The sequence below is a fragment of the Rhamphochromis sp. 'chilingali' genome (genome assembly GCF_963969265.1).
Source record: "Rhamphochromis sp. 'chilingali' genome assembly, chromosome: 13".
Classification (NCBI taxonomy): Eukaryota; Metazoa; Chordata; class Actinopteri; order Cichliformes; family Cichlidae; genus Rhamphochromis; species Rhamphochromis sp. 'chilingali'.
This window is the reverse complement of record NC_137940.1, coordinates 4,352,435-4,496,054: the sequence shown is the minus strand read 5'-3', so window position 1 is coordinate 4,496,054 and position 143,620 is coordinate 4,352,435. Positions and strand designations below refer to the sequence as shown.

At 39.5% G+C, this 143,620-nt stretch overlaps 4 protein-coding genes and 1 long non-coding RNA gene across 7 annotated transcripts; 3 read left to right on the top strand and 2 right to left on the bottom strand.

Annotated features, from left to right (window-relative positions):
- The first annotated feature begins 37,578 nt into the window (after positions 1 to 37,578).
- On the top strand, positions 37,579 to 45,944 carry spon2b (spondin 2b, extracellular matrix protein). The gene is made up of 6 exons (XM_080901948.1): positions 37,579 to 37,710; positions 38,776 to 39,036; positions 39,396 to 39,619; positions 40,738 to 40,929; positions 42,254 to 42,440; positions 44,902 to 45,944. Exons 2-6 carry the CDS (start codon positions 38,802 to 38,804, stop codon positions 45,078 to 45,080), a joined length of 1,017 nt encoding a protein of 338 aa, XP_080758074.1. The 5' UTR covers positions 37,579 to 37,710; positions 38,776 to 38,801; the 3' UTR covers positions 45,081 to 45,944.
- Positions 45,945 to 48,442: 2,498 nt separating this feature from the next.
- LOC308408967 (transmembrane emp24 domain-containing protein 11) lies at positions 48,443 to 50,380 on the top strand (the record flags this gene model as incomplete). Its single annotated transcript, XM_080901454.1, has 5 exons — positions 48,443 to 48,596; positions 49,369 to 49,460; positions 49,598 to 49,723; positions 49,848 to 49,994; positions 50,231 to 50,380. The coding sequence occupies exons 1-5, from the start codon at positions 48,467 to 48,469 to the stop codon at positions 50,378 to 50,380; spliced, it is 645 nt and encodes a 214-aa protein (XP_080757580.1). The 5' UTR covers positions 48,443 to 48,466.
- Positions 49,358 to 52,759, bottom strand: LOC308408968. The gene is made up of 3 exons (XR_013973883.1): positions 52,620 to 52,759; positions 49,639 to 49,720; positions 49,358 to 49,431 (listed from the first exon to the last, which is right to left on the bottom strand). It is a non-coding gene; the product is annotated as an uncharacterized lncRNA (long non-coding RNA).
- rnf212 (ring finger protein 212) lies at positions 52,648 to 59,621 on the top strand (the record flags this gene model as incomplete). The annotated part of the gene is made up of 12 exons (XM_080901453.1): positions 52,648 to 52,768; positions 53,370 to 53,431; positions 53,564 to 53,638; positions 53,810 to 53,866; positions 54,032 to 54,090; positions 54,170 to 54,229; positions 54,787 to 54,851; positions 56,522 to 56,579; positions 57,639 to 57,681; positions 57,851 to 57,896; positions 58,523 to 58,592; positions 59,488 to 59,621. The coding sequence occupies 12 exons, from the start codon at positions 52,648 to 52,650 to the stop codon at positions 59,594 to 59,596; spliced, it is 825 nt and encodes a 274-aa protein (XP_080757579.1). The 3' UTR covers positions 59,597 to 59,621.
- Positions 59,622 to 68,370: 8,749 nt separating this feature from the next.
- Positions 68,371 to 136,359, bottom strand: fgfrl1a (fibroblast growth factor receptor like 1a). 3 transcript variants are annotated; one of them, XM_080900360.1, is made up of 9 exons: positions 135,872 to 136,359; positions 134,582 to 134,685; positions 108,709 to 108,981; positions 107,102 to 107,161; positions 80,343 to 80,420; positions 76,544 to 76,837; positions 72,975 to 73,147; positions 72,699 to 72,879; positions 68,371 to 71,599 (listed from the first exon to the last, which is right to left on the bottom strand). In XM_080900360.1, exons 2-9 carry the CDS (start codon positions 134,640 to 134,642, stop codon positions 71,178 to 71,180), a joined length of 1,542 nt encoding a protein of 513 aa, XP_080756486.1. In that variant the 5' UTR covers positions 134,643 to 134,685; positions 135,872 to 136,359; the 3' UTR covers positions 68,371 to 71,177. The 3 variants fall into 3 exon arrangements, with proteins under 3 accessions (XP_080756486.1, XP_080756487.1, XP_080756488.1); XM_080900361.1 differs by having other exon boundaries at positions 72,975 to 73,117; XM_080900362.1 differs by lacking the exon at positions 107,102 to 107,161.
- Between the last annotated feature and the right edge of the window lie 7,261 nt (positions 136,360 to 143,620).

Below are 143,620 nucleotides of genomic sequence, written 5' to 3'. Positions count from 1 at the left end.
CCGACCACAGCAGTTATTGGCAGCTCAAGCAAAAAGCCTGGTGCGGAATATTAGGTAATAGCGTGCAATCATTAGAGAATTGTTTATGAATTATATTTTACACAGACAGAAGAACAGGGCATCAAAATTATTACTTAAAACTCTCAAAATCAATAAAATGTCATCCATATCACTGGACTTTTGAGTAAGCAAACAGGAAGTCAGATGTCTTTGCAAATCTTGTACAAGCTACGGATCCACAATAAATAATGAATTTCATTTCAATTCAAAAAGAATAGAAATCTATCAGCTATGAGGCAGATAGACGTAAAGGTAGGTCCGTATACTTTTCTGAACACTGGCATAATTTTTGTAATCTCACCTCTGTACACCAACACAGTGCAGTCCAAATCAGACACTCAGTATGTGAGTGATGTGCAAACTTCATAAACGCACAGCATTGGCTATACGTGAGTTCCAGCCAAATTTATATTAGTCTATTTAGAGGCTTAAATTAATTGGACAAACTAGAAAAATTTGCATTTCCTGCGAAAATGCAGTGTGGATGCTTAAAGCTGAAGCTGTATGCAAAAAGTAGCTGAAAAAGCTGAAAAGTTGCAGAAATTGTAAAAACTTTGCAGAAGCAAAGGAACATTGCTAAAATGTAATAATTTAGCAGAACTGCAATATCTTAGAGGAAACATAATACTTGGCAGAAATACAATAGCATAGCAGAACTTAGCAGAAATATTGTAACTTACCAGAAACATAACTTCTCAAAAATACAAGAATTTAGGAGAAATAGTATAAGATAACAGAAAGAATATATTTAGCCAAAAATACTTAAACATTACAGAAACACTATGATTTAGAAAAATAATACAACATAGCAGAAATACTGTGATATACAGGAGACACTGTGATGAACTATGAATATTGTAATTTTAAATTAATACTATGTTTTAGCACAAATACTATAATTTGACAGAAATACTATCATTTGGCAGAAATACTATGTTTCAGCACAAATACTCTGGTTTAGCACAAATATTATAACATAGCAGAAATATAATTATATAGCAGAAATGCTATATTTAGAAAGAAAAATATAATATAGTAGAAATAGTATGATTTAGCAGAAATACTGTATTTAGCACATGTACCAAAAAGTAGCAGTAATACTATCATTTAGCAGAAATACTATGATTGAGCAGAAGTACTAAGATGTAGTAAAAGTACTTTGATTTAACAGAATTACAATTATGGAGGAGTAATACTTTAAAATGGGAGAAATAGCCTAAAGGGAAGAGTATTTGTGCCATGGAGTGTTAACAAGAATGTGAGGTCCATATTAGAAAAGCTGGTAAAATCATAAAAGTTTGCAGAATTGTAATAAATGATGAATATGAATTACTGGTCTGTGACAGTGTATTAATTTGTAGGGAAAAAAACATGTTGACCAAGGTGGAATCGAACCCACGATCTTTGGCTTGCAGACCCGTGTCATTACCAACTGCGCCACTGGGAAAGAGAGCAGCCGCTTTGGAAAAACAGGGTGATGAGTAGTCAGAATTAGATCGCGGTGAGAGGCGACAAACGCCGTTTTTTGGAGTTACAAAACGTTGTGTAACTCAAAAACTAGGTGGACTAGAAGCATAATTCTTGTACTGGGTGAATCAGCGGACTTTGGTGTACTTTGACTGCGATTTTCATTGCTCTATGTACATCCGTCGCTGAGATATGACGAGAGAGGAAACGGAAAACCTCAGATATGATTGGCTGGCTGGAAGGCCGTGCAGGCCCTGATATGTGATATGTGTCTGAGTCCTAACAGAGGATTGGCTGCCTGGCAGAAATATATAGAAATAGTATGATTAAGCATAAATACTACATTTAGCAGAAATACTATATTAAGCACAAATCCTATAAAAAGCAGAAATACTATATTAAGCACAAATCCTATTAAAAGCAGAAATAGTATGATTTAGCACAATAGTAATAAGTTAAACAGAAAAATTGGAAAAGCAAAATGGACAGCTGAAAAAATGCTGAACATGCTGAGGGTCCCTCAAATATACTTGTTAAATGAAAAAAAATCAGCAAAAAAATCTATAACAGCCACACAATCACAAATATGTACACATAAGGAAACACACATGCACAGAGAGACACACACACAAGATCCAATTCAGTCACCCAGTCTAAATATATTGAATTTGAATCTTAGAATGAGATCATCCCATTAAAAGGCTTTCTCTCTCTCTCTCTTTCTCTCTCTCTCTGTCACACACACACACACACACACACACACACACACAGGGAGAGAGAAGTAAGTTTCTAGGTCAGCCTGGGAGCAGCTGAATTTGAATCCACCAATCAGAGAGCCTGTGCACTCTTTCCCGCCAAAACAGGTGCATCTGTTTACACACGCAGCACAGAGAGAGGCACAGGATTTTTGCAGCCTATTTCTCATAGTGAGGACTCCCCTCAAACAAATGACCATAATTTCCTAACCGTAGGGGCTAGAAGGGTCATTCTTACACCGTTTTGTTCAGAAGAGATGGGGGAATCTTCAAGTGTTGACAATTTATCATTAAAATATGAATTTTTAGAGATATATGACATGGATGACTTGTTGACTTAGAAGCCACGAATTCCCCAATATGCAAATTTGAATACCTGGAGCCCACGTACATGATTGGCTGGCTGGGAAGCTGTGCAGGCCCTGATTTGTGGATTTGAATTCCTCAGCCCTCAGATATGATTGGCTGGCTTAGAAGCCATGAAGGCCCCAATATGCAAATTTGAATGCCTCAGGACACATATATGATTGGCTGGGAAACCGTGCAGGCCCTGATTTGAAAATTTGAATGTCTCAGTCCTCACAGAGGATTGGCTGCCTGGGGACCTGGCAGAAATATATAGAAATACTATGATTAAGCATAAATACTACATTTAGTAGAAATACTATGTTTTAACACAAATACTATAAAAAGCAGAAATACTATATTAAGTACAAATCCTATAAAAAGCAGAAATACTATATTAGGCACAAATCCTATAAAAAGCAGAAATACTATATTAGGCACAAATAGTATAAAAAGCAGAAATACTATAATTTAGCAGAAATACTATGTTAGGCACAAATCCTATAAAAAGAATAAATACTATAATTTAGCAGAAATACTATATTAGGCACAAATCTTATGACAAGCAGAAATAGTATGATTTAGCAGAAATACTGTATTTAGCACAAGTACCGAAAAGTACCAGAAATACTATGATTTAGCAGAATAGTAATAACTTACAAAATTACAAATATGGAGGCATATTGAAACACAAATGCACAGAGGGACACACAAACACAGGCTCTAATCCAGTCAACCAGTCTAACTATATTCAATTTAAATCCTACAATGACATGCTGCCAAATAAGGGCAGGGTCCTCTCTCTCCCACTAAACACACACACACACACACACACACACACACACACACACACACACACACACACAGAGGGAGAGAGCTGCCGAATTTAAATCCACCAATCAGAGTGGCCGTTTACATTTTCCCGCCAAAACAGGTGCATCTTTTTACACACGCAGCACAGAGAGGCACAGGATTATTGCAGCCTATTTCTCATAGTGAGGACTCCCCTCAAACAAATGACCATAATTTCCTAACCGTAGGGGCTAGAGCGGTCATTCTTACACCGTTTTGTTCAGAAGAGATGGGGGAATCTTCAAGTGTTAACAATTTATCATTAAAATATGAATTATTAAAGATATTTGACTTGTAATTCACCATAACTGAGTAGAGCGAAGCAAAAACTGCCTTGACTTGCCCTCAAACAACGCTTTGTAACTCGAAATCTATTTGGAGTATCGATATCATTCTTTCACCGTAAGAGACAGCAGGCTTTGGTGAACAATCATGGAAATTTTCAGGTCTCTGTGGAAATCCAACAAAAAGTTATGACGAGAGAAAAAAGTGGTTCATTTCCAGAGTTTGAAATCTGAAGAAATCTGAGCGAGGGACAAATTTCCTACCCTCAAACAAACATAATTCATGGCCAAATGGTAATAGGTGAGAAAACAATTCTTGAATTGTGAGCGTCAGGAGTGTCTGAAGATATACCAGGACAAGCCTCATGTCTTAACTTTGCTTCGTTAAGGAGATATGACGATTCGAATATGCCTCTCATTACAGAAATCCAGCGATGATTTTGAACAAACTCTCCATTGACTTTGTATGGAGAGTTTTCTGACCTTGTGTTGGTCTGAGGAGATTTGCCAAAATTCTATAAATCCCACAACAATGATAGTGACATTTTCTGAAAGCCAGCAAAAATACCTACGTTTTGATGTATAATTTGTGGAAGTTGAGTGAAAATTGAGCAAGTAGCAAGAAGTTGTTCGGACATGAAGTGAAAATTGCAAAAGCTTCAGTGACACACTGGAAGCCAAGAGCATAGCAACCATAACAACGCATGTATTTTGTGAAAAATCACAATTGTGCAACTGAAAACTTTAAGAGGCATAAAAGTAAAATGGTAAAAGATTTGAAAAAGCTGAATCATACCTGAATAGCCCAATAATTTGTGAACATTTTAAAGTTTGAATGGTTGTTCTAGGTGAAAGTATGAGGAAGTAGTTAAGTTTCAAAAACAAGCAAAATTTAGCAGAATTGCAGAAGTTTCCCATTCATTTCAATGGGACAAATTAAAGGAAAAAAGTGGAATATTTTAAAAAGTATAATAGCAAAAAATAGCAAAAATCATAGCGATCATTAGCAGAAATAGCAGAATAGTTTAAAATTTGAACGGTGAAAATCGGCTGAAAATTGTGGAAGTAGTTAAGTGCCAAAAAGTGTACGGAAGCAACTGGAATAATAAAGTATAAAGAATAAAGAGAAACAGGAACTCAATAGTGTGGATGCTTAAAGCATCCACACAATTAACATAATGTGAAATATAATGACTACTTTTAGTACCTGCGATCAATGATCAGCTGAAGTTTAGAAATCAAGGACATCACCAGCTCTGCTGGGCGTTTACTGCAGCCACGTTCAGTTGCTGCTTTTTTGTGGGTCTCTCCTTCAGTTTTGTATTTAGTAGCTGAAAAGCAGGCTCTACTCTGCAGAGGTAGGTGACTGCCTTTGCTGTTGTAGAATGTCCTTTTTCTTCGCCTTCAGAAACTCTTGGGTAGCTTTTGCAGTATGTATTGAAAACACAGATGGGATACAGAAAGGTGAAAATTTAAACTTTAACATTTAATAATAAACATAACTTGAAAGTTCAAAAACACAAACAATGTCCACTTTCACAGAGTCTGTGGTTATTTTAAATAATGCACCAGGATAGCTGCAAAATAGAGCCCTGGTGACATTTTATGTTGGGTGCTGAACAACAGGACTTCGACAGAGTTTAATACTAGCTAATATTAAATGTATATGATTAGAAAAAAACTTTAAAGACATCTTAAAGATATTAAAAAAAAGAATAATCTGCCATTAGGTAAATATTTTAGCTTTGTCATGATCAGCTATTGTGGAGCAGCTGTTAAGTTTTAAGAGGATGACTTTTAAGTAAACCTAGCACACCAGCACACTCTCTTGTGTAGGGAGGACACAAATGCACAAATCCCATACATTAATAAGAAATATAAAGGATAATAATTAAGGGTAAAAAACAAAGAAAGCTTAAAATACAGATAGTAGATAAATACAGATACAGTAGATATTGAGACACCTTTTTTGGGCTTGACACTGAAATGAAAACACGAAGAAGTTACTAATGGGAACTTAAATTTGTTTTGGTTACTGATATGTGATAACTGTTAGTACAGAAAATGAGCTTGTGCAGCTGTTTGGTTTGGAGCTAGGTTTGACTGCTTTGATAAGATGTGTAACTAGTAATACGAAGCAGGAGTATGCCTCAGTGACTTTCATTTTGTCAAATTAGCTCTCTAAGGAAATCATTTTGGGAACTCCGCTTTACTCTAGATTGTTACTTTAGATAAATAAAGCCCCCAAATGGAAGAAGCAAATGGACGAAACCACAGAAAGAATAAGAGAGGAGGTTTCCCTCTCCAAGGCAGACAGATATGCATCAGAGTGATGATGTTACACAGAAAGGAAAAATACAATACAGATGGTCAAGTTATAACATTTTTTAACTTTTATTGCCAAAAATAACAAGGCAATTCACATCAACAACATGACCTGAGACCAAATCTGCAGCATATAATGGTGAGGGTTATGCAAAAACTTAATTTAAAAGAAAAAACATATATACATGTATACGCATACATACATACATACATACCAATACCTAAGCACAGGTATTCTATTTGCAATAATGGTTGTAAGAATTTTTAAATCAACACAAAGCAGGCTGATAGGGCGATAAGACATGCATAAAGTCAGGTCCTTGCTTTCTTTATGGATAGAATAGAATAGAATAGAATTCAACTTTATTGTCATTGCACATGCACAGGTACAGGGCAACGAAATGCAGTTTGCATCCATCCAGAAGTGCTTTAGTGATATAGATATATTACAATATATATTAGCAATAATATAGATATGTGAGTATATTACAGAAATGGGTCTATTATGGTATGTTATAATGTACACGGTATGAAGTATGTTGTGAATATTCTATAACTATAAGTATGTACAGGCTGTAGTGAGTACAAGCTATGTACAGGCTATGAACAGGATATAAATATGAAAAACTATACAGAATATGAAATAAATAACTTTACAGAATCTGAGATATACAGCTATACAGAAATGGGAACTATGCAAGTTGTAAACAGTTGTAGGATTAAAGATTATCGAATGTACAGAATGATTATTTACACAGAGCTATACAGTAGTGCAGTTAAGATAAGTGAGGGTGTGGATAATTTCTACAGAGGCTTTATAAAGTGCTAGTGGTTGTGAGTGGTGGTTCAGTCCATGTTATTATTGTGTTTGAGGGTACAGTTGTCCATTGTGGGTGTGTGTGTATGTTCAGTCCATGAGTTAACGTGGGTCAGATGTCAGGAGGCAGAGTTCAGGAGTCTGACAGCTGTGGGGAAGAAGCTGTTCCGGTACCTGGTGGTCTTAGTCCGGAGGCTCCTGTAGCGCCTCCCAGAGGGCAGGAGGATGAAGAGTCCATGCGATGGGTGACTGGGGTCTTTGATGATTTTCCCAGCCCTTTTCAGACACCGCTTCCTGTAGATGTCTTTTATGGCAGGAAGTGGTGCTCCGGCGATGCGCTGGGCAGTTTTCACGACCCTCTGCAACGCCTTCCGGTCCGAGGCAGAGCAGTTCCCGTACCAGACTGTTATACAGTTGGTCAGGATGCTCTCGATGGTGCAGCGATAGAAGTTCACCAGGATGTCTGAGGACAGGTGGTTCTTCCTCAGAGTCCTCAAGAAGAAGAGGCGCTGGTGAGCCTTCTTGACCAGCTTGGAGCAGTTGGTCGTCCAGGTGAGATCCTCTGAGATGTGGACTCCCAGGAACTTGAAGCTGCTCACACGCTCCACAGCCATCCCCTTAATGTGGATGACACTAATAATAGCTTCAGACCATGACTGGGGGGGGATCACCTTTAAATAATGCATAATTATGAACTTTGCATAACAATGGTGTTAGCTCTTTTTCAAAAAATTGTAATACTCCCCAGGCAGGCCATCCACTCCGGGGGACTTGTTGTTTTTCAGTTTTCCAATACGTTTTTTTTATTTCTTCAATGGTGATTGGATTTGTTATTAGTTCAGCCTCTTCCTGAGACAGTTTACTAAGATTAATTGGGTTAAGAAATTGTTCAATCTTTTCAATCTTATTTGGGACATTTTCTTCTTTATACAATTCCTGATAATACAAAGAAAATGCTTTTGCAACTTCCTTAGGTTGGCATACAATTTTTCCGGAGTTTGGACATTTAATTTTATGAACAACCCTACTTGATTGCTCTTTACGCAGCTGAAATGCCAGCAGTCGGCTTGCCCGATTGCCGTATTGGTAGTTTGATTAACAAAGCGTAGTTGTCCCTCCGCCTTATACGTTAGTAAATCATCCAACTTTTGCCTCTGGTCTTTCAATGATTTCAAAGTCCCAGTGTCTTTAGTTACCTGATAGACTTTTTCTAATTTCTTAGTTTTGCTTTCTAGTTCTGTTTGTTCTGCTAGTCTCTCCTTTTCAGTCTTGATGAAACTGCTATAATATTACCTCTCAAATAACTTTTGGCACTCTCCCACAAGATTGAAGGAGACACCTCGTTATTATCATTGAATTGAATATATTCAGTCAGATTCTTTTGAAGTTCTTGTCGGGTTGTTTCATTATTCAAGATAGATACATTGGCTCTCCAATATTTAAAATGATTGTTTGGATTCATTCTTAATGTCAGACAAACCGGGGCGTGATCAGAGAAAGTGATTGCTTCTATGCTACACTGTCTAGTCCTATAAAGGTTCGTCCTATAGGCATTAAAAACATGTCTATCCTTGAATGGCTGCGATGTACATGTGAATAAAAAGTAACATTTTTTTCTTGGGGGTGGAACTGGCACCACACATCCACTAGGCCCAATTCTTTAATCATTGTATTTAAACTACAAGATTTTTTGGATTTGGGGCCATTGTGTGCCGGGAGTCTGTCGACAGCTGCTTTCAAAGTACAATTGAAATCACCTCCCACCAAGATCATTCCTTCAGATTTTTCTGCTATTAATGATGCAATATTCTTGAAGAAATTTGGACAGTCCTCGTTTGGTGCATATAAATTTAGTAAAGTAATTTTAGACCCCCCCCTACAGAGCCAATCACCATTACATAACACCCTTCCCTATCCGCAAATGTTTTTTCATGGTGGAAATATGTTGACCGGTTAACAAGAATTGCAACTCCTCTTTTTCTCCCATCCTGATAAGTAGAGCTATACTGTTGTTCAACCCACTCTCTCCCCAACTTCCTGTGTTCCCTTTCAGAGAGGTGAGACTCCTGGAGCATTGCTATGGAGCACCCAAAGTTTTTCAGTTGGTTCAGTACCTTTTTTCTTTTAATTGGACTATTCAAACCCTTTACGTTATACGAAACACAAATTGGATCTTTCATATCTTAGACTCATATCCTATACAGACAAAATTAAATTATTGTACTCAATGAAATAATGGTCCACAATTGGTCTCAGGCCAAGATAAACAAAAACATTTAGAACTAAACAAACAAAGAACATTAAGAACAGTAGCTTCCACGTACCCGACTGGATTAATAACAACCTGAGTAATCCAGTCCGCGGTGTACCCTGGGCGGAGGGTGGTGACGAGTCCTCCGTGGGGGAAAAACACAATGTGTTATTTCGTCGCTGTTGCCCGCTCGCAGAGCGAGTTTTAAAAATTGTAGTTAGGAGTAATGTATTAATCTGGACGGAGCTCGTTCCTTATGCTGCTTGACTAGATCATGGCGTCACCGGAAGCCGAACACTCAAGTTATAACATTTTTATTAGGTATTATTATAAATGTATTATCAGTTTTAAAGAGTTGGGGGTTTTGTGTGGGTTTCTTTAAGCTTTTGTTCTCTTTGCGTGAGAAATAAAGAGATTTAACCAGGAAACATGGATTCCTGGTTATCTTAAGAGTACCTTAATATTAGGTCATGATAGTCCAAGGAGCTTGGAAAGAAAACAACTGGACTTCTTCAATTCTCAGAGCATCTTAACAAAACCTAAAGAACTGAAGAAGCCTCTTAGATGAGAGGAGAAACGTCTTCATGAAACTTAAGGAGGTCTAGTCGCTTTCTTTCCAAGCTCCTTAGAGAGGGTTAGTCACTGACCAATCTTTTTCCAAACTTTTCCATTACTTAAAACAAGCCACCATCTCTTAAATCTACAAGCTTCACAATGGAAGATGTGACTGCTTTGAGCTTACTGATGGTTTTGTACAATGTCTCCAACTACTGAATTACAGCCTGTTGATGGTCTTGAGGTTTATGCACCCTATTTTTTTTCCCTGACAAAAAGTTTTATGCAGTCTCATGAAAACTCCTCTTCCCCTTTGCACAGTGCCCTTTGGAGATCCCCATGCTAGCCGAGTTAAACGTGCCCTATGTTTGTTTTCTTTCTTTCTTTCTTTTTCCTTTATTGCATCTGGTTCCCATCCTGCTTCTTGAGGTTTAGATTAAACCATCTTGAGTTTCCAGCTGCTGAGGAGCCTGTTCCAGTGGTTGTAACCCCGAATGGATGAACCAGAGAAGGAGGAAGAAATAAAGAAGAAAAAAGAGAGCATGATGGAGAGATTGAGGGTAAGCTAAGGGCAAAACAGGGATCGGTGCAGAGAAAAGCAAAGAGAAGCTAAAGCACACGTCTGTTTCTGCACCAGAAGAACCTTTGGTCTCGCTCAAAATTCGAACTTTAAACAGTTTTAATAGTTTATTTATTTCTAATTTTATTAAAGACTTCAACAAGACTGAACAGTAATATAACTTGAATAGTGCTTTCATCAGTAACTACAATTTGGTCTCTTTTTTTTGGTCAACAACACTTTTACATTTTGTTCTTTTTGTTATTTTGTAAACCACTAAATAGTCTTTTAAATCCATTAAGATCTGATCAAAATGCAAACTTTCAGCTGCCTTTTATCAGCTTTTGATAGATCAGATCACACAGCACCAACAGCACAAAGACAGCATAGATCCAGTTTAGTGAATTAGTTGGGATCTAGCATACAACAATCAGTCGAAAGGAGAAACTCTTTCCTGCAAAACGTACTTTTTAATGCAATAAAGTTAAGAATTTTAACACAGGAGTATTTTGGGATCTTTGGGGGATAGACTGGCTTTGGTTTTTAGCCTCAGAGGCTTCATTCTTCTTTTTTACCTGCACATTTTGTCTCTATCAATTTTGCTGCTACCGGATTCTCCCTTGATTTCACGTTCTTTGAGTGTGTCTGTCTTAAAATGTCTCTGGTTCTATTTAATTTCCCGTTTTGTGCGCCAAATATAACTGACCTTAATAATGACGCATTAAGGAAAATTACATTGGAGGATATTTTAGAGCATCCACAGCCTACTATATGCATCTGGTATCAATTTAGTCAGCTGCAGTCAGTACAAGGAAAACCAGCTTTGATTATAGACTACACAGTCTGACTACTTGATGAAATGTTAATTCATTGTTGTGTCAGATTTGAACGCTCACTGCAGAAAGAATTTGTGAATTTAACAAAGCTTGTGCCAGGCTTTAACAGATGAACTGGTTGATGATGGAAAAGGAATAAATCGGGTGGTTTTCACACTTCCTCTCTGCATCTCCTATTCCTGTCTCTCCTGCTCTTCTCACCTTTCCTCTTACATCTCCTCTCACCTCTCTGTGGTTTTTCCTCCTGACAATATTCTCCCTTCTGTTTTCTACTCTGCCCTCCTCTCCCCTCGACTGGTCACAGTCCAAATAAAGCCTGACAGAGGATTATTATGTGCAGAAGTATAGTGGAATACAGTGGCAGCCCTAACACTGAGAAGGTGAGGCATCATGCTGAGATGAGTTCCCCACAAAGTGTAAGATTTCCATTAGAATTTGTTTCAGTGGTGGGTTTCAGTGTCCACTGGGCACACACAGTGTTTCATAGGGTCCTTCAACCCTGCCAAGAAAAATGTCTGGTGGTTAATAAACACCAGCCACATGCTTGTAAATGCTAGCTGGTGCCTGAAAGATGCCAGCTCCATCGGCTGCTTTGGCAGGTCATCATTTCGTAGTTGGCCAGTAGAAAAGGATTTAATTCCAATACGTCTGCAATTTGTAGCATTTTATACATTTTTACAACAATCACTCCCCTTAACACCAAGCATGCAGGCCTTTGTTGATTTTTTACTTTTTTGCCTCAGATGTGCCTCAATGAAAATCTGATGTTTTAATGAGGCACAAAGACTGGCTCTAATTCCTCAAATGTGTCTGTTAAAGTCAATTATATTGTTGTCTCTGGTCTATTGGGTTTTGTTAGGCCCATACAATGTTGGAAGACCCTGCGCACTAAAAAAATAAACAGACTGTTGGATAGAGCTTGCACTGCTGGAGAAACCACAGGAACTAAATGGGTGGATGAAGATTATGAGAAAGGCAGCTTTAGATAAATATAGAATAAACATGGAGATGACCGTGAATAACTTTTCGGATTTAATATTTTAGGAGAACAATAAAGCTTTTTTTTCAACCATCCAGTTTACATTTTTCACAGGAACTCTAAGTCACGTTTTAACATTTTCCCTCAACGTGAAAGAAACCTGTGAAGGTGGTGACCCACTTTCTACTGCCAAGTTCCTGGGGTTTGGGTTTTTTCTTCCCACTCGTGTCTGAGGTGGGAGGAGCTGACACTTGACAGTTGCCATGTGGTCCATATAAACATATACATAGAGAAAAACACACACTGGTAGGACTACATATGTGCTCAATGAAGTTCTTTATATGCTTCAGAGTCTGTCGACTAGTTTCACTGCTGGTAAGTTTCTCAAAAAGTACATCTTGAAACCGTAACACATTTATTCTGTTGTTATGTCCTTTCAAACTTCAGTATTAGATCACAATCACACTAAAAAGTGTTACAGCAAAACTGATTTGTGTGTTTTTGGTAATGTAATGCCACTACTACTTGCAGAGTAGATGAACCGCTGTAATTGGCAAACTACATGTGCTAGCTGACAGATTTAGTGCAAGTTTCTATTCGTTCCAAAACACGTTTGCGAGCTAAGAAAAGGTAAATGGAAACAATTCAATCAGGCTTAATGTAAGGGCCATTCAAATTTCCATGTCTGGTCTGACAATCCTCATTTTAAACTGTGAAGATCAGTTATAATCCACAAAAACATAATAAAAGACAAATAATCTCCATTCATAAATTGGTTACCACATACAAGATGCTATTTGCTTAAGCCAAAAAACAGAATATTGTTTTTATAGACCTCGACCCTGTCATTTTTCCAGAGAAAAACCCACAAAAGGCACGCTGTTAATCCAAAAGCAGGATATTTCCAAGAAACATTTACCCAACAGCAGGAGTGCCCAACATTTAAACAAATCTTGAGTCTTCTTGTACTTCTAGTCGGTGAAGAGCAACAGATACACTGAAGCACTGCCAATAATGGGGCAGTGCTTCATTCCTTCAAAAATGAACAACATCATGTTTTCCAAATGTTGATCCAGTAAGATGTTTAATGTCCTAGAGGCCAAGGCAGATTGTTGTAAATGTTATAAACAGGAATATTAAGAACAAACCAACAGGAATGCAAAATGAATAAATATTAGCATGTGATTATTTGCACAGATCCAAGCCTGAGTAGTGATGTCTGCACCTATGCGTGCAGGCAGCAGAATATAATCCTCACCTTAGTGACTGTGGATTCAACAAGGTCGTGAAATAACGTTGGTCCATACTGACATGACAACAACACTTTGTTGATGCCATTTTTATCTCTTTGTTGCTTGGCTGGTGCAACTAAACCCGATTCTCAAAATTCACCTTAAAGAGCAATTCAGCAGTTAAGACCAATGTTAGTAAAGACCAGTCGGAGCAACCACCTGCTGGATTTTCCCATGAACTGCAATGACTGTGATCAAACTCAGTGAGGGAAATTAAACCAACTTTAAAAAGCAATCATAAAATCAAATCAATGCTGTCTTGGCCAATAATGTCCCTTTATTCAGAGATGGGACAATTCAGATCAAAATATTCCCATTGGAGAACAAATGAGTAGATTGTTATCCTTCTGGTTTGGATTTGTACTTTGAATTCAGGTTGAGCAGGTCCACACAAGACATTATTGAGATCACCACTGAGTACTACTTTAATAAATTCAAAGAATAAGATCACATCCATGATTGGGAACTTTTTCCATGTCACCAATTTCACTTAAAGCAAGGCATGACTTTTCTAAAAAGCACCTTTGCTACGGTTTAAAAGTTTTTAAATTAATTGACAGATGAAAAAAAAGCAAAAATGAGAAAATCTGAGTTGATACTTTTATATCATTCATGTTCATTCATGAAATGGCCAAAAAAAACTCTTGTTCTCATTTGAATAATTCACCAAGCTGAAATAAGCAGCTTTAGGTTTTATCATCAAGCAGTACAATTGCTGCATGTAGTTAAACCTCAGTGTTTTAACTACAGAGAAGAAAGAGTTGAATTTGTGCGCAGCTGATAAACAGACTTGTTGCTTGGTAACATTTCAAACTTCATGGCTGCTCTGCGTGCCAGATGGGTATTTTTTTCCAGCTTTTTACGTGTGTTAGACCTCTGGCTTTAATGGACAAAGGCTACAATTGTTTGTAACGTTACTGCAAAATAGCTTTTGCACTCTCAGTCTCGAAGGACGTCTGTTCTTGTATTCTATCCATAGGAAGTAGGGCTGCTCAATTAATCGAATTTTAATCACGATTACGATCTGGGCTTTCAACGATCATTAAAAATGACTGAGCCGATTATTAGCCCCTCCCTCGTTTATCCGCGACACCTTAAAGGCCGGTCCGTGAAAATATTGTCGGGCATAAACCGGTCCGTGGCGCAAAAAAGGTTGGAGACCGCTGATTAAGAGGACCCGAGGGAAGCTCGGAAAGCTAAGCAGAAGTTATTTGGAGAGTGACTGCCGTTGGTTGAAAAGAGAGTTAAAAAAAAAAAAAAAAACTTCAGTGGTGTTGCACACCATTTTATATTATTTTTTTAAAGTTATTGTTAACCCTTTAAAGCCGGTCAGAGCAGCACGCTCCGTTTTGTGTAACTATTTTTAAATCCCTGTAGAATCTGAACCGTGTAAGCTAGCGCAATAATTTGTTTTGCATATGAAACCGGAGGAGTTGTACTTACATCTGATGCCATCAGCTTGTCCTCGGTCACGGTTTCCTTCCACATATAGCTTTGCAAAAATTGCATAAAAAGCGCTTGCAGGAACAAAAACATAATATTCCAGAAACACGCTTTGCCGTTCCTATCAGCTGTTCGTAACACTTCCCACAGTGAAATGATGCACATGCTGTTTTCTTTGCAAATTTGCATCATAGGATTGTTTTTTGTTTTTCCTGCAGTATATAAAAATTGCTGTATCTCCAAAATAAAACTATGAAGACACTCAAAATAAATTTCCTGTGGTGGGAAACTATTTTTTTGCAACTTTATTGTATTTAAAGTTTTGAGGGATAAACCTCTTAAATTTCTCCAAGTAGAAATATATGTAAACAAAACAAAAGCGATTTTCAATTTTTTTTGTAGTTTATTGCACTTTTTTGCAATTTATGTAATTACTATGGACTTAATGCATACATATTATTAAAATATGGGCTATAACAGTTGTATTGATGTATAGCAACTTGAAATGCTCCCACAAATGGCACTACAACATGTAAAAAAAAAAAAAAAAAAAAGCTCTGGTGGACTTGGTTCTATGGTAGGTCTTAAAGGGTTAAATAAATATCGTCAAATAATCGTGATCTCAATTTCAGTGAACATAATCGTGATTATCATTTTTGCCATAATCGAGCAGCCCTAATAGGAAGGGATTTTTACATCTAAATACAGACAGGATTTCACTCCAGTCCTGAAATAGGCTCAGTTAGGTTTACGAATCAAAAACTCAAAGTATGCCACTGACATGTAAACATCTCCAACCTGGAGTTTGTATCTATTTGTCAAAAAACTGCTCAGTTTTAGTCAGACTCAGAGCCACAATTGTCTTTTACAAGGGCATCTGTTCATACTTAGGTACTCTCAAATGCCTCCAACTATACAGATAACAAGCCCTCCAGTGAACAGATAAACAAGTTATTTTAATCACTCTTCAGATTCAAACTACATCCCTACAGCAGAGTTGAAACTAAGCACACAGTAATTATTTATACACCTAAATTTGAGCAGTTTGCTTCTGTCTTCATTAACCTCCCAGCATGGCCCACACAGACAGGAGTGGAAGAGAGACAAAAGCCCACAAACATAGGTGGGCAGGCTTCCTCACAATCACCCCCTCGGCTGTCAGAGTTCTGGTGAGCACGTCTCTCATCTGTCATCATTATTTCATTAGAATAGAAACCTGAGAGACACCTTCTGGCAAGGCTATTAACACTGAATATTGTGCAGTAACTGCTCACACCTATGAAAACAAAGTGGAGACTCTATGGCTCTGTCAAGATGTCAGAGGTAGGAAGAAAGAGATTAAGGTGTTACAGTAATCTCACTTAAAGCACATACCATCTTATCTCACTGTAACATTTGACAGATATATGAGAGAGGTCATTTCCAATTACATAATGCGCATATAATTCAGGCATCTGTTTGCATTTTGGTAAGTATGGATAAGTGTCAAAGTCACAAACAGCCTCAGAATTAAAAACTTTGCTGATGAAGAAACCAATAAGTTATGGGATACAAAATAATAAATATACTATAAACTGATTGTCTTGTCTTATATTTTGTAGTTTGAAGGCAAAAAGTGTGCACATTCAAATTATTAGCACTATTGGCACTGAAGACATGTATAAAGTTGACAGCATTTTTACTTCTTTTTTTCCACTAATGTCAATACAAATGAAGACTCTTGGTTTGTCTGAGAAATACGTGGTCATGGAAGAAATAGGTCAGAACTAACCGTGGTAATGTTGTACCCATTACAGCTGAGATTGTTAGCTCACTTAGTGGCATACTGAATTTAAGATGGGGAACTGGACAAGCATGCGCTCAGAGCTGTGATTATACACAATCTGGACTATTTTGGGTCTTACTTTGTAATTCACAGTTATCCTGTTAATCTACTGTAATACTACATACTTGACATCAGAAATACAAAGGACAACACCATTACTGTACAACTCTGCAAAGAGTTTCGACTCAAATCTGTGCAAACTTTAGTCATTTGGGGTCTTAGTGCAACCATCTGGACCGAAACATAGTCTAATGGTTTAAAATCATTAACCATTACATCAACAAGGAACAGATTAGGCAAAGGAGAAGGACGCATACGCAGGACACATGAGACGCAGTTTAAGTCCAGATTCATTTAAATCTTTAATCCTAGTTTCCAGGTTGGGTCTCCATGTGGAAGTAGTTTGATAGATGAACAAAGCAAATGAGGTGCAGGCAAAGGGAAAAGTACAGACAACCTACCACAGGGTCACGAGCAGAGCTATAGACAGTGAGGAACTGACAAAATACAGAAATACACAGAAGAAAAAATAATCTTGACTATGAGAACATTGCTATCTAGCAAAGGAAACAAAGGGAAACAGGGGTTGATCGGGAACAACTGTTGAAACTGAACAAATGTTAGAAGTAGAACTGCCAAAAGTACATGATAAACAGATTCTAAACTAAAACAGAAACACAAAAACCTGCCAGTTTAATGTTTTTTGTAAACTGACGGTATACAAAACCGTCAGTTTACAAATGTAGAAATGGAGGCTGCAGCCTGGCTGCCCTTCAGTTTGTTACCTGCTGAAATTCTGGGTCTGGTCTCTAGGCTGGGGTCGACATTCAGTGTTAACATACCTACTGTGCAAGTGCTTGCAAAGAGTCGAAGTTGTGTTAACAGCATAATGCAGCCATTTCTGTCCTGGATGCAGTTTGGACTTCCTTTTGTGGAATAAAAATAAAAATAGTGTCCATATCCACGGTGAAAACTACAACTATACTATTTTCCTCCTCCGGCATACAAAATGAAATCAACTGATTGTAGCGCAACTTCAAGTGGAACGGATAAGCGGGATAGGGATTGATAGGCAAGCAGACTAACAACTCCAAGGAACTGAACTACTTCGGTTCCTATCTCTAGTTGGTACTTCATTAGTCCAATAAGGGTCTTCCCTCAAATTTGAATCTCCATTCCATAAAACAGTTAAAAGCATAAAGTTTTCTACCTCTAAGTCTTCAGAAACCAAAAAAAGTCGCAGAAAATAAATAAAGAAATGCAATCTTTGCTTTGACTTAAAACTTGCTGATGACAAATGACAATAATGACAAATGTTACAAAAAAGTACAGTGAAAGTATGGCCCATTGTCTCAAATGACTGTCCCTTTGCACCCTTTGCAACATCCTATTGAATGTCTTGAGAAATGTCACCAACACAATCCCTTTTTATGAACTGCACTCTGCAGTTTTGGTGACTGTGATATTGAATTGCAATAATCCATGTATGAACCAAAATCACCTGTCAAAAGCTACCATGGCAAAGAGGAATTTATGAGGTGATTAGGTGAGTGAGGGATCATAGGTTTTACCTAGGTTCATTTTGGTTAGCACGGTTCATGGAAACAGCAGGTGCTCCTGATAGGTTTTCTTGAGAATCACAGGAGTTCTGGGCAGTGAAGCAGCATTACTTAACGATTCCTCAGAGAGGGACAGTAAATCCCTGAACAGAGACGAAGACCAGAGGTACTAGATGATCCCTCTGGCTGACTTACTGAAAGGGAATAAGGTGAGTGAGTGTGTGTGTGTGAGAGCTTCTATTATGTCACTTTTGCTGTGTGCATTTGTATGTCGTGTGCATTAAAATCTCTTGTGTGCTGTTCTTCAATAATACCACGAAGAAATGTCTGTATTTTTACAAGACTGCACAAGTGTGGGTCAGTAGTTCTGCACTTTTTCTGCAGAGAACTTCTCCTTTTGCATAATAACAAAAGCAGAAGGTCGACTCTTCTTTCTGCAGACATCTGGTCTAACATCAAACCACATCGTCACCAAAAGGTTTCTGAATGTGTTCTTGCATTTTTATTCATCCTGTTCAATATTCATAAGTGCAGTCCTGTCACTATGTTTGCAATAAAAATCAGCGATGTGCACTGTTTTGCAGACATTGGACTTATTATTATTACAGCCTGTCAATCAGGGTTTGATTTACAGCAAGAACTAGCCAAAGTTTAAAATGACACCAAGGGATTGGGAACAAAGAATCACTGTCCAGATGCAGTTACACAACAGTACGGTTGTGTGGAAATCTCCTATATTCACATTTGGCTTTTGCTTCATTTTCACCTTGACTTTAAAGCTGACATCATCCTCCAACATGCTGAGGGAGTGATATGACCTTTGTGTCTGCAGAACCCATTCCATTACCCAAAAAAAGGCCTCACCATGAAATAAGAATTGCTTTTTTCTTTCTGCTGTGCTGCAAAATCAATCTATTGTAACAAGTCCTTCAGTGCAGAATGGAGGCTTTAAACCTTATTGTGCAGAAAGCTACTGAAGCAAAACCTGGCAGGAGACAGTGAAGTTTGCTGAAGCAAGCTGGTTTGTTTAAGCAATTTTCAAGTAATGTCAGCTTGATAATCCTGAGATGATATTATCCGTATTTCACAATGTCATCGCTTGTTTTTAAAACCACTCTGGTAACCAGTGAAATTATTTCACACATTTTCACCTCCTTAAAAGAAAAACAACATCTTAAGAATTTTTTCTGCATGATGATATGTCTTCTGGGATTTAAGGTTTTGAGGTTTTGTTTTTACTTCAGTGATACTTTAATATCCTTCCTTGTCTCTTTATTTCCCAACTATTAGTAACTCATCTGCAAAGCCTGACAGTTGGATAGAGGTTTCTCCTCTTCATTGTCAGTGAAAGAGCTTCAAACAATCACAAGTCAAAGTACGTAATACAGGATCTTACTTAGACTGATTTCTCAGTTTTTGTAGGTGTCGTCAATATCACATTTTGTTGGGACAGCTTAGACACCAGTGTTCACAGCATATCTCTGGCTTTGTTATCAAGTCTATTAAAAACAGGGGAACAAACACAAACCTAATTAGGAACAAAAAAAGCAACAGTTAGTTAACCGGTTACTCTAATTTAACACAAGTTAACTGGCACAGTTATTACATTATTACATTTTTACATCTGTCTCCTTCGCTGTGGCTTTTAGAGTGATTATCCTGCCTTCAAAGCTGTTTTCAGAGCAAACCAACCTCTAAACTGGAGGTCTAGGGATCATTCTGGGTCTATCCTCTACTCTTTAACTCTTTCCAGCATGGGTGAACCTACCTGGGATAACTCTAGGGTTCACTGAAACATGCAGGCTCCACGATCAAAATAAGGTGGCAATCCAACAGTTTTAATTAGCTACAGGACAGAGGACTTTGATGGTCCCCTATAGATGGCCTACTCCCCACAGTGTGAAAGGCTAAAGAAAAAAAGATACTTTTGAAGGCTGACGTAGTAAATATACTTATTTTTTCATGAAGAGAAATGTCATCTGCATTCATTCACAGGGCTGGAAATTTGTTTTTTTTTTCCATGCAATACTTTTTTCATTTACTTTGAATATGGGGACTCCATGGCCTACCAAACTGAATTGGGAATGCTTTGCTTCACTTTGTTTGTGGTGCTTGCAGTGAAGAGTTCAATACTACAATCACCGGTACAGATGCCAACAAATCAAATCACATTTATTTAAATTGCATTATGAAAATATCTCATACAGAGTCTATGAGAAAGGGATGTGGTTGCTGGTATAGTTTGTCATGTGACATCAAAATTGACTGTTGTTATTTCTATGCCCATTAGGCATGCATCAACAGAAAGCCAGCATGTGAAAGCAGCAGAGTAGGGGTTCATTTAATACCTGCTGCAAATGTGAAAAAAACAAACAACAAAAACTAGTCTGTTATGTCACTATGTTAATGATGTTATATAACAGATGACTATGACTTCTTCAGGCATACATTAATCAAAAAAGCTCTGTTTGATTATTGATGTGGGCGATAAGCTTAAAGCCTCTGTCTTCCCCCAGTTGTTCTGCAAAAGCTTTCACCTGTAACCACTAATGGTTTTACAATACAGTTACATGAGAACATGACAGCATAAGACAGCATCTGTAGAGCAAGAGGAAAAATAGAGTGATCCACCATCACTGCATGTGTGTGTGTGTGTCCTACAGAGCAGTGAGCTCTTTCCAGGAGCTACCCAAAGGTTATATTTACATATATCTAATGTAATTTGTGATGTGGGTAGTAATTTACATTTATATGTTTTTAACATTAGTCAGCAAAGAGTGATGCCGTTATATGGTAAGTCCAAAGTAAACTATGGAGGTGCATCTTGGTTTGGTATGATTTCACTTTGATTGGTTCATTTGGTCATTTAGGTACATCTGGTCATCTCACTAACCATTAAGTGGTTAGCGAGGTGACATAGTGGTAAGCACCTCACCGAAAAAAGGTTCAGTGCCCAAATCTTTAAAAAAGTACGGCTTAAAGGTGATGGCACAGTATTAGTGTAATCATAATGGGCCATATTTGCTTTACTGTTTCATTTAATAATACATGTGAACAGCTTTGTAATTTGACTGTACTGTATGTTTGACCAGCTATAAACAGCTTACCAGTTTGTCCAATTAAGTGCAGGGCTGGAGGCGGCTGAGTAACAATAAATTATATAGATCGATCAGGCATAGCATTATGACCACTGACAAGTGAAATGAATAACACGGATCATCTTTTCATCATGGTACCTGTTAGTGGGTAGGCTATATTAGGAAGCAAGGGAACATTTTTCCCCAAAGTTGAAAGAAGCAGTAATAATAAATGGAAAGCGTAAGGATTTGAAGGCGTTTGGCAAGGCAAAATTGTGATGGCTGTGACAGAGTGACACCAAAACATTTGGTTACATGCATAACTCATGTTCTCTGACAACCTCACTCGGTATCTCACTATTGGAAGTGCCCTCTGATTGGTCATAAATGGATTGGTCATGCCAGAGTGCGCTTCCCACACTGAGTGAGTTTGAAAGAGAACTGAAGCTCTTGCTATCATTTAGTTTTTGATGATTGTTTTTTGAGGATCACTTCTGTCCTAGTTTGTCTCTTTTCTAATATTAGTAAGAATGCTTGTGGCAGGGTGTGGTTTGTGGTTGTAGAAGGAGGGGTGGAGCAGTGGGTTGAGGGGGTAGTGCCAGGGGAGGCTGGCTGGCACAGCTGTCAGCCATCACACCAATTATGCCTTCCCTATTTCAGTAGCCCCCTAACCCCGGAGAAGAAGGCTGTGTGGTATGTGTGAGTTGGAGAGGGCAGCTGAAAAGCTTTCTGTACATGAATCACTGTAAATAAAAACAGTTTCCTGCCAAGTGCCAGGTCCTTCCTACCACAAGGCTATTTTCTTTTATGTTATTACTATATCCTCCAGCGCTCAGTTTGTATTCTAGTCCATCTAATTATGTATCTTCTAGTTGAGTCCATGTGTCTTAGTTATGTAGGATTTTTCTCTGTTTCTGTTTTTCCATTCCTGTCCCCATGTTTGTCTAGTCTCTCTGTGTTCTGTACCCATGGTTGACTGGTTTCCCCATTTCATTGTCTCAAGTTATTCTTGTCTTCCCATTCAGTTATGTCTCTTTGGCATGTCACTGTGCATTTAGTTCTCTGCCTGCTTTGTTGATTATACCTTTGTTAGTTCCCTTTTGTATTCCCATCCGGTTCCCTTGTCTCTGTTTGTTTTTGTCCCTATGTCAGATTCGCTTGTGTGGGTCTGTCATCTATTACTTCCTGTTTTACTTTGGTGGTTGTTTGTGTCATGTATTTTGCATCTAGTTGTGTCTACTTCCCTTCTCTCAGCTTCTGAGATCAAACCTTGTACACTTTCAAAAGGACAATGCACCATGCCACAAAGCAATCATTGTACAAATATGTTTAAAGCAGCACAACAACGAGTTTTAGATGTTAACTTGGCATATAAATTCCCCAGAGAAACAAGTCAAATCCTGAGAGGCTTCATCTGGCATTTTACAGGACTCAAAGAATTTGTTGCTAACATGTTGGTGCCAAATACCATAGCATACGTTCAAGGTTCTAGTGGAGTCCATGCATTGATGGGTCAGGGCTGTTTCCTTTCAGTCGATCCACTCTGTGCAACACGCAAGTTTGGTATATCACATCCTCGTGTGTCCTGGCTGAAGAAACCTTTATTCACGCCTTTTTGACCTGTGATAACATATGCACAGCCCTGCCTGCGCATACATCCCCTGTCATCACATCACCCAACAGTGACCAGCATCATGCCTGTCCTGTTTGCTGGGGATTGTCCATGCTAGGAGAGCGTTGACAGAGCCCAAAGCCTGTGCATTCTGTCACCAGCACCAGCGCTCAACCCTGGAAAGACGGATGATGTTTGTGGAGAAAGTGCTGGGATGGACTGCTGTCGCATAGCATGACCCTCTCCTCTCGTCTGGCATCTTAACGAGGTCAGAGTCGCCACAGATTACATCCTCTGTGCGTCCCACTGTACAGCACTCTCCCAAGTCAGAGGGATGGCTTCAACAGTAGTGGCCCAGAGGCACCTGTGGCTGAGCCTCTCTGATGTCCCAGACAGGGACAGGGCTGTGTATCTGGACAGACCAGTGCAACAATCGATCTAACAGATGCTTATTTTCACCCAAACCAAAGGTAGTTTCACTGCATTCGAGGGCGTAGCCTACCAATACCTTGTGCTGCCGTTCGGGTTGTCTCTCGCTTCTCGGACCTTCGCGAAATATGCCAAGGCAGCGCTAGCACCCCTCAGAGCACGAGGGGGAGGAGGTTTCACCCTTTGATGGTGTCCCAGATTTGGATCTATTTTGGTAGGCGTAAGTAGATCTTTTTGCCTGCAGGGTAAACGCTCACTGCCCCCTGTTCTTCTCCGTAATTGACCACGATGCACCCTTGGGCATGGACGCAACAGTGTACCAATGGCCAGACGTGCTCCTGTGTGCATTTCCTCCAGCTGAAATGATATCTCCAGTTCTAGAGAGAGTGTGTCGGCAGTATCTCTCAGATTCTAGTGGCCCCTTGGTGGCCTCCAAGGCCGTTGCATACAGAGATAATCGGTCTGCTAGCAGTGAGTCCTTGGCAGCTACCTCTCCGTAGGGACCTTTTCTCTCAGGCGGGAGTAGAGGTGTTTCATCCGCACCTGGATCTGTGGCACCTTCATGCTTCAATTTGATTGCTAAGGGTCTGCCACCTAGTGTGTTAGTGACAATTCAGAGTGCTAGGGCGTCATCCACTAGAGGCTTGTACGCTTACAAATGGCAAGCCTCTGAGCTATCGAACTGAGGGATGACTGTGATGACAGTGGGTATATGTGCAGGTGGGGCTCTGCGCATGTCAACACAGCTCATCTGCCTTAGAGGCATGAATAAAAGTTTCTTCAGCCAGGACACGAGAGGGCGTGGTATCCCATACTTATGCGTTGTACCTCATTCCTCTCCTTCGGGGAACAGAAGTTATAGATACAACTGTTTGCTTTGGCTGCAAAAGTTGGACCAATACATTCGGTGTTCGATGTACATTATATTAAAGAACAGAACTACAGTATGATAAGTTGGCATAATTCAGGCTTGTTGAAACATGTCAATATAGAGAACTTCCTGTTCCTTGAATGAACTTCTGGATTGCATTGTTTTATCAGGTATCTACATAAATAATTAGTCTAAATTCTCAAACTGGTAATTAATCATCAAGTAGAGATAGACTCTAGCCAAGGTCTCTCTGCACAGTACATACAAAGCTTGATTGTTTTACCACATCATGTTCAGAGAAAGCACTGCCATCATTTTGCTTCAACTGTAACCCTTCAATTACATAACCAGAATTTATGACCTAGAATGTGCTTTAAAGCTATTTAAAAGGCAGCTTTAAAATGTGTTTTTTTACCTATTGAATTGTACAGTCATTTACTCTGTTCAACGTTAACTGTAACCCTTTTTATTTGACATGGAAGTTTAATAAACTACATTTTATTTTACCTCTTCAGTTTTGCTATTGCAAGCAAATGAATTTCAACAATCTGACTTTGGGAAGCACAATAACTGTTAATAGCACTCCAGCGGCACCATGATGTTGACATCGATTCAATGGATTACTATGAATCAAATTCTTGTTTTCATGCAAGATGAATGTTACAAACCTGAACCATTAGTTTTCCAAACAGCACAGTCATCAGTTCAAAATTCTATTTTCTTTTGTGATTTCAATTATACCAACAGGATCGGATCACAGACAGGATCCAATCTCGTCTCTAGTCTTGTTTGGGGGACGAGGGGCAGGATTTCAAGTTATAGACGTTTTGTGAACCTAAGAACAGCTTCCCTTCTTTTCACAGATGATTCTGTTGGATTCATCGAATCGTGACCCAACTGCGAAACAGCTATAATGGAAGTGAGCAAGGCAAAGTCTGAGGCTCTATGTTGGATGTAAGCTCCCTTTGGGTCAGGAGAGAAAGGCCACCCCCAAGTGACAGAGTTCAAGTATTGGGATATTCTTAACCCATAATGGGAGAGCAAAGCGTGAGTTGGACTGACAGATTAGTGCACAATCAGCAACAACGTTGGTGTTGTATCGAACTATGAAGGTGAAAGAATAGCTTAGCCAAAATATTTACATTTTTACATCAAGGACAAAGATCTGGGTAATGTTCAAAAAAGTGAGGTCTCAAATACAAGCAGCTGAAATTAGTTACCATCGCTGGCCTTTGCATGGTTGGGCTCAAGCTTACAGATAGGACGAGGAGCTTGGACACATCAAAAACCTCACAGTTGAGCCACTGGTTCTTCGTGTCAACAGGAGCCAGTTGAGGTGGCTCAGCAGTCTGGTTAGGATGCCCTCTGGGCACCTCCTTTTGCATGTTTTTTTGGCACAACCACCAGGGAGGAGACCTCGGGGAATACCCAGAACTCATCATAGAAGCTATATATCTAATCTGTCTTAGCCTGCTGCCACCAAAATCTTTGAAAGATGAAAATAATGGTTGGATGAATGGACTATATATTATGTTATCCTCACTCTGCTAGCTGGCTGTAGACTTTTAGTGTAGCATATATTTATAATGTAAACACATTTAGGACAGTTAAACATCTCCATATCTAATCATGTCCACCTATAATTATTAGTTTGTCATTGCTTTAGATTTTTTTCTGTTTGACATGCTAGAATTTCCTGTTACCTGGCACTGTGTTTTGTTATTGTTCTTCTGTAAGTTTAATCAAAGGTCACCTTTGTTTGCTTTACCTGCCTGCATTTATATTAGTACAGTCACTCAGGTTTATTTATCATTTATTTTAGTTTAGTTGCATATTTTCAGTTTCTCATAACATTTGTTAGATTAAACAGTGTGTGTCTGATTACGTAAGAGCATGGTAACCTCCCTAATCTTCCCAACATATGGCTGTGAATTAGTGCTTAATAGCATAATACTTGAATTTCACTCACTAAAAACTGAAGCACAACTTTGCAGAGAGTCTGTATCAGACAGCAAACCACATCATTTGCCAGTAATTCCATTTAAAATGCTCCAAATGGCAAAACACCACAAACATCATTCAGTTGAGTGACTCGAATCGCAGACGTAAAGACTAGCACAAACCGATCAGCTTACAGCTCTCTTTGTCAGCATACCTGTCAATCAAAGCAGCTGAATTTCCTATACTGAAGCCTTAATGGTATCCAAGTGTGACGTAGTCAGACTCGAACGTCAAGGAATGTGGTAGGGAAGTAGACTACTCAGGTGGCAGAGCAGGTCAGCCACTAATCAGAAGGTCGGTGGTTCGATCCCAGACTGCCTCCTGGCTGCATGCCCAAAATATCCTTGGGCAAGATACTAACCCCATGTCTGCCTACTGGTGGTGGTCAGAGGGCCCGGTGGCGCAAGTGTCCGGCAGCCTCGCCTCTGTCAGTGCGCCCCAGGGCAGCTGTGGCTACAATGTAGCTCGCCATCACCAGTGTGTGAATGTGTGTGTGAATGGGTGAATGACTGAATGTAGTGTGAAGCGCTTTGGGGTCCTTAGTGACTAGTAAAGCGCTATACAAATGCAGGCCATTTATCATTTCCAAAGGCGAGCAATTTATTTACAGTGAACTGAATTTAATGTATAACTAAACAAAACGTTCCCCCCCAACAACAACCCCAAAAACCCTCACCAGCCCATGGATCTGGTAACACAACTCACCTCTCCTCTCTGCTGCATCTGGTAAAGACTGGCTTTAAATAGGGCCATCAAAGGTTTTTAAGGATAAACCATCTAGGGATAGTCAGGTTATAAAGAGTCTCCACTTTGGTGGCCTTTTATTTGCAAACTGTAGTTCAGCAGTGGTTCAGTTTGCACTGATGCGGTTTAGAGCTGAGTGTGAAGTGGCAAGAATGAGAATGAGCATTTCCAAATCCAAGACCATGGTTCGCAACCAGAAAAGAGTGGACCACGAGATTGACATACAGTTCGCATTGCCAGAAGAATACAGTAGAAGCAATCTGTAGCATTTCAGGTTTGAACTGAAATAACATTGAAGATCTTGGTCACAATAACAACATCCATAAGGAAATCCACATGAATCATTTCTGATCTCACCTGAATCACATAACAGTGTTGAGGTTAACAGCTCCAACTGCAGTTGCAATCCACACATGACAAGTGTTTGGGATTTGATGTTATGTAAATACAGTGTTGGGGAGTAACGGAATACATGTACCGCCGTTACGTATTTAAAATACAAAATATGAGTAACTGTATTCCGTTACAGTTACCGTTTAAAAAGGTGGTATTCAGAATACAGTTACTTTGTTGAAATAAATGGATTACACTGCGGTACTTTCCTGTTTCATATTGTCGCGGGTCAGGACTGTTTGGGTTTTGTTTGACAGCTACGTTCTGTTGTTCCAGGCGGCAGCGTTACGGTTGCCATGGTTACAGGGCGACGCTCTCTCTCTCTCTCTCTCTGCGACTGTGTGTTTCCTGGGTGAGAGAGCGCCTTTTCGTTGTTGTTGTTGTTGTGCTAAGCTAACAGGCAGAATGCTACAAGCATAGCTCTAAAGAATGTAGCATCATGGGCAGTGTAGTCCGTGTTGCAGGGAGAATGGACTGCCATACACGTTATGTGTCTGTGAGCGCGAGGAGGGAGAAAAAGGGGAGTGGAAAGGTACGAGTTGTCATCGAGGAGAAACGGGAGCTGGAAGCATGTAAATATAATAATAACCACTGCAGCCAAGAAGAGTGCCTGACGAGCCCAGTTGTAAGTAAGCTATTAAGACTCGACTGTACACCGTGTTCGTGTTTTCCTCCGAAAACAATAAGTTCCGTTGGAGCAGCCTTTCAACGCCTCTCTCTGTCTCTCGTAAGAAAAGTTGACCCACACAACAAAGTAAAGCTATTTTTCGGCTACGAGCCGACAGGGACCCCGCCGTATTAGTCAGAGGTCCCTTTACTACAGTTCAGAGTCGCGGACCTTCAGTAATAGTAATAAATCACACAGCAATAGTACATTCACGTTGTTGTAAAAAACATGGTAATATATTAAGAAATCCAAAGTATTCAGAATACGTTACTGTCATTGAGTAGCGTAACGGAATACGTTACAGAATACATTTTGGGGCATGTATTCTGTATTCTGTAATGGAATACATTTTAAAAGTAACCTTCCCAACACTGTGTAAATATGATACGAGGCGTTAAATACCGCAATGATGTGAGGCTATGATTTTGTGGCATGTGGTGAAATATCAGAACCTAATTTTTGCATTTAGTGCAAGAGTCTCATCCCAGTCAAACTAAACAAGCACAATTAGATATTTATACCACATAAGAGTCTGGAGAGAAAACGTCGGGCTTTTTACCTCTACAAATTGACACCTTTCAGCTTTCCAGTGTAAACAGTCTTCTGCTATTGACCACGGACCTACTCCAGCTGACCAGCTGGGGTTAAAATGTCTTTGTTGCTTAGGGATTAGAAACTTTTGTTGATTTTTTTTCTTCTTAAGTCTGTCCAGAATGTAAATTCTTGACTTTCTAGCCACAGATCTCCTGCTCCAACTTCCAGGCTAGATTTTTGTACTATTAAACAGAATCAGTGTTTGGCTTCAAACTCATAACTGATTATAATGTATAACTAAATCAAAATCAGAAGAAAGCATTTATTCTGGAAGACTTTGTAGTGTTACCTCTATTTGTTAAAAACATCGTGATATGCTTCCAAGGTTCTACAAAATAAAAAACATTCCAGGGTTAACTGGTATCTTGGATTAGTAATTCAAAATATTATTAACTAAAACAGCCAATGTGTGATGTTTTTCAGAAAGAATTTTCCTCTATTCCAGACTACCAAACATCTAGTACTTACTTCTGAGAAATATTGACTGCAACGCCAGTATTGTCTGATCAAAACAGAATTCCACTGGCAGTCATGTAAGTCCACATTTTATTTTGATTTTGTCATCTAAAGGCAACCCAGCTCCACTGCTAATTCACATTAATGATATGCTTGCAGACAGCTTTCCAGGACACTATCTATTTAAAAATTAAAAATCAGGTCATTCACCTTTGAGCTCTTTTTCAACGTGTAGAAGGCTGCACAGTTCAGCTTCACACTGTATATATTTATGTATGTATAAGTTTTTGCTGCACAAGATAAAAAAACGAGACTTCATTTAACTGGGACTTCACATCCCATGGTTTCTTTTAAACCACAGCATCCCTGAGTGTCAATAGCACAGCCCTGGGCCTTAATGTTTAACTGTTGTTCCCACTTCCTCCCTCATTTGGTTCTCTGTGCTGCCCATCTAGATATGTCAACAGAACCCATATGGAGAAAACCAAAACCAGCTTTAACATTGTTTTCTTCTCCTGTGGAAATGCATTTTGGCACTTTTGCAGGATGACAAAATTGGACCACACCATGTCGTTGTTGAACTGACATATATCAAGTAAAAAAAAAACCAAAAAGACCCCAAAAACACTGACGAGTGAAACCTGCATTGAAGCACAGGGCTACTGTGCTGGAAAACTGATCTCTCTTTTTATGTCTTTTTTTCTTTTTTCTTTTGCTGCAAAGGAGCCCTGTAAATCATGTCCTTTATACCTCCGGCTGGGGGTTCAGTGCCTCACCACAGGGTGGGAGGAGAGCATGATGGGAAAAACATGATGGGATCTTACTTTAGTGCGTCAGACCAGACAGCGGGAGAGAAAAGAGGGAAACGAGAATGAGAAGCTCCAAACGGGTAGAGAGACAAAACCAGCAGGAGGGTAAAATATTGAAATACAGTCAGAGAAAGACAAATAAAGACACAAGACTATGAAGACATAAAACTGCAGTAACAGTAATAAAAATTAGACTTACTCTTTCAAAACATTTTAAATGGCCAGCTCGGTAACTCTTTAACTCTGTAATAGCAAAAGGGCACAAAATGTAATGATATACTAAAACATCAGCCATGACCTACTCAAAAACAAAAAGGAAGAAAAAGGGAAACCGATACATAAATCTTCCTAACTCCTTATTGGTTCGACCATCATTTTTTCAACAATAGCACAATTTTTGTAGCTGTGTTGTATTTGTAGATTTAAATAAATAAATTAAGATACAAATGAAGTGCAGACTTTCAGTTTTGGTTCATGGGTTTTAACAAAAGTAATAACTGTTTCTGAAGTAATAGTCATTCTTATATACAGACACTCATGAAGGATCAAAATTAATTGGAGATCCAGTTTCATGGCGAGATGACATCTGTTTTTATTCCATGAAAAATTAAGAACATAAAAGTTCTCGAGTTGATTTCAACTGAATAAATGAATGTATTAACGGAACGCAGTGGCTAGCTCGGCAACACCAACAGGCCTGAAAAACCACAGAAGGAAACTGAAATGCACGATGACTGTTATTTTCTATGGTTAAGAAAAACAACTTGACATCTAACAAAGAACACTCTCAAAGAGGTAGGTATATCATTGTCTAGGTCACAACTAAAAGATGCTTTCAAGACTATGATGGAAATGGAATGTGTCAAACATAGTTTCTCAAGGTAAGGGTATTCTTTAATGGTCAAGTCAATCATCTAATTTGAACCCATTGGAGCCCACCTTTCAGTTATTAAATGCAAAACTGAATGCAGAAATACCAACAAACAAGCAACAACTGTAGGTGGCTGCAGTAAATGCCTATCAGAGGGTCTCAAGAGACGAAAAACAGCATTGGGTAATGGCCATGAATTCTGCAAAGGAGTTTGATCTAAGTACCAAGATGGAGCATGAAAATGATTATAGAACTTATAGTGGTTGCTAATTTTCCACCCTTGTCCCATGTTTGTAGATATTTTTGCCAGTAAATAACCTTTGATAAAAAAAAGATTTAAGTACTCAAACTAATGATAAATGTTGCCTTTTAACCTGTGAGCAAGCCTCATTAAAATCATCATGTTTGAATGTCCCCACAAGAAAAAGTACTGTGACCTTTTCATGGGCCCTAGCGTTTTTTAAAGTTTAAAAGTGTCTCCTACTCCTATGGCAGATATGGTTGAACAAAAGACAAAGAACGTGAGAAGACAAAACATGTATTTATTGATAAGGGATACTGTACTTCATGAAATGAGGGCTTGCCAACCAACAATTTCAGGATCTGGCACTCAGGTCATGGAGGCATTTCAGAATTTTAAAGTATACCTAGTGGCCATCTGATGCAGTTTTTTACAATTTTTCATATATAATTTCTCTTTAGGGTTTTATAGCCACCAACAGTTACTCGCACAACGCAAGCTCTCTAAGAAGGCAAAGAAAGGCTTGCCAAAAAATAGAAATAGCAAATGTTATTGCAACTAAGAAGTAAATGACACGAGTCACTAACCACAGCGCTTCTCTCCTCTACATGAACCCTCATGTCTATTTGAAGTTACCCTTGTGCAAATGTTCTCTGTGAAGCTTTTAAAAGCCTTCCAACAAAACCTAGACGACGCAATCCAGGTGCCAACTGCTCGAAAATTGCCACAAAAGACACAAAATCGAGTAAGAGGAAGCTGGAACAGCAAGCTCAGCAGCTGTGCGTTCCTTGTGGTAAATTTACGTGTTGTGTTTTAATACTCTTCTGTCACCTAATACTCTAAACAGAGCTGTTCATCCATAATTCTCAGATATAAATCGCTTTGGTCTCGACATCTAATATTGGCTTGTCTGAATGTGGTGGGTTCTGATGATTGATTGCACAAACATTCAACAAAGTCAGTTATAATATTCTGTTCCTGTGGAGGCAAACGGTAGGAATCATGAATGATTCATTACAGAGTTAAGGTAGGTCAGAGGGTTTATGCGATTAAACTTTTTTTTATTTTTAGAATTATCATTATAAGAATCCAAATTTAAGATCTCAGTGATTTAAAACAAGTAGCAATTTCAGACAGACATACAAATGGGTTATATGTTTGTGTCATCATGTAAATAAATCTGGGACTCTGATAGTACTGCAGCCACATGTCAGCAAGCCATGTGCTACATAGACACAAAATACCACAATCAAACTTGTTGTCTCTTCTTTCTGTGCTGACCTGCTGCATCCATTAGACAGGGCGCGTGCGTGCACACACACACACGCATATGCGCAAGTTATCCAATAATGTGCAAATTAATGCACAGGCACAGATTGCTCCCACACAGCTGAGGAAATTATTCCTGGAAATCAACAGCGATTATTACAATAACAAGGACCTGGGGACATGCTGAGTGAAGGCTTGTAAAGAGAACAGTGTGAAAAAGGTTATATAGTGAGGAAAGGGTCTAAGGAGCTTGGAAAGAAAAGCGTCTGGACCTGGAGACGTTTCACCTCTCATCCGAGAAGCTTCTTCAGTTCTAAGGTCAAATGGTGGAGAGTCCCAGATTTAAACCCAGTGGGAGTTTCCCCCCACAGAGGGACAAAAGGACCCCCTGATGATCCTCTAATCATATGAGCCAAGGTGTGAAAGCGGGTGTGGGTCACAATCAGCCAGGGTTTCGGGTGAGCTCATTGTGAAACCTGGCCCCACCCTATCATGTGATTTCCTGAGGTCAAATGGCCCAGGATGTGAGTGGGCGTTAAGGCGTCTGGGAAGGGATCTCAAAACTGGATTATAGATGGCATTATATATCTGGGATTATAAATCTGGGACTCTCCACCATTTGACCCTTAGAACTGAAGAAGCTTCTCGGATGAGAGGTGAAACGTCTTCAAGCAACTTAAAGAAGTCCAGACGCTTTTCTTTCCAAGCTCCTTAGAGTACGATGACCTGGATGACTGAGAACCTTCACAGACATGGTGAGGAAAGGTTTCAGCTCGAAAAGGAACAGGTCAAATATATATATAAATATATATAATGAACGACTGATGCGACTTTTGTTTTAATTTATTACAAGCTGTTACGTGAAGCACCGCACGCATCTCTGTGTGTTCAAGTCCTGACACACGAGACTCTAGATTTGTTTGTGTCCTCGTGTGCATGTCTGATTGCGGATATTTCTTAGATGAAGCCAGGACGACAAAACAATGACCTCACATTGTGTCACTACAGCAACCCTGGCGACGGACCAAACAATAAAATCTCTGTTATTTTGTTTACAGGCTGTACGGTCCATTGAGTGGCCTCATGGTTTGCATCAGGGGGCCTTCAATATCTTCACCCAGTCGCTGAAATCAATGCGTTCAACTCTGTTTCTTACTTTCTGCTAGAAAGTTCAGTGATGTTACTTGGCTGCAAAACCAATTCCAGCTTGTAAACCAAGTTTGGATAATATTTCTTAGCCGTCAAAGTTTGTGTCACAAAAAGACTGAATCTGTTTCATAACCTGATATGAGCACTAGGTAGGCCACTGGGTGCAGCCAGGGGTGAATAGTGTACTGGATGATCTGACTTTTGGCTTGCAAGATAAAGAAAAAAATCATCCACTTTTCCCTCTGTTGTGCTATAAATTCCCAGAGCAAAACATTCACACTCCATTTGTCAACTCTAGTGAGTGTAGTGCAATCATTGTGTCTGTACTTCCAAGAATAATTGGGACAGTGCCTGACAGGTTCATAATTAATCACAAATGATTTAATTATTAAAATAGTGCTTAAATTTAAGCAAATCTAAGCTGCTAAATGGTTTAATAGGGTTATTAAAGCATTTAGCAGCAATAACTTGAAGTAACGTTTGGGCTCTCACATTATTATGGAGGACTTTTGGCCCACTCTTCTTTACAGCATTGCTTCAGTTTATTCAAGTTTCCAGTTATTCATTTATGCACAGCTCTCTTAAAGTCCTGCCACAGCATTTCATTCAAGTTGACATCTGGATTTTGTCTGGACCAGCAACTTGATTCTTTTTTTCTCATTGTATTCTGTATACAATGGAGTTTGTGGTTGACTCAATGACTGCAATGGTACAGTCACTGAGTCACTGATGTTTTGTCATTGGCTTTTTGCAATGTCTCTGAAGGTTGCACGTCTGTCTGATTACACATAATTCTAGTCTTTCTTCTTTACAAGACTGCATATTCATAGTTGTTGAAGAACATTATAGTGTTTCATATAGATTGCGTTTTTTAAGAACCCAGCAACATTAATTGAAAAATATATTAATGACTATTCCCTAAAATTACATTTGACAAAGTGAAAGTATCAACAACAATTCTAACATAGTAAATATTCCATTTTCATAAGCTGACTGTAAATAAACTCACAACTTAAGCTCTTTACAGCTTCGGGCATGACATTGTTTTATTTTTTGTTTGCCAGCTGCCAATTTCCACAATCTGTGAATTAAACCGTCTATTTTATTAATTCTTCAATTCATTTAAGAAGAACTTGGTCTTCAAAATTGCCATATTACTCTTAACTTCAGAGTCCTGGAGTCTTAGAAATTTATAGAATACACCCACCTCCATACCACAATATGTGCCTATATCCTTTACACATGCGACCGACTTTGGCTGGAGGCCCTTGTTGTCTTTTCTGAATGTTTTTTCCTTGATTCTTGATTTTTTTTCTGCATAAGATGACTTACATGTCAGACCTATGTGTTTCTAAATCAAGGCCAGCTAGTCAGGGTCGACCTTATATGATGAAAAAGTAGAGCTGAAATGGGTGTGTCCACAGCATCCCACAGTAACAGAAGAGACAACAATATAAAAACAACTTGAACTTGGACAGTGTTTCCATTTCTCTCTAATGCAAAAATATCAAGATCCCTTGCCCACCATTTTCTCAAAAGCCCTTTATTTATACTTTCATTATAAAAATGGTTTTAGAGATATGAGCCCTCACACAACCACTCTAAGTGCTTTCTATCTAACATTCACATGCATTCATACAAGCAACTTGGGGGTAGTATCTTGCCTAAGGGCTTTTGGCGTGCAGACTGGAGCAGACAGGGAGTGAACCACCAACCTTCCATTTATGACCTGTTTTACCACCTGAGCGACAGCTCTACATTTCTGCAGCAACTTCTTGTTTTTAATCTCAGTAATGTCTGTAACAATAACCTCTTTATTGTTTTAGTTTATATTTCTCTGACAGCTGCCACGAAACACAAATGGAATTTCAAAAAGGACAATAAACAATATAATAATCCAATATAACTAATCCATCTGTAAATCTCATCCTCCACTCGCTTGTGAATAAAACCCTGAGATACTCAAACTGGAGGCCATCACCTGATGAAGCCAGGTGATGCCACCAAAACCACATCGGCAGATTAACAGAACCACAAAAAACAAAGACAATATCTTGAGACCATCAAAGCACAGACCCTGTACCACTTGGCTACAGCAGAGTATTATAATTATAAGAATTATAAACAGAATTGGTGACAAAGCGCAGCCCTGGAGAAATCCAACATGCATTGGCTTTTGCTGTAGTTTGCAACTAGCCATACTCCTGTAGTTCCCCTCATACGATATCTTGAGGGACTTGGTCAAATGCCTTCTTCAAATTCCCAAAACACCTGAGGACTGGTTGGGTAACCTCACACACACCCTTGAATATTATCCAATCCAGGATATCCAGGATAAAGAACTGGTCCACTGTTCTGCGACTACGACCTTTTAAATGGAACCATCCCCTGCCAATCCAGCGACGCCACCGCACGCAACACTGCAGAGATGTGCCAACCAGGACTTCCCAACAAACTCCAGAGCTTTTCAGAATTCAGGGTGAACCTCATCCTCCCCTGTGGTTCTACCATTAAAGAACTGTGTGACTATGCCAGTCATCCCCCTTGTCTCCACACACTGCTTTCATTATAGAAAGTGTCAGTGGGATTGAGGAAATCTCCAAGGGGTTACTTCCACTACCTAATTATATCCTCAGCTAAGTCAGCAGCACTTCTTCCCCATCCTGAGTCACTTGATGCTTTGCCAGAATTACTTTGATAAAACTGAGCACACTCCACCACTGTCAGCTTGGGTAATGAGGGTGGTAATGAGTTAACTTTTCCTTTTCAAATGTTACTGGGTCAAAACAGACTGAATTCTACAGGCCAAAAATTAAATCGTGGAAATGAGGTTGAGTGAAGGCAACTGGTCTGTGTGTGTGTGTCTGTATGTGTGTAGGTGTTTTGGTTGAGGGTTTTTTTTTTTTAAAGAAACATGACCATATGGAAATCATTACATGTGGGCTGATTCAGCATGCCAACATATTTTTGTGTTTGCACGTGAGTGTGGGTCTGTCACCTCCAAGTTCAGCAAGTCAAGTACCACACCCCCAACCTCCACCCACACACATACAAACACAGAGACATAACAAAATGTCCTCAGAAATCTGGCTTAGACTAAATATTTGACCAAACAAAAGTAAAAAGTATCTTGCATACAAATACTAAAGTATGCTCTATAAGCTGACTGGGAGACTAACACAATGGGAGAAAACTGCAACTGTTAGTTAGGTTTCCTATAGGCGTGGAACTAAAGCATATTTAACAATACTTATTTATAGCCAGTCTAAGCCAAAGTTTGATCAAAAACACTCAATGCTTATCATATTTTTTGTAGAAAACATGCGAGTTGTTCTAAAAGTGTTCAGAAAATAATAACAAAGAATCATGACACTGTTACAATTAATGTAAAATCTTCCAGAAATAGTTCGGAAGAGTAGCTCTCTGAACAAAGGTGACCAATCATGGTAATCATTGCAACAGCTCAATACAATTTATACAGTTTAATACAAAACACAGCTCATCACTTTTCAAGTACAACTTAAGCACAACTTCTTAAACCACTGACTATACTAGATCAGTAAGTTTTTTGCCAATCACTTACCAAGAGCCACCAAAAACACAATCTTGTTGTGTCTGAAACCCTGTAACTCCTCTGCATTTTGTAATATAATGCTGACTGACTTTATAAGCCCCTGAAAAACACATCAAAGAAAGTATGCAAATTGACAACGACATAGGCAATAAAACTTCCTAGGTGACTTAAAAAGCAGCACTGGGACTGGATCTAGTAGCTCAACTGAAATTCAAAAATGTGACCAAGAAACCGTTAGAGAATAAGTACACCATTAACCTCATTAGTCATATATGTAGGTTTAGAGAGCTACAGTATCAAACTGTGAACTGAAACTCTAACCACGGACTGCATCGGACCCCTGGCAGTGCACGCAGAACTGCTGAACGCATTATTCATTTAATGGGATACTTATAAAGAGTACGGGAGAGAGGAGGAGGCGGGTGAAGGAGGGAGAGCCAAAGTCAAAGGGCATGAAGGGGGCAAGGAAGTCATTTGCATGAAGATAGAGACTGAGTGAAAGCGTGGAGCAAGCTGGAGAGGGGAGTGGAGCCCAAGGGGGAAGAGGGGGGGAAATAGGGGAAAGGAGGGGAGGAAAGCGAGGGGTGAAACTCCTAAAACACATAAATAGGCGGAAAAGGACTTGGAACTTTGCAGTCACTCGTCCCGACAGCCACATCCACAGCTCTCCTCTCCCCTTCTCCTCACCTTCAGCCCTCTACTCCACTCAGCTGCAGTCCATCATTCATCTGGAACCCTGAGCAAACCCAGTGAGTAGTTTCTACAGCACACATTTACCCTGTTTCTGCATAGCCTTCCAGCTAAAAGACTGCTTAGACTACTAATCTACACAAATTGATGGATGTAAGAGTTGAACCATAGGTAGCTACAGAGCTGTGAGCTATTAACAGTTTTTAAGACACAGGACTTTTAAACAAGTACAAAGTATTTAAGTGATAACATATTCAGAGTAAGCAAAGGTGATAAAAAATGTAAATGTAGCCATTTTTAATTTAATTGTAAATATTTAAATTAAGAACAAAATGTTAAAAGAATGGAAAAGCTGCTAATTCTGAAAGACCTGGCAGTGTCAAGATAAAGTGTCTTACTTGCTCAGGGTTAAATACTAAAAATGTGTTGCAATCTATGCGAAAGCTGTTCATTTATATACCCTCTGAGAAGCAGGGATGCAGCACTTGAACTCTTCATTAAACAGTGACACATATGAGCATGAAAGTGATACTGCTAACTGAACGACTAAATCAGAAGACCCACACTGGAGCTTTAATGACAGAGTTCAGGGAAGATGCAGCCATGACTGGAAGAAGGCAATAATGAGATATCCAATGGAGAAGAAGAATAGCTTACTTCTATTTAGTACCTTTAATGCAGGTAATACAGAGATGGATGGTTTAGCAGACTGCAAGTGCGATTACACTTTCGCTGTATGTATCCTAATAAATGTCAGATTTCCTTCTGCCACTTTAACAACGCTAAACTAACTTTACAAGTATAAAAAGTGGAAAGACTGCCTAGAAACAAATGTCCCTTGTATAAAGAAGTTGTTAAACCCAATGTTACTGGTGTCTGATCACAGTTTTCTTGGTGCTGATCTGTCTTAAATATATAAGATTATAAGAATCAAAAAGAATGAGAAGACTTTTATTTGGAAAACCAATATTTATGGTTAGGCCGCTGTTATAAGACCTTTATAAAAGAAAAAAGTACAAAATAGTGTTTACTGTGTAGTAACTGACCAGGTACTTCTTTGCAGCTCTATATTATTACTGACTAGTCTTCCTTCTTTACCATTTTCTTTTATGCACCTCATTCAGGTCTTCTCCCCCGATCTACTCTTATCATGGACACCACAAAAATGACTATCTCCTTCTCTGAGGCACTCTGTCACCTGATTGTCTTGATGCTAAGTCTGGGCCAAGGAATTCATTCGATGCCTGTCCCTACTGACATCCCCATGTGCACAGCTTCAGAAACTGCCCAGTATAGTCTAACATTTACTGGCAAGTGGACCCAGGCAGCTTTTCCTAAGCAGTATCCTCGCTACCGTCCTCCTGCACAGTGGTCAAATCTTATTGGTAAGTGCACCTAACCTAAGGCAAGTTATTGGTCACATTATTTTCAGGTCAATGTGGCAAGATCTATTGGGTGGTTGAAAAACAGAAAGCGACAACATAAAATGTCTTTTGAATAAATCAGAAGAGGAATGCACCAACTGTTTACTATAGGGTTATTCAAAAACAATCCTATTTTTTATTTGTATCACATTTTACCCACTAGTAGGATGTTATACATCTGCCCAATTCAGTCCAAAAACACTAGAAAACAGTCACAGAACTCCATTAATTTCCCTTTGCCAAGATGTACTGTACATGATCTCACTATTCAGACTAACACCTGCTGAAACAACAATTTTTCATCCTTTCTTTTCCATTAGGGGTGACCCACAGCTCTGACTACCACATGTGGCAACGTAATGAGTTTGCCAGCAATGGAGTGAGGGAGTTCACGGAGAAAGGTGAGGCTTGGACGCTTGTGAAGGAAGTTGAGACGGCCGGTGAACGCATCCAGAGTGTTTATGGGATCCTCTCCGCTCCCGCTGTCGTGGGCGGCACAGGCCAGATGAACACTGAGTTTGAGGTCTTTGCCAGGCACTCCTTTGTAAGTTTCTCAACAGGGCATTAAGTGCATGCAAGGCTTGTCACTGACAGGTCAGCATAGATAAGGTGGTGTGAAGAATTCCCAAATAAGCACTTAGAATCATAGCTCTGTTTAGCCCAATAATAAAGCCTTACAGATAGGTACCCAGACCAAACAGGTTTCAAATTTGACCATAATATAAATAAACTGTTTTAAAGTGGAAATTATCATTCTAGGAATCAGCACCACATCAGATTATACAATAACTTCCACTGTAGTTTGCAAAGGTTACAAATATTTCAGTGTCAGTGAAGTTTTCAATGTTTCACTGTTATTTAAATTTCATGTAAGTGCAAATAAGAAATTTGGTGTAAACTCGGACATTATTTCTACTGAAGATGTTTTGTTGCTATGTTATATATTATATGTTAATATATATATCAAAATTGCAACCATTTTAAAATTTGCATCCAGTGTCTTTGTAGTCAAATAATAACCTGCCACACTACTGATAATTGTTCATAATATGAAGTTATACTGTGAGAAAAACTGCATAATGCCTCTTTAATTAGGCTGATGCAGCAACAAAATGTTCCTATAAAACAAGCTCCTGACAGTTATTTTTTCCTGTAAACTACACCAAAAAGCGAGCTTCTGTAACTGTAACAAGTCTAATTAATGTCTCTTCGAATTATGTAACCTCTGCAGAAGTTTGCAGTTAAACTTCCCACTGATGAGTCTCTGGGTAGCTAATAAAACCTCTGGCACATCTGACGAAAATTTGTTAAGCTTGGAAAAAGCCAATTGGAAACATAAGATGGTCACCAAAATAAAAGCAAGCCATGCTGGAACAAAAGTGCACTTGTAGAGTGGTGGATCCGGTACAAGACTACGAATCTCTATTATGTCATGCTTAAAAAAAGAGCATATTAATGCACAATAAAATAAATCATTGTAAAACACAGACATCATATATGATTTAGAAGTATTTAGTGGTCCTTGAAGGAGGTTTGAGAATTAAGATGTTGGAAAGATGTTTGGAAAGGATTTTATTATGTTTTTCTTTCCTTTTCTATTCTCATCTCTGCCTGTGGCTACATTTTAACTCACTTCTTATGTTTTACTTTCTCCATTCACAGCTGTCATTTATTGTACGTATCGTCCCAAGCCCGGACTGGTTTGTGGGTGTGGACAGTATAGACCTGTGTGATGGCGACCACTGGAAAGAAAATGTGTCAGTGGATCTTTTTCCATATGATGCAGGAACTGACAGTGGGTTCACCTTCTCGTCTCCCAACTTTGAGACCATCCCACAGGATAAAATCACACAGGTGGGCAGCACAGGTGCATGAATCCATAGTAAACCCGGGTATTTAGAAATCCTGATTGTCAACAGCTAGTAATGAAAACATTAGTGTTTCTATTAGACTCATACAGAGATGCTGTATTGAAGTGATGTACAGCAACACTCTACGGCTGCTGAATTTGCCCAAAAATTACAACACTGCTTTAACAAAATAAACTACACTCATTAGAATATTTATTTCTGCACATTTCAACCAGAAAAAGCAAAAAGAATAGAGACATAACTATAAGGCTATATTTAAGGTAAATTTAAACATAATTATAAGTTTTAAAATGCATCCCTCAACCAATAACATGGTGTAAGTCTTATCCATCAGTACACTGCAAGCACAATGGTCCAGGGATAATTTAGGTCTGGTCAATACCAGCATCTTTTTTTCATATTTAAGACGACTTTTTCATCAGCTACAAATGTTAAGTTAGCTGGTTAGACAGTAATGTCAAAATAGTACAAAAAACTGAAAAAGACTATGAATAAACAGGGAAACAAAACAGAAACTTTCTGACTTTTTCACAATTTGGTCATATTGCTGAATTTATATTATAATGCACTACAGTGGAACCCCGACTTATGAAATTAATTCGTTCCCGAGGGTCTTTCGTAAGTCGAAAATTTTCGTAAGTCGAAGCACCCATCGCGCCTTTTGAGTGAACGATAGGCTATAGGCTAATTGCTAACTGGAACACCAATACGTCGTTCAAGTGAAACAGCAAAGCGCAAGTACGAAAGCCAAGGGGGTTGTCACATGATTCGGAAGGCATTGTGGGCATTGTAGGCATTCTGGGCTCAGCCAATCACAGCCAGCGGATTTCGTTACGTGGGCATTTTGCCGTAACGCGGGCAGAAATATTGCTGCGAGTGCCTTCGTAACTTGAATTTTTTGTTAAATGGGGTATTCGTAAGTCGGGGTTCCACTGTATATGGAAATCATCACCAGGCTGAGTTCAGTGAGACATAACAGAAAATCAATTAAAGTGTAACTAGTAAACTATATGAGAGTATTTGAGGTTTAGTAATGTTGATAAAGGTAATTAAGCCACCACCGACACAGCTGTGTGCACTATCTGCCTCCAGGAAGCACCTAAAGACATTTATACTTCCCTAAATCCTCCAGCAAAAATCAAAAGAATATGGCAGCTGTTGCCGTGATACCAGCTTTCTTTTCTATTAAACTGTAATTTCAACTTTTAGTATCAATTGTAAGCCCATGCAGCAGCAAAATCAGTCTGAAGAGGCTTGTTACAACACATATCTTGATAGATATTCCTTGTCCATTTTCCTCTTCACAGATCACTTCCTCTTTCCCTAGTCACCCAGCCAATTCCTTCTTCTACCCCCGCCTAAAGCACCTACCACCCATTGCGAAGGTCACACTGACCAAAATAAAGAAGACCAATAAGATCATCAGCCTGCCCATGGAGCCCACTCAATCCAACCAGCTGCCAACAGGAAATGAGATTGAAGATAAGCTCATAAGTAAGTCTGAATAACAAGTAAATGAAGAATTTCTGTTTTTATATGATTCATCTACTTTCTTTGAAACATGCATTTTACAGCATAGTACAGAACACAATAACAAAAGCTAGAACTCAAGGATGTGGCAGTTAACATCTCAGTTTGGTCTCAGTTTCACACTCACTAGAGTCCTATGTTTTGGGAAATGTTTATGGGAAAATTAGGAGCAGTCGTTTAAATGGCATCATGTCCTCCTTTATGTCTTAACACAGATCCATGCGTGAACCATTACTCGCGTAACCCCGGTTCTCTGAAAACTGAGTAATCTACTGAGTGACAATTGAAAGAGAACTCTACACAGGGCTCTAGAGTGCGACCAATTTGGTCGCAAAAGCACAGTGTTTCCAGAAAACACATTATATTATATAAATTATTATAAAATTTGTGTGCGCCTAACTTTTGTGCCGGTATGCCTAACTTTTTAAAGTTAGGCGTACCGGTACGCCCATGGCAAAAAGTTAGTCTAGAGCCCTGCTACATTAATCCCAATCCTCAATGGTTCTCAATCTGACCTGGTTAACACACCAATAGGGATATTTTTATCCCCATATATTTATCTATGTTTTATTCTGCATTCAAGATACTGTCTTGGCAGCTACAAGTCATTCTGGTGACAAACCCTGAATGCATCCATAACTGAATTAGGCAAACATATGAGACAAAGACAGACTTCAGAAGAACACCAACTCTATAGTGTCTTTCTTATTCTACTGATACTATATATATTATATTTGTTGTTAAAGGCTAAACTAAAAGTATATACAGAACAAAATGAATACAGAATTCTACATGCTTTGTCAAACTCAGGTGTAAGGTTTTAACATAAGGCAGGGACTTGCTCATTTTGGGGGAATTTAGGAAACATTACAGGCCACACACAAACTAAACTGTTTCCAACCAAAGACCAGAAAATCCAAGCCAGAGTCAGGGTACCAGAAAATACCAGAAACACATCTGGCATCTAGTATAAGAGGCAAAAGATGTGTGATAAAAGATGTCAAAGAGTACTTTATGAAAACTGTATAGAAATTATATACAGTAAATTTTTAGTCATGATGCCAAGTGGGACATAAACACTGGAATTTATTTCATGGGTGAAGCTGGATATGTGGGTTCCGAGACTATTTAAGACTCTTCTGTAGAGAAAGGAAGAATACAAAGACATCTTGGAAAATGTACATGGAAAAGCTGTATCAAACTAAAAGTTAGCAATGCAGCAGACAAGTAACTTTGTGTGAATGATGCATGTGATAGGGAGGGCAAAACAGCCTTTTATAAAAGCACAATTCACCATGGAAAGTCTAAATAGATGACTTGACTGGGAAAAGTTTTTTTAAGGGGGAAAAAGTAATAGATAGCATGTTGGCCTGGCAAAAGAGCTGACAGAGCATTAATCAGAAGCAGGGTTGAGGGTAACTGCAAGGGTCTGAGTCAGCATCACAGACTACAAGACCGTTCCCCCGACAACCCATCAACAAACAACAGAGAATGGCCAACAATCTGTTGGGGTTTCCTCCCCCTGTTCCCAATGCTCCATCTTACCCTTGTGTCTGTTTATCCTACCCCTGTCATTATCCCTCCATCGTATTTGTGTATTCTCCCCAGAGCTTGAACAAAACTTTTCTTTAATGATCAGTAAGCACCTGTTCTAGATCTGTGAGACACTGATGGAAAATCAGGTTAAATCATCTTTGCGTTTCTGCAACCTTTTGTCACATTAACCTTCGCTTTGTTATTCTTGAACATAAATTTTAAAGGGAGTTATCAGCCTTTCACTTGATATCCAAATGTCCATCTATGCAGCTTCCATACAACCTCCCTTCCTTCTGCTTTTCTACTCTCTAACTGACAACTGTGATTCATATCAGCTGCATAGAAGCCCACCAAGAGCTTGACTGAGGTACATCAGCAAGTAGTCTGAAAGCACCAAAAAACATAATGTGATGATAAGACTTTAAAAGGATTACATTTTTATTAGGTTAGCTGAAAAAGCAGAAAGTCAGAGGATGCTTCCTTACCCTCTATTATAATTGAGGTGTCTCCTAATAAGGGGCTAAATCATGATCTGTTGCAGAGGAGTCATTAAGTAGCAGCACTGTTTACTCTGAGGCAAAAATTAAAAAAGTAAGCACAATGAGCAAAAACCCACTCTACAAATGAAAGTAAAGCAAAATGAAAATTAACTCCAGCAGTGCAACCACTCAAAGAGTCTATAATGAGAAAATGTGGGTTCATAAGCCCTACACACAAAGCACGGCAACACCCTTTAATAATTTTGTGTTATAAAAAGAAAAGAAGATTTTCCTGATTACGACATATTACTCATCTTATAAGTCATGTGCAAAAAGTTAAGAGCAACAAATTAGCAGAATGGAAACCTGATTGTTAATATGATTGCTATGCTGCCCGCCCTTCTCTGCAGATACCCCTCTGGACTGTGAAGTGTCAGTGTGGTCTCCCTGGGGCTTGTGCAAGGGCAAATGTGGAGAGTCAGGCGTTCAGCACCGCACGCGCTACATCATAATGCACCCAGCCAACAATGGAGCAGCCTGTCCCCTGCTGGAGGAAGAGCGGAAGTGTTTCCCAGACAACTGTTTATGACTAGGCCAGGAAAGGAGGGAAAAGAAAGAGAGGAAGGAGAGGAGAAAGAAGAAGGAGAGGAAAGCCAGAAAAGGGAGGAAAGGACGAAGACGCAACAGCAACAGTAAAAGGTCCACGATTTAATCACATGAAGTTTAACCATCACAAACCAGCTTCCATCGGCTCTCCCTGACCAAACTGTTTCTGTGGAAATCACTAATATACATACTGATTATGTGACTGTTCAACTGGGAGAGTGTGCCTTAAAAAAATCCTTAATCTTCCCTTCATATTGATAGATCTGACAGCACTAAAGAGGTGTAGTTTGGCAAAATAGCCATTAGATACCAATTCAGTTTTGGCAGATGATCAAAATTGTCTGGGGAGAGATCAATGCTGTTTGGTAATTAGAAAATGAGCTGAAAACACAAGTTGGCACTGTAATTGGATTTGCTTTGACACTTCTGAAGATCACAAATATTTGTTTGCTACTCCCAGCAGCTTTTATTTAGAGGATTTAGAAATAAATCCTGGCATAAGATCCAAAATTATACAAATTATATCAAACTAAGAAAAGGTGGAAATACGGTGCTTCAATAGCCCCATTAGCAGAAGTAATATGATAACAAAAGTGACATATACACTTTCCTAAATTTAAAACATAATGTTTAAAGAAACATTGCGCTTGTTTTCCTAAAGAAAATGGATATATTTATTGACAGGATTTTAACCTGTAGTGTACAGCATATGAAATCTGAAATAATTTGTATTCCTTTACGTTACTGAGTTAAAACAGAAAAACTTGCTTTGTAAAATACTAAAACACTAAAAATATGTGTATTTTTTTTGTAAAGGTCAATAAAATGTAAATACAACTTACAATACTGTTTCCTCTTTGATTCCTGTTTTCTCAAGAAACAAATGGTGGCGTCGTTTAATTAAAACTGTCATGGCCTGTTGATTATCACCTTTAAATATTAGGCATGCATTAAGTTAATATTACTGATGTTGCGTTTGCAGGATCCAATGGAGTGTAGAGGACAAGCTGACCTCGGTTCACACAGTTTTGGACTGAATTCACCCTAATGAAGTGTTGGTCATAAAGTGAACACAAGTGATCTCCAGTGATTAAAGAGTTCATGAAATGTTTAGAACTCAAAGTTTAAAATCTTAAAGCAAGAAATTAATTTCACATAAAGGCTATAAAGCATAAATCCTACTGCACAAAAATATATATGTACATAGAAAAATGACCTTTTCTTTCAGGGCACGATGAAGACGACATAATTTTAAGTAAACGATATTAGCGTAAATATGTAAAACAGATATTCCCACCAAGCCAACACTGAACCTACAGACGGCAGACTGAATAGCAATAAGAACTAAACATCTGGGACATGAGGGATGTCCTTCCGTTCGGAAGAGGGAGAGGAAAATTACTGAGCTAAAGATGTGTGTTTTAGCATTTCTATTGTAGGTTCACTAACTATGTGTTAGAAGTAAGAGTAATGTAAACATCCAGTTTGGTGCAATGTCACGAGAAATATCCCTGCTTTGTTTGTGAAATTGAATTTTTAACAGACGCAGTATAAAACCTGTGGTTATTTTATTGGTATGATAAAAGTACTGATTTACTATTCAAGCTTCCTGTAAAGTTACCAGAGTGTGGGATGAGAAGGAAATCTGATTCTTTGCTTACTTTAGAAATGACAACTTTTGCAGATGCTAAATATGAGATGGGTTCATTCAGTGTGTGTGGGAGTTTTCTCTGCATGTGACCTCATCTAAGGTAAACATATGGCATTTTACGCAATGGACTTGATTACATTTCCTACACTGATTACTAGGGATGGGTATTGTTTAGGTTTTATCCGATACCGGTGCCAAACCGGTACTTTTGAAACGGTGCTGGTGCTCAAACGGTGCTCAAACCGGTGCTTGAAGAATGGAGAACACAAAATTGGTCCACAAAAAAAACCTCTCATGTTCAGCTGTTTTTTTGTAAAAAGATAACAATGTTAGCATTTTCTGCAGCTATGGGGCATATATGGTATCACTCTTGGCTGGAAGCAGTGCTTAAACAATGGAAAAAACACAAACTTTGTCCAAAAACCTCTCATATTTAGCTGTTTTCCACTTTTTCTTTGGTCATTTTAGCCTTTTTGGCCAGGGTGAAGGGAGTATCTGCCATCAAACAAGAAGACAGCCGCATGTAGCTATGATGGTGTTTGCTAGTTCACCTTACATGCATTAATGTAATAACGTGGTTAGCCTACTCAACGTAAATTATACACGAACAACATGAAGCTACTCACGCAGAGAAGAACGGCTGCTGCTGCATCATCATCATCATCATTTCTGCTACACTGGCAGGGCTAGGGGCCAGGACTCTCCTCTTCGGGTTTTTGGGGGATGTTGCTAACTCCGGGTCCGATATGTGCACGGTGTGAGGTCTCACAGCAAGCTATCAAATACGGCGCATTTCTCGGCTTTTAAAAAAACGCTATGCGTCGCCAGGTGTTTCATCGGATTTGAGGTGTTACCTCCTTTGACAGTATCACAGTATCAGCTTAAAGCACTTGTTGCTGCTGGGTTTGCATCTTTTGCTGTGAAGTACAGCCAGACTTTTGACCGCTTCGCCTTGGGCATTTTTAATCTGTAGCTCTGCTCTAAAAGAAAGTACGTACCTGGGCCCGCCTACTATCCTTGGAAACTTAAAATGATTGGCTAGAATCTAAAGTGTATCATAGCTCAGGGAAAAAAAAGCACCAAAATGTGCGCTGCTTTTCGGTCTGGTTACTACCGTTTATGTCAGAACCGGTGCCATCATTTCACCTGATACTGGTACCCATCCCTACTGATTACATAATGGGACACTGTCAAACAATCAACTTACTATATTACAATGTGCTAATATTTTGCATATAATTGTCCTTTGGTACTCTAAAGTACAGAAAAAAACTGGAAAGCACCTTCTTGAATTTTACTGAGGTAAATGTAAAGTACATCCTTGATAAACACACAACATTTTTTATAAGTGACACTACAAATTGTTATATGTGACCAAAAGTTCATGATGCTTATTCCTACCTCGTGTTAGTGTCAGAATATAAATATAATCTGCAGTGAAACGAAGAAACAGCTAGATACCCTATATCAGGTACATGCTTGCCATTGCAGCTTTTCTATTGGTTGCCAGGTTAACCAGTTACAAAATTACCAGAATAACTTGTCACACAAAGTAGCACCTGTGAGTTTCTCACACTCTCACATATGGACATCATTAGATGGAAAATACCTCAAACTTGAGCTAGAATTTGCAGATCTACATAAAGGCTCTACTGGAACTGCAGGCAAAGCATTAGGTCACTGTTAAGTGTAATCTAATAGTTTGCTGTTAACATAAAATGGGTTTGCAAGGCACTGGCTTTCTCCTTCAGTGTTACCTGATGCTGGCTGCTGCCATGTTTTTTCATCTTGGAGAGCAGGAGGAGAAATGCATCATTGAGGAGATTCCTGAAGACACACTAGTGACCGGTGAGTGTTTTAGATGGGGAAAAGTCCTCCTGAGTATCATTTATGATACCCAATCATAGCAATAAAAGTGGAATCAGTGATTGAGGGTGAATGTAATTATTTACAAATGTTAAAAACCATGTGATTTTTGAATCACACAGTAGCTTTACATGCACAATATTACGTTTCTAATTTGAGCAAGTGCAAAAACCATAAAAAGCTATTCGAGCCTTGTTTTAAATGAAACACTTCCAATGTATCCAGTAGTTAAATGAATACAATAAAGAAAGAAATATAAAGAGCATTCCACCAACTGCAAGGTTCATGGAGTTGGAAATCAAAATGAGTGCTTTTTAAGATCTCCTCACGAAAGAACCTCATGAAAAAGCAGTGTATTTAAGGATGTATAACCAAGTAATAACACCTGGGTACACAGCTACCTGAGAGTCGCTAAAACAAACTGTATTTGGTTCTTATTTACCACACGGCAGTTCAGTGATTCTCTCTGCAGTTTTCCATATTTACTGAGCTGCATGTGTGCCAGTGTTTTGCGATACTTTACATTACTTAACATTTCTCAGATCTTTTTTCCTTGATGTTCATCGCAGACTATTTAAGACTTTTTAATGATTACGGTGAGTTTTGATAACCACAGAATAAACTGGAAATGATCAATCTTATCATAAGCATATGTCACGAATCTTGCAAGCTTGCTATGGGTCTTTGCAGTTACTGTGTGTGTAATTTTGTTTGTGTATATGTCTGCACTCATGTGTGTGTCTCTTACCTTTAGGCTTTTTTCTTTTGGAGCCTTGGGATGTGAAGGCGTTATCAAAATTACCTCAACTTGGCCTCACTGTGACAGTAAAAGATTCAAACAGTGAGGTACTGGACTCAAACTTGAATGTCTTCACGTGATGTTACACTAAAAATATGTATCTTTGGAAATGAAAAAGAAACAAATAAACAAAAACAAGTGCTTATTACAGCCTAATAATAATAGTAACTTTCCTACTTTTCAGATTATGTTGTCCAAGCGATATGGGAAATTTGGTAAATTCACCTTCACAGCTCACACTTCTGGTCAGCATTTTCTTTGCTTTAAAACAAACTCGACAAGTTTTTCTGTCTTTGCCCGTGAACGTCTGGTGAGAAACGTGGACACACAGAACAAATGTTATTCAAAACAAAGCAAAATACATAAATGGACTCCCCGTTTAAACACTGACTAATAGTTAACATTAACTTCTGTTTATCAATTTTGCTACACAGAAGCTACATTTGGATGTACAAATGGGAGAGTTCACAGTTGGTCACAATACTGATAGGACCAAGGACAGCATGGAGGCCCTGGAGAACAGTCTTAGACACCTGACGGAGCAGATGATTCACATTACCAGGCAGCAGGAGTTCCAGAGGGTAAATAAATATTTTACTGCACTGTCTTAACAGTTGTTTAAACCTGACATACAGTAAGGAGACCAGTATATCAGATATAAGCTTCATTTTACGTCAAGAATTGTGAAGTACTTTTTTCCACTGCTACCAATGAAGGAGAATATATTCATTTTAAAATGGTAAAATTACATCATATAACAGGTTATCAATTCTATTCTTCTCTCTTTCTTTTTATTTTGTTGCCTGTTGTCATTCAGGAGAAGGAGGAGGTATTTCGTCAGATCAGTGAGAACACCAACAGCAAAGTGTTGTGGTGGGCTGCAGTGCAGACCTCCATTCTGCTGGTGGTTGGTTTCTGGCAGATGAAAAGACTCAAAGACTTCTTCATCGAGAAGAAACTGGTCTGATGAACAACTTTGACCAGCCTCATTGTTTTTACTTTTATTTCACATACCTGTACCAGTGAAGTTTGAGTGCTCTAGGGCTATAATGCTTAATAAAAAGGCCAGTTTTTACCAAACAGCTGGTGCGATGCTCTAGAGTATGGTGTTTAAGACTATTGTATATACAGTTGTGGTATGAAGTACATACATTCGTCATGGGCATGAAGTTGTGGTGATCTGGGGTTTTAGTGATTTCTGTGAACTGTGGAATGACTGTGCAGCACACATTTTTAATGATTATAATCAAAAATTGGGTGCTCAAGTTTCAATCTATTTTGGATTTCACAGGGTCACAATTATACATGTTGGATCAAATATATACATATACCCCGAATCATATTTGATTAGCAAGACCCTTCTCAAATTGCATCCGCCACTTTTAGTAGCCATGAAGGTATAATTTTGGCTGGCTATTTCACCACTCTACTTGGCTAAATTGGTAGGTGTCTTGTAGATCGATTGCTTTCTTGGCAAAGATCCAGCTTTTAGGCATAGTTCACAAATTTTCAATAACGTTGAGGTCAGGGCTTTGGGAAGGCCACTCCAGAGACCTAATATTAGCCTGCTTTATCAATTCTAAAATCAGTTTTGATGTGTTTGGGATCACTGTCCTGTTCTAACACCCAATTGCATTCAACCATCTAGTTGCTGATTTGAGGTAAAGTTGAAGAATTTGGAGGTAGGCCTTCTTCTTCATTATTTTACCCACTTTGTGCAATGTACCAGTACCACTGACAGCAAAACAGACCCAGAACATGAGGCTACCACCTCATGCTTGTTAGCTGGTAGTGTTCTTAGTTAGAGTCAGGGCTTCTTTCTTGGTTGGCATTCCTCAACATCCTAACCAATTTTCTTTCATGACAGTTTGTGTCTTCTTTCAGAAGAAAGAAAAAGTGGTGAAACATCCAAATAACATTTGTACAATTGTTTGAACTGATGATCTTGGAAACTCCAGTTGTTTAGAAATTATTTCCAAAGATCTTCCCAACTTGCGTAAATCTACAATTCTCATGTTTAAATCTGAGTTCCTTGGACTTTCTCATTGGTCAATCTAATCAGTGGTGTCAATCAAATCGTTTTTATGCTAAAAAGAGAAACTAGCAGTTGTAGTTAATCATGATCACAAAAGTTAACTGGCCTTGGTCTTGTCAAGTTAAAATACAGCATAAAACATTTAGCACCGTTTATTAAAGCACTTAAATGAATGTGGACATATATTTGAGCCTGCATGTTTTCTCTTGATGTCGTGGATTACAGAAAATCCTAAATAAATAAATAAAATCAAGATTTGGGTGCATAGAGCTTGAAAGTATTTAAAGATGTATGCTTTTCACTCTGGAAAAAGAACAGTTCAAAGACATGATTAAAAGTCCAAAGTTACCATGACATTCATGACCACGATGAATGCATGTAAACTTCTGAGCACAACTGTATCCTTTGCAAATTAAAATGTGAAAAAATTGCATAAAAACTTGGAATGGTGCTTGAAAAATTGTTTTTTTGTTTTTTGCAATGTTTTTTGTTGAATAAAGTATTGTTTGAGGCATTAGGTCATTGTAATCTTTGATTTGTGTGACATTAACTCAATATAATCGTTTATATTACTGCAATTTTGCCCTAAATAAGGTGAAAATCATAGACAGCAATTAGGAAAATATACACAATGTTTACAAAGGTTGAATGTGTTATAATTAGGTACCATGATTTTAGAAAATATAAGCTAATAGCATAAGAATCATCATGTGATTATGATGCATTTCACTCATAGCTTACCTGGTGTTCAAATGTCCAACAGGCATAATCTTAAATAGGTATTTACAGGTTTTCAGCAATTTAAGTTAGAAGTTGGACAAACAGCTTCAACAACAATTGACCATCAGCGAAAAGGTGAAGTTACCTTTATTATAAGCAGTGAGGACATATATTATCCATTAATGACTCTGGGAGTAGGACAGAGCTAATATAAGCTAAATTAGCCTTTAGCTTCACCAGCAGTCACAAGGTTTTCAAAGTAATAAATATAGTTATCTAATAAACCTTAATGAAATATGGCTGTAAAAACGAACTATATATAGAAGATATGCAGCAACAATTCTAATACGCATGTGTAAATAAGAGTTAGAAGACCGTTTAGCTAAATCTGCTAATTCATAAACGTAATTTAGCAAAGAACGTTAGCTAAATTAGCTCATTAACTCCTCACCTAATCTTGTTTTCCTGCAGGTTTTGAAATGGCTTCCTGGGTTTGCTGCAATTCCTGCTTTCTTCCTCAAAGTGCCGACCGCAAACTGGCGGTCACAAGCTGTGGCCATGTCATCTGTAGTGGTTGTTATCAGAGAGGTTATCAGAGAGGTACATAAACAGTTTTGTTGCAAACACAGTCAAAACAATCACTGTTTGGAATACCTGCATATATTTAAGCACCAAGTCTACAGCCTTCCTACTCCCCAGCAAATGAAAGTATGATTAGACAGGGACATCTGTTGGGCTCTAAGTGATATTGCAGAGCTGATTATTTATTTTTTGCACTGAGTGTTGCATGTTTCTAAGTTGTCTCTAAAGGAAAGGATCTCCCTAGGGGTCTATGTTTAAAATAGATTAAATATCAGTGTTAGAGATTGTTATATTATAAAGAAAACCAGTGATTCTCTGTGATTATATGTTTCATTCAAAAATTGAGAGTGAAATTACACCATTCACCAATGGATGGTACTCCTGGAGGTCCTTTAATCACTATTCATTAGCCCTGGAGTTGTTCATGATTGGTCTCACCTTAATCAGACTATTGACTTTGTCTGTCTCCCGTGGTTAGACAAACCCATTTAACTGATTTTGTTTCACAGACAGAAACCCTTGATGTCAATTTTCAGTCCTTCCATGTCTTCCTATCCTTGCGAGCCAGCATTATATTCTTGACTTTGTAATTTTGGTTTAAATATAATCTTTCTTTCAGGCCAACCAGGCAGCTGTTATATCTGCAACGCTAAATGCCAACTGTCACCACTGTCTGACAAAGTAAGCACTCTTTTCTCATGAAATTCCCAGGTAACTGTGGGTGTTGGGGTGGGATAGCCACATTAATAATCAGACTGTTAAAAGTTGAATATTCTGCTGTCATTAGAGTTATGTTAAATGTGCTCGTTTCAGAGCAGCCCTGGTGTGAAGGCCCTTTTCTCAAACATCAAGGTGGTGGCAGCCAAGCACTTAACGGAAATCAGCCAAGTTCAGTCATTTTCTTGCTTCATATAAACACCTATAATCCGATTGTATATCTCCAGTGACCTGTAAACAATTGTGCTGTATAGCATTTAAATATATCCAAAAGATGGAGATTTAAATGCAATAGTGTAATGCAGAACTTGCAAAAACAGCACTTATTCTGCATTTTCCCAGGTTATAAAGTACCAGGAAAAACATCAAAAGAGGCTCTTCACTCACTACGAGCAAAGGGTGATATTTTTCTTATTATTTCTTTGCCTTAAAATTGTATTTTTCAATCAGTCTGCAACATTTAACTCATCTACCACACTGGCTGTCTAGCTCTGAAGACAACAGTAACTGAAACAGATGCTTATGCCACCTAGTGTACCAAACTCATCAATTAATCACTTGCAGAATGAAAAGCTGGAGGAGGCAGTAGTGAGGATGAAGCAAGAAATGCAGCAGATGACAAAGTAAGTTAAATTAGATTTGAAATAAGCTGCAGTTTGTGAAAAGATGGAAGGGTTTCTTATTTATTTTTCCAATTAACAGGAAGCTGAATGAACAGAGTGCCTACATTGCTAAGCTGGAAAATGCACTAAAGCTTCAGAGGTACAACACTGAATAGATAGTTAACCCAATGTGTAATTGTCAGTTTCTGCCTGCTAAAGCCAGTTATTGCTCCCCTAATTCTTATTTTATGTTTTATTTTGATTAACAAATGTCTGGCTAAATTCCCTGTGCTGTAGATTTGAATACCATTTTTTAGGGTTTTGCATCAATAATAATGATGTTAAGGTAAAATAAAATTTAAAAAGTAGTAAATAATGATTAGTGGAGGCAGTTAAAAGCCTGTGATTAAAGACTTTTACAACCAACTGGTTGTTCTTCCGCACCGTTCACTAGGTGTCACTCCTGGCACATCTATGGTTCAACTATAGTAATGCTTTAGTGTTTCCATGGGCATGTTGAAATGAATTCAGCAATAAAAATACAGACTTCTAGTCTGTGTAGAATAATCTATAAAAGTACTACAGCTCCATTCATCTCTTATGTCTTAATCCACTCTGATTTCATGCAGAAACGCCATCATCTGCTATCTTAGTGTAGGTTTCAGCAGGTGCGCTTTGTGTAAGTGATTAACATTATTTATTACTCCTGTTACTCAGTACCAAAGCTTCATCTGGGCACCATATGAGCCATAGTTCCCAAACCCCACATGGACATAAACCAGGTAAACTATCTCTTATTGTATTGGCAACTGTAATGATCTGTTTTTTGATGACGCCTGACAAACTATGCAGACATACTGTGTACCATTAACAATTTTTATTACTAATTCTGTCCTATGCAAGAATTGTATATGTGCACTCACTGTCCACTTCACAGATATACCTGTTCAACTGCTTGTTAACATTAATATCTACTCAGCTAGTCATGTAGCAGCAATTCAGTGCATTTAGTCATGTACACGTGGACGGGACAACCTGATGTTCAAATTGAGCATCAGAATGCGGAAGAAAATTGATTTAAATGACTTTGAACGTGGCGTGGTTGTTGGTGTCAGATGGGTAAAGAAAATATCCAGTGAGAGGGAGTTCTCTATTGCTGATAGCTGAGGTCAGAGGATAAGACTGCTGTGAGCTGATAGGAGGGCAGCAAAAGAACATCTCTGAATGGATAACACATTTGACCTTAAACACCACACTCCACTCCTGTCAGTTAAGAATAGGAGGGTGAGTTTACAGCTCCCATGGGCTCACCAAAACTGGACAATACTAGTGGTAGGGGTCAAAATTTCTCATAAATAAGCAGGGATCTACCCTTCCATGTGTCAACAGTTCAGGCTGGCGGTGGTGTGATGGTCCGGGGGGGATTTCTTGGTATAATTTGAACAGAATACAATGCCTTTTATTGTCACTATACACATGTACAGTGAGATACAAAGTGTCTTTATTCAGTGCAGACACGTGGGAAAAGAAAGGGGGGTGAGGTACACAGTTCTGTAGCACTACAGTATGTACATATGAACAGTATCCACAAGTAAGAACTCTGCAAATATACAAACTGGGGGAAAAATAGTGTTATATATTTACAGTGTGGGTTATAGCCCGTAAATTAAGTATTGCACAGAGGTGATGGTAGTTGTGTAGTCTGTGTATAGAGGGAAGTCTTTGGATTGGGGAGTGGAACTGTGTTGTATGAGTGAGTTCAGGGTGGCCGCTTAATGCCAATTGTTTAAACACCACAGTCTGCCTGAGGATTGTTGATATTATTGATGTCCAGCACAATAATGTGCCATGCACAAAACTCAAACCGATTTCTTTAACATGAGTTTACTGTAAATTGGCTCCACAATCACCAGATCTCAATCCAGCAGTGCGCCTCTTGAATGTAATGGAATAAGAGAGTTTCACGGATCTGCAGATAACAAATCTACAACAACTGTGTGATGTTGTCATTTCATTATGAATCAAAATCTCTTAGGAATGTTTCCAGCACCCTGTTGAATGTGTGTTATGAAGAATTAAGACAGTTCTGAAGGCAAAAGAGGGTCCAATCATTAACAGCATGGTGTACCTAACAAAGTGACTTTTTTAGTTATTATACAACACATGGTTTGTTTATTTTATACACTTTGTTAATGCTACAATCAATGAAGCAGATAAAACATCTGTTATTATAATTAATTATAATAAAAGATTATATTTATTTAAATCTATGAGTGCTTGTTGCAAAAAAAAAACATGCACAAAGACCAGAAACTTTTGTAACCTTATTACTTTTAGACTGTAAAACAACCATCTAAGTGGTTCATTTTATGAATAACTAAATAATGTCTGTCACTAAGCATACAGCATGTTTTAAGTTACTTTAAATTTTGCTCCTTCTTTTTCGTCTAAGTCTTACAGATACCATATAACTCTGTGTCCCTCTCACGACACTCTTCAGCTACTAATGTGTGAGTATAGTCTCTGTCTACTATTTCACAATTTTCCTTAATAGCGCTGACCTTCTCCTTCTGCTCATTTTTGATTAATACTCTCTTCATTCTATCTCATGCTGCTAATTTTTCTTCTTTGGCCTATATTATTCTCTTACTATACCTCAGGCTTCAGAGAGAGAGAGAAAGTAGGAGGTAGTTCACAGCACAAACATGTTATATCCTGGCTTCACTACTGATGTCTTATGTTAGCTTTCGTTGCCGTGAGCTTTGCCCTGCCCTGCGGCTATCCACACACCTGAATAAGCTGATCTTTGCTTGGGTTTAATCAGGAAAACGTACTGGGTTTCCTACACAGTACTGACACAGGACTGATTGAGTGTCAGAATTTAATAGTATTATTGTTATTTTATCCACTGAGACACTGGCTTTAAAAGATGGAGAGCGGATATAAATGTCATTTCCTGCAGGGTCGATTCAGCCGCTGGCACTTTAGTCGCTGATAGATGTCTTTCTGCTTTGCTGGGTGGCAACGCGGGTGAAGTGGTGCCATTATAATATAAATTTGGTCTCAAATTATTTTGATCTTGCTTAAAGTATCACAGAGTGAATGATTTATATTTTGAAAATCCCCCAACTCAAATAATCTGTGTTTTCTCTCACAAGTACAGTAAACTACACACAAGAGTCATGATTTTGGTAAAAATAAAATGTGAATGATATAATTTTTGAAGTTCATTTACAGTTTTTCTTCTACAGTTTAGTGTAGAATTAATAAAGGATTTAATAAATTATCTAAAACTGTTTAAAATGCGTATAGAACATAGAAGGTCAGATTTATTTCACTACATTATACCATGTTTTCTTGTATTCATTTGTACATGAATTTTTGCAAAATTTCTGCAACGTCCACTGTTCACTAAGGATGTGTCAGTGTTTTACTATTGAAAAAATAAATACTAATGTAACTTTAAATGTTGTCCTATTAAAGAAAAATCGAAAGCATTCAGGTATCGGTGCACTGTTAAAAACACTGAAGCCAACAGAACTAATGAAGTGTGCCTTCCTGTCTGGCAGCACTGAAAACATGGAGGTGGATCAAAGGAGCCTGTTCTGGAAAGTAAGTCCCAGTTACTTCGCTCGCTGTCTATCATTGTTATGAATGAGATTCTGTCGAGATTACACAGCATCCTGACATTGACTTTAAGGCTTTGGTATATTATGATGGAAAGTATTAAGCAAATAAAACATTGTGATTTGTGCTGTTTCTCTGTGAATCTGTCTTTCAGCCTAACTCTGGCTCATTTATCAGAGCTTCACAAGATGGATGGACTGGTATGTGCTTTCTACTGCCTGTTATGCAGCTACTGGTTTTGGTTTTAACTAATGGAAGAGGTGTCATCTGTGTCAGATATTTCCATTTGCTGGAAATGCTGTCATTGTACACTTGTGTTTATTGCTATTTTGAGACTTAGAAACTGATGATTTGACCACCTATAGTAAATAAATCAATAGAGATAAATAAGGTGACAGTCCTTTAGTTGCTCTTCCTTTATCACTTTAGACATTGTAGATATCTACTATACCTACATAGCAGTTTAGTTCAGGACATACGCTAATATACAAGAGGATCATTTTGTAACCATCAGTGGATTGATTATGCTATTAAAAATACTTTTTACAGAAGATTTGATTGATGGTTACTGCAAGATAAGGATGAGCTGTGTCATTAATTATAGACCTAACTGCTGCAGAGGCGCGTGTACAAGCTTTAGGTGTTTTGCCTGGTTTGTTGGTAGCAACATCTGTGCAAGTTTGATGCAAATTACTCTGGAAGATGACTCACCTGTTTATCTTGCCATCTCTGATGGTTTACCCAGGAATTTTTTTAATCATTGTGAGCCATTTTTATCTGACTTGTGTTAAGGATTAACCATGGTTTTATCTTGTGTGATGTGCAGGCACCATGCCTCACAGATCGTCCAACCCAAACATGTCAGCCAGTCACGCCGCATGCTCAGCCACAGTGAGGTAACAAGTTTAATTCATTAAATACATCAAAACAATATCATAGGCAGCATGGTGATGTAGTGATTAGCGGTGTTATCTCACAGCAAGCAGGCTAGTGGTTGGAATCTCCGGTGTGGCTGGGGCCACTGTTCTGTGTAGATTTTATATCCTGTGAGCCTTTCTGATGTTTTTTTCACTGATTAGTTTTGTTTTTTGTGTATTCGTTTGGGAAAGAAAAGTCTGATAATCTTCTGCTAGTTTAAAAAACACTTCAAAACGTCTCAGGTTTTCCTACGTTTATTGCTGGTGCTGATCATTTGTGTGCTTTTCATTTTGTAGAACAGTTCATTTGTTTCAAGAAAAACATGCGGTGTCATGACTGTGTGAGCTATTTATTTGTGGACACAATTTCAGAACACACAAAACGGCAGGAGTAAACTCAAAATGAGCATTTAATTCTCATAGTCTAAAAATACACAGGAACAAACAGATAAGCCAGCGAATGAACAACTCTAAGGATTACTAGGAGATACAGCGTCACTGTCAAACTCAGAGTGCCGAGGTACTGTGGAGAGCTACACACAGCTATGAGGGATAGTGAATAAACAGAGACAGAGACAATATATATAGAAACAACAGATAACGAGGGGAGCGGTAACAGGTGAGTATAGAGCTGAAACCAACTCAAACATGGGTCATCCAGAAGAAACTTTAACTCAAAACGCAGAGAACATGTAGAAATCTCACTACTGTGAAATTTGTGTTGATTCTGCCCCACATAAAACACAACAAGAAAACTGCATCAATGAGAGCGTAAAAAAAAGAGAAGGTTACATTTAATGACATGTAGTGTATCCAATTATGCCTCGTTGTTGTTACAGTAGATTAACAGTTTGCCTCTCTTATCGTCTCCCAGCCGTTTTCAAGGAGGACCTTTTACCCCAGACGTGTCATTCGGCCAGAGTTCTGGATGGAAGTCTCCAATCTTTAGACCACCGTCCTCCTCCAGGCACTCCATGTCCTAACTGGTCTACCACCTCCTTAATAAACACACACGAAAACTGTCATGAGGTCTCTAGATGAAGTACGCCTAGCTAAAATGAGTCACCACCCGGTTTATATGTTGGTTTCACTCACACACCTGTGAATTCACAGACACAATTAAATGTATTTAGCTTAAAGCCAAGATTTGTTCTTATGTACATTGATTACAAACCTAAAATTTAAGTTTGGTAAATTGTGTTCAATCTACAAATTCAATAAACAGATGATAAGATAACACTGCGGCTTGTTGCTGATTGAAATGGTTTCAATGTTTTCTATTTTTGACAGAGTTTTAGCTCACACCAAACTTTGGCGTTCTGGTGAAATCTGGTACACTTTTATATTAATGACTGGTTTGTAGTCAAAGGTCAGAATATTCAGGCCAAATTACTTTGAGTAATCCAGTGGAGAAAGGCCTCAGCCCACAAAGTCTTACAAGCTTTTAGCTAAAGGCACAATCTGACATGACATTTTCTTTGCCCGCTGGATTTAACATTGGAAACACAAACCTCATATCTGTTACAAAGCAAATGCAAGTGAAGGCGAAGAAAAGTGTAGCCGCGTAGAAACACGATATCACCTGAAGTCATCTCAGCACGGAAAAGCTTACGCAGTGAAGCGGGTGGCGAGGACGCTTGATGTGTTCAGACAGGTCAATTCTGTCTTTGAAAAGCTGTGTTTTCACCTCTATTGTTCCCGGCTGTCAGGGTGGAGAATGGTGTCTATTCAGGAGGGCTCAGGTGGGACTGTGTGTGTGTGTTCTGGGTCTGTGCACGCTATGTTCAGGCACTTGCATTTGGGTGTGTGCTCGTTTGTAAAGTAAGAGAATTGTAGGCCTGATCCTCTTCTTCGCTTCAGTGGGATTTGAAGACGTTTCCTGTTTTTTAAGGTCCACTTAGAGGGAAATGGCTCCCCAGGGCATGTTCAGCTGTCGTGGTGTCACACATTGACAGCTAGAAGACTAAATCAAAATAATCACTACCTTATGGGCGCACACAAATAAACACACACAAAAACCAGGTGAACTCTTGTGCTATTAAGCTCAAGAAACTTCAATAAGTGTTATACTGTTTAATGTGTGTAAGTTTATTACAATTTTTCTATAATTTCTTTTTCTCTCTCTCTTGGTCTCTCTTTGACTTTCTCTGTTGCACTCACACACACCTCTGCATGGCTCCAGGCTGTACAAATGAGCTTTGCCACTTCAGAGAGCTAAAGAAAACTATTCTGATGTCAGTGGTAATTATTCAGCAGCATGTTCCCACAGCTTGTCCACCCCTCCCTCTCTCAGTCTCTCTATCTTCACTCTCCTGTTTGTGTGTGTGGATAGAGTGTGTGTGTGTGTGTGTGTGTGTGTGTGTGTGTGTGTGTGTGTGTGTGTGTGTGTGTGTGTGTGTGTGTGTGTGTGTGTGTGTGTGTGTGTGTGTGTGTGAGAAGGAAAAAGCTTCTCACTTGATCTGATCCAGACTTCACACTTTGTCACTCAGTATTTCAGTCTTATAACTTTGGTGTGGTAAGTGTAATCCCCTGTAGGCAAGACAAGACATGAACTAAATGATTTCACATTTGAATTATTTGTCTTAGTGAGGTGCAGAGAACTTGCTTCTATATAAAGTCGAATCACTTTTAGTGTCGAAGATGTAATTTGAAAAGCAAAGAAATGTAATGAAAGTGTTTGAGTGAACAAGTATTGACAAAGTTTTATCATTCAAATTTTGCATTTACTTTTATAGATCATAAATGATTTACCTCATATACTGTTTACTGTTTAAGAGCAGTGCAACCCCTGCGGTGGTTTCATCTGCGCTTGTCATGTTACACCTCAGTGCAGTGCTTTCCATACTGTTGATCGCAATATTTGACTACAGAGATGAGAACACACTTTTGGTTTTAAAGACGATATGCTACACCGGTTGAAACTGTATTTATTTGTTAGCTTGTAATTTTTTCATGCATACTCAATCATCCAGGTAAGAAAATCCCAAAAAGTGAACAGAATCAACTTTTTGAAATGTAAACAAAGTGGGTTTTTGTGGGTTTTTCTGCACTTTCTTGCCCAGTCACGGAGTTCCACAGGGTTTGGTGCTGGGACCAATATGTTTCATGTTTTTATACTTCCTTTATGCAGTATTAGTAGAAAACCCTGCATACATTTTAATTGTTATGCAAATGACACTCAGTTCTACAAAATTTATGTGAAGTCAGATGACACAAGTTAATCAATACTACAGGCATGTTACAAAGGTGTTAAGCCTGGATGATCTGTAACTTGTTACTTCTAGATTCAGAAAAAACATATTGTACTCGGCCCCTAAAGCTTTCTCTTGGCCTCCAGTAACACTATGAGGAATATTGGAGTCATTTTCAAGCAAGCTATGTCATTGAATGAACACATTAAACAAATATGTAGTACTGCTTTCCTTTATCTGCACAATATGTCTAAAATTGGAAAAAAAAAATCATATCTCAGAGTGATGCAGAAAAATTAGTTCATGCAACTCATTCTAGGCTCAACTATTATATTTCCTTATTATGGAGCTGCTCTAAAAGCTCCCTAAAAGGCATTCAGCTAATCCAAACTGCTGAAGTAAAACTAGAACTGAAGATCAGATATCTTACTTATTCATTTCTCTTTATTGGCTCTGTCTTAAATACAGAATTTAATTTAAACTCCTCCTTCTCACATACAGTCATGAATGATTATGCCTTATCATATCTTGGACCTTTTAGTAGGATATCAAACCAACAGAGCATTTCACTGTCAGGCTGGAGAGGCTTCAGCTTTCTGGCCGCTCCCCTGTGGAACCAACCAGTTTGCATTTAGGAGACAGATAGCCTCCCTATTAGTTACACATAAACTCCCCTTTCTCCCCCCTTTTTAAAGCATATAGTTTAAAGTATTTAGTTTATAGTTGGATCAAGTGACCCTGAACCACCCCTAAAGGCTCAGGATGCTGGGGGTCTCCCCATGATATACTGAACGTTTCTTCACTTCCTTGCGTTTACATGCTTTTGCTGCATATCATTAGCTTTTGTCTATGGCTGTATTTGTCCCCCTGCATCCTCCAGCCAATCATACAGTCATACAGATGGCTGCTCCTCCCTCTGCCCTGAACCACCCTGAAGGTTTCTTCCAATTAAAAAGGGAGTTCTTCCTTCCACTGTTTCGTCATGTGATAAAGATGAGATATGCTTTTATTGTAACATAATGTTTAATAGGTAAATTGCAAGTGACCACCCTGATGGGTTTACTGTTTGATAGCCAAAGCTTCTTCCTCAGACTTCTGATAATTACAGAGCACCATCCTTAATATGCATAATTCATATACGACAGCACAAGTGACATATCTCACTTGTTGCAAATTGCCATCACTTGAATAGCGAGAGAGCAAAAAAACCCAACCAAACAAATAAATTTAAAATATACATAAACCTATAAAACATGGACACAATAGACAATGTTTTTAAAATTGATATCCTTACTTTATGTCCTTACTATTTGAGGTCTATATATTATTATAGGGAATGAGAAAGTATCAGCAATGTCAACATTAGAGAAAAGAATTAGGGTACTAAGCCACAAATCCATGTCCCTTTTTTTTAAGGCCTTTAGGTACTAAGGTATCGAGGGTTTAAGGCAGATACATTTTACATCTTCACTTTTTTGATTTGAAAAACGAATCGAATCTGTTTTCATGTATACGACATCTTTTTTGATTCACAGCCACCATTTTAGCAATGCTATTGCCTAGCTTGACAAATCAAGTCGAAAAAGTCAGAAAATAATGGTGTGAGTCATTTGTTCTATACTGTAGTTCACTGCATAGCATGTGGAGCAGGTTGATGAATAATCAACAAAGCTGAACGCAAAGATTTCTTCCAACAACCTGCAGAGCTGAATTTCATTCAGTAAACAGTGGACTTGACATTAAATTGATCTGCCTTTAGATGGGGCTATAGTCCACCGCTGCCTTTTATATAGCTTGATGGCTCCACTATGCATTCCTTTGCTGAGTGTGAAGGTCTGTGGACCACAGCTGCCACAGATAGGGATCTGCAGGATGAGGAAGGGACGCTCAAGAGGTCACTTGCACACAAATACTCACACAACCATGCAAACACACACGAATGCAATCGTGCTTCCATCAGTTTAGACGGCATTAAACTGACTTATGTGCATTTCCTCAGGACATACCCAAACCACAACCTGCCTTACACTAATGATATATGTTATAAAGGGATATTAGCCCCTTCAGTGTGACTGTATAGATGGTTTTATGCCCCCAAAACATGAGTAATTCAAGTATGCACACACTCACATGCACGTACATCTATTCACAACTGCTTCTTTTGTAGAGGTTAAAGAGGATGAGACTGAGGAACTGTTGCACATGCACATACAAACACACACCCACAGGAACTCCTGTGGCATTTTGGCGGAAGAGAGCTGAATGGGGGGCTTATGAGGGAGCGAGAAACAGGTGAGGACTGGTGACCGAGTCCACTCATGTATTCTTCAACATACACATACATGCAGGCATCCCACACGTGAAGTCGGCTGTTGCCTTTGGAAAGGGGCCTCCTTCAACTGCTCTATGTATGTTTAAGTGATGTCAGCACAACTACGGAAAGATTCCTTTCCTGTCGTACACACAAACACAGACTCAGACACACAAATTTTCACACCAGCACACACTATCTTGCTTTGCCATTTGACTGCTCTTTTAAAAATACACACACATGCACGCTAGTGCCCTAACTGTTAGTTTCTTCCCTTTTTACTCTCCATGAACACACATGCAGACACAAACTTGGCAGGATGTGAAGGCAGAAAAAGGGGCCGAAAGACAACACTGAGATTAGGAGGCTTTTGTCACGGCTCTGTGGCAGACTTTAAAGACCTTGGCTCCCTTCCCCTCGGCCAGATTTCTTTCTTTTCTCACCCTGCCTGTCCAGATCCCTCTCTTTTCACAGGGGAAGGTAAACATTCAGTACAGAGAGACAGAGAAAAGGGAGGAATAGAGGAAGGGAGGGATGGGTGGAAGAAGGATTGAAGCCGCCTGTTGCCCTCTTATTGTGTTTTTGTTTTCTTAGTTTTATTGGTGGCTTTGTGGCTGTGTGGAGGATGATTAGGGAGGGAGAGGTATGCAAACAGAACAGCGCTTCAATGCTAGCCAGGTGTCTGCGTTGTTTCCATCTGTGTGTGTGTGCAATGACTGCATATATCTGTGCTTTTGTGTTTGTGCATGTGTGTGCAAACTCCTATAAGACGCTGTGTACACATGTTGCATATGAACTTTACCATTACTCTCGTCCAGGTGAGTGTGCAGATGTGTAGGTATTTTTTTCAGGTTTTTATGAGGACATTTTGTCTATGTGTTTTTCCCCCCAGGTGTGTGTGTGTAAGTATGTGAGAGACAGCGATAGCCCTTCATGGTCACTGACTCCATTCACCTGAGCACTCCTTTCACACTAAAAAGGCAGCTGACGGTAAAAAGCTCTTTGGACAGCTTCTCTTCATCACCAACCACAGCTGTTGTTGACTCAAATACCCAGGAATCTCCTCCCTGGGTTAACACCCTTTTAACCATCCAACCACATACCAGAAACCTCCACCAGAATACAAAGGATCCAACTAAACCACAAGGTAAGAAGGTTCAAACATGCAGAGGTTTATGTCAAGATGTAGACATTGGCTTCAGCCATGACTGTGGCTTACTTACTCAGATATTAAAGTGTGCTCATAGTGATCATGAGGTCCATTAGAAAACTGGACTTGGAAAAACCAGAATAAACACAAGCTATTTACATGGTTGTGTTACTATTCCCTTCCTTCCTCCATTCAGTGAGTAATGTTACCTGAAGAATCAAGAAAAACATTTAAATTGAACTTTTTCTCTCATTTTTTCTTTTTATGTAAAGCACTTCTAATAAAATCTTCACCAGTTTAGCTCTACTAGTGAAAGCAAAAGGCCTACCATGTTCAAATACTTTCTTCATAATATTAAACACATCATAATAGGATTTACAGCTTGTGAGTCATGTATGTAAAAAGCATTAAGACTGAACTCGTTCGTGACCTCTGAAATGGAAAAATATCCCTGTGTGAAGCCACATAGAGCAAGGTCCATAAGTTTTTGAGCAAAAACAATTTTGAGTCTTCAGATAGCCGAGACAGTCAAGATGTTACTGAAGTGGGGATTTTCATCATTAATCCAAGTGCTTTAAGTGTAGCAATTGCAGTCAGTTTTACATATAATCCTCTGTTTTCAAAAGTAATTGAACAGATGACTGACGTTCATTGCAAGGTGAGGCCTGTTACTTTGTTATTTCCAAGTGTTGAAATTGCATATTTGTAGCTGTTCACTGGAAATCTCAATATGAGGTCAGGCCACCATTAGGCCGAAAAATCTAAACGATCATATCAGTGGGAGAGAAAAACTTCTGGAGTGGCCAAATATACAATCTGGTAAATTCTTAACAAGAACTAATGCAGTGTAGCTTAATAACACCAAGAGAATTAAAGTGGGTGATTGCAAAATGATTTCAAAGGTTAAGAAAAACACCTTCACGACATCTAAAAATCTAGAGATGGCTTCACGAATGTAAAAACAGAGGGTTACCGCAAGATCCACTGGTTACACTCAAGGACAAGAAGCCCAGATTAGACTTTACCAGAGCACATCTGAGAGGGAATGTGCAGTTCATAAAAAGAAAGTAAAAATTCTCAAGGCAAAAAAATGCGATCTTTGTCCATTTCCAAGGCAGTCAAGTGATCCCGACTCAATAGAGCACTTTTTCACTTACTGAAAACAGTCAATGCAATACTTTTTAACCCTTGAGTTGAAAGGTCTGCTGAAAGTCTGCACTTCAATCGCATCTTCATTACTGACTTAGAATCCACCGCTGTGGTGAACAGAGGCACAAATACAACCTGTAGGGCTACTCTGCACATACACACACATAAATAGGGTAAAGTAGGCCAACCATCGAAAAACTTGCACTGAATATTTTTTAAAGATAGTCTTAAGTCTTAAAAATCTTTTGTGAACGAGCAGTGAAATGCTCACGAAGTGACAAACCAGAGCGAGGGCAGATGGGATATGTGTGATAGATGGGACAGGTTGTATCTGGCCTCCGTGACATTTTCATCTTCCTTCCTGTTGCGCATTTCTTTCCTCTCACACTTCCACACTCTTCACTGATCTCATCTCCTCTCATCAGAGAACACCAGTGAGCTCAGCACATCTATCAGCAACTCCGCTCTGTGTCATCCTTCTCCTCCTCATTTCGCTTTATCTTTTCTCCCTTGTCTGTCCTCCCAGGTTCTTCTCCCCAGCTCTTCAAGTCAATCAAACTACAAAAACTAAAAAAAAAGAGAAGCCCACACAGACAAAAGCAGGAAAATGTTAATCTCCCAGATAAGAAACATACTCTTTAAATGTTGTTAATTCTCTTATCTCACAATATGTACATGCATTTTTCACAGCTATCATGGATCTGTCAGGGATCCAGGATTTGGACTTCCCTGGTTGAGGTCATATAGACATGGGTAACTGCTGATTATTGCAAATATTAACAACAGCAAATTCCTGTGAGGTATTTTCATTCCCTGCACTGTTTTTTTTTTCTTAACCCTTCTCGCCTGTTTCCATCCTATCATGCCGAACACCCCGCTCACTCTTTAATGAATCCAAGAAGTTAGGAAACAGTGTGTACACATCATCTAATCAGTTCTGGGTCAAGACGAGGAGTTCAAAATATTTTCTTTCTCTTTTATTTTAATGTCCATTCACTTGTAACTCTCTCCAAGAGAATATATTTAAATGTTTTTTGTTTGATAAGTAATTTGTAGATAAATTCATGACCTGAACTTAAATTAATTAATTAATCAAACGAAGTCAGCTCTCTGTATGGAATTACTATTAACTAAACTAAAAGTAAACTGATTTACTTTATAACATTAAAAATGGCTTATATGGCTGCATGTAATATGGAAATGATTTGGGTTTGGACCCACAGAAGATGAACCCCTGAATCTGCAGGTCATCATTCTCACCACTAAAGTTAAGGTTTGAGACTTCTCTGAATGCACCAAATCATATATTTCACATATTTTTGAGATTTGGCTGCGAGTGCAAAAGCTTCACCTCTCATTGTTTCAACCTTTTGCTTGTGAGGAACAAGAAAGCTGGCTTAAAGGCTGGGCGATGTTAATGCGCATCTGTGACTAGTGCTCAACAGAATTTTAAAAATGTTGCTTGCAGATACTAAAAAGTGTAAGCAGCAAGCTCTTTCAGAACTACACTGGACTCTCATAAACTAAGCGATGGAGCTGAACTGACTTTGTTCTCACATCCTGCCCTGTAGCCATTTCCACTCTTTAGCAATGCCCCATCCTTTCAGCAGTGTTTTCTGTCATCATCTTCCTCTTCGGGTGAATCAGAGAGCAGAGAGACACTGCGCCTTCACACCCTCCATCTGCACGCAATACTTGTCTGTCTGTCATCCCTCCAGACAGACACGCTGACAGATGAAACGCTGGCTGCAGCTCGCACAGCCAAAGAGCTTTGACTATTTAGAGAAGGACATTCACTTAAAGACAGTCCCATGGTGCTGGAAGGTATTGTGCTGGACTAAATTGGAATCCCCGCCTGCATCTGTGTGACAGAAAATGGATGCAGCAGCACAGCCAGTGAATGCCTTTCAGTGCAGAAGTGAATCTTTAAGAACAAAAAGGCAAATCAGCCAGATTTAACTTTTTTTTAATGGCACCAATAACACGATTACAATAGGAGGAAAACATTTTAAAACTAAATGACAATAGACTGTACAACATTGTCAATATAAAGATTATCAATAAAATTTTGTATATTTTGTCAGCATGTATAAATACAGTATCTTACAAGGACATCAAAGTGGTATTTGCTACATAGCTTACATTATGACTAGAACACAGAATCAATTCATGCAGTATAATGCCCAATTATACGAAAATAAAAATAATAATAAAAAAAATGTCAAAAATAAAATAAATTAGAAGCACACTTTCTTTTTCTATCTTTAGCATTTACAACGTTTCGTGGGCCAATGTGCTGCAAGAGCTTCTGTATGGTCCAAACCACTAAATCAACTAACATTGTCTATTATTTCAACACTAATGTCATTCCATGTACATACTAGTGGTGAGTGCACATATACACAGTCGGTCTGTTGGCAGTTGATTAGCTTTGATGCATATAACAAGTAACAGTGACAGAATGAAAGGTAACTGTTCCAATACAAGAAGAAAAAGAGTAACGTTCACACATTTCAGGGTGAGCGTAACAGGAAAAAATGGAAGATTTCTCACGAGCAGGGAAGTGAGATCTTTCAAACGATGTTTTCTGTCAAAGAGGCATTTAAATGAACTCCCTTTTGCAATGTACAAAAAGTCTTTAAGTCTGTAAATAAGAGAGTGACCTTACTGCAAGAATGATGCAGGGTGTGGTGTTGCATGCTTGAGATATGCAGGCAGTCTGATGTATATAATGTAAAAGTACAATTACTCTGTAGATAACAGTATCAAATGTACTGAACTTCTTTTCTGCAGGTGACTTAAAATGAAAAAAGCAAGCAACCGGAGGCTTAACCAGCAGTTGGTTCTACATGCGTTCACTCAAAGCACCGCAGGCAACTAGTTCTTGGTGACACAGCCAGGCATACCAGTGAGTAATATAAAAATATACACAGGAGTAAAGTATCTCTATAAAAATATATTTGTACATTGTCATTCTTGAGATTAAAGATTTATGTGCAAAAATAAATTGAAGAACAAGCATTAAAGTTACCAGATGATTCCGATATATCATTTCCTTGTAAAGTTCTCGCTGTTGTATTTTGTTGAGCCCTAAGGAAGGATTGCAGAGAGAAATGTTGCTTTTATGCAGACTGGCGTGGCAAGCATAGAGTCTGATTCATATTCCACATGAAATTTCTACCCTTCTTTTTTTTATGTTTACGCTCTTCTGGACAGAGTCCCCCCACTGTTTCAACCCGACACATGGCTGAACGTGCCTCTCAGCGAGCACCATAATGTAAAACACCTGAAACCTAAATCTTATCTTAGCGTATCGGTTTACACAGTTTTATGAAGTGGTCAGATTCACGAGCAGACGCAGAGATGGATACCTGAGGAAAAAAGCAAAAGAGAGTCTGCTGAAACTTGCTGTGCGTTAATGTTTGCTGCAGCTGCTTTTCTTTGATGTTCTGTTCAGGGTAAATGTTTTTATTTCTGGTGGGTGCAGGTGAACATCCCTACACCTACCAGGAGCACTGAGGTATAAGAAGACATGCAGATAAATGTCATCCTTTGACTTGTGTGTGTGATTGCTGAGACTGCTTTAGTGAAGGCGGTTGAACCCTTTGCCAGGTGTTTTCAGTTAATCTACCCAATTAGGCCCCTGCCCAGGATAATTCAAAGATAAGTAATATAAGAACATAGCTAAGCCTACAAAGCGTGTTTTAATAGGAATGAAAAAGGTCTGACTCATTCAAACTTAAAAGTGGAAGAAAGGTTACAACTCAAACTCAGACTATTTCCTTTTCACGTTGATTGGGGGAGGCTTTATCAACCCCCCAAAAAGCACCTGTGTAGATGCACTATGCGGGTACAGTATGGCAACCTTTGCAAAATCAGAAAAAAATGAAATGAAATGAGGCAAAAAGGTGACGATGCAAAGCAGTAAAGGGATTTTCAGTGACAGAAGAGATCAGGAAGAGATCGAATGATTACTGCAATCGGTTTTCTGACCTTTCACCGCCTTGAATCAAATCTAAAGTCTAATGAACAAGACTTGCAAAGCATCCAGATAGCAGCTGGTGATTCAGCAGAGCGGCTGTCAGCCTGGAAGAAGAAAACAAAAGCAGCCCTAATCCATGCTGGGGTTGAGGATATAGTCGAGTTTGCCTTGATTTGTGTTTTTCATGGCTCAGTTGGGCTGACGCCTGAGATATGCTCTGAAATTAAGCTATTACATTACACACGAGCTACACTGCTCTTTATAGATTAACAGGAAATAGCCTGCCGAATACCACATAATCATTTATATACACGAGTAGCTATATTAGAAATCCTGTAGTAAAGAGAAAGTTTTTGTAATGTGACTGAGGAGGCTGTGTGGTTATGATAACGACATATAATGTTGTTTTAAGTTACCTTTAAACTGCTCACTTAATTGTGTCTTCAAATAGGACCTTTGAGCAAAAAAAGGAAAAAAAGTGACATCATAAAAAGTTTGAATAAAACAGATTTAGGGTTTTTCTTCCCCTCACAGAATGAACTGAATGCCAGGTTGATTAAAAATAAAAACCATATTTCTTTACATTCTTCATTGTTCTTTTCTTAAGTCTGTTCATGCACAAAATGTGGCTGCAGCAGAGTTGTATAATTCCAGGCTTTTGTACAGTCTTTGCATGTGCTTTCCTTGTCCTTTGCTCTGTACACCAGCAGTTAGTGTGGATTTTGATGGCTGGATTTAAGAGCCGAACGTGAAACACCAAAGCTTCCTACTAACCTCACTGCTAACACTGGTAATGAATGTGCTGATGCTGATGCACTTTCCCATCCACATGTGAATGTGTGTGTGTATGTATGTCTGTGTAGATCTTTGGGTAGATTTTGGGAGCCAATCCGCTGCCTCCCTGAGCCAGGAGGAGCTGCTGGTGGGCAACGTAGTCCTCGTACGAAAGACAGTCTTTATCCCCGCTGGCTGGCGGAGGAGAGACCGTTGGGCAGGTTCGGTCACGACTGGCCACGGGCAGACGCTGAGCAGAAGGGAGAGCAGAAGACGATGAAGAAGAGGAGCAGGTGCGTTTTAACTGGCAGAACCAGAGAAGGGCAGCGCCTAAGATGAAGGCGACGCATGCTGGTACTCCGATAATCACAGGCCAGGGGAGACTTGGAGATAACGGTAAAGGAACTGAGTTGGGGGGAGGCTTCCGATCTGCAGCGGAGAGAAAATAAGAGCATTAATGACAAGTGGAAATAAGACATGCTACATGAGTCATGGTGACTAACTTTACAATACTTTTTTGCTGTAAGCTAGCATGTTGTTAAATAAAGGTGGTATTCGAGACAGAGGTTTGTAAGAAAGGAGGTTAGCTAAGCAGATTGTAGCTAGGGATTCATCTGAAATGTGGATGTCAGTTTGAAGCTGAATCAAAAGCTTGAATAATTTTGATTTATGAGGCCAGTTTATTCAATTCAATTCAAACATCAATTGGCTCAATAGCAAAGGGCAGACTGAAAGTATTTCACTTCTGGTACAGCAACAGTAAACAGTAGCCAAGTGAGCTGAAAACACTGTGAAGCTCAAACAATGAGGCTTAACATTTGCCGGGAAGCTTTTTAGTGCATGTACGATAAGATAACGAGTTGTGGTCAAGTGTGTGGTAAGAACTGATGCGAAGAGCAGAGAAAGCAGAAACGAATCGCACTGGGCTGAAATGCAATGAGTGAGGTAAATCGCATAAATCGTCTGTTTTATTTATATTTTAATCTTATTAGTCTTGGTCTCGGGCGCCACGGTGCTCCAGCGGTTAGTACGGTCGCCTCATAGCAGGAAGGTCCTGGGTTTTAATCCAGTCTGGGGTCTTTCTGTGTTTGAGTTTTGAATTTGCGTGTTCTCTCCGGGTACTTCTGCTTCCTCCCACAGTCTTAAGACATGCATGGGCTTAAGTTATTTGGTGATTCTAAACTGGTTTTAAGAGTGAGTGGTTGTGACAGACTGAAGATCTGTCCAGGGTGTACCCTGCTCCTTTCTGGGATAGGCTCCAGCCCCCTACCCTTTATGGTCTGCTCCACATAAAGAATGGTTAGCAGTAAGGAGTATAAATGAATAATTAACACTTGTATGGATCGGTTCTTGGTATCCACAGTTACAGTTATCTGTGCCTCTATTGGAAGAAAGAAAGAGCATACATCTGGAATAAGAGCCACAGATTTCTGCTCACATAAGAACTTTTAGGTGAAGTTCTTGTGGCTTTGTAAACTATAAGATCTAATAATTCTGTCTCTGCAGGCAGCACGTTTCTTCCTCTGACCTGGAAGCACAGTGAGGTAGGCACTCCTGAAGCTGTAGCCCATAGTGTTGGCTCCCATGCAGATATACATGCCGGCATCTTCCTCCTTGGCTCTGGTTATCAGAAGCTTGTTGAGGTATGATCCATCAGGGCGTGACCAAACGTCTCCTGGAGGCAGGACCACAAAGTGATAGTCTCCAACCTTGGAAAAAACATCAATACACACCTCAAAGTTAAAAAAGAATTCAGTCTAATGAATAATGCTGCTAATTTGCTTCAGAAAAGGTTTTTTTGTACCTCTATGGTGGAGTTAAATTTGTTTTCATCACCAGGTTCGACTCTTTTAAGCCACTGGATAACTGGCTTGACGTCACTGCGGACTTTACACTGAAAAGACGTGGTTCCCCCATAATCCACGGTGGTGTTGACAGGGTGAGTACCTGTCAGGATGGGTTTAGAGTTGGTACGTTCTGAAGAAAGAGACAAAATAGACAAACGTGCAGAAACATAAACAGAAACTATTTTTAATGTTGTATTCTTCAAACTACAAAAATGTGAAAAATGAAATGGTTTGATTATTTTATTTTCTAATTGTCTGCTTTATTAAGAATTAAACGAGGAGGTATACACTTGTAATCAATTTATTTGGAGTAAATTACACCAGAGAGAGTAATAATTTAGGTAAAGAGGATTATTTGCTGTATTCACCTTCCGCTGCATCATCCCTGTCTGCTAAAGACATGCAAACAGATCATTTATCTGTAGCTCTTGTTTCTTCTTTATCAATTCACACAGCTGATAAAAAGAGGCCTTGCAGAGATACTTAATCATCTCCTTTCCGTTATCTGTTAATCTGAGAGCAACAGAAGCCTGAGTGAGAAAGGCTTTTTGGTTGGTGGATTACAGGATTAATTAATGAAAGAAAACCAGCTTTCAAACTTAGCTTAATTTCTAGGTGGTGGTGATGATATGGAAACCTTTTCTTTGTATCTGATAAAGAGTTCAAAGAATACATTTCCCCCCTTGTAAACAGCAGTGCTAGCTTAATTTTCATGGTGCTGGTATAGACTTTAAAAATGTTAATGTAACAGAAACAAGCCCTGAGAAAGCTGAGGTTAATTCCATTTAAATACAGAGGGGTTGTCATACAGCTGAAAATTCACCTCCGAGCACAATTTATGCTCCTGCTATAGCGTCTTGCATCTCCACTCACAGGTTATACATGATTTTTAAAAGCTTTATTGGGTTTCTGACCCTGTGTCTCTTTTTTTCTAGTTCTCTTTCTAACAGCTGGGAATGACGGACAGTTGGATGAATCTCAGCCGATAGAGAAAACGTCACATCTGACACAAGCAAGCAGTGGCTTGATTTACTTTCTTTTTATTTTATGTGCGCTTGTGTGTGTGAGACTACAGCTGTGGTTTAATATAGAACAGATGTGTGAAGTGGAGTGAGAGTGTAGAGAGCTAGTTTGAGCTTCTCAACAGAGCTATAACATTTGGTTACACGCAGTTGAGTGGACACACGCACAAAACCGACACCATCTCTCCACCAAACAGGTCAACACTAAGTCGATCGATCTTCCAACACAACCTAATACGGCACAAAACACCCACAAGTCGCCATAACACACATTCGACCCTCAACAGTAACAAGACTCTTTTTAAAAAGCGGATCACACTGCAGCCTGAAAAGCCCGCTGAACATTTCTAACCTGTTGGACCGATGTTTACAGACAACACTAGTGGGGGTAGGGCTGCCACAAACTATTATTTTGATAATCGACTAGTCACCGATTATTTTTGCGATTAGTCACTAATCAGATCATCATCCATTGGACATAAAACTACAGCTTATTGCACCAGCATTCATCTGCTCTTATATAACTATCATTAGCTTACAGCTGTAAGTGTTTAAGGTCTGTGCTAACTAAAAATAAAGAAAAGATGATAGTTTATTACATTTTAATGAAATTTGCAGATTGTTTCGGTGAAGTTTAATAAACTCCTTGCTATCTAAAATATAACAGGACACCGGAATATATTCTCCAGCATCTCACACTTCTGATAATCAGTTGTCTGCTTGATGTTTATTCAGCTGTGCAAAAACTATAACTTTAATCTCAGCCAAACCGATTTACTCAGGAACAAATAAAATACTAAAAAAAGCCAAACAATAACATTTTTAAGTTATCTAACTCCAGTAGCGACAGACGGCGGTGGGTTTGAAAACGATTTGCCGGGAGTCCGGTGTTCTCACGGCTCTACTGAGCTAGCTATCGAGCTAGTGGGTAACAGACGTCTCCGAAAACGTCGGAGCGCTTTTGAAAATATGTGGTGTCCTGATAAACTGAGCCGATATTTGAGGTTTACACAGCTACATTCTCGCCTGAAAATATGTTAAACGTTTATTTTGTGACCCAAAAAGAATAATAAGAGTAATATTAAAACTAACTAGCTGCCGCCATTGTTGGAAACTGAGCTGGGCTGCGCTATGAATTCTGGGACAGCTTCTTCTTCTCCTTCGGGGTTAAACGGCAGCTGACATCCTTGTACATGCAGTGCTGCCATCTTCTGTTTCAGTCCGTTATTACACTCTTAAACCCTACTACTCATTCCTGCATCTTTTGTGATCTTACAAAGCTTCAAACGAGGCGTCGACTTTTAAATCAGTCGTCGACGATTTTGATAGTCGACGTAATCGTGACTAGTCGACTAATCGTGGCAGCCCTAAGTGGGGGATCAATAAAAGCTGCTGAAAGAAGACTTATAAATAACCTTCTATTCTTAGTGATAAGCCAGAACCTTCTCAATTATGAGCACTTTTTATCCTGTAAAATATAAATGTTTGTCAGCACAAGTTAACAGTCATCAATTACAGCATAATTGTAAGCGAAATCTGCTAATGACTACCATCTTAATGTCATTCTCTCTTTCAATAAAGCCTGTATGTGAGCATGAGCGGTTGCTTCCTGGCAGCAGACTCTTTGACAACAAATCATTTAAATGGCTGAAAAGTTAATTATAGTGATTTTGATCACATGCTCTTAGACATCCTGCATAATCACTGTACCGTGAGTAAGACTGGAAACAAAACCCATTTCAAACCCTGCTATTTTGTCACGCCGGCCCTTCAGTAAAACGATGATGTGTACAGCATAATGTGTATTATTGTTTCAGTGAGAGACATTCCTACTGGTCTATAATATAACAGCAGGAATGCTAAAATACTTGCACGCCACATTCCCCCAAAATTTGCTTTTTGATGTGGCACAGCATGAGATGACCACATATAGCCATATATAACGCATACACTGAACATTTCACGAGCATGCTTCTGAATGGGAGGCGGAGCCTTAATCGCTTTACCTGTAGAAGCACCTCCCAGAAGGAGACACCTTGTTTCTAGCTTTCTAACTAGGTTTAAAGGTTTCTTTTTAAATAAAACTCCCAGTTAGGGCTGGCTCCGGTCACTCTGAGCCCCCCTTTAGTTGTGCTGTTTCACATTCATTCAGGGTGATGGGGTGTCTGTTGCTCCTAATAGCATTATCTCTATTTCTGATGAAGCCTTTGAAATTTCCAGAAAAAGCTTGAGTGTGGCCCTCAGGTTACCATTGTTTAGCATTACATACTAACTGGCAGTAAGGACTTGTGATGAGTTATTTACTAGCCCTGTTTATACTGTAATAGTATTCTGACCTTTGAGGAAGGTCTCTGCTATTTTAAGAAGGATGATAGTACATTTTGAAAATACTCCCTGACGTCAGGCTTCAGCTAATGGCTACCAAAGTTGAAAATGTGGTTCAGCATCACCTGATAACCTGAGCTAATCTATACTCTATACGAGACCAAGCATTGGTGACTTACGTATGACTTCCACTTTGTAGGTGGCGTTGATCTCTCCCGCTCTGTTGGAGACGTGGCAGGTGTACTTCCCGCTGTGCTCCGGCGTCAGATTCTTCAGACTCAGAGTCCATCTCTTCTTCTTCCCTTCCCCTCTTGCTCCATCTTCCTCGTCTACCAGTGGCCTGTTGTCCTTCAACCAGACAATGTCAGGGCGAGGATTACCGCTTGCCGTGCACTTCAGCCGCACAGAGCTGCCTACTGGGCGCGCGATGACGCGTTTCCTCATCTTTGCTGGCTGAGTGAAACGTGGACGAACTGCAAGAGTAAAGAGAAGGAAAAAAAATGCTCATTAATTAGAGAAAGAAAATAAAGCTTGATTTGAAACCACTCAAAAACATACAGAAACAAACACTTCATTTCTCTCTCTTAGTCAGCTGCAGGTGGGAAAAACGGTCTGATGCAAATTAAATTGTTAGTCGTAAATAGTTTACAGAGTCAATTTACAGATCTTGTTGCTTCGACCAGTAAAACATTCCTGAACTCATAACAATTTCAGTTATGCTACCTGACAGTTTGTGTTACATGTTTGTGTTACAGTTACATGTTTATTATTTATTATTCCCCCCCCCCCCCACATTCTTTGACGAATAACTGCAAAATGCCATCTCTGGATAATTAATCCCTCCACGGGGCTGTTAAAAACCTTTTATTATTACAAATGTTTGGGATTACAGATTCATTTTATGTCCCTCCAACTGCCAGAGCTTGTTCATAATCATAAATTATGCACCATGAAATCACCTGCTTTGCTGTTAACAAAATTTAACTGAGCGAGGACTGAGACTTGGTGAGTGATGTACAGTTTTTGCAGTGCGAGGAGCGTAAAGCAGACTGAAGTCATTTCTGCGGGCAGTGCCAGGAATTCCATGTTGTGCTGTAACAACATATGGCAACGTGCCTCTTGGTATATACAGTGTAATTTGCTGTAATAAACCCTAATTGTTTTGTTTAAGAAAAAAACTTGAATCGCTTCCTCTTCTCCCTGACACAGAAGACTTACATCACTGAAAACACACACATTTTCCACTGATCCACATTGGTACCCCTCTCCTGCTCATAAAAAGGCCATGCATTGGACTTGAAATCAAGCGTCCATGGGAACTGCTTTCTAAAAACCAGAAAGCAGCTATAAAAGAGCGAAGCATCACTTTAAATACTCGGTTGTTATTGCACAAGTCATAAAAAGCTAGACAGTGACCTAGCATCACACCGAACAGCCATTCATTCCATGCATAAAGCTATTCAAACATCCACATCCTTCTACCGAATGCAAGAATTAACTCCATTTAGTACCACAAATATTTCATTGCTGAACAATACCTCAGTCTAGTCTATTCATACATACACATCGTATTTAAAAAGCATAACAATCAGTGAAAACAGATCAAAGAGGTAAAGAAAAACCTAAGCAGTAGACAGGAGAGGAAATCACTCACAGGAGCGCTTGATTTTACAGCCCTCATATTTTAGCCACAGCAGATAGCCATCAACCGGGAAGGTAAATCACCCTGAAACTAGTGCAGTTTCATCTCTTTCTTTAGACACAGTTATTATTCTAGCTCTGGATAAACAAACAGGGAGAAGAGTTATGTGACGGGTTTGTGCGCTCAAATTAGGAGATTTCAGTACAGCTGCATTACTCAGTGGAAACACAGCTCTCTGCCGACAGGCCTGAAGCTGGGCAGGATAACAAAACAAACATACCGGAAAGGCTTTTAAGTCTCACCTCTGTGCACCCTGAGTCTGAGAAAAGCTACCGGACCACAGCTGAGCTGTGACGAGACAGAGTCAACATATCTAACAAAGAGCGAGGAAAGAAAGTAGCCTGGATGAGACAATGATTCATAGTTTAATGTACAGCTTTGATGGGTACACAAATTCAACCGGTGCATGTGTTTAGACTGAAAATAACTGGTAAGTCTGGGAAAGAGCCAAAACAAAGTTTAGTTGAACTAGACTGGACAAAGATGAGACTGGAAAATGAATAGAATACGGCGAGGTGTAATGGAAATAAACTGATTTATACTGTCTAAGATGAACCAAATCAAACACAAGTTAAGAGGAAAACAGATGAAAGGCAAAAAAGTGAAGTTCATATTAAGGTTAGCAGCTTCAGAAGACTGATCGATTGCCAAGAACAGACAAATAAAACTTGAAGTGATAGTTAGAAAAAACAACGATAAAGAGACCGAGTTAAAACAATAAAAAGCAAAGGTAAAAGAGAGGGCACGTGAACAAGCCGAAGAAAAAAACACAGAGGCGAGAGAAGCAAGGGCGAACAAAAAAAGCCACGATCGAGAGAGGGGAGAAGGTGAGAGCCAGAGTGAGCAAAAGGGCAGGCTTGTTCTGGGTCTCGGGGGCCACTTCAGCGCCACACTTCACAGTGTAAAAATACTGCTGACCCTCCGACTGACTGCCTTTGATCAGGCGGTGTGCCAGAGACCAAAAGTAGGAGCGCCACGGTGGGACAGAGCGTGCGTGCGAGGGACAGAAAGAGCCATATGAAATCCAGCACGGATTTTAGATGCTATACTGAGATAGACGAGATAATTCCCAACGCGAGTAGTTCTGGTGAGGTTCTGTGGAGGGTTAAAATAAGTTAGGGTTAAGATTTAAGTAAAGATTTAGGTTAAGAATTGGACTTCAGGACTAATAAGACTAATAATACCAACTAGATTCTTAAATAAAGAAAAGTAAGGACAAATTTGTTCAAAAGAATAAAAAAACCACAATTTTTATCTTATATAAAGATTAAATTTAGTTAGATCTACTGGCTGCCTCCAACTGATTCCTGTTGAAAAACTAGAAATCTGTTTTTTAACAAAAATGATTATGAGCTCAATTTTATAAGGTTTTTATAAGTTTATGAGGTGTTAATAAAACTTTTTGGATTCTGATTGACAGCTTATTGAAAGTTAGTTTGAACACTACTCTCCTCGGATTCTTTAATTGAACTAACACACTTTCTTGCCTGTTGTTTCTTCTCCCAGTAAAAAGTCAGTACGTATGATAGATGACAGCCTAGTATCAGTGTATCCAGTAATATTTAATTGATTTATTTTGATACCATTCTTTTTATGTCTGAAAATAACTCTCCGGTGTTTCCACTATCTTCACTTTTCATTTAACTCTGGAAAAAAAAGGTTACAAGCGTAATACCATATATGGTGTAACTGTTGTGTTAGTGCATGCACTTAAGATGATTTATCATTCAGTTTAGATAATATGCCATAAAAGGTCCTGTAAACACAGAGCAAGAATTTATGTTGATGTTTATATATAAACGTATGTTTGGTTGCTTAAATGACCACAGAAGAGAAGAGAAACAGAAGTGCAGCAGAAGTGTGTCTGAACTGACAGAGCAAAAAGAAAGAGGTGAAGGTGAGAGAGTTTGATGAAGTGATAACAACAAGTAAAGAAAGAAGGGTTAAGCTACATGACAAGTGGGTCCAGGAACACTTGGGAGGGGGGAAAGGAAGGAATGCGTCCGCCCAAATCACACCTCACACAAATAGACTGCTCTCCACTCTGTCAGAGCCAATTACTTGCACAAACAGCCACCGCGATGTGTGCCCGCGCGTATTTGTGTGTCTGTGTGTGGGCAGAAACCCTCATCATTTCCCCTCCTGACAGTGTGCAAGGTGTTTATTGTACAATCGGCTACTGTATGCTGTCTCAGGTTTCACTTCTAAGCTTGTTTCTCATTTTCAAATGTTTATATCTCGATAGTGATGAGAACCGAGAAGTCACGAGTGCTTACCCAGTTTCCCGGCAAGCTCTGGGGCATGTTCAGAATCACTGTGGGCTGGTCCTGCTCCATTTCTTGAACTGGAATCATCTGGTGAGGGAAAAAGAGAGACAGGAAGACAAGAGGTGGGATTTGAGGACTGACCCTAAATTAAAAAACAAAACAAAAAAACAACAATAGCTGAAATTACTTGTTTTTAAAGTTACTATTTTAAACAGCCCACTTGTACAGCTTAAGTAAAATAAACATCTTTCTGAATGCAAAAGTGGAGGTTTTATTTTATCGGTGTCTGACTGCTGTTTTTACATGCTACAGCTGCACTAAAGGACCAGTGTTTCAATGTAAAATCAATTCAGTTCAATTGAATTAAAATGTACTTATATAGTCACCTCAGTCACCTCAAGGCGCTACATACTGTAAGGTAAAAGCCCTACAATAATATAGAGAAAACCCCAAAAAACAGAGAACCACCTATGAGCAAGCATTTGGCAACAGTGGGAAGGAAAAACTCAATTTTAACAGGAAGACGCCCTCAAACCAGTCTCAGGCAGGCAGCCATCTGCCATGACTGACTGGGGTGAGGGGGGACAGAACAAAAAACACACTATGAAAGAGAGTCACAGATTAATAATAACTAAATCAAGATTGTTTGCTCGATTCCTGCAAATTACAATCAGAGGACTGTTTTATCTCCTAACAGCTGGAAGGAGAAATACAGAAGCATCATTGTTTTCACTCTAGATATGCAGGTTTTTAAGTGAGATCTCTGCAGCAATAAAAGTCGTAAAACAATCCTAGAAATGATGAAGGGCAGGTAAATTCAAGTTAAATGTGTAAAAGCTTCTTGAGAGCCAAGCAAGAGTAATTTCAGTCAAAGCAATATTTAGAGAACAATTATTTTACAGTATACTGTGAAGTCTGGCTTTCACAAACGTATTTTCCAGCCAGTGTTCTGCTCTCCACCGTGTAATTTTAAACCGCTCAGCCGTGAATCACCACCATATACTTGTTAAATCAGGAAACCAAATGATAAACAATATGATTCAGTAAGTTAGTGCATTTACCAGCAATGAAAGCCTTGACATTAATGCTACTCCCCTACCATGCTTACCCAAGGCCCTGCAGTTTTTAAACCCTGACTCACGTCTCTGAGAAACCGTGGTCTTAAATTTGGTCCTTCAACTTTGTAGCAAAGGGAAAATTTCCCCTTGGTGAAAAATGAAATGGAACAAGCTTTTCTCTTCATACAATGTGTTCAATCACACACTACAGTATCACACTGCTTTAATGCTGCTGTATCAGGTTCCCTCTCTCTCCACGTCTTCCTCCAATGATTATCAAAACGACACAAACATCTGTCTGAACCTTTATGCAAGGGAAAGCTTCAAGATAGAGTCATTGCATCCAAAAGGGGCCTTTAAAGGGGATGGCAGGGGGCTGGGAGGTCTGATACAGTCCAATATCAGGTCTGTCAGAATACATGTGGGGGTTGTACGTGGTTTGCTTGGCTTGAACCTGAAACTTCAACCAACACCTGATGCTGGTTATGAAAGGAATAGAAAAGGGAACCAAACAGCCTTGGACCACCTGCAGAACGTGTGTGTATCTGTGTGTGATGTTTATTGTGCATGCTGGTCTATACCATTTTTGGGGATTTTAGAAGACCACCTGAAAGCTTAGAGTGTTTAATGCAGCGCCAAATGTCTTTAAAGCATCACTTTTTGTATGATGGAACAAAAAACACATGAAATGCAAATACAAGACATGACCTGCATCTTCTGGGTTGGTATTAATAGTATACTGGGAGTCCACGTGGTGGGGCTCCTGTCTCTATGGGTGTGTGTGCGTGTGTGATATGAATTTCTCCATGGGTGTGTCAGTGCATGTGTAGATGTGTGTGTTCTAGCATTATTTAGCTAAATGGTAACTTGAGGTGCCGGTATTCCTGTCAAACCTCACTCCTCCTTCCCTCTTTCGGACTCCCCCTTCATCTCTCCCTCCTGCCACACGCACGGCTAGTTCTGAGAAAAGGCAGGGTGTTTGAAGCTGAGCGGCAAGGGGGTCTAATCTAAAGGGGAACGTGGTTTAGCACTCTTACCAGAAAGCAAACCCTCCCATCGCCATCTCCTGCAGACCCACTCACAGATGAAGGCTTTAAAAACCTTCAACTGTCCATACGGCACAGCCAAACAGAATATCCAAAGTACTTAAGTGACCATATATTTCTTTAAAAACTACAAAAAATGAATGATTATGTTGCATGATTAAAAGATTGTGGCTTGTCGGTGACTTAGTCATTACTAGCACCTCAGCTCAACTTGACTCGACTGGTCATTTTCCATTGCAGATGAGTCCCAAGATGCCATTTGTATGTGACACAACCACAACTCAGCAATGGAGGACATTGAGGCGATGGTATACCTGCTGCTAAACCCATAGTAAACGTCTGTATTTTGTCATTGGATCACAGCGTTGTCATTGCTGGGTTTCAAAAATGGCCGATTTAATTCTTTCGAAGAACTCTCATGACTCATGCAGTCACTCTCTGGCCAATCAGTGGCATGCAGTTTGTTCACGTCACATTTTCAATTCAACTCACTTGGAACTACTGGTACCAGGTCCTTTTTAGAGACTACTAAAAAGGACCTGGTACCAGGTTCTACTACTTAAACAAAGCTACTAGAAATACTTCTATAAATACAAGATGCTTGTAGACGGCTTCGACTGAGAGACTCTGAGACAAAAGAACAAACCAAGACTCAACTGCACTAAATATTGTTCATGTTTTGAATGTGACTGAATGAGATTTGCAGTCTTCTTGCCCTTTAGTGAGTAAAAATACATATTTCAGTGTGAAATCTGCAATCTGTCAGCACGTTCAACAACCAGGCTTTCAAACGGTTTCTGCCAGCGGAGCCAGTTTCATACCTTTCTTCAGCTCGGTTACATGAGCGCAGGGCTGCGGGGGCAGACTTAACGTTTTGCTGTTTGTTTCAAGTTGAACACACACATAGTCGAAAATATACCCTCCCTGCTTCAGCTGCTTTTAATAAACAAAATGCTTTCTTCTGATCTTGTTCCACCTTCTAATGTTCGGCCAGATACGTTGCCTGGTGCTGACAACAGCTAATACACACACACACACGGACACACACACACACACACACACACACACATGAAGACCAGTGTGTAAGGACTGCCAACAATGAAATATTCAGAAACAGCAAAGATGAGGATGATGAGGGTCTAGTGGTGAATAACAAAATGTTGGACATTGGCCAAACTAACTTCATACTCATTGCATACAGATGCTTGTTCGTGATTCCTTGGTATCACCTTTGAATGCACCAAGTGTCCCTTTAGCATAATGTTTCCACTACTAGTGAGGTATATGGTAGAAAAACAGGTTAAAAAGAGTCTGGAAAGTACAAAAAACTATGGTTAAAAAGCACAATTAAACCAACACTGCACAACAAAACAAGAAACAAGAAAAGGTTTGACTTTGGCCCTACCTTTTGTATTTTCCATCTGTTTTTGGGCCACATGTTTCTGGTCAGTGTCAAATTATAACATCATGTACATAATATCTTTGTGCTTGTCTCTGCTGTATCATTGTGAAGATTTATAGTCCTTGAAGAAGATGTGCAAGGACTTTATTTCTGTGTCTGTACAGGCAGTGGATACAAATCCATATTTTCCACTGAAAGTATGCAGTTTGCTACCTGTTGTGAAGTGCCATAATTGTAAAAACATGTGCACTTGTAGCTTCTGATGTGCAAATCCACAATGAGTATAAAATTTATGGTCGCGCTCCTTTAAATATTCCTGCCTGGCTCTGAACTGAACATTCACTCCTTCCTCTTTCTTGTGCTTTGCATCTCTTTTTCATTTTCCGCCTCTTTGCTTCTTTGTTTCTTTTTATTCATCTTTGTCTAAATCTACATCTACAGGGGGGAAATGGTTCAACAGCGTGCTACATTTCACACTTTAACCGGCCGCATACCCCTCTGAGAGTGTGTGTATTTGTATAACCTCTTCTTGTATTTGCTTTCATGTCTTTAGAGAAAAGGCAGCAATTGTACATGAGCACGCTCAGAAATATGACTCCCACAGTCCAGTGTGTGTATGTATCTACGAGTGTGTCCAGGGGGCAGTGTTTTCCTAAAGGGTCATGTCCTTCCACGTTTTAATAGAGAGACATTGGATATGTGGACAGAACCTCCGTGCGTGCGATTAAGCTGATGTGTGTGCATGTCTGAGGGAGAGAAAATGGTAAATGGTAAATGGCCTGTATTTATATAGCGCTTTACTAGTCCCTAAGGACCCCAAAGCGCTTTACATATCCAGTCATCCACCCATTCACACACACATTCACACACTGGTGATGGCAAGCTACATTGTAGCCACAGCCACCCTGGGGCGCACTGACAGAGGCGACAGAGAAAAGGATGTTTCTAGGTCAGCCTCTGCTGACCGCTGGTTGTTGCAGCTTCAGGGCCAAAACCAGCAGTCCTGATGTGAGTTTGTGTGTCTGACAAACCCTGTAAACCACTGTTAGTCCTCTAAAATTGACCATCGTCATAGTTTCAGGCTTCATGCAGCCACAGCTTTCTTCACTAACTTGTTTGACTTCTTATTTCAGACAGGAGCTACCACAAGCAAAGGCATTTTACACAACACTGAAAGGAGAACCATTGTTCAGTTAAACCTTCATCCAAGGAGGACTTAGTTTCACTTAAGCTCCCTTTAAATATTGTAGAGCAGCGGTCCTCGGACCGGTACGTGAGTCGTTTGGTACTGGGCCGCGAGAGTTGAGGCCCAGGTCTGAAATGTCTGGTTTTCAGGGTTTTCATCGGTTTTCAGCGTTATTTTGTTATTACTTTTATCGTTAACTCGGTTTTCTTGGGTCTTTTCACGTGTGTTATGAATAAATCTTCTTTTTTTCTGTACCGGTACTAGTTTTATTTTGTTGTATTTATCCGCGACACCTTAAAGGCCGGTCCGTGAAAATATTGTCGGGCATCAACCGGTCCGTGGCACAAAAAAGGTTGGGGTCGCCGCTGTTGTAGAGGGTTGCAGTTTTGACCAAAGCTGGATCTAAACCACAGTGCATGCTGTGCAAATGATCAGAGAGACCACAAAATAACCTTAAAACATTACACAGATTACATTTTCACTTTAAAGAAGAAGCTAAATCAGCAGTAATTATTAACTGTTTACCTTGAAATAATATTTAATATTTGTAGCTTTCAATCATATTTTAAAGTTTTGAACATATTATTGAATTAGATATAGATATTATTCTTTTCAACAGATGTAGTTTGACAAGCTAAAACTTTCTGTTTTCAGTCAGACTTTATTCATTTTATTAAGAAAACCTGTCTCTATTCTGTATGTGATGGCTGTACAAAAAGACCATTCCCCAATCCCCTGAGTTAATAATAGCACAGCTTTACTGAAAGCTCCGTTATAGTTTCCTTTGATTTCCTTTTTTTTGAGCATGCTTTGTTGTTTGGCAGTAGACTGGCGACCAGTTCAGGGTGTACCCTGGAAAAGGCTCCAGCTCCCCAGGAACGCTGAATTGAATAAGCAGAAGAAAATAGATGGAAGGAATTTGTTGTTCTCAATGACTGATTACTTTCGCTTCTACTTGGTGTTCATTATTATGAACCTGCAGTCAAGACCGCAGTGCCTAGAAATCTGGATGAGAAGTTCAAAATATTTTAGTTTTAAAGACTCATTAAGCCCAAATACTACATTTTGCATTGCAATTCATCTCATCTACCAATAATAAGCAATAATATAATATGCTAAAAATATTCAACTACAGCCTTTACATGCACATGACCACTGGGTTGCTTTTAGTTTATCAGTGGTGAAAAAGAATGGCACCTGTGCACATTCTGACCTTCAACTAGGCCGAGCAGGGCACCTATTTATTATTTATGTGACTGATTTAATCTAATAATGGCCACAAGATGGGCTGATGGCATTTAAAGTGGACAGTATTACAATAATATTTAAAAAAGAAACCTGGGTAAGAGGGTGAAATTGCAGTCTAAAAAAAGAACTGAATGTTTGACAATGTTAAATCCCATTTTTTCAGTACAGTTGTGTTAGCATACATCTTCCTCCAAACCCATCTTTTATAAGAGCCAGCAGAATAAACAACATTTGTCCTTCGGCAGCTGTTTGGCCTGTCAGTGCTCTGACCCTCTACCTAAACACACTATCATTATAATTCAATCAGTTCAATGAGACTCTGGAAACAATGAAACCACATGTTGTGGGTTTCTGTCTTTTGTTATAAGCCTACTATTGTGGGAGATGGAATAACACCAAAGGTTACACACATTTTTGAAACTTAAATGGCAAAGAGAGAAACATCCAAAACTTCTCTTTTTACATCCGTCTGTTTCTTTTTCACAAAGTATTACACCATAGCATCTCGAGCCTACGTTCCAAACATACTTTTCTCTCCAGCAACATTGTTTTTCAGAATATTTATGCATAGTCTGTTGCAACTCTACACCAAAGTGATTATAATAAATGGTTAGATATACACAGTGTAGCTCTAGATAAATATAGGACTGTGGACAGATTCTGCAGTATGGCTTGTGTTTAATATGTAAATAGCAGCTCATGTAATCCTCTAAGTGTGTGGGAACAAACAAAAGCCTCATCAAACACATGGCTATAAATATGAAAGTGTCAATAAAAATAAAATAATGAGTGAAAAGCCCGAGTTTAGGTCTATAACACACAGCACCTAAGAGCAGGGTTGATATTTTGACAAAACATTTCTTCTTATAGTCCTCTTTCACTTTTGTGTGGCTCATTGAAAACTGTGCAAACTTGACTCTTTGAACTCCACGACCCATATCTGCAAACGTAACAAAATGCCAGTAACTGCCTGCACCGAACGACTAATGTTTTTCAGTCTAGTATTCCCCCGGTCAGTTATTTACTTGGTGTTTAAGTATAATAATGTTTAGAGTTGACTGAGAGTCAATCAGCACACACATCTGATCGAGCCCACTTGTCAAATGTGAAGAAAATAGACAAAACAATAAACTGGATTCAGTGTAATCGCAGATAATCTGATGACATTTGTTTTCTCCAAATCAGATTTTTCCGGTTTAAAAGTTTAAAGATGAAGCGATAACAAAATAATGATCAGATCTTATCCAGCAAGTTTTAACTAAACTTCTGTTACCTTTCCATCAACCTTTCTGTTCTGTCTTCTTTCTCTCCTTTAGCTCGCTTGCCCAAAACCCATTTTACACAACACGTTTGCACAATTAAGATTTGCCCCCTGATACATGGTGTATAGGTAAAAGCAGTCACTTTATGTATGCATAAAGCTGTCATGTTCTCCAGAGAAAACAGTAAGTGTACACGTGTGCACATGTGTAGTTCATTCCAAAATGCACACACACAGACGCAGATTTCCACTACTGGCTGTGCAGATGCTGTGTAGCCTTATGGAAATGATTACAACTTGTGCTGCTTTGTCCTCTATTAACAGCATGGGAGTGAGAGACAGTGAAAGGGACTGCGACACAGAGAGAGAGAGCAAACAAGACGGGATACGACTGACTTTTTGAATAGGTCAGGAGGCAGCAGGAGCGAAAGATGAAAAGAGAGTTGGAGAGAAAAAGGCAACAGTATGGAGAGAGAGATTTATTAGCTGTATCCACAGGGCAGACACTCATACACTGCAGTTAACTTCTGCTCCGTGTGAGGAGCAACACTGGCTTAAATGACATATTAACTGCTTGTACATTTGCAAGCTCAGACTACTTAGTGGCCAGTGATCACACTGGTGACGTGTGCTAGAGGTGAAGACATTTTCCATCATGCATTAAAGTACTAATTCACGCACACATACACACACACGCACACACACACGCATAACTAATTTTTGAGCTGAAAAAAGATCCTTGTATGCTCATAAGAAAAACATCTTTTGCTCTGAAATGTTTCAAGAACATTTGATCTCATTACCCCTCAAATGCAGACACACGCAGACATGCGCACACCAACACCTGATGGAGTTTCTCTTCCAGCTAACCCCATTCACTTGTCCAACCCTTTCCACTGGCCCCCGTACACCAGTTTCTTTTTTTTTTTTTTTTTTTTACGAGAGCAACTTTACGATGCTGTTTACAAATGTGACTACACGATGTGCCATCCTGGACTCTGAAATATGATGAACACACATCAGTGTTCGGGAGGGAAATTGATTCCAGCTTTCTGACCTATTTGGTGTGAACAAATCCAACAGAAACACGCACTCAACTAATTCACGAGGCGATCTAAATATGGGGTTGATTACCTAGCATTCCTTAGCAGCATGTGTTTTAAAATAAGGGAAAATCTGAGACGGCTCAGGGTGCATGTGTGTGAGGATAAAGGTGGGGTGACATCCAGGAAATCTTTAATTCTGATTTTGTATTTTAAAGCAAGGTAAGGACTCTGATTGACTAGAGTCCCGAATGCAATGTAACTTTTTAACGCTGGATGAATTTGAAAAGAGGTGCATATGGCAGATCATTTTGGAAACCAGCAGCAGCTACTTTTCAGTTTTTCCAAACTCAGTAAGCTCCAAAAACATTTTCCTCATTTATCCATATCAGCTCATAAGTTTTAGTGGAACAAAAATTAGCAACATTTACCTCACTATTCAGCTATGCTGCACCAACAGATACAGCTAAGCCAGCTTTAAACACAGAACTGTCTGTGGGGTTGAAATAGAGGCACCAAAGGCATATTTTAGTTAGCTATTAAGCAAAATACGTCAGACAAAAAACCTTTTTTTATTATATATTAGATCCAGTTTCAAATGAAACTGGGGGAAGTCTTTTTTTAAATACTGTAGTGGGCCTCGGAAATTGGAGATAAAGTAAGAACAATAATAACTTTATTTGCATAGCATGTTTCAAAACACAGAGTTCCAAAGTGCTTTACAGTTCAAATAAAAGCCACACACTGAAGATAAGTGAACTTGCTCAAACATACAGACACGTAATCAGTCATACCGGCAGGCATTCATTCCAAATTACACACATACATGCAAATGGTTGCAAACTATGGCCAAAAATGAAGGGGAAGGAGAGGTTAACCTATAGAAATGAGTTTTCAGCAGTCGTTTGCAGCAAATAACAGAGTCAGCCGGCCTGATTGACTGAGATAGGCTGTTCGGAGAGGCTGGCTGCATAAATAAGGTCTTAGAAAACGTAAAAAACAATGTTTACAATAAATCAAAGCCTTGTAAAGTTAACTGACTGGCCAGTTGCACAGTTCTGCACATATTCTGCTCATATGAAGGCGGAACATCTATGGACTATTACCAAGTATATCATTGATGAACTAAAGGAACACAATGAAATAAAGGAGTTTTACCACTAAGTGTTTTTACCATCAAGGCTTTCAGAAGACTAAATAAACCCAACCGAGAGACGGAATGCCAAAAAAACGTCAAATAAACTCACAGAGAAAGCTCCCTGATCACCAGAATGAAAAAGCTGACCGCTCAGAGCTGTGTGATTTTCTCCAGCAGCATTATTCCTGCTTTCATAACCTTGTTCCCAGCTGTGTAGATTCTGCCTACCGTTGCAGCAAAAACCAAATGTGTGTAGTCTTATGGCTGATTGGAGATGTTGAACATTTCAGGCTTATCTAACCCATAATCCCCTGCTCTCCACCTTCTCTCTCTGTATTCTCTCCTCGCTGAAGTAAATACTTACACAGTGTGTAAGTTTCTGCTGTTAAGTCAAACAGAACTCTTTTGAATGAGCAGACTAAACAAAAACATTTTAAGGGGAAGCCTCTCGTATGCCAGCATCACATTAGAAACACAGCATGAGGACTACAGAGCAAAGGTGCGTGCATCAATGAATGTGGTTAAGTGAGTATGTCTAACTCTGAACAGGGCTCTGTAGTTCCTGAAACTGAGCAGCCCACAGTTTGATCTTGTGCCATGAATGGGCTCTACACACTAATTACAGCCACCTGTATGTGTGTGTGTGTGTGTGTGTAAGGTATGAGTAGATGCATGAGAGAGGAGGGTGACTGTATGGTCATGAATAAAGGCAACCTGCTGTTTCCACTCTGTCTACACACACACACACACGCATGCACACACACATTTGTAGGAAAAAACTATCATAGCATCATGCGTTGAGGAGGTAGAGGTGCTGCTTTCCACTGTTGGGTTAACCATCTGTGCGTGTGTGTCTGGTTTATGTCAGATCTGTTACATTCACCTGAGGCTTGGCTGTATTTCATAACCACGCAGTGGCATGTCTGAGTCTGTATGTCCAACTGTCAGTCACTCAGTAAGGTCAAGAAGAAACCAGAAAATATTCTAAAGCTAATCATACGAAAAACCCAGATTTTCTGGCTACAAAGAGCGGAGTTTGACAGATTGGGAGCACTCCATAAATCCACAAAATATACATTTTCTTGAACTCTAAAAACCGATGATGTTCTTTGCTGATCTTTTAATCAAGTGCAAGTGCGCATACATGCTTTAACAGTGCAAGGAATACAGTCAGAGTACTATCTCATCAGTAACACTTGGGTAGAAAGCGACAAAAAGCTTTCCTACTACAGTGACCTTGTGGCAATAGTTCAGATTTCTTTGCTTTAGATAGTCTAATATAGGATACACTTGCTAAGAACCAGCCTGCTACAAATAACCAATCATCTTACCAAATGTAAGTTTTGAAACTATGTAAAAACGCAAAAAGAATAAAAAGGATTCAATAATGGAACATGCGGCTCTGGTCTACAACTTACATAAGTAATTTCTGGTAATTTCGAATACACAAAATTAATTAAACCTTCAGCTTTCTAAATGTCTTTTCACGTCTATACTGAAAACACACATGGAATAAAATGCTTATAAAACAAAAGTTAAAAATCTGCTTAGTTGTTCTTTGTGTCAGTAACTTGGCCTAAATGTTCTTTAAACAACACTTTTGTAAAAACTAACGCAGCACGTTACTTAACTACCTCCTGGAAAAAGTCATTCGTTACTTTCATGTTGCTCAGTGACATGAATGGAAGAAAAAACAAACAAACACTTTTTAACCAACCAGCATGCAGATAACTGAAGAACCTTTGCAACACAAGTAACAACATAACTGTAATGTGATTACTGCATTATTAAAGTAACTTGTTACATTACTGCATTACTTAAAAATGGAATGCAATTACACTAATGCAAACTTTAATCATTTGTTACACCTAACAGTGGTTGCTATGACCTGAACTGCTGTGGTGCTCGTGTGTTTTGTCCCTCAAAGCACCCCCCTCCCCCCTTTTCATTTTCTTGAAAGCACAACCTGCTTGGATTAAGTTCTGACTGCATGTGTAGCTACGAGTGTTGAATAACAACAACAAAAAACCCATTGAGAACAGAAAAGCCCTTAAAATTCCCAGTTCCTATGCACCAAATCCTCAATTAGCTGATGCTTCCAGGTAACTAATTTAAGCCAGAGAGTTGGGTTTTGGCTAAAAATGCTTGGCAATAAAAAATTGTTCCAGGAAGTAAATCCTACCACCCTATAGGCTCGCAACAGCTACAGACTTCTCAGTACAGATCCACTGTACAGCTGTATTAAACTGTAGTGTTCCCTTTGTTCTCTATCTAACAAATCCTTTTCTAAATTAATTCATATTAAGTTTATAAGCTACAAGTCAGTGCTCTTGTCCACACTGTGTCTGAAGAATAAAGCAGGACAATAAACTCAAATTTCTCCTCATTACATGCGTTTACCACAGTGTCATTATGTAATAAATACTATACTTGAAACACTAGTGAGCAGTGAATTTATATTTTTCATAATCAATGAAAGCTGTTATGATACACATTTTCTCCTCTGTAAAATGGAGCGCACTTGTGCTGCCCAAATTCAAGTTTAATGGAAAATTATTGTACGTTTAAAAACACGAGATGTAGGGCTGGGCTATATCATACCGTTCACGGTAATACCGGTGTAATTTTGGGCAACGATAGGAAAATGAAATATCGCGATAGAATATGGGTAAAACGCGCATGCGCAGTGACTTTGTTTACATACGCACATGGCGGCGACGCAGAATGAGAAGAGCAAAAGCGGCTCGTTGAATGACACGGATGAACCAGAATTGGTTTGTAAAAATGCTGCCACTTCAGTGGACCTGTTTAGCTTTCGTCCGTCAGATACACAACAAAGCACTATTTTTGGTAGAGCATGCTAGCGGGCCGTCGTTATTACTGTGTTGTTTGGAAAATAGGGCACACTTAAAATCAATCCTTCGATTTTTCTGAAACTCGACAGTGATAGTAATAATAAAAAGTAGCTGAAGGTCTGTGCCATAGTTCAAATTACTTTCAAATGCAACTGCTATAGAAAACTAAATGGACTGTATCGGTATTATGGTTGCATACATATTAAGTGGTAACCAAGTGCTAACCAAGATATCCACGACATCTAAGGGGTGTATGTCTACATATAAATATATCTATATATATATATATTAGGGGTGCAACAATACTCGTATCGATATTGAACCGTTCGATACAGTGCTTTCGGTTCGGTACGCATATGTATCGAACAATACAAAATTTTTTATTTATTTTATCAACTTTTCTTCTGACGATGCTGTCTGTGTTGAGCGCTCGGTGGATCTGCGTTCGATTACTCCGCCTAGGCTGCACTGTCGAGCGCAGATCCACTGAGCGCAGCACAAGCTAGCAAGGTAGAAGCTAAGCTCGTTGCAACATGGCAAATTGAACCTCCCCCACCCTCATTCAGAGCTGGCGTTTGGAACTATTTTGGTTTTCATGTGAAGCATGACCCTGATGGTAAGCGCGTCATGGACAAAAGTAAAACAGTATGTCGAATGTGCCACGCAATGCTCAATTGGTGGGAACTAGTGGGTTAGCGCAGTTATCTTGTTAAGGTGTTGACGCTGTCCAGCTCCACGCACAGGGCAATCCGCGGTAACTTGTTAACGGAGATTTGCTGCTTCATGGCGTTGACGTCATTTTAATGAGATTAACGCTGACAGCACTAGTGGGAACACAACGAATATGACTGCACATTTACGCCGACATCATCCTAGCGCAAAGACAAGTGGAAGCAGACAAAAACAACAAGCACGCATGCTACAAACTTTACCTGAGTCATTTAGACAGTGTTAGCACATGATTCTCCTTATGGGGACCTGATATGTTTAATATGCTGCTGAGAATATAGCCCAGAAGAAGAGTATAGTATAGCTTTTATTTTGAAAAGAGCCATTTCTCTGTAATAAACTCTCTTTTCCAAAGTGATTTCTCGATCAGATAGATTTATTTTTATTATTATTATTTTGTTCTTTCAGCAACATTAATTTTAAAAACTGTACTTTTGAGTTAAAATATATATTTATAATTTTAATAAATGACAAATTAAAAAGGCATGAACATTTTTTTGTATCGAAAAAATATCGAACCGTGACACCAAAGTATTGAACCGAACCGAACCGTGAATTTTGTGTATCTTTGCACCCCTAATATATATAGTTAAATTATCTCTCAGGTGGCTTACCGGTGTACCATTAATAAACCTACCTACACGTTAAACCTATAGAATAGAGTAAGGCAGAATAGTTTTATCCATATAGTGTCCTGAATGTATTGAAACGTAATATACCAACATAATAATACACAATTGAGGGCTTCTACCTGTTTTCCTATTGCTGAGCCCAGGCCCTAACTAAAGGAACGGGATTTTTCCATCTGGGATCGATAGCAATTTTATTTCCTCCTCATTTCTGCTACAATGAGTCAGTAGTTGCAAAAAGATTCACCAGAATGTGCCAGAAGAATATACGGTAATGAGAGTTCAGTGATATCTCTTCCAGCTGACAAAGCACAAATCCTGTCTTATTCAATCACCATTTGATATTATTTAAATACACAATATGTGATTAGCATGCTAGGTTTTTATGGAGTGTTAATAAGTGCAGATCCGTTTTGGAGCAGTTGTTTATATGTATGGTATATTTTCAGAAACTGTGACCCTTGGCGGTCAGACTTAATACAACAATGAGGCCTCGGTTTAGTCACGAAAAACCAACACATGAAGTATCTTGAGCTCCTCCAACCCCGAACATGGACTGTGTCAGAGCGTAAAATATCAACAGGGTGGTGAAATAACATACAGGCACAAGTGGTTCCACACACTCCCTCATAAACATCACACAGCAATGGGATTTATGAGTTCTGAAAACATACAGTAAAGGATCAAGTTTTCAATTTTCTTTGTGTGTTGGTTAATGTGAAGTACGTGGGTGTGTGTCTGTGTAGCACAAGCATCTGGCTAGGTTTATTTAGTTTTTTAAAGCCTCAGTATGAAAGTAAAGTATTTAATTTGTTCTTCTTACTTTTCCTTTTCACCCTTTTTTCCATCTGTGTGTTACTGTGATGGTATATAAATCTTTGCATGTGCGCTTATTCGTGTAGCTGTTTTACATCACTGTTCACACTTCGCTGAAAGAGGAGCAGGGTCAAGCACTGAACACAAACAGAGATTAGCCAAAAATGGAGACAATATGGACGCCATGCAGGAATCTGGCAAACATACAGCTGCAGTGTAAAGCTTTAGCCATGATGGAGGCAATCCAGACAACGTCAGAAATGATTCAGTGGAATTACTGAATTACTTCACGTTTGCTGCTCAGAGGGGATGACGGAGGGCCTCTGAGATAACAAAAGTGGAAACCAAGTGTGTCAATGTACTATATAGATGGGTTAAACAATATTTAACATGCATGTGAAAGGATGCACATATGCATTGCTGTAAATGAACTGGAGCGACAAGTTTCAGCAAAAACACAGCACTAAAGAATGTGGTAGTAACAATAACAGCATTCAAACTCGAAACATTTGTGACTAAAACACTATTCGTCAATGATCTGGACAACGTGCATGACTTATTTTCCCACGGTGTGCTTTACATAAGCGTTAAGTCTGACTAGTTACCAGTGACTTAACCAACAAACAAAAAACAAACAAAAAAAAATAAATAAAAAATTAATTACATTAAAAAACTATTTGAAAAACTTGTTTGAGACATTGCTTTACAAATATACTGCAGACCGATAACTTAAATAGACACTGAGGTATATGATCTGATAGGATGCAGAAAATGCACCGGCTCTTAATGTTGCACCAAGTCAGATATATTTAGTAATTTGCTCCAGCCTCAAATCATCCTGGCTCGTAAAACAACTGTCATCTTCCAAAAATAGATGATGTCCCCATCGATAAATTATTGCTTCCTCGCCAAGTGACGAACCTGCTGCTCAGCAGGGGGCAGAAACGCTGCAGCAGTTCCTCAAGGATGCGAAAACAGCAGCAATGTGCTTGTGTCAGTGTTAAACGACTATTATGCGTTAAAAAGCAAAAGAATAAATCTGGCTGCAAATGAAACATTTAATAAAGTTAAATGTATGTCCTACAAATTATTGTTTTTGTACCGACGGGTTTGTATTTATGCATAAAATTACCTGAGTGTGCTGAACTTGTAATTACTGCATCTGCCTTGATTTATGTGTGTGTGGGTGCCTATAAGCATACGTGCGCTCTTTTATGTCTGCGTGTGGACAGCATTTGTACCTGGTTGTGTATGCTTTTGAGACTGTGTGTCCGTCCAGCTGCTGCGCGTGTAACCCTAGTAAACTTCAAGGCAGTGCTCTGCTCTGCAGAATTAACGAATCTCTCACATCCATCGCCACGTGCCGCCTTTGAAACAGACACCGACGGCCTCGGCTCAGCACTCTCAATCATTCTCTCGCTCGCCCACCCTGCTCTGCCCTGTATCAAATTATATTCTAGTCAAATATCTGCTCATTAGCAAAAGTTTTGTCCCCAATTAACCTTTTTTCTCTTCTTACATTGTTTAATTCATTTTCACAACAGGCAATCGGTGCAATCAAGGCGGCTAAGGAGCAATGAGAGGTAGATGAGGCTGAAAACAACCTTTCTACCTGGGTTTCCTCCCAAATCTCAGTTTCTACTTAAAATAGGACTTGCCTGTTGATAAAGCTGATCAAAACACTTTCTTTCCGTACACTTCCATAAGAAGTAAAAACAACACATTGCTTCAAATTTGTGCAGAGAGTGAAATGAAGAGTCTACAATACATAAGCCTGGAAAGGTCTGACCATATAAAACAATGTTCTAAGATGTTTGATGTTTGGTAAAAACCACGTGGTACTGTATGATGTGCCCTGCACCTGCTCACTATACATTTCTCCCTTCCTCTCATGTACAATTGGGCTCCGTCTTCTACGCCCTCTTCCCAACAATGAAATTCAAGTTGACTGACAGCTATTTTGTCACAGTGGACAAACAACAAGTAAAAAATATATTTCCTGACCAGCTGAGGGTGTTGCACCAAAAGCTAAGTTTTGAGTGCTGTGATTGCTAGCAGATTGCTGCTTAGACCTCTAGTTTGCATGGAAGATGCAGACTTGTCTGCAAACACTTGGAAACAAACCACTGAGCAGTAGCGAAACCTTAAACGTGTCACGCAAACTGGAAACAGAGAGCGTCTGTCTTCAAAGTAAAAGTTATGCCTCACTGCTGAAGCAACATATTCACTGTAAATGAACAAATGGTCTCTGTTTCCAGGGTGAGGTGCACTTTTCAGTTTCATTAGCCGTTAAGTGTTTGGCAGTCATTTCCATACAAACTGTGGGCGACTGCGGCAATCTGCTAGTGAGCAAGGCAACTGCAGCATCATATACCTCTTTGCAACCAATTTCAAGCAGCAACAGCCAACAACCTCTCACCTACACCTTTTTTCCTTGTTACCAGTGGTTGCCAGACAGTCGCTAATACAGGGGTGTCGAACTCCAGGCCTCGAGGTCTGGTGTCCTGCAGGTTTTAGATCTCACCCTGTGGCAACACAACTGAATCAAACGATTAGTTCATTACCAGGCTTCTGGAGAAATTCAACACATGTTGAGGAGGTCATTTAGCTATTGAAATCAGCTGTGTTGGATCAAGGACACCTGCAGGACACTGGCCCTCGAGGCCTGGAGTTCGACACCTGTGCGCTAATAGGTGTCTAGGCCTGTGTGACTGGGGCCTTACTTGTCAACTCCTAACCTGCCAAAACCCCCACCAAGCTGGCGTTCTAATAATAACTGTAGAATTTTTTTAAGTCTGAAACCCAGAAATTACTATTCCCTAACAAAGAGCCCGGTCTGTAGACCACTGCTCTGCTTACTGCTGAACTCTGCTGTGATCCGTGCTGGAATGTAACTGTCTAGCCACACTTCAACGCGAACACCGAACCTGTTGAGCGTGAATATGCCACAAGTGTGCGGATGAGCTTGTTAACTTTGCACAAACATGCACGTATCACCGTTTCGGCACAGATCTGCACGGGTGCTCATTAGGTGTTCCAACGTGCGTCCCCATGCTGTTGTGTATGCATTTAATTGCGTACATGCTGACAATATGCGGTTGTCTTCTTGAACTTCAAAGTTGCTGGCATGCTCTGCTGTGTGAGGCTACATGCTGAGAGGATGTCTTTGATGAACAACTATTTACAACAATGTAAAACTAACCCTCACATCACGAGGCGCTGCTGGGCCATGTTTCAACATGACTCACCCCAATTCCTGCTTTGTTCAACAGTCATTCTTGTTACTCAGAGCTGTTTGTGGATTAATAACAATGCAACTTTTTTGTCAACACTCAGTGGGATGCTTTCTTGCTCACCTCAAACTGTCGTATTTTACTCCCCTAGAGAACATTTTAGTAGAGAAGATAACTGCATTCATTCTGTGTGTGTTCCAAGTACACGCTGTATCCCAGGACCTATTAACTACATATTGACATGCACTTCAAAGTAAAACAAAATAGCACGTTTCTTTGATAGTGAATAAATTCTGCTAACAACCAGCAAAACCATGGTGACACTGCTGGAAGCCTGTGAATGACCGAAGGACACTGAAACAGACGTCTGCCTTGATCCAATCGATGCAGTATGTCGGACCGCTGTCTTTTCGACCTAATGAGGTGTCTGAAGTCATGATGTAGCAAACCATCACTAGTATAGTAAAGAGAAAGGAATCTGATGGGTCGACTGGATGTTAACTTTCTGGCTTGTTTAAATTATTTAAAAATTGTCTGACAGCAGCGATACACACTCCTTTCTCACTAATATTCTTACTTCTGTTTTACCTTATAGCTGATACTAGTAACTATTCTTTTGGTCACTAAGAGCACAATAGTTTAAATCAGACACACGTAAAGCTAAACGTTAACTGTCAAAAAATATTAGCCTTGATTGCAACTGTGCAGGCAGCACGGTTGCATGGTGGTTAGCACTGTTACAGCACAGCAAGAAGGTCCTGAGTTCAATTCCACCATCAGGCCGGGGTCTTTCTGGGTGGAGTTTGCGTGGGTTCCCTCCGGGTGCTCCGGCTTCCTCCCACCGAGATAATGCAGTTTATGGGGATAGGTTAATTGATTAATCAAAATTGCCCATAGGTGTGAATGCGGGAGTGAATGTGAGCACGAATGGTTGTCTGTCTCTGTGTGTTGGCCCTGCGACAGACCGGCGACCTGCCCAGGGTGTACCCCGCCTCTCGCCCTATGACAGCTGGGATAGGCTCCAGCACCCCCCGCGACCCTGAAAAGGAGAAGCGGACGCGAATGGATGGATGCAACTGTGTATAATCTTATGTCAAAGTGCTAAATTCAGTATGTTTGATACATAAACACTTACATGGCGATGAACACAGAATAAATCATAACACAAATTTAGGATTGAGATGTTCAGGCAAAAAAAAGGAGGGAGGGAGGCTGACGCAGCACTTAAATCTCCAAATATCATATACTCATTAAAATGCAAACAGCGTTAGAAAACAGCATTGTGGAGAGGAGCTTGAGGTCACGGCCACAGAGTGTGTGGTGTGTGTTTTCGTGTGAGTGTATCAGTTTTCAGGATACTGTCACACTGATCAAACTCAGGCCTGATAGCAGAGGCGCCGTAGAACCATTGCTGTATTTGCCTAAGAACCATGGGGAAAACTACACACACATCTTACCCAGAGAACAGAGAGGGAAATGTATTGTGCATGCATTTTGGTGAAATATAATGCGCTGGAATGCTGCAAAATTATGCAAGTAACTACATGCAGACGCACACCTGATGGCTCGGAACAAAACCCGTCTGTTGGAGCTCATTTCTTCTTTAATGGTGACGTTATCTGTTTCAAATTACATGTAATTTCTTAAGATATTTCTGTCTGCGGCAATTTTCTCTAATCATATTTTTTCTTTGCTTATTTCATTCCAGCTATGCCGAACGTTTAGAAATAGGCGAGATAAAGCATTTAATCAAACTTCCTGAAGCTTAAATAGATATGAAATAGAGGCAGCTTTAAAAAAACTGTTTAGACTGCATACCTATAAACACATGACAGGAAAACACTGACAAGTCAACAAGGCTTCATCAAATCCAGATAGAGCACCAGCTTTGGGATGCATAGTTCAAACTGCGATAAACATTTTGATAAGTGGAACAAGTTTTTCCACGCCTGCAGCTTTTTATTCAGCTCAGTGTGAGTTGTTCTGTCGTATCCTGTCCTGCTTGCTGTCAGTGCAGTGACATCTGGAAAAGCCAGATGTAATTGCTGGAATCCGAAAAAGTGACAAAAAGAGAATAAAGGAGGGAATCGCTGAGAATAATTTGCTCTCCATGTCGTCATTAAGACATCAAAGCGAACGCAGAAGATACAGAGCCTTTCAGCGTGGACACAAATGCACTTTGGAGGAGAAGAGTAACAAACGAGGGAAGAACAGAAAAGAACAGAGGGGAAGGGAAGAGGAGGAGGAGGGATGGTGTGTGCTGAAGAACCTGTCTTTGGCTTTGATGACGGCACAACAGTGAAAGCAGCAAAAGCAGACAAAAGTTTCTAAAACTTCAAACGAAAGCTTTTTGTAGCACAGGTCTGCTCGCTCTTTCTCCCCCAGTTCTCCATTCTTCCCCCCCCTTTTCTCTTCAAACATGTCTTTGCTAATTGCCAGACCCTGTTCTGCCCTCCGCAGGCTCTCCACTCCTCTCAGGTCTATTCAGCACGGGGGTTGTTACAGAGGGAAGGCCTAATAACGTGCTCTAAGTGGACAATGGAGCCTGCGGGGCCAGCGACAAAATCCTGGTCTTAATGAGAAAAGACTCCTCGAGCGAACAAGCAGGTCTGTCAATAGACTGGCCTATTATGGAGTTACAGGGCAGGGTGGGAGGGTGGGGGTGTATGGCATGTGTGTTCCAGGTTATCTGCGCATGAGTTAATATCTATGTGATAGAAAATAAATAAATAAATAAATAAATAAATAAATAAAATTAGTGTATAAAAAGGAAAAAAATACACGCGTCTAGGTATGGCAGCATGAATGCTTGCGTATTTGTGTGTGTGTGTGTGTGTGTGTGCTGCTACCCCCTGAGGGTAACAATAGTTAACAGGACTAATCCTCTAGACCGTATAATGGCCACTAAGCTGTCTATTCAGAAGTTCAGCTCCCCTGCTAACTCCTCCGATCAGGCACGAATACCCACACTCAGCCATTCACTTCCCTTTCCTTCGTTCTTTGTAAAACTTTCGGAAACTTTTTTTGTTGTTGTCTTGATCAGTATATCATTTGATTCATATCACATAGCTAATCGCATATTTAAGTATTTTTAAATGGAAATATCGTGCTGCAGTATCCCTCATGGTTTCAGCAGTTTAAAGTATTGTTTATCTGTTTAAACAGAACCCAGAGATACACTATTATCCAACTATTATATAACTTACATTATTCACAGATTTATTTGACGTACTACATGTTAGTTATCTGTTGCGCTACTCCCTCCTCTTTCTTAATCCCTCATTTCCTCCCTCCTTCTTCCCTCCTCTCCTCCATCTTCCCCTCCTCCCAGTCATTTGTAGTGTGTGTGAGAGACTTCACCAATTAGTTTTTTGGAGAGGTTAACCCCACTGCTGTGAGTTTGTAGCGTCATTGTTGCTCTGTGTGAGGGACTGCAAGTTATGCAGAGAGGCTCTCCGAAGCACCTTGTTTGCTTTCATTTGCAGGTGGGGTGAGGCTTTGGAGTGGCAGTGGGTGGCTGTTAAGTGATGGGGGTGCAGGACACATCTCCCATAAGGACCCACTCTGGAAACAGCGAGTGTCTCCTTGAGAGGCTTTGTCGATGCCTCTTACAATTGCACCGAGCTCTCCCTGCTAAATCACCTGCTCACATCTTAACTTGTTGATTCTCTAACAGCAGGCTGTGATCTCTAAATGTATCATTTGTTTGTTAAAAATGTATACTTTTATCTGCAGTTATCTTTTGTGGTGTCTGATGTCCAGGATGGACAGTTATCAAAAAATGTAAGTTTGGATTATGACTCTTTTTTGGTTTAAAATAGAGATTAAATTGGTAATCATGCTGACATTTTCTGTCTATTCAAAGTTAAGAGGTTAAGAGCTTCTCTTAAGCTTATACGACTGTGTAAAAACTTTGCAAAACAGAGCATCTTAAATTAAAATGTTTTGTCACACAGTAATCTCTGGTTCCTATGCTTAAAGACAGTTAGATTTAAGGGTTTTAAACCCTTTGGAAGCAATTTTATGAGTTTATAACAACCAAAATCAATAAGAATTAATAAAATGTTACTGAATTTGCACTTACCTATGTCATTGATGGTCATCAGAAGCACACAGCGCACTAATTCTTAGTACCCCATCGAAAAAACAAGATGTGGTTCCGATGTCTAGTTCGGCATAAATGTAATGCGACATGTGTTCTGTGAATTTATTAAAAATATAGATTTTTTCCAAACATTTTTTAATTGTCCATAATACAAAATGGTAGATTTTTATAGAAAAACATTTACCTTTAAGACCTTTTAAAGAATTATAACCATAGCTCTCCACTCTTCCACTTCAAACCCAGTTTCTACAATTATATTTCCTCCAGTCTAGCTTGCTTTCATTGTGATATGTCCTCACCCTCCCTGCCTTTCAGATTCTCCCATCTTCTATCACTGTTGGACACGTCCGCCTTAATTGACAAACTGAGATACTTTAAAGCATCTCGCATCCTCAAATTTTCAGTTTCGTGTAGTTTTACCCATATCTGGGGACGGAGTGCACTTCATGATGTGAGTGATGGGGCATCAAATGATACATATAAAACCCTGCTACATTTCTTATTAGTCTCATGTTTTTCACTCAAAGGACGCTGCTGTGCCAAAACACACAGAGAGGTAACATTACACCTCAGATTAGCTGTGGGAGAGTTGCTGTGGAAACCAAGGGTGAAAATGTGTTTGCTTTAGAGTTTTGAGGAGCTGGTAAATGAAGTTAAGATCAAATTCTCAAACAGAATTAACAGAGCGCAGAATACAGCAAAGAGCAAGACGGAGAGGATACGTAGAGGTCGAGTGCCAGTAAAACAGAAATACTCTGCATACTGAGCAGTACTGTCTTTACTCAACAGCTGTATTTGCTATTAAGTTGACTTAAAAAAAAGCAATTACAGCATTAAATTGCTACATTATAAGTTTGTCAGAACGTGTAATTTTAAAGAAAGTTACCTGCACTAAAGCTTAATGGTTTTTCCCAGCCCATTAATCTTTCTGACACACGTACGGCTCTCACCTGATAACCCAACAGTAACACATTAATACAACATCTATGAATCAACCACAATGTTAAAACTACCTTGGTAATACTTAAGCAGTCTGGATGGATACTTTGGCTCCTGTGGATCTGTTTGCTCGGCGCACACACTCTTGACGGCACTGAGATCTGTGAAGTTTGGAGGCCTGGTCAGTGCCTTGGCCTCTGAGCTGTTACCGCGCAGTTGCTGTGGTGCAGCAGGGCACACCGTCCTGCTAGTCTTCCAGATTCTTCCACAATCAAGCAGATGGTGCTTTTCGAAGTTTTGGCCATATATTGTCGATACCAATATGCATTTAGCTTCTACTACTAGCAGTAACTACATTAGAAGTAACGAGTGGGAAAGTGGAAGCAGATGTCAGTTTTCCCTAACTCTGAATCTAACTCTGACACACGACAGTGAGAGGAATGGGAGGATTTCATAGAAAAACTGTAATTTAAAGAGTTTTCAGCCTTCAGTTAGACATACCACTTACACTCTCTGTAATCATATGAAACGTGTGCTTCACTTCAGTTTTCGGGTGGATTTTCTCCTCAAAATGAGTCACTGCTTGGGCCTTGAGAAAAAGGCTTGTTGACTGACAGATGGCATCTAGTGCGGAGAATTGAAGTCAAAGCTAGCACGGGGTATTTAAGACCCATTAGGGGTCTGTGAGAGCTTTACTTGGCGTACAATCAGTAGAGAAAAAGCCATATGCACTCAGACACACACACACACACACATGGACATACACAGATGTTAATGGAGCATGAAGGCAAACAGAAGGCAAAAGAACGAGGAGGTGAAAGACGCTCAAGAGAAAAGACGTCTCCTCTTGACTGGTAATGCTGAAGGAATCCAACTGCAGGAGGGTTTTGAGAGAAATACAAGAAGGATATTTGAGGTGGATGAAAAAAGGACGGGAAAAAAAGCAGAGAGAAGGTGACTGTGAGAAGAGTTGGTTGTAGTTTGCACGAGAAGTTAAGAGAGATAAGTATTCGTGGCTACTATTTTCCACAGACCACCTCAGTGTTAGGTAAAAGGAGACGCAGCAGATACAACTCTCCTTATCCCTACACTGCTTTGAATGCATCTCAACCTGTTAAGACAGCTTTTCCAAGACTTCCGTAGATTTTATTGTTCTCTTTTATTCTCCGGCATTGTTGACGGCTCTGTTTTCTTTTGCTGCGTCTCCCCCATGTCCATCTTCTTTCCTCCTCTTTGCTGGAAGTGAAACGAGGCAGAACGAGAGGATGTGGGACAGACAAGCGTGAAATGGAGGCAGGGGCCTCTGAGGAGTGTGCGACTGTGCTGATGTCAGTTTGCATCTGTATTTTGTCCACATTTGCCGGTGACATGTGCATGTGAGGGATTGGACAAATATTTTCCTGTCCCGTCTTGTTGACATGTATATGCAAAAAGATGCAGTAAATATATCCATGTGCATCTTAATGTTTATCGTTACAAGAAACAACAAGGTGGTAAACAGCTTTTGAAACCTGAACCCGTTCTTTCTGCTGCGTCATATCTGCCTGAACACACACGCATACACACCAGCATGTTTACATCTCCACAGTGCCACCCTGATATCCGGAGCAACAGCTTTGTCTACTTCACTGTAAGGGCGGCGTGTTGTAACAAAAGCAGGACCAAAGAGAATGTGATGCGGAACCGAACAAAATGACTGTGACAGGCGAAGAAACAGGCGCACATACACTCTTTCAACTCTGCCCTAACTTTCTGCAACTGTTGGCCGAATCAAGCATAAGCTCGTGTCATTTTTAAATGCAAAGACTTCTGGAATACAATGTAACTTATTTCTGATTTTTACCATACATTATTAAAAATTCCCAGCTTCTTCAGTTGAGAATCTAATAAAATTATGTGCTATAATGAAACAGGTATTTCCATAAGGAGAGACAAAGGAAGGGAACTTCTCCTGGAACCAGATCCCCTGCTATTAAGGCATCTTTAAGTTCAAGAGGAGGAGGGGTAAACAACGTGATGATTTCTGGGCTCTATCTTAAAATGACAGCTTTTTTAATGTTTTGCGCTTTTTACTGAGAACCTACTTCCTGTAAGGCCTCAAATGCTAGAGTGAACACCAACTAACCTGAGCAGAAATGGTTAATTTGTCAAGTAGGTGGATGAGGTAGCGAGGGCAAGACACTGGGTTACTTGAGATTCATTTTAAGCTCTGCGCAATCACAGACACATACTTTTCTCTCTTTGCGTGTGACTCACACCAATTAAGTTGCAAACCTTGGCTGCCACTACATCCTCTCCAGATGAGGCACCAGATATCTCAATTAAAAAAATCAGAAATTTGAGAACACGAAATAAGAGGGGGCATCAGGATGGAGAAACTGACGGATGGCGAGATGATGTTGGTCTGCAACGTGATCTCATGTGTTAGCTTCTGGCCGGAAGACAGCTGCGGTCTCACACATGCAATGCAGTTTAATGAAGAAAGACTGAACGTGCAAAAACGAGCTGGATTTGCTGTCAAAGAAGTGCAGGCCTACCAGGAAACAAGCAGTCTCAGGCAACGATGTGAAACCATTTATTTGGTGTGCAGTACCACATTAAAGTTTCATGACAAACAGGGCGGAGCTGTGTGATGTCAGGAGTTCACTGCTATTAGTGGGCTAATCCTGGCATTAAATCACCAGATGTTATTGAAGAAACAATAATTTTCTAAATCAATTTTCTTCATAGTCCTGCTTTGGTTTTTGCCATTTGTCATGTTTAATGTTGTGATTTGTCTTGCTTCAGTCTTCATTACGTAGCCACGGCTTGATGAACATAAATCATGTACAACCGTATTTATTCAAACATACGTTAGGTCGAGGTTTGATATCTTTCTCTGCCTGTCTTTGCGCTTTGTTCTCCAATTATGAACAGATGTCAGCTGTTATGGTTGAGCTCTTAAATCACCACAAATCATCATGTCACCCACTTGCGAACAGACCTGCATATGCACACTGACACACACGCACGTGCTCATTAAAACTCAAAACCGCATTTTTATGCGCACATGCACTGAAAGCACGCCTAAATGCAAGCATGCACGCACACACACACGACTCCAAGCCATTTCCTTCCGTCCTTTTTATGCACAGTTTCCCAATTCTGCTCCAGACATGCTTTCATTGTCATCGCATCTGGTTTAAGCTATAAATGTTCTATAATTCATTGCTCTAGTAAAAGAAAAAAAAATTCACAATATGAAAAGACAAAGTTAAAGAAAAGCGAATAAGGGAGAACAAAAGAGAAGAAACTCCACGAAAAGACTGCGGGAGTACGAAAGAGAAGCTTGCCTCGCCTTTTCAGTTTTTTTGAAGGTCACTGTGGTTTGTAGAGCAGAAAAAAAATCTTTTTTGGTTTCACTTTATTGGTGGTCCAATAAATCTTCTCACAACGACGCATGAACATACGCGCATGCAAAAGTCCTCAAATAAACAACCACACACTCACACAAACACACGCACACATTTTACTTACAAACATTTTCCAACCTACACACAATAAAAGAACTAACCCTTCAAAGAATCTTCCAATTTCCCCACATCAACAAAAGCCTGCCTTCACAAAATGCCTCTCCATGCCTTCCAACCACTGAGGCGGAGTACAGTGGGTGTTTTACGGCAATCGAATGCTAAAACATCTGGGGAAAATAGGAAACTGTGAAAATATTGGTACAAATTAAACGTGGTTGGAGGAAAATGAGCCAGCTGACTGGGGGAAGGAGGAATGAGCGCTGATATTGGGTGCTAATAAGAAAAAGGTGTTAAATGATACTCTTGGTTAGAAATTGAGAGGGAAATACAATAAGATGCAGGTGTGGGCTCATTACTGTGAAACAGACCGGTCATAAGATAATTAACACAGGACCACACAGGTAAGGAGGGGAGATGAAAGCGAAGGGGACGTGTGGTGGAAGCAAGGAAGCGAAACAGTGAGAGAACCCTTAGCAGAGCAGCAAAGTACATCAAACAGAGAAACAGGTAAAGGTCCACAGAGTAAGGTATTACAACAACTACTGCTCCATGCTCTGAGCATCCTTACCAATGTAGATTGATCCAGCTACGAAAACAGTTTCCAGAGTCTGCAAGCCACGATCATTTTCTATTGGAAACATACAAGTTACATTACCCTGCTTGGATTTTTAATTAATTACATGTACATGTACATGCATGCAAAACTCTCAAGCCAATCCTTGCTGCTCTAATGAGCTTGAAAGTCAATATATTGTATGACTGTCTACTTTTGCACAGTTTACTTTGCTTTAAGTGGAAAGGATCCTATTCTCAAGTTTTGATGTTGTAATTCACAGGATTGGTTCTCATTACCAGTGAGACTGACAAACACATAATATACATACATTTGCCCAATTAACTGTGCATAGCATGAACGTGTGTGTGCATATGTGAAGTGAGTGAAAGGGACAGTGAATGAGGGAGGGGAGAAGGGGGCAGCAGCTGCTTGCCTGGATGACCTCAGCGGCAGCTGTTGCCCCCCAACCCTTCCACCACCGCCCCCGCCCTCTGTATGCCAGCTTGCCTTTGAAGTTCAGGTCAAGACCGATGCAGCTTTGAATGCATACCGATAATAATTACAGGAAAATAAAAGGATATTTTCGACCGGCAATATGCAAATTTATGGAAAACTGGGACTGAAACTGTATTGTTGACACTATAACCGAAATTCAGACCTGTCATTTCAATGATAATAAAATCTATGCTGTATCTATAGGAAGAAAATCTTCATATTCATTGATAGATAAAACGCTGCATCATTAGGTTTTCTGCGAGTGTTGTGTTGTCTAAGATTTCAACCTGGCTCCTGTTAACTTTGGTGCATGACTTAATTTCAAATTGAAGATACTTTTGTCCTTTTAAAACACCGAATGAATGAATTTGCATCGGAGCATTTCACTCAACCCAGTCTTTGAAGTGCCGACGCAGTATAGAGAGTACAGCTTTAGTCAGATTCTCTGGAACGCTATGCAGCCTTAATCACTCTGCTGGCATCCACTCTACTGACTGAAACCTGACACACACACACACACACGCGCGCACGCACACACAGAGACACACACAAAATCGGGTGGCATGTGCACAATGTCGTGGAATGAAGCGCGCGCGCACACAGACGGGTGTGGAGGTTCACCGGCACACAGACCCAGACACACGAGCAGGCAAAGACAGAGGCTTGCATGTGTAAATGTACGCTGACACACTGTCCTTCCAACAGGTATTTTGTTTACATGGATAAGAGTTGAGGGAAGTGGTTATTTGAGTCCATGTACATAAAATAAAATACACACTTGTATTTGTGCAACAAGGTTGTCAGAGGAGTCACAGACTACTGCCTCCACATAACAGCTCACCCACCCAGACACTAACAACAATACAGCCTTCTGGGCATTGTATAGGAAAAAGAAACATGGCACAACAAAGCCTCTTTTATAGTGACATTAACATTGAGACGCACACACAGATGAGGAATTTCCATGCCTCCGGACTAACAGTTTGCATCGCCTGCACTGGTGCAACTCAATTTTACATTTACCATTTACTTGAAGCACAAAATGATTCATTTCGTGCTCAAACAGTTCTACTACGTAATTCATCCAAAGGTTCACATTGATGTCTCATGCACCAAACACTTACCTATCACAATAAGTGTGTAGTTGACATTTACGCTGCCAAACCCATTGGTGGCCTTACAGATGTAAGTTCCTGCATCGTCCAGCTCCACCTCCTTAATACGCAGAGCGTGCTGTGACACCCTGAACCGTGTCCAGCCCCTGTGGATGTTGCGGCCATCTTTGGTCCACATGATGAGGGGAGGGGGGTCACCCTCCACAGGGCAGGGCAGCTTAACCGTGCGACCCAGACGTGCGCTCTGCCGATGGTTCACCCGCTCTGACACCCTGGGGGGACCTTGAGGGTAGAAGAAAAATGAAAACTTTAGTACCGGTAGTAGCATCAGCAGTAAATTCAGCCTGGTTATGTAAGACCTGAATAATTAGTATATTAGTATACTGGGCATGAATGAAGAGTGTGCAACTTGATCTACGAGAAAATGGATCATTCTGACCCCTCCAAGAAAAAGACAAAATACTACAGTTTTGAACAAATTTGTTGTTTGACAAGCTCATAAGTTAGATTATAACTTAAATACAAAATACAATCTAATTATTCCAGGAAGTTCAAGAAGTAAGTTTACTCCTTGGTAAATTTACAGTCTTAAAAGCATCCATTGGAAGCAAACACAAAGCCAATTAGTAAGTTTAATATCATTTGATATGCCACACTGACACGAAGCCAGGCATGACCTTGACCGCTCGGTAGCCGCTCTACTGTGAAATAGCACACTAGGAAAACAAAAGGGATTAAAGTAGCCTGATCGAATTGGAAAGGTGGGAGGAAATGATGGAGAGAAATGGAGGGGACAGAACAAAGAGAGGGGGGGAGAAACAGAGGAAGGAAAGAGGGAAGGTAAGAGGAGAAGCGAGGAGGAAATGAATAAGGGAATAAGGGAGTATGGAATTTAAGGGAGTAAGTCTGCGAAGAGAAAGGGAATGAAATACGAGTGAATAGGACAGTCAGGCATACAAAGAAAGACAAACAGAAACACAGAGAGGTGGAAGCAGGAGTGGCGTGGGAGTTAACTCGTTTCTGAGCATCTCTGTTTGACCTTGCATTACTCCCTTTAGGTTAAAACAATACTCTCTAAATATAGCAATAAAAACACACAGTAGGCCACCATGTAGCAAACAATTTCCCAGCAAACAACAAAAGGCAATTGCAAGAAAATCCACCCTTAAACAACTAACTTCAGGTCACGTCCTGTAGGTTAAACATGTGAAAGAAAGGACAAACGGCGGTCCATGAAAACAGCGCGCCTGACAGACGTTTATCAAATCGATGTGGCCAGATACAGTTCAAACATTTCAGGTGCGTTTAATTCATTGCCCCCTTTGATACTGCTTAAATGTGTGCTTGTCAAAAAATGATTGGTTGGCTGTCGGGAACTTCTTCTTATGCTGTTTTTTGGTTGGCTTGTGATTGTGTTAGAGGTCGTAGTTGATTTTTTGTGCAAGGGAGAAAAGGAGTAGCCTGGTGTGGGGGGTTGAGAGTGAAGAAGAAAAGGCAAAGAAGTGCAGACTGTTTTAAGTGCAATCATAAAAGGTTTTAGGGGTAATCATTATAGTAGCGATCCACTAAGAACAGTGAAAGATTGACTAGTTTTATCACAGCTGGCATTCCAGTTTTTCACTTCTGTGTGGCTGGCGTGAGAAACAGGAGCGACGAGAGCCACAACAGATTATTAAGTGCGGGGCAATCCCAAAATTAAATTGGGTTTTTGAACATTAAGAAAATACATCATTGTCCAGCCGTGGAGCATTGGCGCGCATGACATGCATAAATCATATGACTGTATTTTTAGGCTGAGTGGCATTACACAATCTATATCTCTTTATTTTCTACTAAGTGTGCCAAGTGAAAACCATGAGATGTCACAAGCACTTTTATTAAAACACACTGATTGAAATACACCACAAAAACATAGTTTCCTTACCCTGTTTCAAAATATACGCTCTTCCTGCATGTTGCTAAAGTCTTTCCAGAAAGTGCTAAGGCTAATAAACATGTCCATCTCCAGGCGTCTGTTTACTTGTCTCTTTTCTCATTGCCCACACCTAGACGTGATTCCATAAAAGCCAAATTCCCAGTGAAGCTGTTCTTATTTATATTTATCTTTTTTTAAAGCTCTGGGTACAATTAAACAGTTACTGAACTAAGATGACATTGTCACTGTTCAGTTCAGTCTGAATTCAGTCATTTCAGCAGTGTAGGGGCAGCACGGGGTTAGCACTGTTGCTGCACAGCAAGAAGGTCCTGAGTTCAATTCCACCATCATGCTGGGGTCTTTCTGTGTGGAGTTTGCATGTTCTCCCTGTGTTTGATATGTGAATGAATATGCTGCTGCAACCTGCAGACAGAGGTGTGCCTGTGGTACAAAGCAACACCTCTGGGGCTAAAAATGTTGCTAAATGTAGTTTGGAGCAATGACGAAGATACATAAGTGAGCTAGGCCTGGTTTAGTTGCTGACTCTGGGGGTGGGGCTTTGTGTGTAGAGAGTGAGAGCAGGTTATGGAATGCAACACCAGATTTGTTTAAATATATAAACAAAAACAAAAAAAACCCTTAAAAAGGCTAAGCTGGAACTAGATTCATTCCTTCACTGTGCAGCTGCAGAAGTAGGAGATGAACAAGATGAAGAAAAAAATCCTAAAGAGGTGAGAAGAGAGTTATAAAAATGGGGGAACCGTTACAGTAGTTCCTAGCTTGTGCTAACAAGGAGGGCTGTTATTTAAACATGGAAACAGGATGTGGACACAGTGATGGATGGATGGAAGTGAAATGTGTGAAAAAGACATTAGTCATACAGGTATTCAGAGGAGCCTGCTCTCCTCCAAACTCATCATTCCTGGATAGGGGAATGTGTTCGTTCATCTGTATGTGCTTTCTCATTAGGGGCCCAAGAGTTCACTCTTTCTCCTTTTCCTACCCTATACATCTATTCTTTTCTTTCCTGGTAATGTGGTTACATATCGCTGGATCTCTTGGTCTGCTTTTGTTATTTTCTTCTGATATATATCTCTCTGAACACACATAAAATCCATTTTTTCCTTTACTTAGTGTGTCTGAAATATTTTCCCATCTTTCTTTTTCTTGCACACATTTACCTCTTTGATTGGTGGTATTACTGCCACACAATCCTAATTCTCCTTTGTATTTATTTATTTATTTCTATCTTTTTCTTCCTCTAAGATTGTAATCTTATTCCCCTTACCTCTAAACTACTCCCACTACCAATCTTTTTTCTTGTCCGTAACCCCCTCCCTTCATTTTCATTTCCCCTGACATCACTCTTTTCCTTTCTGCCACTCCACTTTGCTCACTCTTTTCCTCTTTCAGCACACTCATTCACGCCGTCCTCTTCGTCACTGCAGACTCTTTTTCTTTTTCTCCCTCTCCTGGCTTTTTCACATTTGCGTGCGCACACGCATACACATACGCACACTTCCTCAATTTTGTCCCCAGGTATCACAGGAACAGGACCTCTATCCAAACCTCTCAACTTTCGACAGTTAACCTCTTCTACATCTTCCTCCTCTACCTCTAAATTTTCTTCCTTCCCACTCTCTCTCTCCCCAGTGATGGGAACACACGAACAGCAGCCTCTTTTCTCCCTCTCCTCCCCTGCTCCCAGGTCTTTGACCACAGAAAAGTCTTTTTAAATCTGTCTCTTGGGGGTGAAACTAAAGCAAGTAAAAAAAAAAATCTTTCCTTCTTTTTCACGAGACGCAGTTCAGGTTGTCTATGTACTTCCTGCACATGAGGCTCCTATTAAGTAAATGGTAAATACGCAGCTGAAAGTAGGTTTACAAAAATATAATATAAAAAAAAACAAAACATAACCTTCAACAGGAAGAAAAGCATGTGAATTTAAATAAATATAATGCATATTTGTCTTGAATTACGACACCAACGAATGCTAACTGGGGTCAGGAGTGACTAACCATCCAGTCCAAGTCCAGTCACTCGAATAATACTGGAGGTGTGGGTTAGAGATGTGTTGATTTACAAAAAACACAATTTTATTTCACATTGACAAGAAACATCTGCTAAATTGAACCACGGCTCATAAAAAAGAGGTCCTGGAAGACTCCGACAAGAAACATTTGCTTTGCATAAAGTAACTTTAATGGGTGGTAGATATTTATCACTTCACAGTTAGACAAACTGTCTATGAATGCAGAATTTAGTAATGAGTCATCTGCGATGTGCACAAAGAATTCATCTTAAATGAACGCACACTTTTAATGAGATAGAAAAGCAGCTATTTTCCAATTAAAGAAACTTCACTACACACCTGATGTTTACACGGACTGATGTAAACACAAAGTGTAAAAGATTCCTGCACACTGACACCATCCTAATGAAAAAATACTGAACAGGAAGCATCATAATTTGGGAATGCATTGTTGCCTATGGGTCAGAAAAGCTGAAAAAAATCAGCTTTATCAAGGTATTTTATAGCATTAGGTCACTGTGGTTGTCTGCCAGCTGAAGCCCAGTGTAGTTGAGTAAAGCAGTTGGATAGTAAGCCTAAATATTGATGTAAATTGGAAACAGACAGACTTTACTTTTCATCAGTCAGCAACACTGTAGACAGGCCAGGCAGAGCGGTGACTAGAAAGATGCTCGATGTGGACGAGGCTGTGTGTATGTTGAAAAGTGGCCCAGAATAGGGACCCGAATAACAGCGGAGTTCAACACAAATTGGAAAAGCACTAAAAACATAAAATACTGCGTAAGAAGCACAGATGGAGGCTGCATTTTTTTTAACACCTAGTTTTACTTTAGCGCTTTATTTGTTATAACTTTGCTCTTCTTTGCCGCTGGCTGATGGACATAAGCAAGCGCAGCACACAGACTGGTTGTTTGTGACACTGCCCCCTGGTGACAGTAAACATATAGATTATAGTCTGCAAAGTTATCTGTAGGCTGTCTGTAGGACCACCACTTAACCTGAACTTGGGGTCACAGGCTCATTTGTCATTTAGATAAAGACTGGACCACAGTTTACATCCAATCACTGTGAAGACCAGGTCATACTCACAGATCCCATTTACAAACTTTTTCTTAACATTGTATATAGTCAATTACAGTAATTATGAATTTCAGAGTGCCTGAGCATTACTGTCTTATCTTTTTGGGTAGTTGGCATCTTTGAGAAAATTGCAGGGCTTTAAAATGGGCTTCTCTTGCCCACAACTGACTTCCCACAATAATTTAAAGCTCCTTGAAGATAGTTTGTTTGTGCCCACATATGCATAAACAAATGCTCACCCCCTCTCTGTCTGCCCTATGGTTATACAGTACGGAGTATGTAGACAGACTGAATATGCACGTTGGGTATTCTGCAGCTTAACTACAGGAAAATATAGCCCACGTCAGACGCATGCTATTCCTGCAGGGACAGAAGCTTCCTGCTCAGAGCTGCACGATCTCTGCATGGACTGATGGAGAAAGTCTGAAGGCCAAATAAAGAAAAAATTAGTTCATACTGTACATTCTGTTCTTTCAGCAGTTACTCCCAAAACAACGGCAAATGCGAAGCTCAAGTTCCAACCTGGATGATGAATTAGTCTGTATTTGGAGCAAACACATACTTTCATGCACATTAGCTTCATCACTTTAAGCTCTTACTTCTCAAGATAAAATCAGTAAATTTATTCTGGATTTATTTTATGTAAGTTTACACTATCAACAGAATTCCTGGGCAGGTTTGGCTGTTTAGACGGACTATAGCAGTATAATCATCAGTTCTTTAGTAAATCCTAAACTACCCTCACCAAACGATGACCTTATATTCAGACAATATGGGGAATATTAGTTACTGTACTGTAGTTACTGTAAACAAATACTTAGAGTAGTACCTTAATATGCTACAAGCATTTATTTTTTTTAGCAGAAGCTATGTCACGAATAAACTCTCTTTCACCAACTACACCCAATTATCCAATAGCATATGTACTGTGGCACTATACTGACTCATTTGAATCCAGTGCAGTTCAGTTTTATTTAGACAGCGCCAAATCACAACAACGGTTGCCTCTAGGACCTTTATATTGTCAGGTAGACCCTACAATAATAAATACAGAGAAAAACCCAACAATCATATGACCCCCTATGAGCAAGCAGTTTGGCGACAGTGGGAAGGAAAAACTCCCTTTCAACAGGAAGAAACCTCTAGCAGAATCAGGCTCAGGGAGGGGCGGGGCCATCTGCCGTGACCGGTTGGGGTGAGAGAAGGAAGACATGATAAAAGACACGCTGTGAGTTATTAATTCAACAGTATCTTACTCTAATACTCCAAATCTCCACTGTCCAAGCTGGGCATATAGAGAGGTGGAGGTTCTCATGTATAATACATATTATGACACCATCATATTGCCGAGCCACCATCTACCTATGGGCTAAAATTACACATTTTAAAAGTACAAACTTAGAAATGCATCATATGACTTTAATTTTATGACAATGACGTGCAAGTTTGCTCGACAAAACATGTATTATGCATGACATTATGACATCATCACACTGCCTTGTGACTACATTTAAATTTATATACTAGAGCAAGATCTGAGCATTGCAAGGATCCCAAAAAATGGCCTCAGTCGATATAATAGTCTTGTATGTTTGTCTTGTAGTTCTTCTCTGGCTAGTTAGCCCTGATGTAACCGGCCGTGCCCCACAGAAGGTCGAGTAAACTCACCTGGTTTGGCCCCATGTCCATTATTCTATATTCGCTCTAAAATTGGACACTTATTAGCAAAATTAATGCAAATTGCATTAGTTGTTACACTCAAGTACAAACAGACTGTTTTTCTGGCTCTGGGTGCCAAATACCACGAATACACGTCTGTGTTTTCTCACGCTAACATTTTGTGATATGACACAGTGACAAATTAACTCGCAGTTCTAATGTGTTTTGTCTGGTTCTCTATTTTGCATTTGCAGAAATTCGGTGATGATTGCCAGTGCTGTGCTGTTTATTCAAATCAAACTCACGAATGCATTTCACATAAGAATTTAAAAATTACAAATTTTCTTAGCATGGTAAAAATACTATCTATAGCGTAACTAGCATGGCAAAATAAGAGCTGCAAAATATCATCAGAAGTAGAGGAGCAGCATTCAAACATGACTTTTTTTAAAGCGCTAATTTGGTCATTTTTTGTTGTGTTGTATATTTTGGCAGAATGCGGTCGCTGGGGCTGAACCTTTATGTTTTTGATTGAGAGTTCTGGTCTTTTATTGCCCCTAACATTCCAATGGTCTTTGAGTCAGATGGGTTTGCAGAGTCCAACACAACGTTGGTGTTGGCAGGCAAGCGAGACTGGGGCGAGAGGGGAGAGCCGAGGAATGCTTTTCATGGAGAGCTCTTGACAGCGGGACACAGCGCTGATGTACCGATCAAGGTAGAGGTGTGTGAGCATGTGTGTGCATCTGTAAAATATTGTGTGTCTCAAAAGTTTGGAACGCTGCAACACAAACGAATCCTCAGGAGCTCATTGTTATTACCAGGTATGTTTGAAAAGTAACATTTACGTCTTTAGTTCTGCCCTGTACTGTAGTAAAACTTAAGATTTTAAAAACCAAACTCTATGTGTACTTTCCTGCAGTACGCTTCAGTGACAATTTGTCTGTTCTCAGGCTTAAATTACACCAATACTCACAAGTGTGCTATTTATGCCTTTGGAGAAACCTTGCTGTTATTGTTTATAAGCCATATTCCATTATCACATCCATAGTTTCTAAACTGATTATAAACCAACAGGACTTCTTTTTGCGTAAGGCCACATTTAGCCTTTCAGGCAGCTTATTGGACAGAATTAACTCACAAAAAACTGAAATCTCACTTATCCTCTTCCTTCTTTTTCACTGACACAAACGCACAAACATAAAATAAGTTGATCTTATGTTAATTGAGGCAGAAACTGCAGAGCACAAAGTGTACAATCATTTGTGTATTTCAGGAGCTTTCTCACACAGACGGACACACAGACACTTTCTTCTTGTTCTGACCCATTCACTTCCACTCCATCAGCAGGTCAGCTGCTGCTTGTTACCCCATCCTGACAGTTAACTGTGTGCCTGAGGCTGGCACAACACTGCGGGCTGCACGACACACATACAGTCACACACTTTACGTAAACCAAAAGCATACACTTGTCTCTCTCTCGCTCTCTCACGCACACACACACAAAAGAAAAACACACAGCGGACAGAAAAACTTTGAGGAATCTGCTGAGTGGTTTGTTCAGCAACTTGATCCCCTCCGCGACTCACACCATCAGTTCCCGAGCGCACACACACACACGCACAATCAAAAGGTGTGAACTTTGGATTATTGCCTTTTCATTTTGCTTTTATAATAGATTTTACAGTTAAATTATACCGTCAGACCTTTCAGAGAGACATGATTTATTTTCTCCTACATGTTCGCACTTTCTTTCTCTTTTTACAGTCTCTGATCTGTCCTTCTCTTTGTGCTCTTTCACTATAGCCTTTCTAATAGCTAGTTATTTTGTTCCAGCTTTCCTCTCTTCTCTCGACTGCACCTGTCTGCCTTTCCCTGGAGGAAAGCTCCTCCATAATCAAAAGTAAGAATCAAGGCTATCACTTAGAAGAAACTTACCAAACAAGTTGCTCAATTACAAAAACAAGGGAAAACTTGAGGTTAAAGATTTGCCCTAACCTTTGTGAAGAAATAAACCCTCAAAACTATACCCAACAATCCCGCTGAACATGAAAACTCTTCACGGTTACCACATAATTATGGAGTTCCTTCCAGAAACAACGATCAATATGATCAATGTTCAAATTTCAGATAAATGATCTGAAACCGGGTTCATGCTCCGTTAAGAGGAAAACATTTGCTGGAGAAAAAGATATGACTCATTTATAATGACACACCCCACCCAGGAGAGAGGTATGAAAGCTATTATTTTACTTTACTTAGGTTTAGAGTTTAATAGTAATACATTTTCACTTTGTTTTACATTATGCAGCTGTGAGAAAATGAATGCTGATCAGGTTATTAAAAAGGTTGTCACTCTTCAGACGGCTCACTGGTGCAGCTGCGTGTAATCTAAGGCTCCTAGTTTCTGAACCTTACGCATATGTAATTCAGAAATGAACATATGTCTTCATTTGTAACTATACAGCATTGTATGAGTAACACATTATTGCCTAACTTCAGGCCAAAATCTTGAAAAACATATTAAAATTCCACAGTTTAGCGTTTTTACATGGACCTTACTGACCTAAAGGTAAATGCAGTAAGTATATTAGGTATGCCCTGCAAGATATTTTCAACTGCTCCTTTATTTTTCAAGGGATCGCCACAGCGGATGGATCGGCATGTTTGATTTGGCACAAATTTGACAAAGTATGACCTTCCAACCCTCCCGTTTATCCAGGCTTGGTACTGTGAGTAAACTAGCTTGTGACGCCCTGCGTCTCCTCCCGGTCTTCAATACGTGATTTCTCACATGTAAAGCAACCAGGTCTGTGTTTCTGACAACATTAATATATACAAAAAGTTACATTCATAAGAAATGTTTAAGCAACCATTGAAATTCTGGTCTGTTGAAATATAAACAGTGGAGTAGTTTGAACTCATAGAGAAAAGACAGAAGATACTTGAACATGGAAAAAATGGTATAAGAGGCCTTTGGAGGAAACATGACTGTAAAGTTCTGCAAACCAACAAGAACCTGAGAGCACTTTAAACCTTGAGCATTCTTTTAAAGCTTATAAAGGGCTTTATGAAAACCACATCATGCACAGTATGCACTTGTGAGAGTGGGTGTGCAGGAATACTGTGGGCTAACTACATAACTGCAGACTCAGGGAAGTGAAGAAAAGTACAGTAAGTTAGAAGAAAAAAAAGAAAAGCACTGTGTGAAAGCCAGCGGAGAGGCACCACTCGCGCAGAGTTAAGGGATGAAGCCATGGAAGGATGAACAGAAAGCAAATAATCCACATAAACAGCTACCTGCTAACATTTGAGGATTTACAACTAAGCTGCAGACTGGACGTGCAACTGACATTTTAATGACTACCTGGGGTAAAACTGTGAGAGAATATACTTTAGCCTCTGTAACCCTGTATTTTCTTCGCAACCTGTGAGTTAAAAAGGAAAAAAGAAAAGGTAAAGATTGACAGTGCTGGAGAAATCTTGCAGTCCTGACTTGTTGGAAGGTGATCGTGTAGTTGCTCACGAATGCACAAAACTATGCCCCTCTGTCACTTCTGTCTTTGAATTGCTGGAGATAAAAAGAAGACAGGAAGTACATTAAGATACCGTGTCTATCTCCTGTGACGACAGGGTCTCCAAAACATCCACGTAGCCTGATAAGGTTTGTTTACACAGTTTATGCATGTCATATCTAAACACTAAACAATAGATGCTAGGCCTCAACGAAGGTTAAAGGCCACAAACTTCTAGTTTAGTGTGTGTATTTTTATGCCTTCAAAGTTCAATATCTCCTAATCAGAAGGTTGTCAGCTCAATAACAGCCTGCTCCAGTATTCCAGTGAGTAAGAAATACTGTCTGCTTGAATACTTTAACTACTCAAATAGAGTAAAAAGTATTACCACCATTCCTGGCTGGCCAGTGCATGGTGCAAAGTAAAACACAGAGATGTGCTGAGCCTGAATATGATGGCACACTCAGCTCACTTTCATCCTGATTCAAAACAAACATTTATTTGGTTTTAATAAATGTAACATTGACTTAAAAAGAAAACAACTGTTCAAAAGTTTCAGATCATTTCACTCCAACCTTCAGTACTGAACTCAAACAAACATTCATTAGGCTGCAAAGCCTTTTCCCCAACAGAACAGGAGAGCAGGTGGTCTGATTGTATGCAAGGAATCCAAGGCTGGGGTCAATTTACTTATTTAGTCACAGTCAGGTTACAGTCACTGTGAACATAACTTTGCAACGACCCAGGCACCAACAAAAGGAACACTATTTACACGTACAGTACGTGGCAAAAAACATTCATTTATAGTCTACAAATCTCTGTAAAATAGCCACTGTAAATATATACATCTGTATCTTGTGTGTCTTTTTGTGTTACGCCTTACAGATAAGCCAAGACATAGTTGACGTAAGATAAGAAATAGTTAACACGCTTGATTAGGTGCACATTTGGGTGAATGTGTGTAAAGCAAAGCGATGTCCTCGACCTGGCATTTATCAACATTCTGGAGGCAGACACTGTTACTCATTAACAGCGAGTGATAACGAATGCACACACACACACACACACACACACACACACACACACACACACACACACACACACACACACACACACACACACACACACACACACACACACACGCGGTACCACCTGTGTTAAGCACCTGATTTCAGTGGTAGAAAGCAGACTATTTACTCTAAGGGAGCCATCCATATTGACATAACTATAAAAACAAGAGACGAGGGATAAGCGAGGGCGCAAGAAAGAGAGCAATAGTCATAAAAATAGCTTATAGCTCCCCACGTTGTGAAAGGATGAAGATTTAGACAATTCAGTGATTTCAGAGCGATTTGTCATAAAACATAAAAAGAGAATTTGGGTATTTCATCATTTCCATTACACAATATTGTTGGTCATCATCGCTAATGTAAGAAGATAAAACTCTACCATGCCAAGAAAAAACAAAAAATCCAAGAGCAACGATTCCCGCCACCTTTTTCCAGACTCAAGTTCATTTAAAGGTGAACTGAAGAAATGACCTGTAGTCAATGCAATACAAAGGCTTATGCATTGAAGACTCTGTGAAGGCAACGTCAGTGTTGAATGGTTTAGCGACATATGCTGCCATCCTGGCAACATGATTTTCAGGGAAAGTCTTGGTTATTTCGGCAAGACCGTGCCATATCTGCACATAGCATAACATCAATGGCTTCATAATAAAACAGGCTGAGCGGTGAACTGACCAGACTGCAGTCCAGACCTGTCAGCAGTTAAATGACTCTCACTCAGGCAGTGTTTTGTCCAAAAGTGAGAAGCCTACTTTGTTAAGGTGACAGAGTGGAGTTAGAAGTAAAGCTCATCAAATTAATACTTACTTGGTTATTAGGGCTGCCACGATTTGTCGACTAGTCACGATTACGTCGACTATCAAAATCGTCGACGACTGATTTAATAGTCGACGCGTCGTTTGAAGCTTTGTAAGATCCCAAAAGATGCAGGAATAAGTAGCAGGATTTAAGAGTGTAATAACGGACTGAAACAGAAGATGGCAGCACTGCATGTACAAGGATGCCAGCTGCCGTTAAACCCCGAAGAAGAAGAAGAAGAAGAAGCTGTGTCCCAGAATTCATAGCGCGGCCCAGCTCAGTTTCCAACAATGGCGGCAGCTAGTTAGTTTTAATATTACTCTTATTATTCTTTCTGGGTCACAAAATAAACGTTTCACATATTTTCAGGCGAGAATGTAGCTGTGTAAACCTCAAATATCTGCTCAGTTTATCAGGACACCACATATTTTCAAAAGCGCTCCGACGTTTTCGGAGACGTCTGTTACCCACTAGCTCGATAGCGAGCCGGGGGCTAGGTCACTAGCACGGTGAGAACACCGGACTCCCGGCAAATCGTTTTCAAACCCACCGCCGTCTTTCGCGACTCAGGTTAAATATATATGAGTCACTTAGATAAATTAAAAATGTTGTTGTTTGGCTTTTTTTTTTTTTTTTTTTTTTAGTATTTTATTTGTTCCTGAGTAAATCGGTTTGTCTGAGATTAAAGTTATAGTTTTTACACAGCTGAATAAACGTCAAGCAGACAGCTGATTATCAGAAGTGTGAGATGCTGGAGAATTTACTCCGTTGTCCTGTTATATTTTAGATAGCAAGGAGTTTATTAAACTCCACCGAGACAATCTGCAAATTTCATTACAATTGAATAAACTATCATCTTGTCTTTATTTTTAGTTAGCACCTTAAAAGCTTAAAGCTGTAAGCTAATGATAGTTATATAAGAGCAGATGCTGCTGGTGCAATAAGCTGTAGTTTTACGTCCAGTGGATGATGATCTGATTAGTCGACTAATCGCATAAATAATCGGTGACTAGTCGACTATCAAAATAATCGTTTGTGGCAGCCCTATTGGTTATCACTTAAATAAACATGTCTTTTCTTTCTATTTGGATTTGTTTTGTACTCGTCAGTTTGAGCATCACACAAGATCCGCGATCCAGCACTCATCTTTTTCCCTCCTTCATCATCCTGCATTTCCTCCTCTCCCTCACATCTTTCCACCTCCTCCTCCACCTGTGTGTTTTCTGGTTCATTGGGTGGGGAGTTAAACATTCCAAGCATGCACATAACACACACACACACACACACACACACACACACACACACACACACACACACACACACACACACACACACACACACACGCATGCATGCATGCACACACAAATTCATGCCCCCCTCCCACATTCCACACCAATCCTCAGCCATGACTAAACTCCATTTGTTCAGCTCTGGTCACTGTCTTAGTCCACTGCTTGTGTTTGAGAGAGGGGATAAGGTGCTTGTGTGAGATTGCATGTGCTTAAGCCATAGTTCTTTTTGCTAATCTCTTCTTGTCAACTGACATCTAAATGTCCCCCAAAACCATAAAAAAAAAAAATTACCCCAAATAAGTTGAAGCCTTTGTAAGCGGCTTGTTGCTGCAACATTCTTGCCTGTGCTGGATTATGGTGATATTCTATATATGAATGCTTCTGCTCAATGTCTTCGAATGGTTGATTCTGTGTATCGTGCTTCTCTGAGGTTCATCACTAACCGTAAATCTCAGACTCACCACTGTGAGTTATACTCTCAGGTAGGACGGCCTGCTTTGGTAAGTCGGAGGAACTCTCATTTATACAGTTTTATATATAAGGCGATACTTGGGTTGCTGCCTTCTTATCTATGTTCCCTGCTTGTAATGAAACATGCTGGTCGGTATTCTCTTCGTCCGCATGGCTACTTGTTGCTTTCTGTTCCATTTTCCCGAACTGAACTTGGTAAAAGAGCTTTTGTCCATTTAGCACCCTCAGCTTGGAACGAACTGCAGAACGACTGGAAAATGACTGAATTCATTTCATTAAGTGCTTTTAAATCTAAACTACGAATCCTTGAGGCCAAGTCCATAACATGCAACTGTTTCAATTAGATTGATTGTCATTTTAACAGATTTTTTATTTTTATTTGAATTTTATTTTATTTTGTTTGTATTCTTTCACTTATTGTTGCATGTGTGTTGTTGCTGCCTGTGTTTGAGTCATTTCTGTAACTGTGAGACATCTGCTGCTGCCTATCTTGGCCAGGTCTCCCTTGAAAAAGAGGTTTTTAATCTCAATGGGATCTTCCTGGTTAAATAAAGGTTAATAAATAAATAAATAAATAAATAAATAAATAAATAAAACACGACTGAAACAAGACTGGTGGTCTCAGTACTACCGTGGTGTATGCATGTTCCACACTTACATCTTTCCAGTTAAAACTTAAAAGCTAACATTATCTTAATCTTGCGAAGCTCAACATAAAGTTGACCAAGTAGCAGTATTTTAGTGATGTTTAAATGTAAGTAAATGGATCTCACTCATTCGTGTATTTTCATCTAGCACAGTAAGAAGTAAAAGTAGTCATTATGCTAGTTTAGTCTGAAGCTTTTGTATTCTATAATTTGCAGCTTGCAGGTTTAATCTACAGGTACATAACATTTCTGAAATGTTGCATCATGCTTATAGGTAGCTCGAAGTAGCAGATGAGTGTCTCCAAAGTTATGAGTGTCTCTAGTGAGCTTTTTATCAAGACAGTTTTATCAGGGAAAACCCTCTGACATGTAATGTCTCAATATTAACATTGATTGTTATTCTCTCAATGACAAATTCAAAAACTGTGGTCAAAATGTTGCCATAGGAGGATTCAGTGGCACTGATCAGGTCAATCAAAATAGCATCAAGTACATAAGAAACTCTATAGAAGAACTGACCCGAGCTTCTTAGTAGATAACCTGTTTTAGACAGTAAGGATAATCAAAATGTAAATTGGTACCAGTGATACTGACCTCTTGAATCAAGAGGAACCAGTTGAGTCTGTCAATCATTATATAGTGACGTTTAAAAAAAGACCCTAATATGATAAATAGAGTTGATTATATATAAAAGTAAGAGGATGAAGATGTGTTTTAGAGACAGTCCGATACACACTGTCAGCATACTCCATTACTGACAGGTCTAACATTGCATGTAAAGCAGCATCTGGAAATATCCAAAAGGCAAACACCAAAAGTACGTTTTTCAAAACATAATCAATATGTGGTGTAAAAGAAACCTCAGCTCTCTTTCTTTTACAGACGCAGGATTATGGTCCTTTTATTCCATCTCGCCCAAATTAGAGACTCGATGATCCGAGACATGTTGCAAACAGGCTTACTGTTCTTAACCACAAAAAGCTGTTTATTCAGAAATACATGGCTGCATCGGGACAACAAGCTGAAAAAAAGTAACGAAAATGTAACTTCCTCCCACTGGTCCATTAGCTGACAGTTAAACTGTAATTCCCAGGTTAAATTTTCAGTGTGTAATAGATGCTGTTAAATGTTCAAACCTAAACTGAAGTGCCGCTGTATTCTTATGTGAGCGCTTTCCTTTCCCCCACATTCTCCATTTTCCACTACATCCCACTGCCTTCCCTAAAGCTCCAACAACACAACAGTTAAATCCCAGAAAGCAGCTCATAAGGACTTTTGTTAATTACATATAGAAGAATAGGCCCGTTGTGATCTGGTGTGATAATGGTGCCAGTGCAACAGAGGGATTACCTTTGGATAATAATGCACTGAGCTGACCAGTGTGATGAAGGGCCATGTAGTGGGAAATAATTAACACAGCTAACTGTTCTGCAGACCCTTCAGCAAGAAATCAGCAGGATGTGGTTACTTGGAGCATATTAATGTCCTGAGTTGCCTCAGTGTAACTAATATCTGTTTTCAAACTCTGTTTTTGTAATCTTTTACAGATCTGGTCAATGTTTTGCCTTATTTTGGGAAAAAAAGCAAGAAATGTCAGTTATGCAATTTTCTGCTGATTTTTAAACCACTGACAATAAACAACAGAGGATATGCTCACTACTTTGGCTGCGAGTACTAAAATGGCTGTAACACACAGTGTAAGGATCTTGCGAGCACTTTGGACACCAATTTCACTCCTTTTATTTTCTATGAAACTTATCCCTTCATGCCTAAAATGGCTCGGATGTAACTCTACCCCCACATGCTGCTCACATCCCCCTGCCGTATGGATTCTACAGCAACAGCTGGCACTGGGGATAAAGATAGAGTATTTGTGTCCCCTCTTATGTAGAGGTTTTCATCTGTTTGTTGCGGTGTATTTTTTTTAATTCAATTAGGAAAAAAAGACAGCAGAAAAATGACTTTCTATAGAAATCGTGATTCTTTCAGGAAAAAAAAACAGCACTGTAGCGTTTCCTCCTATTGTAGGCATGGTATTTACTTTCATAATCCTTCCAAATATGAAATCTTTAGTTGTTATAATTTAAAGCTACAGACAAGCTGTCCACCTTAACATCCTGTGCAATTAGTTCCCACTCCCTAGAGTCAAAGGTCATCAGTATGTTTGACAAAATGAAGAGAGTGTGGCCAAATGTCTATTACATGTCAATCACATTTGACACCAAAGGTGTAATGGTGATAATGCTGGTCAGGCTGGTGTTGGGTTCCTGTTGTTTTGTTTATTACACAAATAACACAAACACACACACATAGATACAAGCTCACAGCTGCCCACAGTGGTGCATAACTTCAACTCACGTCAGTATGACAGGCTGAAGGGAAAAAAGTGTCCCAATGATCACTTTTCAATATGCCATTTGTAATGCCACCAGGAATCAACAGCTGAAGTGTGTGTGTGTGTGTGTGTGTGTGTGTGTGTGTGTGTGTGTGTGTGTGTGTGTGTGTGTGTGTGTGTGTGTGTGTGCGTGTGTGTGCATGGTAGGTGGGGGTTAAAAGGGGTCTGAAAAGATCTGATTTAAAGGCAGACAAGGAGCGAGAAAACAGCAGAGACAAAGAAAGTGAGAAAGGATTTAAAATGCCAGAGAGAGAAAGAAAGTGAGAGTGAAAACAGACACACTGCAGAGAGAGATGTAAAAGGCAGCAAAGTACATACAGTTAAGTCTGTGACACTCAAAAGACTTTCTTGTGAACACTTTCTACTGTTTCACCTTTAAAATAAAACAGTTCATGGTAAAAGGTTTTAAGTGTAAAGGCTAATAATGATCCAAAGTAACCTGGAGCATCATTCCACTGGGATATTGATGGATAAAAATGGGGTGTCAGCAGGAGTGTTTTCTTAAAATACACACTGCTTATGGTGTCTTTCTATTCATCTGCTTAAAAACACTTTCTATCCATTTCCAGTTACTACAAACTGGTATCTAGAAAGTCCATGTGGGTCTACTGGAGACTAAAAACACATTTTATGCTTCACACCTGCACAGCAGATTAATGGCATTACATTTATGAGACTGTTTGCTTACAATTATCACTGCTGTCTATGGCTATATAACTAATTTTATTAAATTCAGTGCATAATTTAAACAGATGTTTTATAAATAGTTAATAGGAAACAATAAAGACAATAGATTTCAATCATTGTAAGCAATTTTTGTTGACTTATAATCACTTCACAACTGAGGTCTTTAATTGTTAAAACCTATGTTATAAGTTTGGGATAATTTATATTACCTCATTAAATCTATTAATACATGCTTGATGAAGTTTGGAACACACACTAGAGACAACGATGTAAAAATGCAGTAAAACTAATGCGTGCTGTTCCTGTGGAGTTCCACCAGTGTTATTACAGACTCCTCTGGTGCCAGCATGTGCTTTCTCTGACCCTGCGTTACAGCCACACACATTCACAGTGTGTGTACATAAACTGATGCTCACACTCTCCCTGACCCCTCCCTGATCTGCCAGGTGCCCTCTGACCTGCTGTGCTGTAGCGTTGACCAAACATACCCCAACCCCACTGAGACCACAATACAGCACTGTGGCGCCACACAATAATGCACCATGTAAGGGAGAGACAGAGAAGCCGGGAAAGACGGAGAGCTGAAAAAAAGGGAATTGGGGGAAAATACTGCATATAAATAAAGCGGGAATGAAGAAATAATATTAAAAAGCTTCTGGAATTACAGATGTGTTGCACATGCTGGTCAGAAGAGAAATGTGTATAATATTTAATGTTCACAAAAACTTACTTTGTCTTCATATTATGTCCTTGCAGCATCATACTAGCAACTGTAACTCTCAGCCTTTCATTAATCCTCCTTTTATGTTAGGCTGTGCGATATGACCAAAATCTCATATCCCGATATAAGAATTCTATCGTCCGATAACGATATAAATCACAAAAATGTAACATTTTCTGTAAATTCTGTGAATCTCGGGCAGCTCGACTTGCGAGAAGTGTTTCCAGCTGCGCGTCATGTAGCTGGAGTCGAGTGTTTTAAACGATGCATGAAACGACACATTTTTAGACATAAGTTGTAACGGCCGCCGTTTTCTTTGTGAGTATTTATTACACGGCGTGCTGCGGGGAAAAGGCGGCTCTTTTTTTACTTCTCATCCATAAATAATCTGCATCTTTCACGTGATTCAGTTTATTTTGAAAAGTCTCAACAGGATCTTGAGCTTTATTGTGAAAGGTTTATGTGGAACATAAGCAAGCGGACACGCGATGCTGTTACCGTCATTGTTGCTAACCACAACGCATAAAAACTAGCTTGTCCGTCCGTAGTGTGGTTATATTAAATATAAGAGAAAGAGAGAACTTTAAGAAACTAATATAGCCACTATAGTGACCATCAAAACCATGAAAAAATATTGCCGTAAACAGTTTATTTTGCGACACCACGAAGCAAACGATAGCGTAAAATGAAACGACAGATGTTTTTATATCGTCATCCGATATATATCGTTATATCAAACAGCCCTATGTTAGACTACTGCTATTAGGGGTGTGCAATTATTCTAAAGACATTTCCAGTATTTTTAAATGATTACAAATTTAGTCATGAAGTCAGTTCAAAACTGTCTGTTAAATATTTCTGTTTCTTTCTCAGTATTTTTTCCACACTGCCCTTTTCTATCTTATCTTCTCCTGTTGCCTTTCCTTCTCCTGCACCCCCTCCACAAACAGGCATCGCGTCTTAGCAATACTGCGACACAGCGTCAGCCCCTGCAGAGAACGTCCAGACAGCCCCATTAAACCCCACCATTAGCAAACTCAAAGCAAACATTGACTTTATCTAAATGTGGGCTAATAGCCTTCAACATTAGCAGACCCCATAAAACAGTGAGCTGCAGGACTGCTCCACAAGGTCCCAGCTCGTTGCCCGTGAAGAGGTCCACATCAGTGCTAGTTAATCTGTAGGACATGTCATATTGTAGAATAAGTTCTAGGTTTTGAAAACTCACACTTTAGACTAACACGTAAAAGGGACATGCACGAATATTTCAGGTCTCTTCTTTAAAGTGCATTGTTGGTATTTGGAGTTTTTTTGACAGCCACAGCTGCACCAGCCCAAACAGCCAACAACATTTGGCCCTGACGTTAGGATTTAACAAGAGGAACTGAAAGAGTCATTTGGATCCTTTGAAGCTTCCCTTTGTCAGTTAATCAACCAGCACACACACACACACACACACACACACACACACACACACACACACACACACACACACACACACACACACACACACACACACACACACACAGTCTGTTTCTTCTCTCAAATAGAGGATAAAAGCCTCAGTTAAATCTTAAATTAAAGTGCATAATCGTTTAAACCATTTACTAAAGGGCTCTTTAGTTTTTCCATAATACACTAACAAAAAACTCTGTAGGTTAAAGGTAAAAAATACTGGTTCCACGCAAGAGAAGAAACATTTTCTAAGGCCTAGCGTGGATTCTGATGAATGTTTCACCCATTTTGGGTAATCTAGTTTTAGCACCTCCTGTGCGAACACTGAGACTGGCAGGTAAACACCCCCAGGTCATATAATGGTTATCAGCATGTCAAATGGCATTTACAATTGTTAGCTGTGACTAAGGACACTTTGAATGCTTAAACTAGTGAGGTGAAAGAGATTCATTTTATGTGAGCCATATCGCATACTAGTCCAGATTTGTATATATCAAACTGTAATATTGTGATACTATTATATAGCAATGCCTTTTATGTTCCCTAGTGCGCACAACAAGACATGCCCGGGCACTGAGGGTGAGCGCCGCGTGTCACCCTCTGGTGACAATTTGGTACCTAAAAAGGAGCTACCTCGACAACCTCCAACGAAGCAATACTTTACCAAATATGCAAGAAAACTGGTGATGTGCAACAAAAACTATACAAGTGACTTCACTGAGCATTATTCCATATGACAGGAAGAGCAAACGGTGAATGAAATTAGTAATATGTTTACATGATGGAAAAGCAGGGCCTTGGTAAGAAGTTCAACTCAAGATACAACCTCTTAGCTACTTTTGTTATGCGAAAACTATTTCACTATAATGCTAAAGCTAGCACGATGTTTTTAGTAGATTCACTCTCTGAATTAGGTAGTCTGTCCTTAATAATCCTAATTCGTGGAAAAGGATGGAAAATACCCTTCATTTACTTACACTGCTGCTACACTGTGATAAAATGTGATGCTATATTGCCCTTATAATGCGTCTTGTTACAATGAAGCACAAAGCAGTGGTCTGAAAAGCAGCTGTTCCATTAAAGAGGAATCATTCTGCTCTCTTCCATCTAAATCCACTAAATGTCAGACAGGCAGAAACTTACTGCTACGTTTTATTTTATCTTTAAAGTAGCCATTATTTTTTAAAGTTGTTGTTCCAGAGAGTATCTAATTACTACACCTAGAAATAAAAGCCAATTCTGTAGTTGTATCTTTTGTTTTTACCTCTCTTGGTATACTCGACTGATGGCTGGATAAAACAGACATTTTAAATTGTCGTCTTGGGTACTGGGAACTTGTGGCAGGAATTTTTCACAATTTGATGACAGATTTTTAACCATTGATGACAAACTTTAAATAACTGATGGAAAAATAAAGGGATTGTGAGTTGTAGTTTTCATACCTATCACTTCATCCTGCCCTCCAGCCATCTTTAGCTCTTCTAAAAACTTAAAACCTGTGCTATTTATGTGTTCCACTTACCTCTGATTACTGTCTCATTCTCCACTCTTTACCTAACCACAGTTCTCTCCTACATATCACTGTTAGTGTTAGCATGCTAATTACATTCCTCAGTAGTGAGTGTGTGGGGCAGAGGGTTGTTAAGGGATTGGGGGCCTGTGTGTGACTGCTTACATGTTAAATTATATTTATGGGTAGAATCTTCTACTTGTATATGTTTCCAGCGTCTGTGCATGTGGCTGTTTACACTCTGCACTTTCTGTCTGTCATTTCCTGCAGTGACGATGAACTGTTCTCTCTCTCTCCCCCTCTGTTTCTCAGTGTGTGTTTGCAGTGTTGCTTCTTTGGCAGCTTTCGTGGAATGAAGATGCATTTTTAATGTGGCTGTGGGCTTTTTTACACTTATTATAACAACAACCCACGGCGATGAACCCTCTCATTGCCGTGTCTGTTTCTCTCTCTTCGTCCAAATAATGGGTGGTCTATACGGCACAATCACATGGAAAACATGAAACTGTTTAGACAGAAGAGTACATCAGGAAACCATGTACAGAAACCCACAAATCATCTCATTTCTGGGTACGTCTTTTTTTTTCTGAATTTGCTTCCAGAGAGATCTAAGACTGTGAAATGCCATTTCAACATATAAGCTCGTACAAAGAGGAAAACAAAAATCTGGTGGATTAACTTCAATAATCGCATTAATATCATCCTACCAGTCGTGCACCAGTTGTTTGACCATCAAGCTGCAACAGCTGTCTTATATAAATACCAACTGACAGACTGATAACCATCTGACATACACATGGAATTTTTCATCACATAATTAATCTATCTCCATATTTGTAGATGCATACACAATAACAGCATATACACTAATAAACCACAACTGGATGTGCTCAGTGTCTAACACATTTAGTAGATCGTTCAGCTGCGTCTTCAGAAAGCACCAAAGCTAGCAGTTTAAGTCAGTAGAAAGTCAAAATGCAACATCTGCTCTACAGAATCTGGTTTCTTTGTATAATTGTTTAATGCTGAGGGAAATTGGACTTGAAGGAGGCCATTATTCTCGAAGTCTAAGGAAACTCTTGGAGAGTGTATTTGTAGCGGCAGTGGAAATATTTGGAAGTTGCATTACATCTGCTTCAATGTGCAAATCTGCCATGGTTTAACATTTTGTGAAATATGATTAAAATCACTACCACTCTCATGTCTATAATGTACATATTAAGGTACAGAAGGTAGCTTAACAGCATAAAGATCAGAAACGGAGGTAAAAAGTTTGATTCTGCCAAAAGTGACAAAATCCAAAGAGCAGTTCTGAAGTTCACAAAGGATTCCTGGAAATGTCAAATATTTGATTTGATCTGGAATCTAACTCTGTCCAAAGCTGCAGGCAGCCTCAAATCCACTGGCCTACTACTTTTTGACCCCTGAAACCAAGCTCGGTGCTGTTCAGCTAACAGGCGAGAATGCTAATCTCTCAGCTGCTCAGTCTCATGCTCAGCTACACACACTTATGCACGCAGACCCCAGTTCACACAGTGCAGTTGTGTAAGCCTCTGGAGTGCAGCAACTCTACATCTGTTGCAAGGGGCACCAAAGTTGCCTCTTTATCACTAACTGCCTGTCTCACTATCTCCGTGTCACTTCCTCGTTCCTCGGCACAATCCACAGCAACAGTTATTAGACCCTTATGTTTAATAATTTATTATTATAATAAACATTTTCTCTTTAACAATGTGGTAATTTTAAGGTAATGCTTTTTTACATAATGTCCTAAATTATAAAATAGCTTAAATTTACTTTAACTGCATCTTGTGTAGTAAGGCTAATGGTCTGATAAATGATACCATGAGACCTTGTTTTCAATTTGAAATGTCCTATTGTGAGCTGTGATATTTTTACTTTTCTTGTTTATTGCTGACATAGCTGGCATATTTCTCTGAGATATCTCAGTAGTCACACATTTAAAATGTTTCTTTGTATCATTTCCTAGAGTGCAGTGGAAAAATGTAACAAATAAGCCAGTCAGATTAAGATTCTTTTAGATTCTTGTATTCTTGTAGATGATATCTGCTGCTAACTTGTTGTAATTTGGATTCTATTATGCAAAAAAAGTTGGTGACGGGGAAGATTTGTGAGATTTGCAATCTTTTTAATGCTATAAAGCTCTGTTCGCCTCGTGCTCTCTTGCCCCCTTTCTTACACTCTCTGCTGTAAAGTGTTTTCAGCCACTGTCCATTTCCCCTCCTATTCCTACCTCACTTGTACCCACTGGTTTCTTTTCTCACTAGGTCCCTTCTATCATCCATTCTTACTCCAATCTCCCTAGTCCTGCCCCCCTTCCTTCCGATTTCTTTTCCACGTCTTTCCTCCATTCTCCTTAATCTTGCTCTCTGTCCTTCTCTGCTGCCTGACTAAGCTGACAGGCTGCAGTCAGTGAGTGGGAGGATATGCATTGTACAGCAAACATCCCTAATAGGCTAATCTAATCTCATCTCTTTGCGGTCTATGGCCCTGTGTTTACTTTCGGCCCCGTGTCTGCATGCTGGCTCTGCCTCGCCTCGCTGAATGCAGCTTTGTTCCGACTAAAAACTCATCGTTGGTGTGATCTGAGGAACGGGCGCCAGCTCCACAACTGTCTGCCCATAAAGCCTGCAGGCAAGCAGGGAATTGCTCTCATCTATGTACAGCTTGTTGTTGTTTGTCTCTATTACACTGATTTTCACTGACAAAAAACACATTGTTGAACAAAGTACAAGGAGCTGTTCTGTAACCGATGGTGGTGACAGACCCCCCTATACGGCTGAAGAATTCAGTTTGTGATCTGCACGATTATCTGAAGCTCTGACACTCCAGACATAAGTTATGTGTTAAAGGCTGTACGGTGATTTTTTCATTTACAGCCACGTGACTCTATGAGGTCAGGTGAAAAACTCAAGTACATCCCATGATTCAATAGCTGGTAGAGTTCTCATGCCACAGCATTTCAATTGGATTGATGACAGGACTTTGCAACGCCATGATTCTTTTCTTTTTCAGTATTCTGTTGCAAACTTGCTGATGTGTTTGGGATTGTTGTCCTGTGTTATGACCGTATTGCTGTCTGACAAATGGCCTCCCATTCGATTCTAGTGCAGCTGGTAGAGGTCTGTGAGTCGTTTGGTACTGGGCCACGAGAGTTGAGGCTCTGGTGTGAAATTCATGGTTTTCAGGGTTTCTATCTGTTTTAAGTGTTATTTTTTAAATCGTTTTGATTGTTAACTCTGTTTGCCTTGGTCATTTCCCGTGTGTTATGAATAAATCTTCCGTATTTTGGTACCGGTATTGGTTTTATTTTGTTGTATTTATCCGTGACACCTTAAAGGTCAGTCCGTGAAAATATTGTCGGACATAAACCGGACTGTGGTGCAAAAAAGGTTTGGGACCGCTGTTCTAGAGTGCTTTGTTGTACAGGAGTTCACGCTTAACTCAATGACTGCAAAGCAAATCGAAATCATCACTATTGTGCTTGATTCTTGGTATGAGGTGTTTGCTCTGATATGCTGTGTTCGGATTTTGCCAACATGGTGCTGTGCATTACAACTAGACATCTCCACTTTGGCCTCATTTATTCAAAGGACATTGTTCCAGACGTTTTGTGGTTAGTTCAAATGCAGTTTTGCAAGCCAGAGTCAAGCTGCCATGTTGTTTTTAGTGCAAAGAGGCTTTCTTCTGGCACACCTTCCAAACAAGCCATACTGTATACTTATTCAGTATTTTTCTAATTCCACTGTCATGAACTTTAACATTTAAGAAGCTAACTAAGTAGCTCTTGAGCTTTTTGCAATTCCTTTCAGAATTTTTTGGTCTGTGGTGGATTTGCTGGGATGTCCACTCCCGGAAAGACTACGGCATTGTGCAAATGCTCCAGACCAGCAAATTGCCAGCGCTTTTGCTTTTATAGATATGGTCACACTTGCTTTTAATTAATCAAATGCATTTGATTAGCAACCCCTGGCTGCAATTTACTTTCTTGAGTCCAGTAAGCGATAAGGGTGTAGTTAGTTTTTCACGCAATTCTGTTAAAACTGTATGAATAAAACAACCACTCAAAGAGAAAATTATAGTCAGCAGCAACAGTGACTGAAGTGACAGTGACTACATCTGGAGCTTATGGTGACATGTAGCTATATATACAAAAGAGTATCTGAATCCTGAAACTGAAAACCAAATAACGTTGCAAAATATGAAGTTCTGAATATTCCAATAGTCAAAAGTTTTTTTTTACTTGATTGGTGTCACAGTAGCACCCTTGGGATAACCAAGAGGTCCCAGGACAGCACAGGAACATCTCAGAAAATGTAACAACCAGACAGTGTTTGGATCTATGGTAATTCAGTGACGTAGAGTTAAATGAAGGAATGCAAATACATTATAGTTTCTGAACAAATATATCAATTCTGAAAAGAAATTAAGAAACCCAAGGAGCAGAGGAAGATACTGACAAAAAGAATACACTGATGTAGCAGTGAATAAGAATGCACACCATGAAAACATCCCCACAACTATTTAACTGCACCAACCTTTATAAGGCTGTTGGATAGTCACACAATCTGACTGCAATACTCTACAGTTGTTGATTTCAGTACTTTTGTTACTCACCCCTGACAGCGGTGGAAATAAGGACCATCTCCAACAACAGACAGACCCGGAAAAGCCCCATTTTTGTATTTTTATGAGGAAGAAAAAAGGTCAGACGATTTGATCTGAAAGGAAATTAAATGACAAAAAAGATATTAAGATTCTTATTAATGTATAACACCTGTGGTGCTACTGAGTTCCTGCCTTAAAGGTGCAGTTTTTTTTTTACATTTCTGTATGTAAATGATCACTTAATCAACCACACTTTTCCCTTCTGTCTTCACAGTCTCTGGTCACCTTTATCATTTCAACATTTGACGCTCTCTTATGATCAGATGCTGTCAAAATAGCTGCTTGTGAAAGGAAATGCAGTACCAAATGGTGAAATGAAAACCTTGCCAGGAATTTTAAAAGAAAAAATGCCCCAGAAATAACCCCAGAATCTCTTCTTTTTGATGCATCATATGTTTAAAACAATTTCTTGATCTAATCAGTGGCAGTGACAACAAAGTAAGGTGTTCATCCACGACCAGACAGGAGAATAAATCTGTCAGAACACTTTCTGGAAGTCAGACTACTTTCCTTGCAGATTTATTCTGTCCACCTGTCCATAAGTCTCTCCTTACTCCGTTTTTAATCTTTCTGCCCCATAAATTTCCTCCCAAACCTTATGAGATCTTATTTCAATACTTCACATCTTTATCTTTGATCAGTATCTGTCATCCGCTGGGTCTCAGCTCACTAGGAACTGCTACTCACTTTAAAGTGCAAGATAACTGATTTGGCAGGGACTGAGAATTAAGCTGAGATCTTCAGTGAGGTTAAATTTTATTTGCGTTAAACACCTTACTACAAAACGTTTTCATAAGGTGTTTTACGCATTTACAAGTACATTATTACTATTAGGCAATTTCACGTTATTTCTAACCAAAAACATTAAAAGTATTTAGAAAGGGAGAAAATTCTGTATTTTGTGATAGCTTTCATGAATATGAGTCCAGACTGGGTATCTGTACGTGTATGAAAAATGTGGACGTATTATCATGAAGCCACATCTGCCAATATCTGTCCGTTTTAAAACATTTGCACGATATGAATATGCTTCAAAAATTGGTTTTTACTTTAGTCCCTGGGAATTTGGTTAGAACTGCAACAGTTCTAACCGGTTACCAATTTCCATAGGATATGTTGTTTTCCAACATGCAAGCTAATAAAACTGAAAGATAGCAAACAAGTTCACTGTGAAACTCACTATGAAGTGCAGAAACATTAACATTAATGTACTTTAGTGACTTTAGAAGACGGACTTACTGTTCTGTTCTCAGCCGTGTTGCGGTATCCTCAGTATGTTACCCGCCGGGGGGGCACCACGCCGTTATTCCGCAAAAAAAGTAATTCACCTTAAGTCCAATGACTGGAAGACTACAATAACTTGATTGTGCAGACACGTGTTTGTGACTGAAATACCAACTTGTATTAAGTCTACTTGGACAAAGTAAAGCGACAATCATGCGACTAAACGCAGAAAACTGAATTCATGAGCACGGTCAAACACATGAGCGCTCAAAATGTATCTGTAGTATTTCTGAATGACAGCCCGCATGTAAACCGCTCCAATGAGCGGAGTAAGAGAACCGGGAAAAGAGGAAAGAAAACAGAGAGAGAGGAAAAAAATGCATCTACACTCTCCAGTAAACTATCGAGATAACTATGTTTAGAATAAAAACCTTAATATCATATCCTCATCGCCTCCAGCAGCGGTACTCCGTCTGTATTAGGGCCGCAGGCGAGAAAACAAAACTCCAGTCGACGGATTGTCCCAGCACGTAACTTTCAACCAATCAGAGGGCAGGCCAATCAGAAAATAGACCAATCAGAGAGCAGGAGCGTGCAGGACAAATTTGGAGCGGTTTATAGCTGCGAGGAGGGGGACACTTACTCAAATGATTATTATTAATAATTTTTAGTTACAGCAATAATGCACAAAAGAACAGAAACGTTACAACAGGCACTCCAGGAAAGCTGAACGAGTCTTTAAAAAGGAGATTTTTATTACAACTATTATTATTGTTGTTATTGTTATTATTATTATTTTATTAGTAGTATTAGCAGCAACAGCAATAAGAATGGTATCTATCAATATAGACTTATACTACTTTGACTAATGTATAATATATGATTTCACTATTCTATTCTATTCTATTCTATTCTATTCTATTCTATTCTATTCTATTCTATTCTATTCTATTCAAGCCCATCTACGATTTCGCGGACCCCAATAGACGTCTCCAGGTATGGAGCTACATTGCCCCCTAGTGGCACTTGTACGTTATTACAGCTATAAAATAAATAGGTACAACACGCAGAGGCGGTATATGTTGCACAGTGGCTTACAGACACTGGCTAAAAGTCGACCTCTTTATATGACTCCCTGTGATGAAATTAACACGTAATACCATGCTTCAAAATTATATAATATTTGCATATGCAGACACAGGGCGCGTACCAGCTTTATCTTTGAGATGATCAGTGACTCAGAGTGTGAAGGCACACTGAATCACTGATGTAAATGTAAAAAACCTGGAGAAAGTTGGGTTTTTGTAGGAGTTGTCTGGCAATTAACTCATTCCACTGGACAGAAGAATTATCAAAACAAATCTTCTACATTGCAGCTCTAAAAATGCTGCTGAGTGATTTTCATTGCAAAAACCAAGTCAGTTTCCAGGGAACAAAAGAAAGCGTCTACATTGAATGTGTATAAGTCTCACATGTTTAGTGCAAACTGTCACATTACCACAGCTGTTTGTTTACTTCTTTGTTCCACCACCAGAAGAGGATGTCTGGGTTAATGATGAATATGTTAATTGAGTGTGCAAAAAATTATTACATTGAATACCAAACAGATAATTAAAATAATAGATAACCTTTATGAGCAAATTCTATTACCCACCCAGCCATTCATTTTCTTAACTACTTATCCACTTTGTAGTGGCTGAAGACTAGCCCAGCTATCACAGTGTGAAAGGCAGGACAGGTCATCATTACAGGGCCAACACAGAGAGAAAGTAATCACGCAGTCTAACATCCCCACTGACATCAAATTAAGAAACTAGAATCACCAGTCAATCACATTCCCTCACATGCCTTTGGACTGTGAGGAAACTTCTTGTTGCATGGTGACTGTACTAAAAACTACATCACTCTGTTTTCCATCATATTCTATTCTATTTTAAAGTTGCAGTGACATCTCCTGGTAATAAGACCAACAGCACTTGTCATTGTTACCCAGAGTTCTGTTGATGTTGGTATATACAGGAAATTATGAGGAAATATCGCCACGAGCAGAATGCTTATCATCATTTCAACATATTAATAAATACATAGCACAACAGAACAGCTCCAAACAAACCACTTCCATCACTTTTTTCCCTGTTGATTCACAATCATTCGTCTGTAGGCACCTGTGACAGCTTTTTGGCTTTCAGCTTAAAATCTGGAGTCAGATTTAATCAGCTCAGTGCCAAATCTTGAAAAGGATTGGCCATTTTTGAGGCACGAGTATGGCCACACATATATATGAGTGTTGCATAGATTTGGTAGAAGCAGGCTGTTGCTGCACTGACAAAGAACAATGCTCCACTTAACAGCAACTCAGGGTTATTTAATCGAGTGGATAAAGATCCATTTAACTTATTTGCAAACCAGTTAAATTAGAGGCATTAATGCAGGCCTCAGTGGGGTTTAGGTGTAGTTTTCACCACTAGATGGTAGCAGAAGATTATGTTAAAAGGACAAGGACGCATGCGCGCGCACACACACACACACACACACACACACACACACACACACACACACACACACACACACACACACTCTTTTAGATTTTACATACCGCTATACTTAAAAGAAGTTTCTTCTTAAATCTACATGACAGATGGTGGGAATATGGTTGAGTTTGCTCCATTGAAATCCATGCACTGTGACAGGCAGCAGGCTGGAACTATTCCTGGTACAGACTCCTGTGTACGAACACGTATGAACAACACCATGTGTGTGATTTCTGTTTTGCTACCAACCTTCGAACAGACGATTTATGGACCATAGTATGTCCAAGTGTATATTTGTTGACAGTTCTTTGTATCTGTAACACCATCACTAGTTTTAAAGAGACACAGGGGTATAATACATACTACATAAGCAAAGTTGACTCTACACATAAAGTTGCAGACGTTGATGGTTTACCTTACATATCACTGTCATGAACATGAATTACATTTGCAAACTTCTGCTCAAGGTTTTGTTAATATCACTTACCTCTGCCTGACCATAGTTTCTACTGTTTCTGCCAGAAATCTCCTTTTTTACTATACATAGAGAGACCAAGACGAGTGGTCAGACAGCAGTGATGGTGGGTGCCAGTTTGTTAAGGAGGAAAATATCATAACTCAACGTGTGCAGTACATCACACTCAGCAGCATATTTCATACATACTGCATGTGCTGCCCATCAGAAAAACACCTCTTAAAGAGCAGTCTGGAACCTGTAATTTTATATAATGGAAAATGCTGATTTTTGTGAGAGGGAGAGTTATAAAGAAACTGTAGAGCACTTTCAGGACTAAGAATTTCCTTACTCTTAACAGGTTAGTGCAATATGGCGGTTTAGCTATGGCATTTCAAGTATATGCTAATAAAGTAAATTAGAGTTGGAAGTTCAGGTGTTGTGGATTGCCTGGCTGAAAGGTGACATAAGTGATGTATGTACTATGGAGGAAATTTATAATTTATTGGACAGAGATTCAATTTATTTAGTGTTGCCTCTGCAGATCAACATAGTGGATGTTTGATCAAAGAGTAAATGTGCACTGCCTTTCAGCTTTAATTCAAGGGGTTTCAGAAAGATTGTTCATTAACTGATCAGGAATTACAGCCATTTTTATACTTATTGCCCAACTTTCAGAGCCTCAAAATTAATTGGGCAAGCTAGCATCATTTTAAATTTAAGAAATGTTTTCAATACTTGAATGAAAATACTTTGCAGACAATGGCTGCCTGAACTTTGGAACTCCTGAAATGCTGTTTTTCCTCCTTTAAGACCTCTGCTAGACCTTTACTGAAGCCACCTTCAGCTGGCGCTTGGCTGTGGTCTCTCTGAACTATTTAACATCCCAAAAGCATGCTCTACTTGGGTTATTTTTCCAGTATACTTTAGGTCATTATCTGTTTGTGCTGTGAAGTGCTGTCTGATTAGTTTGGAGCATGTGGCTGAATTTGAGCAGACAGTAAAGCCCCGTACAGTTCAGGATTCATCCTGCTACTTCTATCAGCAGTCACATCATCAATAAACTCCAGTGTTCCAGTTTCACTGGCAGCCATACATGCCCATGCCACAACATTGCCTCCACTATGGTTGACAGATGATGCAGTATCCTTCAGATCACGAGCTGTTTCTCTTCGTCTCCAAACTTGTCTCTTCCCATCTTTCTGGTAAAAGTCCATCTGGATTTCATCTGTCCAAAGATTTTTTTTCAGAACTGTGTAGGCTCTTTTTTCCTCATTTTTGAGCAAATTCTAATCTTCCAAGGCTCTTGAGTGTAACCAGAGGTTTGGACCTTGTTGTAAATCCTCTGTATTTACATTCATGTAGGTGTCTATTGGTTGTCCAGCCAAAAGAAGGAGAATTGAGCCTTCTGTTTTTGGCTGCTTCCTTTCCTCCATTGTGCCCTATTCCTAACATCCTCCTCTGTCAGACTAACCTTCTGCATGTCCTCTTTCACTACATCCATGAGCCTCCTCTCAGGGCTTCCTCTTTTCCTCCTGACTGGCAGCTCCATTATCAACTTCTATTGTCCAGTATACCCACTATTCCTCCTCTGCACATGTCCAAACCATCTCTACGTGGCCTCTCTAGCTTTGTCTCCAAACTGCTCACCCTGAGATGTCCCTCTGCTGTACTCATTTCTAATCCTGTCCATCCTAGTCACTCCCAACAAAAACCTTCAATTCTTCCACCTTCAGCTTGGTCTCCTGACGATCTAATAACTTGTCAGTCAAATGTCCAATTAATTCTGAGCCTCTGAAAATAGGAAACTACTGTATGTATGCAAATTACAGCAATTCATAAACAGTTAATGCTAAGTTTTTGCCAGCTCCTTGAGTTAAAGCGTAAAGTTTGCACTTCACACATGAATTTACCTTAGTCCAACAAAATATGGTCACGAGTGTATGTTTTTGTTCTTGTGGATCAGCCTTTAAGGGAATACAGTGACTATCAACTCTCATAGTGCAGTCTGAGTGTGAATTAATACTACTGCAAGTAGTAGTTTCTTCTGTTGGTCAGCAGGAAGAAACCTGCAAATATAGCCTTCCAATTCTGTTAAAGCAGTGGGACATGGTGTTTTTCATTATTAGGTTTTACTGGGCTTCAGCCAGTGCAAGAGGGCATTTATATTCTGCAGGCGCAGCGAAATGTCACATTCAATCTCTACACTTTGTTTTCAAAAGGTCATAATTAGCTAGCAGTTTTGAAACAATTATGGCCAAAGTGCACCAATTTCCCTCTAAAGCAAAACATAGAATTACTCATGGAGAGCAAACTGAACTGCATGTATGTGTGAAACACTTGTGGTTTGGTGTTATTCCACTCTTGCTGCTTAGACCAGTATCAAATGCTTTGTCTCTGTATCAGCTGCAAACCCTAAACACAGCATGAAGATTGGTTTTCCACCTCCAGATTTTTTTTTTTTGGTCTATTTTTCATTAGAGCCATTCAACACATTTACCTGTAGGAGCAGCTGAGAATAATTACAATTCGCTGGTCAGGCTGGCACATATGCACACACAGGAGGGAAATTAAACAGCAGCTGCTTAGAAACAGGAGAGCGTAGTTGACTCACTGTCACCATACCTGCACCATTTTGCCTGCCAGTTAAACGATTTGGAAAAACACTCAACCAAGTGGCAAGGTGCACTATTGAAAAAAGGAAAATCATCTTTTTAGCCTTTATTTATTCCCAATACTATTTTCTGAAATTTATGCCTTTCTGTGTAAGTGATAATGCTGTTGCTGGAGTGGACAGTTTGCATGTAGCAGCCTCAGCTGCTGTAAGAAATGCTTAAAGACTGAAAAAGGAGACAGTGATGGAGCCACAAGCCTGCTATTGCACACACACACACACACACACACACACACACACACACACACACACACACACACACACACACACACACACACACACACACACACACACACACACACACACACATATATATATGCAGATTATATATGCATCTGCATGTGAGAAATGCACCTCTTAGGCTAAAAATGAGCATGTTCTAAAACATGAAGGTTTTTATACACAGTATATAGAGTATACAAAACATATCCATATGCATATAAAGTACCTGTGTAATATGTGTGTGTGTGTCTGTGTGTAGTTTGTAGTATGGCGGTCTCACCTCAAGTCTGAACCCAGTGTAGCCGCTGGGAGGGTTGGGCATTTATGAAGGAATTCTGTAATTTTCAAAACTGTGGTTTGAGTTTCACTCTTTTTAACAAGCTGGTTTGGGCACTGATAATGGAAAACGGCTGCAGAGAGAGAGAGCGAGAAGGAGAGCAAAGGAGCGGGAGAGAGAGGCTTTTCACTCACTTCCCATTTCACAAAATATGCTTTTGCAGTTTTCTCTTTGGGGACTTTATCATTTTGGGCTATTTAGACAACAACCTTGAGACTGCAGAAGGAAAAGTTAGAGAAACAGATATAAGAAGGCATGTAAACCCATCAATCCCACTAAGCCCTCTGAACATGGTATCAGAGTCTTAACCCCAAAAGCACAACCAAGAAGAACCTAGTGTACAATCTAAAAACATCTTTAATCATTTACAAGAAGGTGTTTAACCAGGACGAATCCCTTAAAACAAGGTTTAAACATAAATTTATTTTCCATAAAAAAGAAAAATAACAAGAACAGCTTCCTAGCCATCTCCCAGATGTGGCCTTTGAATTGTATATTAACTTACACTGGTAACAACTAGTATAATGAAATCAATGATTTGTTACATTGTAGCCAGAGCAAATGCAAAATTTACTCAATTCTGAACCCTGACTGTGTGAAAGCCACGCATAATAAATAGCCCTATTGCTCAGCCTTTAGTTAATAATGGCATTAAAACATGAACAGTTGCTGAAAATTAGCATTTAAAGTCAAATATATTCCCATCAGCCACACATTAGAACCACTGATGGGTAAAGCGAGTAATATTGATTAGCTTGTTACACTGGCAGCTGTCAAGGGGTGCGATGTATTAGGCAGTAAGTGAAGACTCAATTCTTGAAGTTGTTGTTTTTGGAAGCAGGAGAAATGGACAAGTGGCAGGGATTGTAGTGACTCTGACAAGCAGAAATTCTGATGGCTATAGATGACCATCTCCTTAACAGCAGGTTTTTGGGGTGTTCTTCATCTGGTTGTTAGCAGAAAGTTATCCCTGGAAGGAAAAACAGTGAACTGGAGTTAATGTTGCATTTGGGAAGGGATTATATCAGAAATGCTGGTTATGAGAAAATCATGTCAAAGACACACATTGTATTGTTATAGCTAAACATAGAGCTGCATAACTCCACGATAACGCCTCAAGATAAACCACCTACAAGGGCAGCAATGGCCCAGTAAAGGTCCAGATCTCAGCCTAAAACGCTGTGTGCATAACTGAATCAGCTGAAGTTTTAAAGAAGAGAGGAACAAAAGTCCTCAGTAATAATATGAGAGATGGATAAAGTCATACAGAAAATTATTACTTCACGTTATCACTGCCTGCAGTGACTATACAAGCTACTGAATCATGGGCTGGCTAGTCTTTCACAAGACTGCATAAAGTCCTGTCCTGCGTCACATTACATTGCCATTACAATAGATTGGAGGCACACAGGGTCACTCTAAACTGTTACCACCAATGTAATCCTGCATAAGAAGTGGTAATTGTCCCAAAATAGAGATGATCCTTTACGTAGCATTTTCTCTCCTCTTCTTTTTTTTCTTTGTAGAGAAAACCTTGAAAAATTTA

What these genes read in the sequence shown, in the direction of transcription:
- spon2b (XM_080901948.1), top strand. Translation starts at nt 38,802, where the DNA reads ATGGACACCACAAAAATGACTATCTCCTTCTCTGAGGCACTCTGTCAC. An exon ending in ACAGTGGTCAAATCTTATTG is followed by an intron (nt 39,037 to 39,395) that starts GTAAGTGCACCT and finishes CTTTTCCATTAG; the next exon opens with GGGTGACCCACAGCTCTGAC. An exon ending in GATTGAAGATAAGCTCATAA is followed by an intron (nt 42,441 to 44,901) that starts GTAAGTCTGAAT and finishes CCTTCTCTGCAG; the next exon opens with ATACCCCTCTGGACTGTGAA.
- fgfrl1a (XM_080900360.1), bottom strand. Translation starts at nt 134,642, where the DNA reads ATGGGGCTTTTCCGGGTCTGTCTGTTGTTGGAGATGGTCCTTATTTCC. An exon ending in CTACACACTTATTGTGATAG is followed by an intron (nt 107,162 to 108,708) that starts GTAAGTGTTTGG and finishes TGTTTCCAATAG; the next exon opens with AAAATGATCGTGGCTTGCAG. An exon ending in AGCTGGATCAATCTACATTG is followed by an intron (nt 80,421 to 107,101) that starts GTAAGGATGCTC and finishes TTCCCTCACCAG; the next exon opens with ATGATTCCAGTTCAAGAAAT.